Here is a 144179-nt window from a genome sequence, read left to right on the forward strand (position 1 = left end):
GTTTTCAGTCGATATTTAAGAACTTGGAGGAGATCGTCGTCGTTATTGAGCACACATTGCTGTACGGAGCCTGTACTAATTACAGCCTGGTTATATATGAGAAAGTGTCATTATGGCTTCGAGCACTAACTTAGTTGTATCCCCCCTTGTAAACATGTTGCGGGAAATTACCCTAGAACTGTAATCGCTAATATTCCATTATAAGGATTTCTACAAATGATATCAGTTTTACGCCGCTTTCATCAATATTAACAATATGGTATCAAGGAGGGGTACACCAGGAATGGGCTTCGCACATAGTACCCATATGGGGGAATCAGGGTCTTCGTTGTGACGAGTGGACGCTTTAACCACCAGGCTACCCCACCACCACATTCATACCAGGCGTGACTGGCCGACTGTGGATCCCCTGTGAGACAAGAACTGCGTATGAACCACCGGATTATCTATCTAATCATGTACCTCGATATTCTACGTGTTGTCTAACAACGAGAACATAATATTTTCGATGATGGAATGAGTGTGTTGTGACAACGCAACTCTAACCGGATAGTTCTGTGTCGCCTCCATGCTCCAGTTCAACGCACTCCCTGGTGACATCAACACGGCTCAGCGGTCTGGCGACACCGTCAGTGCGTGGTTACACAGTACAGGTGCAGCTGCATGGATGAATAATTGATGACTCCACGACAGGGAGCCCGGAGTCATGAGCCATGTCAGAAAACCAATAGAAGTGTTGACAGATGTATACATAAACCCCTCACTGGAGACTGCTGGAGACTGTTGTTGTGGGGTGTACATAAATCCCACTGCCGGAGCCTGTTGTGATGTATACATAAACCCCACTCCTGGAGACTGCTCTTCTAGTGCATACATAAACCCCTCACTGGAGGCTGTTGTTGTGATGTATAAATAAACCCCACTCCTGGAGACTGTTTTATGGTGTATACATAACCTCAACATCTGGAGATTTTTGTTGTGTATACATGAACCCTACTTCTGCAGATTGTTGTTGTATACATAAACCCCAATCCTGGAGACTTCTGTTGTGGTGTATACATAAAACCCTCTATACTGCCTACTCCCAGCGTGACTGGTAGATACATAAACCCCACACCTCTTGACTGTTGTTGTGGCGTATACATAAATCCTACACCTGGAGGCTGTTGTTATGGTGTATACATCTGAAAATATACATGGATTCTACAATCATGGTGTGTAGATCAAACTGTCCGCCTTTTCAGTGTGTTTATTTTTATTTCTGTTTATTCATTTCATTTCAGCAATATCAAGGTGGGGGCACCTGAAATGGGCTTCACACACTGTACCCACGTGAGGACCTGAACCCAGTCTTTGGCATGATGATCAAACACGTTACCACAACGCTACCCCACCACCCCATGCAGGTTTGAGACTAAATTAAACATTTCTACAAGGTGTAAGAGGATCCCACATTCCTTCATCACTATTAAAACACTACACAAATAATCCATTGTACATCTATATTTAATTCATAATAAGATGATGTAAATTGCTCACAAATTGTAAGAAATTGGAAAATATGACATTTCTGTAGTCAACATACACACAAAAGAGGTATACATATTTGAAAAACATAACAAGAAAAACATTCAAAGCTGTTGCCCACCTGGCTGGTTTCAGAGAGGAACTGTGAAGCATTACGGTGCCATCAGAATTGGAGCCAAATTGTAAGAAAATTCACAAATGGTTAAGAAAAATCTTTCTAAAATGAAGAAATAGCTAAAGTGCATTGATTGCATTTTACACATCACATTACAGGAAATACTGTAGATCATAAAGCTGTGTAATTGGTGTAATTAACTGATTGCCAGCTGCGAATGTTAAGTCTCTGGCCTATTTACTGGATCCACATACAAAGCAAGGGAGACAACTCAAAGTGACCATAATTTGTGAAAAGTGTCTCTTTGGTTGTATTCAGAGTTACTCCCAGCCATTAGCTACTTGTTCTTGCTCAGGGTTCAAATAATGAATACTAAACCAAACATTGCAACGACAGCAAATAATTAAGTCCACATGTAATTAAACAATCGTCTCGAAGGTCTGCCTGTGAATCTGCTGCCAATCATGAATCCTCTTCCAAAATGAGAATTGCAAATTGTCAACCTCCTGAACATGAACATGTAATATATCTATCTCTATTCATTCCATTTTGGGAATGAAAATACTTTTTGAAAGAATATAAAACTGACAGCCACAACTACTATTTAACTGTTGTCCTTCCTGTTTGCTGAAGCAAAGCTTTTTGTGAATCTGTACTTTACATATGACGATGATATCTGTTTTGTGGTTAGTATACAAACATTACCTGCAGTTTGAATTAGATGTTGGTCTGAGGAATCATTTTGGAATAGGATGCTTAATACAGTGAAAACAATATTGCACTTAGACATGGATTTATATTATTCTTAACCAATATTGAAAGTTCAACTCTCTTTCACTCATTCACTTGAGAGACAAATCTGGAAAACAAGAGATAAATTTGGTCTGCTTGTAAAATGGTTTTAAGGAATATGTCTTCCAGATTACCATGCCATCATGCTACACCAGTCTTCTGTAGTCAGTGGCAATCATATAAACAACATTCCATACCTCACACTCCCACTATCTTATATGAAATATACATGTAATCAACCTTCGGACTGTCATAGTCAATACTGCGTAGAAATATATTGTATAACCAATTAAAAATGATTAAAAATTAACCATGAAAATAGAAAACATATATGCACATAACATGAATAAAAAGTCTGATGAAAATGAGTGAAAATGGACTCGCATGTCAATTCTTGTTGATATGATGTATTATGATTTGCCATTAAACAGTGTTAGAGTAGGCAAGTAAATCAGCCAGTTCTTAAAATACTTAGAGCTAATTAAAGGATAATATGACCATTAATAACTTGTCAAAGACGAAAAAATAATCATTGCTGTGTAATCTGCAGTTGTAATCACTCAAAATATCATAAAGTCCAAAACGTTTTGGATGGTTCTCGTGCAAACACTAACCCCATCAGTATTTTTAGTTTAAATTTAATTCAGGAGCAAATGCAATATGATAAGCATGCCATGGCTGGCAAATTGTTTTAATGAAAGTCAAATTCCTTGGAAATAACCTTGTAAAACATATAACAACATGGAATGCATGTTGAGCAGGTGAATGTTGTTTCATGTCTGTAATATTCCAGCTACACAATGGCTGCACAAATATGTTGGACGTTTCACATTTCAATGGACAATGAATAAAAAAAGAGAAAATAAATGAAAGTTTGCCAGCAAAATTACATTATATGTCAGTAGCACTAACAAAATATAACTACTTATTTGTCCCAAATATGAAAATATATACATACATAACAGCTGTTATACACACTAAGTCCTGTAACATAAATAAAAATCCTTTTGAGTACTAACAAAATAAAACATGTTCTATAACAGTTCTACAATATCAACAACACATAAATTTCAATATCTGTAACAACTGATCAAATAAAACCAGAGAACAAAATATAGACACTATTAAACATCCACATTCTATGATATGAAGATATCACTAACAGTAAGTGCCAAGATTATGCAGGATGTGAATCCCAGCCTTTACACAACAGAAAAAAACATCAAATAATTGCTGTTGAAAATTTATTTGTTACCAAAGAACAATTTTGATTTTTCTCACAAACACAATTGTTTGTTTTCACTTTTTAGCTATTAGCATATTGTAACTATAAAAAAATTCATCAGGTGATTTTTCGAGATTCCATTTCATATGGCAAGTACTATACATATAGACCATCCTCAACTACTTCCTAACTGTGCTTGGATTAAAATTAGCAATGAGTTCTAGCAAACTGAAGCTTAGAATAATATACTCATCACTTTCATTTTCAGCAACAAGCCTACCTCACACCAAAACTGCTTTGTGATAGCTCTCAAAGCTCAGAGCTAATTAGGACTAAGGCAAATAAAGCCAGACCAATTTTATTTCTTCTTTTACAGATTTTTGTCTTCAGAAAACCTAAAGGCAGGAGGAAAAGAAATGGAACAAAAAAATTTAAAAGAAATGCTGAGTCAAAGTGATACTCCTTTTAAATACTAAAACTATTTTACTTCTGGAAATTTATGAAGTCTATACAGTGCAAAAGACAATCTAAAGACATTTTCTTTCAAATTTACATTTTGGGCGACTAACAAAATTAAAAGTTTAGGTCTTGAGAGGAGAAAATAAATTTTAATTGTTTTTCCTTAATCTTGAAAGAAGAATGATATTTCACCAATCTGTAAAGCAAGAAATAAAATCGGTTCCTCCTAAAAGACAAATACAACGTTTCTGTGGTGTAATAACATTGTTTCTTTCTAGTATTTTACATAACCACTGAACAATTTGAACTCAAATCTCATATTTCATTGAGCTTAATCACGGTGACAGTATGTCTTCATCTGAATATCAAATTGAGAATGTGCATCTTTCTAAACCTCTACTTCATAGTCAAATGCATGATCTGATATGACAAGTGAGAAGGTAAAACCACACAACATCGGCTGATATGTCATCCCAAATAGGAAACCCTCAAGCTGGAATATTAAAAAAGTGGGACATTATCAAAACAGTTCATGACATCTTCATGGTCTCATTGTGCTTATCTAGCTAAATTGTAAAATATATTTATGAAAAAAAAAATCACAGACATTACACTTTATGCAGTAAAGAATGCAGGTTCAAAATAAACATAGTAGAGTTTTGCTCATGAAAGACAAATAAACATGTGTTTTTCAGAGATGGCAAGAGATCCCATGAATATACAACTTTAAGGGAGATGGATTTTAATCATATTTCACCCACAAGCATCATCAAACACCACAACTTTATGTTCAGTTGCATACTATACTGATGGAAATAAATAAAGGAACTTCTAGCAGCATTCATATCATATTCATAACACCAATGTAATTTCTGACCATTCAAACTGCAAGAAATTTCATCTTCCTTTCATTGGGGGAGAACACAAGAAAGTTGGTTGCCTTGGCAACAAAATAGAAGATGAGTAAGATGTTTATATTAACCACTACACAACATTCCCTAAACTTTGGGGATACACATAGAGCATTATGAGAAAGTAAATTTTCCATCAAATACGTTCCCTTATTTCTAGCCCTCAGTATATATGAATCATGTTGCTGGTCGGGTGTTACTGGCATCAATTTGGAAACATTTACTGAGTCAATATGTTTTTTAAAAGTATTTAAAAAACATTTTGTTTGTTCAGTAAAAGGGAATGTTTGGGTGTAGTCAGGGGCTGTGTTGATGGAGTGTATGCCACCTCTGAAGCACCAATCAGCATGCTTCACAATAAAGGCAAAGAGTCACAGGGATAACGTATGTCCACTGGCTTCAGTTCACATGAAAAATGTTCTAGAACCACCCACTCACAATACACTATTATGGTGCAGTGGCAAATTGAAGGAATATAGGTGTTAGGAGTAAAAATTAACACTGAAGAACACTTGATCATAAATCCATATTATAAATAAATATTATGCTGCACACATGTCTGAAACGGCCATTATAAGATACCATCCTCTTTTCCCTATCTGGATGCTATGTCTTGTCTCGGAGACTTGATACTTCCCCTTCAGTTCAGACTCTAGCATCCACAATATTATGTCAACTTTCATCAAGCAGAGAGTGCTGTAAAACACAGCTCTTCCATGGCAAATAATACTGAGATATGTCCACTTAAATTCAGGCATCATATAAAGTCCAAAGAGACGGGTTGACATACATCAAAGATACGATATTGGAGCATCCATGCCATCGCATCCAATCATAGCAGTTAAACAACACAAGCAATATGTAAAGGAATGCTATATTTGTTCAACAAGTGTAAACACATTTATATATTCAAGCCACTCATGCATAAATACTATTTATGTATAATGGCTAACAAAAAGATGTAACACGTCAAAGATACACTACCAACTCCTACAAATATGCAGATTAACACACTCCCTTGAGTAGTTGTCAGGCAAACTGTATCAAAGAAGGCTGAGCAAATTGGCTTCATTCATGCATTCCTATAAGTACTTTAAAAATGTTACCTGCAAAAACCGATACATTGTGACCTGATAACTTGAGTTCATCAACTTGATAGTGACACAATAATACCATAAACTCGCACACATTTTGTTTTACCACATCAAAATAATTCATCATCAATGAAGTGATGAGAAATTACCCTGATCTGTTGGTGATGAGTAATAATATCATCCTCACTGTGAGATATCATTAGTATAGAGTTCATCACGTATTTACCACTGAACTGTTGGGTACTAAAGCAGATGGTATTATCTATGAACAAGGAATTGGTTCTGATTTTGCTAATTATCCAAACTATTTACATGAAAACTAGTAAACAGTCAAACAACTAACAGGAAACATGTACAGTTCATGCAGGAGCTATCTACATATTTTTCATAAACTAAATCAATATCACCCATGACTTAAACCACACAAATAACATCCCTCATATGTAAAATTTATTTTTCCAAAACATGTCAACACTTTTCAAGAACACAGCCTCTCCAGAGCAAACTGAGTCAACAATCCTGAGTGTAGGGATGTCAACGCTCTGTCAGGACGTCAACAGAAAGACACATTCATGACAAGACAGTCACACCCAACTTGTCTCTATCATGGCCACAGACACTGGTAGCTATCACATGGTACAAGCTAGGGAGGAATCGGGTATCAGTGCTACATCATACAACTCAGATAACAATGGATAAACTGCAACCAATTGATCCAGTGATTCCATACTGACACATTGAGTGAGTGAGCTGGATTAAATGCCACTCTGAACATTAATACAGTTACCAGAATGTTAGCCTGTGTGTGGTAGAAAGGTGATGTAGTTCTTAAACAGCCTTCATACAGCAACCTAAAGTTTGTTATCAAACTCAAGTTTGAGAGTGTGAACATTCCAACAACTAACCACCAACACCAATTTCTCTATTTTCACCAACTTTTCCATCAAACCTTTGGTGTTGTCAAACTTGAGTTTGACATATGAAGAAACAACTAATCACAGTCAAAGAAAGTGTAATGTGACTGCATCAAAAGACACAGAGCCCTCAAATGACACAGAAGTTTGACAACATGCGATATTAAACAAGAGTTTGACAAGTCTTAAAATTTTAACAAGTGTTGTCAAACTTTAGTTTGCCATGTGAAGGCTGCTTTACATAGTTACCACTTTTTTGAAACGCATGAACCAAATGCTGACAAACACAGCAGCAATTAAGGTTAACTAGGATTAGAAAACTCTAGTCACAGGTTTCAGAAGCTCTTAGGCATCTCATTTTTCCCAGGAATTCCAGAATTGTTGAACTATGCTGAATTCTCAAAAGTGATAATCACATTCTTTCACAGGTAATTTTTCAAAGCCTGACAGTTCTGTGAAATGTAATACACCTAGCCTCAAACAGAATGATGTCCCTAAAGAGGAACAAACTTCAAGAAAGTATCCTTCAAGACTGGACTTAAATGTTAACATGATGCAGCAATGGTCTACCCGGACGTGGTGTAAACATAACAAAATACAAACTTCAACATTCAAACTAACATGTGTACCCTAGCAGTATCTGTTAAAGAATACATTCTTGGTGCCATGATTGTCTCTCCCCCACAGTTTATAGAAATTACAGGCAGTCTTAGCACCTAGATCGCTCTGTGGAACAGGCACCAGGATCATGCTCCAAAGCAAGGTGTTAACAGTCATTCCAAAAGAAAAAGAATCACTGTTTAAATGTGTTGCTAGCTATTTTGTCATTCTGTACAAGGTGAGTTTAAAAGCATTCTATAAGATTAGATTATCACTCATAACATACCATGCGTTATATCACATTGTGTGTGGTGACCAATCATTAGTCTAAAAGACAGATGATCACTTCTTGAATAGGGTTCCAGAGAGTTAATCATCATATACACAAGTTTATTATCTATCATAACTATCTGATTATCTCTTCTCAGTTGCATACCAGGCATTTTATCATACTATGCAAGTTCAGTTTATCATCCATCTTGCAGATGATCACTTCTTCAATATGGATCTTGCCATTTTATCATAATATGCATAGTGAGTTTATAATCTTTCCAAAAGATGGATTTGGAAATTTAACAACAAAATGTATATTTATATACTTATCCTATCTCACGAAATAGATGCAAATTGTAAAGGTAAGATAAATTTAAAAATGATCACTTTTTCAAATTAGTGCTTGACATTTTATCAAACATTACCCATGCTGGCAATTCCTCTGGCACAGTATAACACTTAACCATCGGTTCCCATCTCATATTAATCCAATGTTATTGAACCTTTCGATGGTGGAAAGCAATTTTTTTTATCTCATCTTGGATTTAGCGAAGAACATCTTATTACTTTATTGAATGTTTCTTTCATTATATGGTCTTCCAATCTAGCAACCCAACATTTCATAAAGAGCCATTTTTTCTCCCCTGCTTATGCTGCCTACATAAGGGAGGTAACCAAGTTCCTCCTTAACTGGAAGGGAAGTAACTATGAGTCTTGTTGGAGAAAAAACACTCAAAGCATTATATTTCATTATTCCATTCAAGCAATTCTACTTTAAGAGATTTCTATACAATACATGCTGTGTAAACGAAGTTATAAAAACACTCTAATGTTGTCATTTACCCAACTAGGTATAACTAAATGAACACATAACTAGACAACCATACTTGAGGTCATTACGGACACAATGCATTGTTGGGACATACAAGAGTCAGATTGACCTGCCAGAACTGGTCTTGGCTGAGAGATGGTAGTTACTGTCTAGACAGCTTGAACATACAGATGCACTCAGTCTAGTCAAGGTGCTGAAACAGATCAAAGATTGTTGAGGCAGACATCACACTGCTAGAACAGACTGAAGATGGTTTGGCGAGTCTGGTTACATATCAGTAGCAGACTGAAAATGGGTGAGCATCTGCTTACACGTCTAGAACAGACTGAAAATAGTGGAGTGAGTCTAAACATACATCCTGAACAGACTGAAAATGGTTAAGAGAGTCTGCTTACATGTCTGGAACAGATTCAAAATGGTTGAATGAGTTGGAACACATTGAAAATGGTTGGGAGAGTCTGGTCATATATATGGAACAGGCTGAAGGTGGTTGTGAGCCTGTTGGCACATCTGGAACAGATATGGTTGACAGAATCTGGTCCCACTGGGAGAACAGAATGAAGTTGTTTGAGAGTCACGTCACACTGAGTATTGTAGAGAACTGAGATCAGATATACAGCCTAGGACCCTGTCATGCAACAATGTCCACTTCCCCAGGCTCAGCGAACAGGCCTCGAACCTCCAGAATGCTTGCCAAGTCAAGCACTATTTTGTACAATGCTGGGTGCTCGAGGATTTCGTCAGTTGGCAGCGGGGGATGGGACATCGGATAGTAGCTTGGGCCCTGCAACATGGACACACAGTTAAAATTTTTTTTTTAATAAAACGTGTCCGATGCAGTCAAAATAGTAATCAGTCAAGAAAATCACAAGATGAGGTGTAATCTGGATCTGAACCACCTTAATATTGACAAACGTAGCAAGGTTTAGAAAATTCAATATGTTTGCTGAGAGAGTCAGTAAGGTTTCACACTGGTTTCTCCATTGTTCAAGCTATTTAACAGCAAGGGACACCACAAATGACCTTCCCACATTGTACCCATACGAGGAATTAATCTCAGGATGAGACTAACTATGAAATACTATGACTACTACAAAGAACATCATAAATATGCAAAGATTTTGTTAATACTGACCAAATCAGAACGTTAAACCTCACCTGAATAACTTTGACATGGATCAGTTTGCAATTTAGTTATGTTGTAGTCTGGACAACATCAAAGGCAATCTCACAAATGTTGGTCTCCCCTTGAGTGAGTGAGTGACTGAGTGAGTGGGTGGGTGGGTGAGTGGGCGGGTGAGTGGGCGGGCGGGCGGGCGGGTGGGCGGGCGAGCGAGCGAGCGAGCGAGTGAGTGAGTGAGTGAGTGAGTGAGTGGTTTTATGCCACTTTTAGCACCATTCCAGCAATATTATAGAGGGGCACATCAGAAATAGAAATCACAATTTTGCCACAGTTAGACATTTGCCCAAAAATCATCCATTATGCACATAGGAAGGACTATAGTGCTATATAAATACCCATGTAATAATAATTACAATAATTATATTACTGTTTACCTTGAAGCCCGAATGAGGGACTCGCCTAGACACCCACATGAAGATCTCACCATGAAGTCCCTATTGGTGTTTCACCTTGAAGTGTCAATACATAACTAACCTTTAAGCACCCTGTGCCTTTTGAAGCCTATTGTCTATGAATCTCAACTTGAAGCCCCTGAAAATCTAACTTTAAGCCCATTGCATCTGATCCTGATACCATGAGTATCTCACCATGATACTTCTAAGCACCTCAACCTGGTCCCAACGTCAAGTTATATCCAAGATTGTCTCACCTTGAAGCCTCTGTGGAGGATGAGAACAATATAGCAGAAGACAAATCTCAGCAGAATCAACCGAAGGAAGTCATCCCCAAAGAACTGCATGTAGGAGTGATCTGAAAACACACATGACATACATAAATTCAAAATTTCAGAGCATCAACTTGGCTAGTGTGTGTAGCAAGGTTTTCACTAAATCCCATGCATAGCAATACAAAAAGTCAGTTTCAAAGCAACCAAGAGCTTTTCACTATAATGAAAAGGAGACTGACATATCTGACTCATGGAAAATATTCTGATGATGTTTGTTAGTCCTGCTTACTTTGAGGGTTAATAATTAATAGACCAAAACAAAATAACTGTACCAATACTGACAACTCCATTCTCCTGACTAATTTGGATGGAGTGAAGAGACAGGCACAGTTTCACAGTGTTCGCATTAAGGCAGAAACCTGTGTTTTTCACACACAAAAATAACAGAACCACGCAAAAAGTATTTTGCGTGCATTTTTTGGAAGCATTGATTCTGATCTTGTGTAATTTAAAAAGTACCTTAAAACTGCATCATATAGACAAACAATACATTTCAACATGATTCAGGATTTTAATGAAAAATTTCACTCCTGAAAGATTTGGACAACATATTCATAATTTTATTTCTGCATGCTGTCGTACAAAACCTACCACGAACACTGGCTTAATGTAACTAAATTACCCAGTTTTCGGGCCCTGACGAACAGCTTGCTGGACTCGGACATGAACTTGTCTATCTGGGTCTGGCACTTGTCCCACAGTGTGATGGGGATGTCGATGATGTTGCACACATGGCACAGAGCCATTAGTGGCGAGTGCATGAACAGCGTGAACAGGTTCCCTTTCTGGTGCTGGTCTGTGCAGACAAACACCATTAGTCAATGTGTTGTTATTGTTGCATGAAGCTGAGATATTATGTGTTAGTGTTCTTAAATGGGTGACCAAACTGATGGACGTGACTGTTTTGGTCAGGTGGAGTACACAGATATACTAAGTGAGTGAATATTGATTTACACTGCATCAACAATTTTTGAGTTATTTGCAGCAAATATATGCTGTTAAAGTATTGTAAAGTGTGCACAATCTAATGTACATTTTGTGGAACCAGTTAATGGATACTCTTTACACTGTGTGCAACCAACCAACTGACCAATAAAAAAAAAACAAACAAAAAAAACCCCAAATAAATAAATAAATAAATAAATAAATAAGAAAACAGTACTTCATTAATGGACTTGGTCAAAGACAATTGTTTGGTATGCAAATCAAATGGTACAGGATCACTTAAAAATTCTGCAGTAGAAAGTGGGTGTAAATAAGTACCCTGCATGGTAGTGGGCACTTGTTCTGGGGAGAGGAGGCACACCATCGGTTGTCCAAACAAGTTGGGGAAATTCTGAAACAAGATTAACATACGTCCCTATACAAAATACATTGATATAGTCCATGTTAGTCAAGAATACTAGTAAGTCTACCCACTCGTGTCAGTCATAGTCACCTCTTATGACAACCATGGTTTGCTGAAGGCCAATGCTATCCCTGATCTTCAAGCTAAAAACAAATGACATCTCAGAGATTAGCTGTCAGTCTTCCCAAAAGCACATTGTGGTGTTCTACTACTAAGCTTGTTACCATCAATATGTAGTCTGTCTCACAGTCCCTGAGCCATATTACTTTCCCTACAACCTAGCCCTCCATGCATTGCTAAAGCCCTGAATAAAACAAGTGTATATTTGACATTCCGGTCTCCATGGAGCTCCGTTTCAAGTTAGACGGATTTATTTGTTAAAATAGAAATTACATGTTTAGAGAAAGAGTTAAAATGGGTTAAGAACAGTTATGCCAAGCAGTCTTATCACATATACATGCACATCATTTGCATGAACGCTGACATAATAATTTCAGACACTGAAAGGACAGTAAACCTGAGAGGTAGGACAGGTGTTGAAGTCTGACTGAAAATCTCTCGTATAATTCACCCAGTTTAAACAATTCAGCATCTACAAGGGATTCATCATTAAAGGGAAGAGGACTGAGGTATTATTATGTATTCTGAAAAGTCATTATATACCATGTTTTTCCTCTGGTTAGCAGGAGCCAAATCATATTCAGTGGATCTGAATCTGTATCTGAACCCATTTTCATCTCTTGTTTAACTTATTTCACATTATGTTGCTTGGTACTGGGTGGAAGAAATCCCAGAAGCCTCCCACCAGAATATGACCTGTTTGGTCACTACAAAATTTAAGGTCATTGACCTACCTGGAAGGCTGAGCTGTTATCACTGTCGATAATAAGGAAGAGAGGCTTTCTTGTGTAGGGGTAAAGGTCACCGGGGTGAAGGCTGCAACACATGGAATAACAGTTTTATAAGACAGACACAAGATTTAGCTGCTGTTTGTAATGACATGTGTCCATTTACAGAGAGTGAGAGAGTGAGTTTGGTTTTAATCAGTGTTTAGCAATATTCCAGCAATATCACATCGAGGACGCCAGCAATGGGTTTCACATACTCTACCCAAGAGTTTTCGGTGTGACGAGCAAACACTTTAAGCACTAGGCTATCCCACCACCCTATGTCCATTTAGAATACTTAGATTTCACTTGAGACAATAATTATGGATACTCCATTTACTCTTGAACAGTACCTCCTGCAATCTGGAGGAAATGGTAGATGAACTTGGCTTTGCTATTAAGCTAAATGAAATCAAGAAATAGGGATGTAAAATTGTTGGCATACATGTCAAGGTAGCAGTTTTGTGACAACTGACCAAACCTCCAGTGCATCTGTTTCAACTAAACTTGGCTGTGAATCAACTTCAGCTGAAGTCACCTGGTCCTGGGTGCAATGGCTGGAGTACTGTGACACGTGTAAGACTTACCAGTGCATCTCTTTCACCACACAGACTTTCAGCTGAACTCACCTGGTCCTGGGTGCAAAGGCTGGAGTACTGTGACACGTGTAAGACTTACCAGTGCATCTCTTTCACCACACAGACTTTCAGCTGAACTCACCTGGTCCTGGGTGTAGTGGCTGGAGTATTGTTTAAGACTTACCAGTGCATCTCTTTCAGCAAGCCTGGTCTTTTTCCTTTAATGGGGGCATCACCCTCTCGTCTACTGTTGGTGATCACACCTCCAAGGTCATATGCAGCTACAAACAAGATCCCATTTAGCAAGGTAATTATTGTATATTTACCCAATATTCATAATCATCTATTTGCTGCAGTCCTACTTTCAACCATTTCTACACTGTCTTCACGAACACCTCCATCCACCACATCTCCCATCATCTGTACACAGTCTTCACGAACACCTCCATCCACCACATCTCCCATCATCTGTACACTGTCTTCACGAACACCTCCATCCACCACATCTCCCATCATCTGTACACAGTCTTCACGAACACCTCCATCCACCACATCTCCCATCATCTGTACACAGTCTTCACGAACACCTCCATCCACCACATCTCCCATCATCTGTACACTGTCTTCACGAACACCTCCATCCACCACATCTCCCATCATCTGTACACAGTCTTCACGAACACCTCCATCCACCACATCTCCCATCATCTGTACACAGTCTTCACGAACACCTCCATCCACATCTCCCATCATCTCTACACTGTCTTCACGAACACCTCCATCCACCACATCTCCCATCATCTGTACACAGTCTTCATGAACACCTCCATCCACCACATCTCCCATCATCTGTACACAGTCTTCACGAACACCTCCATCCACCACATCTCCCATCATCTGTACACAGTCTTCACGAACACCTCCACCACATCTCCCACCATCTGTACACAGTCTTCACGAACACCTACACCACATCTCCCACCATCTGTACACTGTCTTCATGAACACCTACACCACATCTCCCACCATCTGTACACTGTCTTCATGTACACCTACACCACATCTCCCACCTTCTGTACACTGTCTTCATGAACACCTACACCACATCTCCCATCATCTCTACACAGTGTTCACAAAAACCTCCACCACATCTCAACTCATCTCTACTCAGTGTTCACAAACACCTCCATCACATCACACATCATCTGTAGACAGCGTTCACGAACACCTGTATCCACCACATCTCCCATCATCTCTACACTGTCGTCACAAACACCTCCACATCTCCCATCATCTGTACATAGTGTTCACGAACACCTTCGCCACATCTCCCATCATTTGTACACAGTGTTCATGAACACCTCCATCCACCACATCTCAACTCACTTCTACACAGTGTTCATGAACACCTCCAACACACCTCCCATCATCTCTACTCAGTGTTCATGAACACCTCCACTACATCTCAACTCACCTCTACACAGTCTTCATGAACACTTCCACCCAACACATCTCCCATCATCTCTACACAGTGTTCCTGAACACCTTCACCACATCTCAACTCATCTCTACTCAGTGTTTACGAACACCTCCAACACATCTCAACTCATCTCTACACAGTGTTCATGAACACCTCCACCCACCACATCTCAACTCATCTCTACACAGTATTCACGAACACCTCCACCACATCACAACTCATCTTTACTCAGTGTTCATGAACACCTCCACTACATCGCAACTCATCTCTACACAGTGTTCACGAACACCTGCACCCGCCACATCTCAACTCATCTCTACACAGTATTCACGAACACCTCCAACACATCACAACTCATCTCTACTTGGTGTTCATGAACACCTCCACTACATCGCAACTCATCTCTACACAGTGTTCACGAACACCTCCACCCGCCACATCTCAACTCATCTCTACATAGTATTCACGAACACCTCCACCACATCACAACTCATCTTTACTCAGTGTTCATGAACACCTCCACTACATTTCAACTCATCTCTACACAGTGTTCACGAACACCTCCACCCGCCACATCTCAACTCATCTCTAAACAGTGTTCATGAACACCTCAACCACATCTCAACTCACCTCTACTCAGTGTTCACAAACACCTCCACTACATCTCAACTCAGTGTTCACGAACACCTCCAACACATCTCAACTCATCTCTACAGTCTCCATGAACACCTCCACCCACCACATTTCAACTCATCTCTACAGTGTTCACGGACACCTCCACCACATCTCCCATCATCTCTACACAGTATTCACAAACACCTCCACCCACCACATCTCAAGTCATCTCTACACAGTGTTCACATGTTCACAAACACCTCTGTCCTACTGTAGTGAGTGAGTATGGTTTTATGCTGCTTTTATCAATATTCCAGCAATACCATACCGGGGGACGTAAGAAATGGGCTTCATACATTGTAATTGAACCCAAATGGAGAACCAAACTTGGGTCCTTGGTGTGGCAAGCAAATGCTTTAACCATTAGACTACCCCACCGTCAAAGTCTTGTCCACTTGATATTCATAGGAAAAATAGAAGAAGCAGGATAGCAAGTAAAGATGAAATGTGAAAAAAGTGCTCATTTTAAAAGCTTCTTTAAAAATTTCTCAACATTGGAATCTTATTTTTAATATTTCAAACTATTACCCAAATAAAATTTTACAGCAAAAGGGCCCATATCCTTCCCCATCCTTTGATATAATAAGTTTTAGCCAACAATTACAAACCAACTCTCTTTTGTTCAAAATTAAATAATAAATAAAACAGTCACCATCATCAGTGTGTTTAGCATTTCCATGGCAACCATCAGCAGATATGTACAAGAGACTGGCACCATTAGGAGGCAGTTCTTTAAACGCTGATGCAAGAAAGGTGTTAAGCTGTCCGTATGTTGGTTTGTACAACAGGTACTTGTGAGGGTTCTCACGGCGCCGGTCACCATTTTCCTGAAGAAAAGACACTTCTTGTCATAAGTAAAGTGATATTTTTAATGAATAAAAAACAGAAAGCATGTGATGAGATGATGATACAATTCATAAAACAACAAAATAGGTGAGTGAGTTTAGTTTTATGCAGCATTTAGCAATATTTCAGCTATATGGCAGACGATAAAGTGATCAATGGCATGAGCATCGATCTGCACAGTTAAGAACCGATGACACGTGTTGACCAACTTAGTGAGTCTGTCCATACGTTCCTGTTGGTCGCCTCTTACAGCAAGCATGGGTTGCTGAAAATCAATTCTAGATTTTAACAAGTACAAGTACATTTTAACAAGTATAGACATCACACCTGAATGCATACAAACAAGTATATAACTAATGCTAACGATACATTGATCATGTTGAACACAAATATTACAGAATAATGGAGCCTTTGTGGAAAACATTCCAGATATGTCACATAAAACAAAAGAAGTGAATGGGTGAGCGACCTTAGTTTTACGTTGCTTCTACCAATATTAGAGCATGGATGGGGGTGGGGAAGGAGATACGAGAAATGGGTTTCACACACAGTACCCAAGTGGGGAATTAAAGCCTGGTTTTTAAACTGAAGATGTAAAATATTCACTATAATTATGGATCAGTTTAGATTTGATTGGCACATGAACCAAAGGCTTTAGAGCAAACAAACTGTAAATATTTGTACAACATGTTTTCTTTCAATGTTGTCTCCAAAAGATATAATTGTTGTGAAAAGTGTGATAAACAATTCAATGTTGCTCACATAAAAAGCAGTGTAACAGAATAAAAACATAATAAAAGGCTACTTGGAAACAATGTTACATTGGAACAATACAAAGTTACATCAAGCAATTGCCTTGGATGAAGAATACAATGGATGAAGAATACAATGGATGAAGAATACAAACAAATACAAACACTGACTAGCCAAGCTAAAGCAAATGATTCACTCATTTTCAAGACATGCCACGTCATGGATGATATAACACCAGAAAGACATTTACTGTAAATCTATGCTCTAAATCACAAATAACTGAGTAAGAGGTTATAAAGGCAGTTCAAGGTTTTGCATTTTTCCTGGACCTGTCAATGATAAAACTGAAACTACAAAAGATCCTGCTAAAGCTAAAAACAGCTTGACAAGAAAACAATTCGAGATAGTATTCTACAAACTAAAACAGTAGCTAAAAAAGACAAATCGCCAACTTATGTCAGAGTATAGATGTATAATGAACTGGGCACAACCCAGTATCCTAGTCTCCTACAGATCCAGATGATCAAATAATCCAAAATACCAAAACATCCTGAAAGAGCCCAGGCTGCTTGTTTCATGTCAAACCCAGCTGTTTTCCATATTTATGGCCCAGACAGCACAATGATTGACACAATCAGCATTGATATATTTAAATGTGTAATGATGACATGCATCAGAAACCTCTGCGTGTCTGACCATCACTTCATAATTCCATTATTTGGTTCAGACACTGTGATCAGCAAAATCAAGTGAGTGAGTGAGCGAGTTTAGTTTTACGCCGCTTTTTAGCAATATTCCAGCAATATCACAGCGGGGGACACCAGAAAATGGGCTTCACACATTGTATCCATATGGGGAATCGAACCCGGGTCTTCGGTGTGACGAGCGAACGCTTTAACAATTAGGCTACCCCACCGCCCCCAAAATCAAGATGGATGTAAATATGTACTGTGATAATCATCAAGTGATAGATGAGAATAATTTACTTTGATTGTTCTTTCATAGCCTATTAAGGCCCATGTACTCAGTGAGTGAGTTTAGTTTTACGCCGCTTCTAGCACTCAGCGCTCAGTGTGAAGACCATTTCTGGTGTATCCCCACCATGATATCACTGGAATATTGCTAAAAGCAGCACAAAACAATACTCAGTCACTCAATGTACACAGATCTCAGATACAAGGTGACCTATGAAGTTCTGGATCAGAACTGATCTTCAGTGATCCTTGCTTGTCGTAAGAGACTAAGACGATCAGGTGGTCCAGCTTGCTGACTAGGTTGACACGTGTCATGGTACCCCAGCTATGTAGATCGATACTCATGCTGTTGACCACTGTACTGTCTGGTCCAGACTGGATTATTTACAGACCCTGGAATATTGCTGAGTGCGTTAAGCAACAACCCAACCAACTCAGAAACTCAGGCAAAACACTGAGTCTGACCACCCAACCTATTAAGTCATTCAGTAACAGGATCAGCAATATCACAGCTCTACAGTGGTGTCATGTACAAAATCAAATGCTGACTAGAAATCTAGTGATTGATATTATGTTCAATATCCAACACCATTATGGTATCTTGATAACTAATCATGTTTCCTAGGAAAACAACTCTACAAGGATGATTGTAGCACTTTACATGATATACTTAAAAGAATTTGTATCAGGTAAAAAGACCAGTGTAGATGATAAGTAAGTTTTGAGCCTCTTTCAGCATAAAGTATGTAACATCGCAAAATGGTTTCACTATGATGCAATGCATTTTACATTCAATACATTTTAAGCAAGGTTCAGAAGTTATCAATTCTTGCATGTTTGGCGAGGGACAGATGTGGACACATCATGCAAGAGCCATGCTAAGCTACAGAAAGCTACTACTACAAGCTACATTCACAGTACAATGTAGTGGGACCATACTAAAACATGTTCTATTTTAACTGGATGCTAGGCAGCCTTAAACCTTCTATTTAATATGTAGATACTATTCAAAAATATTTTCATCGCTGGAATGAGTCAAACTGTCACTGTTGGAATGTTTCATCATAATATTATACATTTTTGTATTCTGATATAATTCTTGAGCAAAATAGGCTTCATTACTGCAGAGCTGAACTTGAGATCAACACGTACATGACATAAAATCAAGTTAGTTATTACTGAGAGATTATTGTTTGGCCATTATTTTTTTACTTGCTGGAACACAGATCATCCTACCCACTTTCTACAAAATATGGGAAAAACATATAATTTACAAAAACAAGATGTAAACTAACACTTATTGTTTGTTGACCATTCAGACATGCCAACATAGCTGAAGGCTACTAAGTATGTAAATGAAGACATCTGTAAAACAAATGATTGTTCAGTCATTGAGCCATAGTAACATTCCAAGGTTGCACAATAAGTATGAGTTATGATCCTTGTCTTTCAGAAATTTACTTGAAGAATAAAAGAAGTGCTACCCATGTGGAATGGTGATACTGATAACAAATTCCTTTTTGTGTGTTGCCATCTTTCCATTTCATAGTAAAGACAAAAGTCTGGTTAAAAAGAATCAGAAGTCGTATTGAAAAAATAGTTTTTATTCCCTTCTGGTATCAACCCTTTTGAAAAGAATCTATGATCCAACAAATATATATAATGGCCTAACAGGTGTTATAGAGTTAGTTTGCTTAGACAAGTACATCATAATCATGCGGTTAATATCTGCTGCAATGCCGAGATATAGGATGGCATCTTGCAGAAGACAAGACCTCACCCAAGAGATAAAAGTAATAGAGTTACCTCCCCTACAGCTCGTGGTCTTGGCATAGGCATCTAAAAATAATTTAAAGAACTAATCTGAATGTCATCTATATGATGGACATTTAAAAACGTTAATGCAGTTTTACTATTTTTGGAACCACCTACAAACTAGGTCTGATCTGCCATGCCTTACCTGCAGTATCTCTTATACAGAACAAAGGTTTTTGCAAAGGCATATGTGAGTGTACAAAATTGTTTCAAATCAACATTACCACTGGTAAGAAAAGCTTTAATGATAAACCAACACAAAAAAAACATAAATGTGACAAGTTAATTGCTTAAGAAGCAGGAAATCCATATTTCATCTTGTGTATTTTGGGGAATGGCTGTCAGGCAAGGCAAACAGATAATTTTCTTCTCAATAATAAAAACATTATTGTAAAAGCAGAAAGCAATGTCAATGAACACCTTAACATGTGTAGTATTGGAAAGCACAATAACAAGATTCAATCATCCTCCTTAGAGCCAGGACTTGCATTTTAGTAAACCTACAAAAACCTCTTGATCAATCCCCAGGGTTTTTGCAATCTGAAATTATTGCCCCTTGATTTGCATTTGCCAGTTTCAACAGCTATTCAACTACATCTAATGTAGTAATTTGAAGGTGAATTTCAAATTAGTCTCAGTACTTGGCTGTTACAATCGCGTTGGCAACAAATACAATTTTGAATAGGTTACCAACATGGAACAAGGAGCCCTTAAAAATCCTTTCAAATTAAACAACATTTTCCCTTATCCTAACATTCAATTGGTTGGTAAAATGTTAATGAAAATCAAGGGCATGTAATCTGCAAAGACAAGAACAACTGGACAGGATCCAGGAATTGTGTTGGTTTACGGAAAGGCAAGCCATGGAGGTGCAGAGGATTGATTCAACTGAACACTGATGATAATTCAAGATAGAGTGGTACACTTGCATCACAGAAACAGAGTTTAACACAAACGTGGCTGCCACAGCACTGAAGCAGAGGTAGTAAAAAAGGGGTGGATGGTTGGGAATGGTCTGCATAACACACAAGTTTGATGTTTACTTTCTTTGCCAAACCTTTGTCAAACCAGCATACATCAGCCTCACCAATTTCATCCCCTCCAAACCTTCATAACACATTAGTTTATCTCTACCTTCCTCCAAAACCCAGGGAGCTTCCCCCAATGTCTGGCCAACTCAACACCCTGCTTTTATCTCAATATTCCTGCCTCACCCAGGGAGCTTCATGCAACCCTAGCCCAGCCCAGCCCAGCGAAGCCCTTCATAATGCACCATCTTCACTTTAACTTTCACACCCCAGTCATTGAACTTCAGCTAACCCTAGCCCAGATTAACCCTTCATAACACATCATATCCCAGTTGCATAGATCGATGCTCATGATGTTGATCCCTGGATTGTCTGTTCCAGACTCAATTATTCATCGACTGCTGCCATGTAGCTGGAATATTGCCAAGTGCAGTGTCAAACAAAAAAACCCATACCAATCTTTGTAACACACTATCTTGAGCTCAACTTTCATGACCCACCCTGGGAGCTTAACCGTAGAACTGCACAACCCATTATAACACACCAGTTTCTACTTGTAAATCATGACATTAAGAAATTTGGCGGAAAATATCTCAAATTTTCTTCTACACCTGAAAATATCAAAACCTACAAAGGTTAAACTGGTTTCATTCAAATAACCGCAAAGAAAATAAAGCTCCAAACTGATGTGTTATGAATACCAAAGGCTGAAAAACAATACATCTGGGGTCTCGAGGAGGTCCTGTTACCAATGGTTACCCGCAGAATAGTGACAAAAAAATATTACAGTGTATCGTTTGATTTGATATGAATAACTCATTTTGTGTGAATTTCTGTGAACAATATCTAAATGGTCGTTTGTTGTGATGTAAGCGTAACTCTGTTTCAGAAATCTAAAATGGAAACGGTCCTAAATTTAAATTATTGAATTGAAACAGGCTAAAAACAGTATATTAAGGGCAATCATATGCATAAGATATTTAATATGAGTAAAAGTACTTTTTCATACTCACTCTGGTTGCCCAAAATACACAGGTTGCATTCAAACTGATAATTATTGCTTTATATAAATCACAAATTATAAAGGCATCGCCAGAGTTGCTAATTAAAACCTAAACATGAAAATGAATGATTGAAAAATGTGACATGAAACAGATAGTGGAAGAATGTACTCACAAATGGCTGTCGTCCTGGTGCAGGGGAAGCATCATAGATTTGGTTGGTGAGATCCTCCTGGGGCTCTCGCTCCAGGGTTTGAAGCATGCGGAACATGTCCAGTGTCAGCTCACTGAACTTTACCTGGAGGAAGACGTGATTCATTGGTTGATAAAGTGAGTGAATGGTTACATTACAACCAACTGAAAACCTGTAGCAACACACAGTATTTTAGGTAGGCAGTGTTTGCCCTAGGCATAAGACCAATAGGAGTTATCATGACTCCAAGGTGTCATGAGAGGGAGTCATGGGCATGTTTTTGGGAGTTAACTTTAGTTTTCAAATTTCATCAAGACATCTACTGTGATTGTTTAATAACGACAAAAAGACCAAGGTAAAGCTAGTCAGATATTTAATCAGCACTTAGCAGTTAACTGGCAGACATTTAGTTTGAGTAGTTTAGATTATCTGAACTAAGCGCCCAGTTTCAATGACACAAGCCTCTAAATTCACTGTGTATTTGAGATAATTTGTCATCAAAAATGCAGGTTTTATGCATCATGGCAAACACTGTTAGGACTGGTTTGTTTAAATCTGTGCTGAGTTGTGTTTCAGCTGCAGGCATTCAAGTATGTCATTTAGCCAGACATTCAGAACCACATCTCTACCAGTCAGATACATGAGGAGGTATCAGTGTCATTATAACACAGTTTTCACTATAAGTCCTGAGGTCCCTTCAAACTTAAAATGGTTATAAAATTTATCAGTGACGTGGCTGTTTGAGTGATGCAACTCTGCACAACAAATTGAAGCAACCTAGATCATTTGAGCCCTTGCATAATCAAAGATTACAATCAAAATACCAGGGGAAGAGGGTGGATTTGTGCAAGGGGAGGGTACTGAGAGAAGTGGCTGTTACTGGGGTGGGGCAGTTACAGAATAGGGAGATGATGGTCACAATGTGAGCAGAATATTTTTTTTCTTTCAGTTTTTAGAGTGGATGGTGAGTTCGTGGAATGGGGTATTAAGGAAGTAGCTAGTCATGGGACTAGGTTAAACGTGGCAGAATATTCTGGAGCTAGATGTTTTGCAACATTCTGGAGTGAGTATGGTTCTACCCAACTTTTAGCAATATTCCAGCAATATTACCGAAGAGGACACCAGAAATGAGCTTCACACTTTGTACCTATGTGTGGAATCAAACCTGTGTCTTCAGTGTGATGAGCGAATGCAGTAACAATCAGGCTACCCCACCATGCTTTTCGGTGGACTGCAGAAGAAGAGTTGATGGGTCTGGCTCATGAGGGGTTTGGATGTTGAATAAGGGAATTGTGTAAGACTGCATACCTGTTCGTGACAGTTGCCGACGATGAGGATCTCCTGCAGGGTGAGATATGTGGGGGCGCATTTATCCAGGGGTGGGGTATTGAGTGGGGTGAGTCGATGTGACAGAACGATCGTTGATGAGTCCACATCAACCACATTGATGATGTTGTCAGCCTGTGGAGAAATAAGAGCATCATTATCTATACTGAATTCCAATTATTATTTCACCATGGAAACAGATTTCTCAATACATTTAAAGTTAGCTGGCAGTGGCATCTAGAAATTGGTTATAAGAAAACTTTATGGATATGAACTTCCAGTTTATCGAATAGGCATCGTTTCAAGGTAGATTCTGACACCAGTTTCATGGCTGGGCAAGTATCTACAACAATATCTGTCAGTGTGCAACAACTTGAGGTTGTTAGGCAGAAAGTGGTATGCAATCTGCTATAACTCACTGTCAGCTTAATGTGATTGAGTATAGTTTTACACCCCACTCAGCGACATTCCAGCTATACGGTGGCAGTCTGTAAATAACCGATTCTGCACCAGACAATCCAGTGATCAACAGCATAAGCATCAATCTGAACAAATGGGAACCAAGGACATGTGTCAGAACCTGGTAATCAGCTTAATGAGGAAGAAAAGCCAATGTCAAGCTGGTGTTATGAGTGTTTACCTTGTTGAAATAGTCAAACCTCTGATTACTGTAAAGTGATAAACTGATGATCACTGAATCAGGGCAAAGCTTGGACTAAACCACAAATCATTTGGTTCTCACAAATGTAACAGAAGCAACTCTGCAAATTGTAAACCAAAAGTCACTGTGTTCTGTAATCTGATTGGTTGAAAAACATGATCAAATGGTATTAGATTCCCGGAAACTGCAAGACTATTCACTGCGTATTGACACATAAACAATTGTTTTGTTGTGTCATCAACAGTGGTGACATCATTCAAATCACATTGTGACGTAAAGTTAGAATGACGTCACAAATGAGCAACTCCAGATGCTACCATGGGAACCAGCTGAAACGGCCAGCTCATGACACTTCACTGCTGTACCCATACTCGATGTAAACGAGTGCTGACAGTAAAACCCCTTTGGTTTACTTTTTTGTTTACAATGTCGATAAACATCATGTGTTGGCCAATTTCCGGGTGTTATTGAGTATTTGAAGCATGGGAATACATTTGGAACAGACGGCATAAGCCGGAGGTTTCAAATGAAATATTCCCGAGCTTCAAATACTCAATAACACCTGGAAATTGGCCAACACATGATGTTTATCTCCTAAGAGAATTACAGCACTTGGACAAGTGAGCCACCTCATGCCACTTGAACATAAATATGGCTGTGTAAGATTTTACTGCAGCCGTGAGGAACATGTTTTTTCTGATGCAGTGTTTTAATCTAACAACCTAAATCGTTTATCTGCCAACCTTCTAACAATTTCAAAAACAGTGGGGTACATTTAGTATTTTATACAATTAAAAATACATCAAAACTTATTGACACTCAATCCCGTTGGCAATCCATATTGGCAAAATATATTTGAATTGGTTTGATAACAAGACACAACTTCTTTCTCGATTTAAAAAAAAAACAAGATCGGTACATCCGGGTAGATAAAAGGAAGACATATTCCTGCAAACAGGAAACAAAGAAACACCTATCTGACAGATCACAGAACCAGGTTGTAACAAACAATCATTATGTCAGTCTGCAATGAAACAAAGTATGGGTGTGAAAACATAATACCTCGATGAAAGCCTTAATTTCACCAAGAACTAGCGTCCACTCCAGCTGATCATCAGGTTCGTATGCGCTCGTGTAGTCATCTATCTGTTTGGCCAATTCCTGAAAAAAAAGGCAACAATAATAGATGCCAGAGGAAATCCAGTAATCACTGTAGTGATCACTGTCTCATAAATACAATTCTTAGTGCATCTCTAACATATCTTCAAAGTATTCAGGTAATTTTTATAACTTATTCTGGGGTAGATAATGTGTGTGAGTGACCGAGTATGGTTTTTAGCATGTTTCCAGCAACATCATAGCAAGGGCCACCAGAAATGGGCTTCACACATTGTACCCATGTGGGGAATTGAACTTGGGTCATCAACGTGACGAAAGGATGCTTTAACCACCATGCTACCCCACTGCTCCTCGATAATGTTTGTATCACTCGACTCAATGTTTCAGCCTTACCCGGACCAAGTCTCGCACAAGCTTCATCTTCTTCAGCAACAAGCATACAACAATAAACCTTGCATAGTAGCGGAGTTTCTTCACCATCAGATCTGGCCTGCAACATCACATGACCTTCATGAAGGTTGCTACATTGTGTGCATCACACGTCACACCTATACACTGCACATATATACACTGTATTTTTCCTTACACTGTACATACACAAGCATTCTACTGAAACCATTATATATTAATAACGATATCTATAAGGGATCAAATTAATCTGAAAAAAATTAAATACTGTAAAAATATGCATCAACACACACTAATCAGCTTTTGATAAAGTTAAATGTCACTTTTGACAATATTCCTGCAATATCAAACAAAGGACTTCACACACTGTAGCCATGTGGGGCATCAAACCAGGTCTTTATTGTAACGAACCAATGGTTTAATCACTAGGCTACCCTACCATCCTTTGTATTGGCAAGCTAGTTCTTAGTATCAGTTTCAGCAGATTTCAGTGTTCTTGGGTGTTACTACTGTGAGTCAATGCCAAATATAATTCACTGTGGATTTGGAGAAGTTATTAAAATCACCGACATACGCAATCCTGTATGTTATCAAGTCTGGCAAACCATGGTTGAAAGTAGAAAAAGTAGAAAGAAAGTAGATCCAATTACAATTATCGATCCGGTCACACACTGACTGACTATATAAACAAAACGCCTCTTGTAGCCTGAAAGTGATGGATTGCATGGATGGAGCTATTGACATTTGAATGATATTTGATACATCCACGGAAGTAGCTATATTCTGCTTCATGTCAAACATAATCATAAATACACAATTCTAGTTATCTTTTAACGGAACATAACAACCATATCAAAAGTTGGCTAGTGTATGTGTAATATGAGTAAATTATGTACATCATCATCAGCATCTGGTTCAGTATGAAAGATCATGATAATTCAGTTAAACATGGTAACTCGAGTTTTCACACCTGTATATTTCCCCATATCTAGCCAGTGTTTGCCTGAATACTACAGCATGTTTCCCCACATCACCTGGCCATGTTCCATGACTCATCACTCACGTCCAGGCCATTTGTACAACAACTTATTTTTACTTTCAGGTTTATGAATTTTAAAGTGTAAAATTCTGGTTGGTAGGTGGCACTAATGATGGGAAAAAAATTAAATATAGAATATTTTTTATGAAGGTCATGAACAAAATCCAAATAAAAATATTTGTCCTCCATATTGACTTATCCTATGACAGTCATGGGACAATATGTGGCGTAGCGCCTTAGACAACTGGCCATTGTTTGAAGTGTGCTGCATGGAACGAAGCCTCTATCACTTTCATCACAAAAGCAAAACTGCCATAGTCACATAATGAAGATTCACAAAGGCAACCCTGTTATTCAGTTATCAAAATGATTTAGAGATTTAAAATGCAATCTCAAATTGCGTTTTTGAAAATGTCCAATTTACAAAGGATTATTTTGGACATAAATACCTGGCCTCAACATCCTCACTTGGGTCTAGTAATGCGTAAGAATACACCCTGAATGTGGATAAGGAAGCTAATGATCTAGTAGCTGCAGTATTCAGTCTAACACTGACCAGGTATCACCAACATGTTAACTGAACATGCAAGGAAACTGTTAGTGTGTTCCATCAGTACCCATCACCTGTGCTAACATCCACTCAACCCAGCATCCAAGCAAGTTGACAACTGAGTAGATTCACATCAGAACATTCAACACTTAGAAATATCTCCCCATCATGACAAAAGCTGTCCCAAGTGGAACCGTGACACCCATTACCATAGCAACCGTAACAGAGTTGTTGAGTGTTGACATGTTACAGAGTGTGCGATTGGTACAATATTCAGTCTACAGTAGAGAAGAGGAAGAGACACAGGTCACTGCAGGGCACAGCAAACACTTAAAGCAGCACCACCATATACCACCGTATATCACACAAATGTGTTATATGATGCATATAGCATGGCTATCCATTGTATATATCATCCTTCATGTCAAGCCAGTGACCCAGTCTCAAACGCCGACAAAAGGAAATGAAATTTGATTAATAAGAACATTACAGTCCATCAACAGTTTTAGGGTAATCTTGCTTGTTTCAATGATCATGCTGCAAGAATTATAGCTATTATTATTATTATAGTTATTCTGTAAATTGCACTATATGTTTAAATAATAACATATATTTATAGCAAGGATTCTACTGTATGACTCATTTACAGTGAACAGTATGTACCAGTGCTTCTGACAGAATACAACAATACTATCAGACAGCTGATTTGTGTAATGTGCCATGTGTGTCACTGGAACATGTTTAGCTGGTAATGACACCCTGCATGAATCTAACACAGAAGCTTGTGACAATGATAAGCTGCACACACTAGTCTTCATGTCACTAATGTCAGTGTGTTTGGTGAATAGTCACTCTACTGCTGCAATGTGTGTATATTGCACGTCAATACAATGTAACTGGTATGGTTCCATAAACATGTGACTGGTATGATCACTTGAACATGTTACTGCACGATTCCTTGAACATGTAACTGGACTGAATCCTTGCAAGATTCCCTAAACATGTTACTGGTAAGATTCCTTGAATATGTTATTGGTATGATTCAATGTACTTGTTACTTGTATCGTTCCCTGAACATATTAGTGGTATAACTCCTTGTACATGTTACTGTATGATTCCTTCAATGTGTTACAATATGATTCCTTGAACATGTAACTGGATTGAATCCTTGAACATGTTACTGGTATGGTTCCCTGAACGTTACTTGTGTGATTCCTTGAAGATGTTACTATATCAGTCCTTGCACATGCTACTGTATGATTCCTTGTACATGTTACTGTATGATTCCTTGTACATGTTACTGTATGATTCCTTGCACATGCTACTGTATGATTCCTTGTACATTTCTTGAATGATTCCTTGTACATGTTACTGTATGATTCCTTGTACATGTTACTGTATGATTCCTTGTACATGTTACTGTATGATTCCTTGTACATTTCTTGAATGATTCCTTGTACATGTTACTGTATGATTCCTTGTACATGTTACTGTATGATTCCTTGTAGGTTACTGTGTGATTCCTTGTACATGTTACTGAACAATTCCTTGTACGTTACTGTGTGATAGCAAAGGTGTGCAGGTTACTGGTATGCCTGACTTGATCTCTGGTTACTGACACAGGTAGCTGGTAATGCAGCTGTCCAACAACACAGCGTTACAGTACAGGGACCACAGATTGTACATAATGGCATCATCTAAGCCAAGGAGGACATCATAAGCTGGTGAGGACTAAAGCGGAAGGGTTGAGGACACAACAGTTATGGGGGTTGGCAGCTACTTTGAATATATATTTCCACATTTTTCCTAAATATAATAAGTAGGGGACTTTAATTATGGATTCCTTATCAGTGGGATGTAAAACATTTCTCAATTTTCAAAATTTCTCAAAATTTCTCAAATGGACATCATGCCAATGGAAGTATGGACTCATTTTTATGTACTGTTGGGGTATAACTTTGGAAGAAGGTCCTAGTAGTATTTACTTTGAGTGGGAATATTTGCCATTTCTTCCATTAAGTCTGGCTATAACAGCTGGATAAAATGGACATTATTGCTTTTAGGAATTAGTTTTTGACATATGGAAAATATCAGATTTTCAATAAAAGCTTTTAAATTGTCAGCTACCTACTCTTATCAATCCAGAACAGGGAATAAACGAAGTGTGTCCCAACGCTAATCATAAGTTATAACATTCTGAAAAACTGTACTATCACGTGTACACCTTACTATGATCCTGGCAGTGAAGGTTGTCCTGACTTGTCTACTACAGCCATGACTCTCTAATACCCTAGAACATAATGAGCAGCAAGAACTAGATGACCAGTGGAAGGAATGACGGACGCGGGACTGAGCCATGCATGCACATGTAGAAACGATGACTATAAGAGACACTGTCACCAGGGTCACCTTAAACTGACCTGTCATGGGAGATAACTAGTGACTTTCCTATGTCATGTAGTGTACTGTGGAGTAGAATAGGAAAACATCTAGCACTAAACAATGGCATTGCAGCTGGAAACCACCAAGGCCTTTTTCATCCTTTGGTTTAAAGATTCAGATTATGTGAAACCAAATCAAAAATTATTTTTATCACTGAAATATGTAGAAATACTAGGCTGATAGCCAGTAATCTCATCTTTTAACAAATTTCAATGATAAAAACATTCTCCACATTTAGGTTTTTGAGGGATGGAAAAAAGTTTTTAATCTTTAATTATTGATAAACTTTGTCACAACAGCACTTTTCATTTTTTCCTTCACGAAAACAGGTTCTATGGATGATTTTAATGTACATTTAAATTTGACAACAAACAGTATTATTTTGCAACATCTGTAAACCAATGAATAAAAATGGCCAACTGCATCTAAAATTCTAGGCATGAAAGGCCAGTATTCAACTGGAACTTAAACACAATGGTAGGAATAAATAGCTGGTAAGTTTCAATGGTGAATTATTACTTGGGTCAATCCATAAATTTGCATTTCAATGACTATTCATTTTGAGAACACATATGGGAAACTGGCTTCAATAACAAACAAAGACCATGTGACAAAACCAGTCATGGTGACATGGAAATTCATTATACATATGTATGAAAATGAAATAATTCAAATGTTTAATTATATATCTTACAGTCAGGGCTGTAGATAAATTTGCGAAAAAATAATTCTTTATTGAGCTTTATGTCAATATAGAAACCATGGTAACAGCACTACCAAAATAAGTTTTGGTACTAGCAAAACTTCAGACTTCAGCATATCATTCTGCTGAATGTTGAACGTTGTTGTTTAAAATAAACTACATTAAAATATATTAAGGGTGACAAATACGTCACAAGGTGTTTTGAAATGGTGTACAGACTGTATGACCCTTGCAAAATCCCATATAAGCAACATTCCATGACAGTTCACGGTCTTTCCTTTTGGAGCTTTATGTGGGTTTGTGTTATGTCAGACAGGATTTTAGACCAAAAAGAAATTGACAATGGACAAAATATCATTTCAGACTGATCTAACCTGCTCCAAAAGCCATGTATTCATAATTTACATTGGCTGATCATGGCTAGTTCAGGGTCATTCACATAAATGGAATTTAATGCCACTGGGAACACTATTCCAGTTACATCACTGTGGGAGGAAAGCCAGAAGGGATGCAGGTATCACACATTTACCACTCGGACATTTACCACAGAGTGTGGTTGACATTGGGATTTGAACCCTTGATCCTAGTTTCCTGGCACATCCAAGGGATGCAACTCTGCACAGTGAACAACAATGCAATAGATGACTTTCACACGTGAACCCTGAGCCATGGAAGTTTATAAGGTGTTGACAGAGTGAAGTGTTGAATCTAGACAAAAAGATCTGAACATATGCCACAACGCAAAGTTAATAGTATGACCATCAACAGCCTACGTGAAAGAACCGGAGATATGTTTGTTTGTTGTTTAACGCTGCACTCAGCAATATTCCAGCTATATGGTGGCTGTCTGTAAATAATCAAGACTGGATCCCATGATCAACACCATGAGCATCGATCTCACAACTGATTTCATGTGTCAAACCAGTCAACTAGTCTAACCACTCAATCCCAATATAGGAGATATAATCACTTTATCACTGACACAGCTTTGAGGAACGAAGCTGGATTTTAATGATGCTTTTTTTTTCATCTTAACTCTACCAGCAAATCACAATCACCAGTGCATTTTATACATCATGAACAAGTGATAACTGTGTTTTAAATATGTTTGATTTTTTGGTTGCATGTGATCTTAATTATCATTGCGAAATTTATTAGCTACATTTTGAGCAGATATGAAATGAAATCCAAGTTTATTTGCAGTATGAAACCATAAGAAATTATCTAGGAGCCCATGGACAAGTAAGATACCATTACTTGATTGCCCGAAATGAAAACTGACTTGTCCCGGGTGTCAGACAATGGGATTTTTGAACCACTGTTCAGCAGTGAATTATTCAGAAAGAATGAGATGATGTTGAACATTCAGTGATAATTCCAGCCACTCTGTATTTAATCTTAATCTGAGCCAGGCTACCAAGTGGCTGATATTATGTGCAACACTCCATAAGGTTATGACTGGTCGACTGGTTTTGTGGCTCAGTGCTGCACTCAGCAATATTCCAGCTATCAGGCAGTAGTCTGCATACAATCAAGTCTGAAAATGACAATACAGTGATCTACACAATGAGTATCGATTTATTAAGTATCGTTTTATTTTATTTATTATTTATTAAGATACGATGACATATTTCAACCAAGTCCGTGAGCTTGACCACCCAATCTGTTAGTTGCCTCTTATGACGAGCATGGGTTACTGAAGATCAGTTCTAACCTGCATTAGGTTATGAAGACACACAGTTAGGATTATCTGGAATGGTTTGACCTTATCTAATCAACTCTTTTGCTACAGTGAACAAGAATGCTGGGGGCTGCACTCAAAATCTTATTTGGAATCACAGAATGAAAGGAGAGGAATCTACAGATAAAAATTAACACTGAATAAATGCTAAAGGGAAATATTTATAAAAGTTGTGTTTCAGATATGAGACTCTTGAAATGTAGATGAGAGTTCTGACAGTTAAATACAGACAAGATGAGAATGAACAGAAGAGATGGAGAGAAAGGGGCACCGAGTAAGATATCAGAAACATATTCACTGGCTATCATAATTTGATGAAATTGAAAAGGTGACGAGGGAATTACATGTACCATGATGAACAATTAATTCCGAGTGAGATCAGGACAATTTCATTACCTCTTAGAAAATGTAAAACTATTTATTTTTAAAAAAGTTCTTTCATGGGAAATCTGTAACAGTCATGTCCAAATTTAGAATTACATTGAAATACTGACCATGTTTGTTGTCTTCACAGCTACTAGAGCAACTGCACAACTTCCCTAACCAAATGACTGACTGAGTGTGGTTTTGTTGCTTTTCGCAATATTCAAGCAATATCAAGGCAGGGGAAACCAGAAATGGGGTTCATACATTGTACGCATGTGGGTAATCAAACCCGGGTCTTTGGTGTGACAAGTGAGCACCTTAACCACTAGGCTACCCTCCCGCCTCAATAAGCAATTGAACATTATACACACATATAGATGTTGATGTGCAATGTTTTGTCTTTGATTTGATGATTGCTTCTTTAACTAGAGCATTATCATGTATTATCATTCCCTTGTACCTTCAGTTTTGTTTAGAAAACATTATTCCATGAAACAAGTCCATAATGTCAACATCAGCATGTACTTAATCTGCTTATGCTCTTCAATAAATATATAACATTTCACAGAAAAAAACATTCTTACATATTATCATATTTATCAAAAACATTTAAGAAAATTAATCTGACACTAGTAGACAAGAAATGTGGCTGAGATAAGATTGAGATTCTATCAATCTGAGAATCTACTCGTAAAAACTCAACAAACACAGATATACTGCAGGAGATTAGATGAGAGGGGGACAGAGGAAGGAGAGACCTATATGGAATGTTCTGTATGTATGTCAATGCGGTTTTCAGAGAGTGAGAGTTTCACACTGCTCTATACAGTATTTCAGTTATTCATATCACATTAAATAATGAAAATAGCCCAGGGGTTCAAATTTCTTTAATAAAGCTACTTGGCACAGGGCAAGCGACTTGTCCTGACTAATTTTCCACTTGCCATGATTTCATTATGTAATCAAGAGTGATACATAGCAAAGTGAGGTAACTCTACTTTACCATTATTGCGAAATTTATACGCTACATTTTGAGCAGATATGAAATGAAATCAAATATTCTTTGCAGTTCGAAACCATAAGTGGAAACCATCTAGAAGCCTACAGACAAGTAAGATATCATTACTTGATTGCCCGAAATGAAAACTGACATGTCCCGGGCGTCAGGCGATGGGATTTTTGAACCCCGTAGCCCAAAGCAACTCTGGTCGTAGACGTTAGAAACATTGGCAAAACTCTAACATAGACCATACCCAAAGGTTCATACTCTGGCTTTGTCCAAGCAGATCATGTAACTGCTGAGGGACACAACTCTGCACAGCTCACTGTGACTCTTAGACCACACATGCCCAGGTACAGAGTGGACTAACAAGGAGTGGCTGACCATGGTGCCACCGGGACTAAAAATTCTACCTCTCCTCTTTGGTTGCCTTGGAGTAGTAAGCTCTCATTCGTATCGCAGAGTAGAAAGAGAAAGACTCATTCAAGTAATTCGTCTCACTGGTTCGCAAACTGTAAAGAAAGAGGTACAGGTAAATACTTCAGAAATACATACGCCAGTATCATAGCAAGTCAGAGATAAAACAGGCAACAGCTTTTAAGGAATCATTGCAGAGAACTAAACCCTGGATAAGAAACGCATGAGTCCGGCTGTTCAACCATATCCATCCATCCCTACCCAACGCCCTACCCATCACATACATCCCTGCCTCGACCATCCATCCCTCCCATCCATCCACGCAGTCCATTGATATATCAAATAACTATATTTCAGTTTAGAAATGAGAACTAAGAAGTTGAAACAATAACCCACTAGTAATGGTAGTAAAGCTGTCCTATCTTAGAAGCAATTTCTCCAATCTGCCATCTCTTCAGCCCGTACTTGGAATCGAGTATTTGTCTGAAAAGAGAAAATCACTTAAGAAAGTCCTTGAGTAACATCAACATTCAATATTTAACTACAATATCATGGATGTCTCTGAGTGAGTGAGTGAGTGAGTGAGTGAGTGAGTGAGTGAGTGAGTCTACATGCACCATGTTTGTGTGTGCACGTTATAACTATTCTAGAAAGAAACTATAAATAAATATTTATGTGATAAAAAAAAATTCATGTTCAAGCAGGCAAATGTCTTAATGTTATAAAGCAGTAACTGAGTCATGTTATTTGCTCTTTTGATAAACAGACAATTATATATGTCAGTATGATTTACTTAAGAAATACAGTTCATTTTACCAACATGTATAGTGTAATAAAGCACACTTTCGCCCTAAACTATTATAGTTGGATGCAAGTCCTTGTGCTTGAACTATAATAGTTCAGGGCAAAAGTGTGCTTTATTACACTATACATGGTGGTAGAATGAACTGTACTTCTTTTCTAAGATGTCGTATTTAATAATTTTTAAGCCTAATTTCGATTAACCTATGGCAGAAAACAAACGACAGTGTCTGTGACCTAAATTAAGAATCCTCACACAGGGCTAACTGATGCGCTGTTCTTTTGACGTGTCAGTCCCCTACGTTAAGACAAATGTTACTAGAAAAACAAATGATGAACAGTTTGGTGACGGTCTATGTTTGGGTTAAATATCTTCTGTAGATCATTTAATTACATCTGTAATTCTCATAATCCATACAAGGCAATATGACCATCTCATTTCTCCTACCAACGAAAGTTTAGATCAGTACATTTAGCTGAAGCTGACTAGTCATGCGACATTCCATGATTGCATTGTGGGAATGTAAACATTGGAAACATTACTGTCTCTCTGTAAAATTTTGAGTTGAAGTATGAAACATTTTATCCTTCGGAAAACATAAACATAATGTTTCCACTGGTGATGTTAGCTGTTTGATGCAACTGCAAACCAAGAAACGGGATGCGACAAAGCAGTTTACTGTGGGAGGCTGTACGAGGCGATGGCAACTGGCATCCATTGTGACGTCGGTTACATTGTGACGTAATGCTAAAAAGTTCGATTACGAGGGGGCAGACTGGAATGGTGCAGTGACGTCAACACATTGTGGTGTAATGCAAAAAGTGCACATTATTGTCCGATGAAGTATTGTCGGCGTCTTTGATCTTTCACCGAAGCATCTTAGAATGAAATGTAACAATATTAATACACAAATGTTGAGATATGTAGCTTAATCATCTGGTTTAATCAGTGCTGGTTAATCAGTTCTATCTTCAGCACTGATGATGGTAATACCTGTGCTGCTGCTGAAACTTCCAGAGTTTCGTGTACACATCGAATGTGCGGCCGAAGTAGGACTGCCATTGTTTGTGGCCATATTGGGGTAAGTCTCTGCAAGAAGACAACATTTAATCAGTAACAAGACAAACAATCCTAATACAGCATGCAGTTAGAACACGGCGGGGACAACAGAAACGGACTTTATACATTGTGCCCATGTGTGCCTGAGTCTTCAGCATGACATGCCAAAGATTTAACCATTAGGTCACCCCAGCGACCCATAAAACTTGGGAAATTAGTAGGGCAGGTTCGTGATATTGATCACAAAGATAATCTTCAGTGGTCAAATCACAGATGAAAAAATGGGAAGTAACTCTGAGTAATATGCCAAAAGCATACTTCACATTAATGGTTAGTGATAATACAATGATTCATGGATTATTCTACGGACACTTCTCTTTGATATTTCTTTCAATCTATTATCTTCAATCTTTTTTCATAATTCTACACCAACCCGAGAAAAGTGTATTCAGTGTTCGGATTTTCTAAAATCTTACTTGTTTTCCTGCATAACTTATTCATCTGGGAGCCCAATTCAAGTACTCTTGGCAAGTAAGTTGAAAAAGATTCTTTTTGAGAACATATTTTCTTTCACGTCACATAACAAAGTAAAGAATAATTTAGTATTGCTAATGCTGCTATATCAGCCAATGAGAAGATTAACATAAAACAGCTAGTATTTGTTTAGGACCTATTCTCCTCGTTGAAAGTTTTTCACTCGAGATGTCTCTGTCTTTTTACTCAATTTGATACACTAATGAACTGCCAAAAATTATGTACAGGTTATTGAACCAGTACAAGATTATCAAACCTAGGTCTGTTCCATCCCCCATCACCATGACAACTACTTCAGTTGAAATATCCTGATTCAGTCCCTTGGTATTTACAAACATCAAAACGAATTCATTTGATGTCCCAGGTGACTAACCTGTTAGGTAACTATAGCGACTGTGCTTCATATTACATCATGATACAATCATGTCATTAAGAGAATCAATACATTCTAGGAACCCATTGGCACCCACAGCACTACCAGCACTACTGGAAGACATAATTTCACAAAAGGCTAATTTCAAAATGAAATGTTGATCAGAGTGAGCTGTTTATTGCCTTTAGCAATATTCAAAAATATCAATACAGGGGACACCAAGATTTGTCTTGACATGTGGACCCCCTTTGGGATTTGATGCTGTGTGAATAGCAAACACTGAACCACCTGGTTACGTCACCTCACAAAATGCTGTTATAGTCAGGCTTCTGTATTCCCGTCACCAAATCAGTTTTGTTGTATGAGAATGACATTTGAACTAAGAAATCCTCAAGTGTATAAATTTGGAATGCATTTAACAATAAACATGCTGTTGGTAGCAGCACTATACTCAATATATGTCATTCTATACATTCAACATTCAATTTAACACCCTTTCTATGGACCAGAAAATCCAGTGATAGACATCATGAGCACTGATGAATTGCATCAACAAAGTCATCAAGTCTGACCACCAGATCCCTTTAGTCGCCTCTTAGATGACCATTTGCTGATCAAGACCTGTTCAACCTCAGATGTTCACAATATGAAAACATATACGGACAAGACAATCTAGTGACTGACAACATGAGCACTGATCTACACAGGTGGTATATGATATGAAACAGGTAACATCATATCAGTTGTGTGTCTTGACAAGCAATGGCTGCCAAAGACTAGTTCTACCCCAGATTTTCAGGGTGAAGACATTGAAACTCACAATATAATGTTGATCAAAATCAAAATCTATATTCAGTGATATAGACAACATTCTTGGTGAGCCCTCAGTCATGCTGCCTGGCCACTTTGTTGAAACAGCCAGCTGGGTGACAACCAACCGCACAACAGATTAATAATTCATACACTACAGACAAACATGGCTAATATCAAGCATTGATTATTTAACTCCATTAGCTGGGCCGACTTTCCCTGTGGGATAAACATGAATGATCTTATAACAGTGTAAGTTCTACTTGCTATAAAACAGGTCCAGTATTTCATAGCTGAAAATTCACTCCTACTTGCTATAGCTGTGTGATAAGAGCTAAATAATACAGGATTATACATCTGGGAAACTATTAAAGGTCTCTGAGACCTACCTAAAGTGCAAAGTCTACATTTGTCGTCATCAGAATAAAGATATAATTTCAGTCAAAGATCAGTGTCAACAGAGCACCACTGTATCGGAAATTTCAAACACAAGCTCCCATATAAAAAGATTATCTGTAGCTCACCTTCAAGTTAGGATGTTTGTAACATTATCCCAAACCATAAATTATCACTGATTAAATGTATATGCACACAGACTGCAATATCTGCAAAACACCTAGTCAGATATATGGCTAATTTTAATAATAGTCTATTGCATCATACTGTTGCAACAAACTTTTGCAATACAATTACAAAATGCTGTTTTTCTCTCCTTTAATTGTCTCATTTGAAATTATTTCCCAAATAGTTTATATGAAATAAAACAAGCTAAAGTAGTTTCAGTTTTTTTCAATACCTCACAAGAATTTTGAAATACAGATCAAGTTGTTTTAAGAGGTAACAAGGGCAGATAACTCTAAATCAAAGTGAATGAATCTGGTTCTTCCTGTCTCTTGTGATACGCATTTATCGAAAAAAGTCAATTACTAACCTCTCAATAGTCACATACACTATCGATGCATCAATAGATTTTGTTTCTACCATAAATTAATTGCTACTGGAACTCAACGATGCAATCTGTCGATACTTTGATGCATCTCTACAAACCTTCTAATTAGCTCATCTGCATGTTTTGCGTTTATGTTTGTAATAATAATGACAATAAACATTCAAATTCTTAACAATACTAGACAAGGAAATAACAATGTATCCCAGTGGTAGCCTGTTGTTTTTCCAATCTTAACCACTGGATGTGATGCAAAATGTATGATTATAGCACTGACACAAGATGATACATAAGCAAAACATAAATTACTCACTCCTTGTCTAAGCACCACAGAGGCATTCATTTAGTCAAATAACGAGCATTGTTTTGTAATTAATGTTTCAAGTTTGTGTCTAAAATAGACTTGTGAACCTACCTTGAAATAACTAATTATAGCCAATACTCTTGATTAGTTGTTCAAAAGCTTAAAAACTAAACAAAAGAACATTTGGGAACGTCTACTAGATTGCCTGAGAATACGGCAGTTCTTGACAGGGGCTATGCAAAGTCTTCTCTGGTCATACGTTCAGCCATTTACTAAAAACTATATTGACAGCCTTTGCCTGTCAACTAGAATACCTTCTACATGGAACGTTTTGAAGCAGACAATATGGCTGACATTCTGCCCAAAGTCGGTATATAAAACAATATGAACAAGACAAGCAGCACTTCAACTTCAAACAAGACAATATTGTGTCTTGGGTCATGGATGTCCTCAATGCTGTAGCAAGCGTTCCCCAACAATGCATATGCTCTGACGATTAATTTCTACTAAACAAGTTCAATATACATTTACGCAACTATGAGATCCACAGCTCTCAAGTCTCATTGAAACCCATGAAAAAGCTTAATCAATTCTGTTGAGCAGTTTTTGTGGAGAAGTGAATCAGCATCAGAAAGAAATTCCACAAAGCTGATCTTAGTTCAAATGTCTATAAACACACAAAACACTATAAAATACAAAAGCAAAATATGAGATGCACACCTTTAGAGTCTCCATAAATGACATATGCAAGCTAACTGAGCTTTGTGCAGTGGTTTTGAGAAGTCAATAAAGTACAACCCCTGTTGTATGGGACGAACAGGATAAATAGAACCTAATTCAATTAAGTTCAAACATCAACAGAAGTAACAAAATAAAGAAACTGGATGAACAAGATATGACAGTCTCAATGAAACACATGTAGAAACTCAATCAATTCTGCTAAGCTGCTTTTGTGGAGAAGTGGATAGACTTCATCCTCCATAACACCATGTTCAGAGAGAAATTTCACAAATTTTCTGTAAGTTCAATGGCATTAAAATTGGAAATCTAAATAATATACAAAATCAAAATATGAGATGCACACCTCTGGTCCCTATAAAGCACATGTATAACCTAAATGAATTCCACACTGTAGTCTTTGAGAAGAGAGTAACATACACTCCCACTTCCTCCCTTATTACACTATCATCATTGAACAAATTTGCAAAATGTACCCCAAGCTCAAATGGCTCAAAACTTACATAAAAACAATAAAATACAAAAACAACAAGTGAGATGCATACGAGGGTTGGCTGAAAAGTTCTCAGCCTGAGTGGTTTTTCCCCACCAGGTAGAGACAGGTGTTTGCCACCAATGAGGACAATCATTTAGTGAATCATAGACACAAGAACTACAAACGTACTAATAGTTTTATCTCAACTACAGCTCTTTTGGTAAACCTACCCTCTGAAATCATCAGAAATGGACAAAACTGAATACAGGGCAGTCATCAAGTACTTGCAAAAGAAAGGGATGTCCCCAACACAGATACATGCTGACATGGTCTCCACTCTAGGGGATGATGCTCCTTCATTTTCCACAGTAAAGAAGTGGGCTGCCGAATTTAAGCGTGGCAGACAAAGCCTTGATGATGACCCACGCTCAGGAAGGCCTTCAACAGCAACCACTCCAGAAAACATCACGCGAGTGCTCCTTATGTTGATGGATGATCGACGACTGACTACTCGACATATTGCTAGTGTAGTGGGCATCTCTCATGAGAGGGTTGAGCATATTATCACCAACGAATTAGGAAAGACTAAAGTTTCTGCAAGATGGGTGCCAAAGCTCTTGACAGCAGAACAGAAACGTGTCAGGTTCCAGAAGTCCCTTGACAATTTTCATCGTTTTGAAGCAGATCCCGATGATTTTGTGGCACGATTTGTAACCATGGATGAGACCTGGATACATCACTTTCAACCAGAAACAAAACTACAGTCAAAACAGTGGAAGCATCCTGATTCACCAGCTCTGAAGAAAGCCAAGTCTGTTCCTTCAGCTGGAAAGGTGATGGCATCAGTCTTTTGGGATTCCAGGGGTATTCTGCTCATTGATTATCTTGAAAAAGGTCAAACTATCAACGGCAGATACTATGCTGATCTACTGAACCAGTTGCAAGAAGCAATCAAAGCCAAACGACGAGGGATGATCGCTAAAGGTGTCCTCTTCCACCAAGACAATGCGCCTGTTCACAAATCGGTGGTGGCCATGTCAACAATCCGCGATTGTGGCTTTGAACTCATTGACCATCCTCCTTATTCACCTGATTTGGCTCCTTCTGACTTCCACCTGTTCCCCAAAATGAAAAAGGAACTCGCCGGTCACCATTTTGCAAGTAATGCTGACGTCATTTCCGCTGTGACTGATTTTTTTAGGGTAGCTGAAGAAGATTTCTTCCTGACCAGGATTCGGGCCTTGCAGCATCGCTGGCAAAAGTGTGTGAACTTGGAAGGGGACTATGTAGAAAAATAAATTACAAACGTGGACTTTGTAAAAAATTTTCACAGTGAGGCTTAGAACTTTTCAGCCAACCCTCGTACCATTAGAGTCACCATTCCCTGTTTCATACGGTCTCCAAGATTAGCATCTTACCTTTCATGTCCACAAAATACTGATCTTTGATAAAATTCAGTACCTAGATATACATACCATACTAATCAATAATAACTGTGTTACGTATGATATATCAAGCATGTTGGCAGTGTTAGTGGCTTGACCTCAAGCTGTGCGAAGAAAGTCAGATCAACTACATCATGTCAAGCCTTGTTAATTAACCTAAATATAACCTTATAAACCGACTGAAAATGATTCCAAGAGACAGAGATCTCAATGACAGACAACATCTGGGTTTCAGACTCAAAGGTTTTAAGCACGGCTTGCCCACAGAGACAAAGATTTCTTTTCTCAAGAGTTGCAGAATATTTTGCATAATGCTTAATGGTATGTGTATTGTGCAATCCCATCAGAACCCAGATATGTTGAAAATTACGTCGTAACTGTTTGGAAGGAAACATAAATACAATACATGTCACAAAAACATTTTGAAAATAAATTCATTTTAATAATAGATTATATACTCCATTTATATTAAGTAATAACCAGGTTTTCAACAGTGGAGTAGAGTCATCTTTGTCAAACTTAGAATGTTTTCATGATTTGGCTAAGGACCGTTTTAGTCTTCACAGACGAAAGCAACAGATCACACAAATATCCATGATCAAACATGAATTTTTAAACTTTAAACAACACGCTCCTGTTTCAATGGGAAGGAACAAAATGTGAAGTAGTGGTCATTCATTCTCTGATCGTCCTCTAGGTAAATATTTATTTCATGGGTACGTTAGTTTAAAGCGAAAGAACTGTAAAATATCACCGTATTTTTCCAAGATTCAGAATACAAACTGATTCTGAGATCGCAAGATTACATACGAGGGATTGTCATGTAACAAAAATAGTACACAGACATAAGACCCCTTTGCTTTCGTTCAGGAAACAAATATTATATTTACCAATCTCCAATGGCATTTACCACCGGCATGTTTATGCAGGAATTACGAATTATTAATGTGTGAAGAAATCGTAATATTACAACACAATCGTTCAATCCTTAAAGATAGAGTAGAATAATAAAATATGCACCTAAGGCCATTAAAGAGCTGTTTCGATTTTTCCAACAGGTGGCAGAATTCGTTGACGACTTTTCTCTCGTTTTCATCCATGGTCGGTACTTCGTCCGCCATATTTGTTTTTGTGGTTGCCATACTCTCCACTCTATCTATCTTTTATTTAACGTGAGTGGGATTTTTTTACCCTTACCGTAGGTATACTTTCCGATTATAATTGAGTATTTGGACATTTTCCATAATTGCCAATAGATTTATAGTGTCTATAAATTAGAGACTACAGGTAAATACGCATGTCTGGAGTGACCGGAAGCAATCGACGGAGATCAACAACATTTCACCGGTTAGAGTTGATCGCATATATTCTCAGATTTACTTCATAACAGTTCGGGATCACCGTTCCGGGTAAGTACTATATGTATGCTCGAACAGACCAGACCAGAATGCAGTTTACCTGGCCCTGCCCAAGCCGACGAAGCCCAGTGGCCTCAGAGCGGTTATCGCACTACCCTAAATAGCGCGCCGACTGTCTCGCTATATCGCTGCCACCCTCCAGAAGCACTCTCTAAAAGTGGCATGTCTTTTAAGGCAAACAACCATTTAAGATACATAAGCAGCTGTGATGATGACTTGCTCGATGATAGTGTGTGAACCTACACGCCAAACATCCAATTGTAATAGACATTTTTTTCACTTATGCCTATAGTTTACAGGCAGGCATTATTATGGAAAATGTACATTTCAATGATCAATAATTCAGACATGTTAAGTAGGTCATTGATGAGTGTAAATTGACTCAGCTTGACACTGAGTCTGTCCAACTGTTTTAGTTTTATATAAATGTTCATTTTGAGTCCTGACATGTTATGAAAGGTATGTAGAGTGTCCTCAAGTCACACAAGTTTGATTGCCATGTAACTTTTATCACCCATTTTGAAAGTTCATGATACATAGCGATAACTTATGATATCTGCAGGTTTGATCTTCTGGTGACACCACTTTCATTTGTCTGGACTCTAAAATGTTTTTTTTCAATTTACCAAACGTAACTTATAGCTCATGTTCAGCAAACTACTACTTTTTAACCCTAGATTAAAGGACCACTAAACTCAATTTTTTGGTACACTTTTTATCACTGCATATGAAAGACTATTGGTTAGTTATAAACGAAACACCATTTGTTTTTAAAAAAACTTGTGGTTAATTAATAGCAAGCACTTAAAAGTTGCTAAAAAGCCATCTGCTTCTCTCTCGCCCGCAAACGACACTGCAGACAGGTTACGTAACCCTGTCGCCTGAGCCCTACAGTGACGTCATAGAAGGAACGATTGCCCCTTAAATGTATAGAAAATGTGTAGGAAGCTCATCAGTTTGCTGATTTCTCGACGTCACCAAAGACATGCCGAATTGTTGTGTTGCCGTCAATTGTTCCTTGGGATCAGGTGATGGTGTCACTATGCACAGATTTCCACCAGACTCTGTAGTTTGTGCTTTATTGGTTGTTAGTGTGTGCGAAGTGATCTTTGTGGAACCCTGTGGTATATACTATTTTTCTATATCGGATGGTTCGCTCCAGGATGGAAAATGGAGTTCATGTTTCATCGAGTTTATAAAATCAAGACTGCTTACTACACATTGCTGACCGAAAGGATTTTGCATGGATATATTGTTTTCTTCCTCTGAAACGAGGTTGTGGTCGAAGTGACAATATTATCGTAAGTAATATTATATTGACCCCATATATCGACCGATTCCAAGAGTGAAATTGTTATGTTAAAGCAATGTCATGTAAAATCCTAATGTCCATCAATAGAACACATATTTTACTACCAGTAGAAAGTAATATTGATTTTGTAAGTCGGTGAAAACACACTTAAATAGCATTCATCCTCAGACAGGGCGCCGCCATTTTTGAAAATCGTGAAGTCACGGGCTAAAGTTATTGAGATTATGATTTGTTCTCATCAAGTTAGAAAATCAAAACTACTTTTTACTAGTAGTTAAATATGCATTTGAATCATGGCCAAAAGGATTTTGCATGACACAACTTTTAACATAAGGACTTCTTCCAAGGAAGCAAGGTGGGGGTCGAGGTGACATTTATATTGCAAGCAATGTTATATTGACCTCCACCTCACTTCCAAGAATGAAATTGTTATGTAATAAGCAATGTCATGCAAAATCCTATTGTCCATCGATAAAATACATATTTTATTACCAGTAGAAAGTAATTGTCCCTTTGTAAGTCGGTGAAAACAAACTTAAATAGCATTCATCCCAAGACAGGGCGCCGCCATTTTTGAACATTGTGAAGTCAAATCCATTTGAATTAATGAGATTATGTATGGTTTGTTTTCATCAAGTTAGAAAATCAAAACTACATAAACATGTATTTGAATCATTACCAACAGGAGTTCGCATGACACAGCCTGTAACATAACCTAAGCGAGGTCGGGGTCGAAGTGAAAATGCTGCGCGATAAATTTCTTCACTTGCTAAATTTACTTGGTTTGTAGACACATGTCAATATATATCTTTATATTTGGTCTCATAATCCTAATTACTTTGTAATCATACTTGCATGAATTTTGAAACTTAATTAAAAGAAGCGATTGGCGAATGTATAACAATAATGTAATATGTAGACATTTCATAGTTTTCCTATATGAATCATAATTCGCAGGCACGCCCTAGTGTATGTCGTCTGCATCATTACACTTAACGACGAAAACAATGATTCTGTTGAAAGCTACGACAACTTATTAAAAACAAAAATGCAAATATTAAAATAAAAGTTGTAGGAGCAATGTCAGGCTATTACCTTCTTCAAGGAATGTATCCATCAATATCCACAAAAACAAGTGATATATAATTCATCTGCAGATTTCCCAAGTGATGTGTCTTTTAACAGTCTAATATATGAAAACGTGATGTATCGTTTCAGGTTTTTCACAGTGCTGTATAGTTTCATTGGTTACCCAAGATAGCACACCTGGCAACTAATTCCATATTGTGCGTCATTCTTTTTAAAAAGTTATTTAGTTAGCCAATAATGAGCAATCAATCAATGTATTGGCGGTTAATCCTTTGAAAGAAGGGTGTTGTTTTGCATAGACACAGGCACGACAGAGTGTATTCAGTATAGATTAGTAAATGTACATACATAAACACTACCTTTTGACAAATCCCCCTTTTAAATCCCCATAAAACTAATTAATCAATCAGTGTGTTATCGGTTAATCCTTTGATCGATCCAGACAAAAGAAATGCCAAATGGGAGCCTTTGTCGGGTAATCTAATTGGCGTTACCACTAATTATACCTGTTATAAATTCATTAACTGAGCATCAAGTGAATAATGACAAATAACGTGTAGGTTTATACCACCTAACACGATTTGCAACCTAACGACACCAAGTGATTTTGACAGAATCGTCTATGAAAACAAGGGTTGTAACTCGAAAACTAGGCAAAGCAGGAGACAAAACTAAATGATAGTAGATTGTGAGAACACATAGCTTTCATTTTTCTCAACAGCTTTCGCAATTTCAGGTTTGTACAAACCTGTAAACGAAATAGTTTAACCCCTGAATGTAGATGAATACTGCACAGACCCTCATTTCTATAGCCACTATAACGTCACAGAGACACGCCGCTCTGATTGGTTGAAATTTCATTTGCGGATGAGAATTGTGCACTGTTGACAAAAAGGTCGATTTAAGGTAATTAAAGATCGAAATGAGCAGTTTTAATGACAGGGTTTCATTTATAACGATGTCAGCAAATGATTTGGCATTTGTACCCTATTAGAGTATATGTGACCATTAAGAGTCTACCTTTATCAGCTCAAATGACATGTATATAAACAGTATTCAGTTCACATTTTGCAAATAGCCAGCCCATCTGTATTCTTCTCATTTACGTTGGTGGTCTAAATGTCACATGACCAGACATGTGATATCCATGACAAAATTTAAAACTTTGGAAACAATTAAGGCCATTTCTTATAGAAAACTTAATAATTTTTCAGAATTTCTGTCAATTTGTACCTGATGAGGTTCAAACTAGTGCCTCATTGATAATTAAACCAGGGCACAATGTACCCACCCTTTATGTCAACACAGAATACATTATGTTTATGCAAGCCAGTTCATGGTGTTCATGTTTCATGATAGATAGTAAGATGCTGATGAATTGGATATATTTGTCCATTTAATATAGAAGTCGTTCATCCATATATTCTTCTTCTTCTTTAGTGCTTCCAAGTACCTCTCAAAGAAGTCATTCCGAAATGTTAATATTCTTGTGTTTGTGGAATTATGTTAATTTTGGACTCTGTAAAACATCCATTTGCAGTTATTCAACAGGCAGTTCAAGCACATCAGAATGGATAATCTTCCTCCATCCGTAGCCACCGAGGCTGTTCTAGCGAAGAGCTCTCCCATGCCAGATGGCACTCCTACTGTCAAGGGATATGATTTCAATGAAGGCATCAACTACCACAAGCTGATGGAATCCTACAGGAGAAGTGGTTTTCAAGCAACTAATTTTGGCAGGGCAATAGAAGAAATAAACAGAATGGTAAGATTGACACCAACAATAAACAGTGCTAAGAAGGGAATCACCAATCTATGGTGATGGTTAACCGTGACCTTATCTCATAATAACAGGTTGGCAATGCATCAGTTTGGCACATTGCCCCAGTCATAATGTATGTAAGATTTCTGGGTCCTGGTCCTGAAAACAGACAGATCATGTATCATGTATGGGGGTTTCAATATTTAGATTTCCGAACATCACAATCACAGTTATACCATATACATTTTCTGCTGTCGGAAAATGTCTCATGACAGTTGTATCAATGTCTTAATAAAATATTGTACAATAAACAAATAGTCTTTTTTGTTCATTATATGGTTCCTCACCATGTGGAGTCACCCCTTGCCGTGCGTGCGCAGACAACCAGATAAGCATCCAAGCCTGTATCATTCCTTCTGCTGTCACCGTGCTGTACATATGTGATGGAAAAAGAATTGAAACAAAGATAAAGTTACACTCTTCTCATGTATGCTGTGAAGATGCCTGAGTCTTCCCCTACTATATGTATGGTTTAATAGTTTGTTAAGAGAGAAAATGAAACGTTTATTTGAACCAAGAGTTAACTTGTTTGTCTATGACTTTTTATTAGTGCAGGCTTTCTCGTGGGTTATGCACTTGTTGCTTTCCCATGGCGGGAAGCTGGCACCCCCGCGTGTTGAAATATTGCGTCTAGTACCAACTAGTTCATGTTGTCGGTATCCACGTAATTTTTTCAATGTTTTGTATGTGTTAGTCTTTTATGTGCTGCTGTATTTCGCCGTCAGCTTATTCTTGGCATATTGGCTTTCAGGCTTTTGTGGCGTGTGCTACTTGTGGGACAAACATCCCTCCCCAAGATAAGCATGACAAATGCCTATACTGTCTGGAGAAGGCAGGCCATGAGTCCGAGGTGTGCAAATCTGGGTTTCTTCCCCAGGGCCCGTAAATGGAGGGCCGCAGATTTCTTCTTCTATAAAGAGTTACAGGAGGCGGGAGGGTAGCCGACAGAGTTTCCCCTGTCTAAGACTAAGAGAGCTAAGCATGATAAGACTTAAGACCCTATGTCTAAATTGAGCAAACCGAAGTCTGTCCCTACAGCGCAGTCCTACATTTGGTTTTGATATGTCACTTATCACCCAGTTATTTCAGCAGCACATGGACTTGGTAAAGTCACTCGTTCGTGAGTCAGTTGGAGGTCTCCAGAAGGAGTTCCTCACTCACACTGGGCTGGGGACGGGGAGTTTGTGGGGCGAATCGCAGGGCTCTGTTCGCTTCACTAGCCTGGAGTTGTCTGTTGATACGTTGCCTTTGGCCTTGGGTCCAGACGCCTTGGCTATCTCTCGGTCTTGGCACAGGGTCCATTGAGGATTCATGGGGTTTCGGTCTCTTCGCCACCCCTCCCCATGAGAGCGAAGGCCTCAGTTCCGTCCAAGCTTCCTAGTGCGTCTCAGGACCGGGGATGATACTGGTTCGGTGACTGGAGTGGAAGGTGTCTTGGGCACTTCCTTCCCTGCTGTGGTTCGATCGTTCACGGCTTCCCCGCTGTGGTTCGATCGTTCACGGGGTTCGGGTGTGGATCCTCTTTTCGAGAGGATTTGGCCTCGGTCTTGGGTTCTGAGATCGAGGCTATGGACGGGGAGGTTGAGGAGCCTGAGGGAGCTTTCCGCTTTTCCTCAGCCTTGAGGGAGGTGTGTCATCGTATCGCACAGGCTACTCCCTAGGCCGCAGTTCCAACTAGCCTCCTGGACTCGGCTGAGTTCCGCCTGCCTGGCAAGGACGTTTTTTCCTGGACAACCCTCGCAGACACAGCTCTACATTCTTCGGGATGTGATGGATCCCCTCCTTGCTGGGACACACCTTCGCTTTGATTTACCGCTTTGTTCGGCGCTACCAGCTGGGGGACGATTCTCTGTTCATAGTACCGATTGTGGATGAGTGTGTGTTCACTTCAGTCGGCCTAGAGGGAGCCTCGGCTTCCTTGCGTGCAGCTTTGGCTGCCAAGCAAGGACGTTTAGTTCCACCTTTTGCCCAGTCAGACGCCCCCCTGCGGCAGCCATACCAGACCTATGAGAAGTTCATTTGGAATGCCATGCAGCAGGTTAGGGTAGTGGTCTATGCAGCTTACCTCTCCTCATTACAGAGGTCAGCTTTCCGAAGTGTAGGCCCACCTGACATGCGACTTGTTGAGATCGGCGGCGTGTACGGTGTTGTGAGCAGTCATGAGGATGTGCAAGCTGTGACTGTCGACATTTCGTCACTCGGCAGCGACACAGCAAAGCTTGCTGGCCCTTGCGTTTCGGCTGGGAGTGACGTTTCCGGGGACACAGCAGGTCATTCGGGAGACGGCAGCGGCTGCGACATCTTTTACCTGTGACTTTCTACCCCCGCGCTCCTGAGTCACCTTCGGTGGTACAAGGGACTACTTACACACTCCTGCCTCATGTCCAAGTGGGTGGTCGCCTCTCCCTTTTCCAACCGGAATGGGAGAAGGCAATGCAAAATCCTTGTTGTCCACTATGTGCGTCGGCCATCTACCACAGCTGTCCTGTCGGATCAAGGCAGGCCTTCTGCAGGACGAGGTTCAGGCTTTGCTGGATAAGTCCGCAATAGGGTGTGTAACCCCAGGCGAGGAACAGACGGGATTTTACTCCTCATACTTCCTCGTTCCGAAGAAGGCTGGTGGATTGCGCCCCATTCTCAACCTCAAGGGGTTGAACCGCATGATAGAAGTGCCATCCTTCAGGACAGAGACACTTCGATCTGTGATCTCTGCTGTTCAGCCCGTCGATTGGCTTACGTCGATCGACCTCAAGGATGCATATCTTCATGTGCTGATACACCTGTTGTTCAAACCGTTGCTCCGATTCTCTTAATGCGGAGTGTGTTACAAGTTCACGGTGCTCCTCTTCGCATCTTTGGCCCAAAGGGTGTTCACCAAACTCATGATAGTGCTGGCTACTCTAGCCAGGTCGCAGGGAAGGCGTTGTCAACCTTACCTGGACGACTGGCTGCTCAGTGCGCTATCTCAACCAGCGAGTCTAGATTCTACTCACACAGTGATAGATATTCTAGTTTGGCCATGGTGGATCATCAACCTCAAGAAGTCTGACCTGGTATCCTCACAGGATTTGTTTTTCTTGGGGGAGGTTCACAACACATCAGGGTCTTGTGTCTGTCGCCCGATCGAGTCAGCAGAGTACGGGAGATGGTGTCTTCCTTCCTCTCACAGTCGCATGCCCTGGCGCGAACTTGGCTTAGGCTCTTGGATCACATGGCAGCGACCGTCTCTGTGGTGTGGCGGGCACGGTTGATGATGCGCCCCATGCTCCTGCCACCGCTTTGGCTGTCACAGAACTGGTTTCCGTTAATTCTCAGGTTTCTGGCTCAGCCACCTGTTCTATTACCTTTGCGACCAGACATTCTCACTCAGAACGGCACGCCACACCCCGATCCACGGAGTCAGTGGGTGGCTTGGCCTCTGTCAGGTCTAGCCTCAAGGCACGCGGAATTCCTGTGGCAGTTCCAGACACAATTCTGGCTTTGAGGCGGGATTGCAGATCCCTTTTCTGCGGATTTAGTCCGAGTATTTGAGTTTTTACAAACTCCACCACTATTTCCACCTTTCACACCCCTGTCGATGGTGCTGTTCTGGGGCAGCACCCTCTTACACAGCGCTTCTTCGCTGGTGTGGATCGGGTTCGACCTGCTGTCAGGTGTACCAGCCCACCTTAGGATTTGTCAATCGTGCTTGATTGGCTCTCTGGTCCTACTTTCTCACGTCTATCGGCTATGTCCATTCAGCTGTTAACATGAAAGGCCGTATTTCTGGTGGCGGTAACATCTGGGAGAAGGGTTTACATGCATGTCTGCAGACCCGGCGCTGACTGTGTTCCACCCAGACCGTGTCAGTATTCGCCTCCCGGATTCTTACCGTCCGAAGATCGATCACGCTTTCCATGTGGCAGCTCCTATCGAACTTCCCACTCTCACTCAGCCTTCTACATCAGGGACCTCTGCAACAAGCACTCACCCGTTGGATGTCCGTAAGACCCTCAAGGTCTATATCAAACAAACCCAAGGGATCCGTACAGGTACCCATCTGTTCTCTTGTCTTAGTGGTGGGAAGGATGGGTTGCCGGCTAGTAAACAGACCCCATTCGACTGGCTAGTTTCAGTCATCTGTGTTGCGTACCAGGCTGAGGGCAAGCCTCCCCATGAGGGGTTGAAGGCTCACTCGGTCAGGGCAGTAGCCGCTTCCAAAGCATTCACATCGACAATGCCCATTGAAGAGATTTGCTCTGCTGCTATTTGGAGCAGGCCTAGCATGTTCATCAAGCACTATCAGCTTGATACGTACTCACGTGAGCGTGCGCGGTTAAGCCATGCTGTTCTCTCCTGTCGACAATGTCTTGCCACCCTGGCCGAGTGAGTCTTGATTGATTGACAGTTGACGCTGCTGATATACTGCGTATAAGTGCATATCTCCACTGTTGACATATCCCATGACTGAGATCTAGATCGATTTGTTGCCAGTCTTCGCTTGGATTTTCCGCCTTATGGTGCTCTCTATAGAAATCACGATGTGGGCGGGGTAATGTTTGCACTTTTACAGTGCTATTCATATCATGCTTAGCTCTGAGGTCGGTATTGGTGTGGTTGCTCCCTGTCAGTTCATTCCCATAATGCCTCTCGCGGAAGCTCATCAGGAGTACACAGGTGAGAATATTTGTAAGTAAATTTTCGTAATTACTATCGCTATTATTACGTACTGAACCAGAATTCCCTCCTCCCTAGCCTCCGGTCTTTGGATGTTTGAGTTTAAGCAAATATGTACCCCAAGGACGATCTTTACGAAAAAGAATTAGACAAACCGGTTGAGGTTTCCAATTCTTTGAAGAGAATCGTCCTTGGGGTAGGGCCACCCACCTCCCCGCAATTCTGTTCACTGCATTATGCAGCAGAAGGAATGATGATATGGGCTTGGATGCTTACCTGGTTGCCTGTGCATGCGCAGCAGCTGAGTGACTCCATGTGATGAGGGGCCGTATAATGAACAAGAAAGACTTTTTGTTTATTGCAAAACATTTTATTAAAACATTGATACAACTGTAACGTGACAGCAGAAAATGCAAAGAATTGGAAACCTCTACAGGTTTGTCAAAGTTTATTTAGTGACCATTGAAAACACTGAAAATCTGAAAATGAACTGTGATTCCCCTTTCTCAATAAGCTGTATTCTCCTCTTTATTCACAGACAAAGCGTGAGTCATGAGTCGATTCATCCCACATGTTACATTCTACACTGTGGTGTAGTGTGTACAGATTGACTGTGGGGCGGTAGGATCGAACAGTGGTTAAACCATTGCCTCAGACCTAGGTTAGATTCCCAGTATGAGTACAGTATGTGAAACCCATTTCTGGTGTCCATGATATTGCTGGAATATTGCTATCAACTATACTCTTTCACTCACCTTACTCATTCACAGATTGACTGTAAGCTACAGCCGATGTCACCTGAAGACCTGCATAAGATTAACCTCAACCCCTGTGAAAGAGAGAGATCAAACTGCACCATCTTCCTCAGTTACACGTCCAACCTCGTCTCCTCTGGTGTCAGAGAAGTGATCCGCTATCTCATCCAACACAACATGGTGAGTTCATAGTAAATCGTCACTTCATCAAGGATCCATTAACATCAAAAAGAAGCCCGAACTAACATAAGGAGTGGGTGTTGCTTCTGAAATTTTATACAACACCAGTTATGTGCAGATTCGAAAGAACCTGTTAAATTTGTTTATTAAATTTTAGTGGTTCATTGATTAAACAGGATGTCCAGTATTTATGGACCCTAAGATCAAGTGCATATCTAAACTAATACTTTTAAAACTAACTACTGATACAGTTTTGAATGTATTGATAATTGCATCGTTCGATGTTTTATTGGCATCCCTAATTCTTGATGCTATCAACCTTTTGGGTCAGGTGGTAGCCTATCTATTGTTGTCATCCGAAGGGAAGTCTAGTAAATAATAAATAATACTTAATAGATAATAATTGATAATAAATACTAGGTTAGTCCAGTAAATGCTCTTAATGAAAGTCCATACCTTAACACAAAGATCTGCTGAAAATGTTGTCAAATGACTTACAGCAGTAAGTGATTCAGTTGACCCTGAGTGCTCAGTATTGACTTTGTCCTTCACCTTAGGTAGATGTGGTGGTGACAACAGCAGGAGGGATAGAGGAAGACTTCATCAAATGTATGGCGCCCACATACCTAGGTGACTTCGCACTGAGTGGACGAGACCTGAGAGATAAAGGCATCAACCGTATCGGCAATCTGCTGGTGCCTAACGAGAACTACTGCTTCTTTGAGGACTGGGTCATGCCTATCCTTGACAAGATGGTGGCAGAACAAAAGGAAGAAGTGAGTTTCTGAAAATACAGTATTAATTACTTCAGAATTCCCTGACTGATTAAAGTTTTTTTGTAATATTTTCTGTGTTCTGTGTTCATGCTTTTGAGCATGAAAGACTTTCATTGTTTAGTTTAAGAGTTCAGTGTTTGTGTTTGTTTCTTTTTGGTGTTGTTTAATGCCACACTCAGCAATGTTCCAGCTACATGGTGCCTGTTTGTAAATAATTAAGTCAGGACCAGACAAACCATTGATCAGTGTAATTGATCTACATGTTTGAAGAATGATGACATGTGTCAACCAAGTCATCAAACATCACCACTCAGTCCTGTTTGTCACCTGTTACGACAAGTCTGGGTTGCTGAACACCAATTCTAACCTGGATCTTCACGGTTGACTATGCATGTTGCTCTAAAAACTTAGTGTTTATAGTGATTCCTGTTTGACTGTTGTAGGGAATCATATGGAGTCCTTCAAAGATGATTGCACGTTTGGGGAAGGAGATCAACAACACTGACTCAATCTACTACTGGGCATACAAGGTCAGTGAAATTTTCCAACCATACACTTTGTCCTCACACCACACTTACTGAAATTGGCTATCCTTGATAATCACCTTGATACATGTTCCAAAAGACTTTCCACTAGTAACCTGGATGCATCGATGGTAGTACTTGCCTTTGCTGGCTCTTTATCCAATCAGGTGTCTACACTGGAAAGTTGAACGCACCAATCACAAAGTTTCTATCATAACTCACTTTGTGACTGATTAAACTTGATGTCCAACACATTTGTTATAGAGGTACCTTGAAGAAGGTAGAAGGATTCTTTTTCAAAAGAGATCCTCCTTGGGGTACTCATAAGCATTAAAGTAGCCATTTTAAAATCCTATGACAGTTGTGACCATATTTTTCACTAAAATATTTACAAAACGAAAAACTTGTTTTTGTCTTGTGTGTTTGCGTGAGGTTTTTTACATGATATTTGTGCTTTTTGAGCAGGACAGGTTTTTTGTATACAGCCTATTTCTGTTTTGTAGCAGTTTAAGAACTGTGTCACCTGTAATGCGTTTTTTACCACTGCAGGATTCACACTTGGTGTGTCTAAGATGCCTGACTGGGGAGGTGTATGATGATCCGGGGTGTCCGCTTCTCTGGGCGTTCTCGGATAAGACACGCAAAAGCCGTTATACTGATATGATTTTCTACACTAACTTGCTTCGGGCGGGGGTTGATATTTGGGGTCAGGACTCCCCTTCTAGAAAGCATTCCACCAAGCACAAGAAATCTAAAGATTTGCGTGCTACTCTCTCCTCTTCAGCTGCATCTGAAGTTGTGGCCAAACAGGCAAAGCATACTGATTCAGTTGCCACCCCATCCCCACAACCGTCACATTCCATTGTTACTGTTTCTGCACCGTCACCTTTGTCATTAACTGGTGTCTCAAATTTGTTGCATCAGCAGAGGTCATCTCTCAAATCTCTTATATCCGACCTGGTGTATGGGTTCAGTCAGGATCTCAGCGCCAAATCGGGTGGCAGAGATGGCGTCGGTGCATCTGTGCATACATTTTATGAAGGTTTCAGACCTGTCTGTTTGTCTGCGTGATTTTTGACGTAATGACTTACCTCAGGTAATACAGTTATCGAGTCCAGCCATAGATGTATCCAGGGTACTTGTGAATATTTATCAAATTGTTAAGGATGTGATTTTAGCATAGGATTGTATTTGCTATTGAACACACGAACATTCACCACATGAGTTGTCAAGAGTATAGGTCTCTGCTGCTTGGAACTCTGGCATGTACGAGTCATGTCAGGCAAGTCTTATCACCCAGTCCCTAACCCATGGGTTTCACATCTGTTTTGAAAAATTGTTTCCTGCATTAAGGACATGCAAGAGTATCAGAGTATCTGTAGTGATGTTTGTGGACATATATTTTTTTCTTAAACATCTTCATAAGGCATATTGATGATCTATAGCCTGTTATTTTTTGTATTGCCATCTTTTATTAAAATGTTTCAGCTTTGGTTGCTAGTTATAAGTTTGTGTCTGTGATAATCTAGTTGTTTTTCTGTCCTTCACTGACATGTGTTTGTAATTTTGCTTTTAATTACTATATATCTACAGCTTGTTTTAGTCACAATATGGCTGAAATATTGCTGATATGACTTAAATCTAAATTCACTCATTCACTTTATCTGGCATGTTTTAAAACTGTCTTGAATATTTAAAATACCATTGAAGGTCCGGGGTAGAATAGGCCTTCAGCAACCCATGCTTGCCATAAAAGGCACCTATGCTTGTTGTAAGAGGCGAGTAATGGGTTCGGGTGGTCAGGCTCACTGCCTTTCTTGACACATCATCAGTTCCCAATTGCGCAGATTGATGCTCATGCTGTTGATCACTGGATTGTCTGGTCCAGACTTGATTATTTACAGACCACCACCATATAGCTGGAATATTGCTGAGTGCGGCGTAAAACTAAACTTACTCTCTCACTGAATATTTAAAAGAATCCTGTCAGTTCAACATTTCTGGGCTTCAGGTGCTCTGTGAAAACCTCAAGTTTGAAATTATATTTTATTGTATTTTATGTATGTTCTGAATATGTTTTTCCTGTTTCCATCTGTCTAGAACAACATTCCAGTCTTCTGTCCAGCCTTGACTGATGGCTCTCTTGGGGATATGATCTACTTCCACTCCTTCAAGAACCCTGGGCTTGTCCTGGACCTTGTTGAAGGTAGGGCAACATCTTATATCTCTTTATTAAGCAGCAGTGTCTATTACCCCACCCAGGGGGTTTGCTCACTTGGCAAGGGGGAAGCATGGTGGAGTTACAAAATCACATATCCAGGTCTGTTGGCTCATCTTGCCTTGGTGGAAGGTTAGTGAGTGAGGATACTTTTACTCCACTATTAGCAACATTCCAGCAATATCATGGCAGGGACACCAGAAATGGGCATCACACATTGCACCCATATGGGGAATTGAACTCAGGTCTTGACTATCGAATGGGACTCAAGGAACTCCTCATCAATTAGCTCCAATGTCCTTGGATTTCTGTGAATGGGTATTAATGATGTTGCTTGTTTCAGACATCCGACGGGTCAACAGCCAGGCTGTGTACTCTGTCAATTCAGGCATGATTATCCTTGGTGGAGGCGTTGTCAAGCACCACACCGCCAATGCCAACCTGATGGTGAGAGTAATGCTTACAACAGATTTCATGGCATTCTAACCACATTTTGGCTATGAGCTCTTTTGCCACTCTTGCCTGTCCGTGAAATATTGTAATGAATTCCTATGATTTTACTGAGCTGTATGGTCTCCAGGATGAAGGAGACAGCAGATTTTCAGTTCTAACATTTATCATCAGTTAGTATGTGAGTGAATTGTTTTTTGGGAATGCAGAGAGGAAGACTGAAAATACTATTATATATCAGCTCAAGCAGTGAGTTTTCTGTTTATCAAAACACCAGTGTTCACGATGAGTTCTGCTCCTAAGTCTTATGTTTTGGATACCAGGTAAATTGTCCACAAAATGTCATCATTTTATAATGTGTAAACCTTGCATGTTCTTTTGAAAGTGACATCTATTGCATATTCCTGTTTTGTTTAAATATCCTTTGACCGTATAATCAACACTTCCATGAACTGCATATTCCCCTGCATATTTCCCTGCGTATTTCAGCGTAATGGAGCTGATTTCTCTGTGTACCTCAACACAGCATCGGAGTTCGATGGAAGTGATTCTGGAGCCAGCCCTGATGAGGCTATTTCCTGGGGCAAGATCAGGAAAACAGCCAACCCTGTCAAGGTGAGGTTAACTACTTCTCCACAACCTGTGAAGTTCGGGTGGAATAGGCCTTCACCAATCCATGCTTGCCATAAAAAGGGGACTATGCTTGTCACAGGAGGCGACTAACAGGATTGGGTGGTCAGACTTGCTGATTTGGTTGACATGTGTCATCGTTTCCTAATTGCGCAGATCAATGCTCATGCCATTGATCACTTGATTGTATGGTCCAGACTCGATTGTTTACAGACCCCTGCCTTATAGCTGGAATGTTGCTGAGTGCGGCGTAAAACTAAACTCACTCACTCACTTCTCTACATTGGTTGGTTGTTTGTGGTTTAACACTACTTTCAGCAATATTCTAGCTATATGGTGGTGGTCTGTAAGTTAGAGAATCTGGATGATACAATCCAGTGATCAACAGCATGTGCCTTGATCTGAGCAGTTGGGATGCAATGTCATGTGCCAACCAAGTCCACGAACATGATAACCCGATCTTGTTAGTCACCACTTACTACAAGCATTGGTTGCTTAAACAGTTGCAACCTTTTAGGATTCTCACAGATTTACATGGGTTGACTCAATAGAGAGGGGGAGGTGTTCTGGTGTGATATGGTCTGAGAAGAGACTGAGAAGACAGACTTTGGATGAACATTGGTAGTTATCACTGGAATAGAAATGCAAGCATTATGACCTTACATCTGACAGTGATTCTACCATTGCACCTGGTTTCTTCAACAAATGTTATTCATTGTCCACACCAATATTTTCTTTGTGTAGTGTCCATATTCAGTTAAATTTGTGGTATAATCGGCTTTATCAAATGATATTTTTTGCACCAATATTGTTTATGTATCAGTTCATTATGGGTTGATAAACAAGTTTCCCAGTGTGTGGCGAGGCAGTTCTAATGGTCCCATTAGTGATATTGAGTCATTTTTTTTCTCCAGGTGTGTGATGAGTCAAGTGTTGGTGCCCCAATAATAGTGATGCTGAGTAATGTTGTTTATTCCCCAGGTGTGTGCAGAGGCCAGTCTTGTGTTCCCATTGATGGTGGCCGAAACATTTGCAAGGAGGGAAAAGCAATATGAAGAATTCTACAAGAATCGACCATGAAGTATAGATTTCAGACAACCCACATCCTGCTTGTTCCCATGGTTACATCACCATTTCAAACATAGCATGATGGGTCCAGATGTATGTAACATGGCTAATCCACAGTTGCCATGGTTATGTCACCATATCTGTATGATGGGCAGGATCTATGTGGCACAGTAAAACTGAGGTTTTGTTTCCATGGTTTTATTAACATCTCACAGACCTTGGTCAATGGGACTAGCTATAAAAACCACCACTGATCCATTGTTGCCATGGTTACCACACCATTTCTCAAGCGATGCTTGAAAAGCACGAATCTATGAAGCACTACTGAACTAATACTTGTTCCCATGGTTACATCACCATTTCTCAAGCGATGCTTGAAAAGCATGAATCTATGAAGCACTACGGAACTAATATTTGTTCCGATAGGTTACATCACCATTTCTCAAGCGATGCTTGAAAAGCATGAATCTATGAAGCACTGCGGAACTATGAAGCACTACGGAACTAATATTTGTTCCAATAGGTTACATCACCATTTCTCAAGCGATGCGTGAAAAGCATTAATCTATGAAGCACTACGGAACTATGAAGCACTACGGAACTAATATGTGTTCCGATAGGTTACATCACCATTTCTCAAGCAATGCTTGAAAAGCATGAATCTATGAAGCACTACTGAACTAATACTTGTTCCCATGGTTACATCACCATTTCTCAAGCGATGCTTGAAAAGCATGAATCAATGAAGCACTACTGAACTAATACTTGTTTCCATGGTTACATTACCATCTCTTAGACTTTCTTGCATGTGACATATCAAAGTGATTTCTAGGAAGGGTTGATATCAACACCTGGTACTGACAATATCCTGACTGTGATGTACTGTTGGCAGAACCATAGATGGGATAATATGCCTTTTGACAATTTCAAAAAAATGATCGTACTCTCACAGTTACATTATTTCACCTGGTCAAAGTAATTGTATCTCTTGCTGAACTAACCCTAGCTTATCATGGTGAAGGCCGTTTCACAGCATCTACTTCTTATTGTTATTGTCTAGTCCAACTTATTCTCGGTTGTGTTCAGAAGACATGATGGGACTGGTGCATATCTTGCTTCTTGCTGATCTGATGGAGTCCATTTTGCGCTGCAGAGTTATTTCCCCTGAGCCTTAGAGAAACCATCTGATCTTTGACTAAGACATATGTGCCTTGATAATGTTTACCAGCTGCATACATGTGTGTATGTGTGTTTCACAGTAACTTCCAGTTTCAAGCGATTTGGGTGGGGTGGCAAACTTTTGTATTTTCTTCTAATGTATTGATGAACAAAGAGAGCTACACAGGTACTAGATGCCTAGTAATACACACAACAACCTTCAAACCTATTTCAACAGAAGCACTATACATTTACCAACCCATGGTATGATTCTGTGCAAAATGAACAACAAACATGGTTTTGGCATTATTGACAGTAAAATGGTATTGCCTAAAGAAATCAAAATTTGTGGGGGTATGTTCAACCACATATGAAAAGTTATGGACCCAAGAGTCATATATATGTTTGTTTGTTGTCAACAAATAATCTGTTCATTAAGTAAGAAAAGATGGATTGTTGTCAAAGATGTGAACTACTACAAACTAGTGCTGTACTTCCACCTAGATGTTCACAGAGCAATGTGACTGAAACACTCCAGGGCCCCGTTTCACAAAGCTCTCGTAAGCCTAAGATCTCGTAACTTTTCTCGTAGTATCCATAACTCCTGTGTTACAACATAGGAGGCACAATGGCTACGAGAAAACTTACGAGATCTTAGGCTTGCGAGAGTTTCGTGAAACGGGCCCCTGTAAACAACATTCTTATTTTGAAGCATCAGTATATTTATGAATCGTATTGTTTGTTATATTTTGTTTTGATTATGGAGGACCTTTGATCCTTGGAAAACACTCAGAATAAAGATATTATATTATGTCTTATGTATTATAACTTTAAGCAACTTCTTGTGTGTTCTGTTTTCTATGTTCCTCTGTTCATTCAGAGACATGATAAATGGGTTATGTTGCAGCGGAAGGCATTTTGTAAATTTATTTTCCAAATTTTGTGCAGGGAGGTAGGACAACCTAGTGGTAATAGATTTTGCTTGTCACATTAAAGATCCAGGTTCATTTCTCCACGTGTGTTCCATTCCCCATGTATGAAGCTCATTTCTGGTGTCCCCTGTCATAATATTGCTAAAAGGGACAAAACGAGACTCACTCTCTCCATTTTGAGCTTGTTTGAGCAATATTTCAGCTATATGTTTGTGGGCTGTGAATACTTGGAATCTGGACCAATCTGGACACTCTAGTGATTGACATGATGGGATATGATGGTGTGCTTCCACTGAAAGTCACCAAGCCTGATCGTCTGATAATGTTCTTGACTCCGTAGACAAGCATGGGTTGCAGGTGAGCAGTTCTGACCCAGTCCTCAGGGCAGGTATACCCAGTGTGTTAGTATTATGTTACTTGTAGCAATCTCACTGTCCGCGTGGAGGCAAGTAGGTGAGGTTGACACAATGTCGATATGGGGAATTGTACCGGTTTTCATGTCAGACGAGTCGTTACTAAAACCACCTGCCAGCTCTACTACCTGGTACCCAGCATATGGCATGGGAATGTTGTATGTATGTGAGAGTGGTAAGTGCAGAGGTACAGGCAAATATATATGCAATCTGTTTATTATCCATCAAGGAGAATTCACAAAGAAAGGTGGCTGATACACCAGGGAATGTTTGATTTGTACACTGCTGTGGTGAGTAAATTTGTATTTGAAATGAAGCATGAAAACTTACATATGTTCTATGTACTTGAAGTTGACATTATTTGTTCACTCCCATTACCTTAGTAACTGAAAATGTAAGTGAAGCGTGTTGAATATTCTCGCTTGTTTGATTTTGATTTTAGTTACAGAAGTTGATGAATAAGAAAGGTATAAAACTTTATGGATAACACTTTTACTTAGCAACATTACAAGAATCTACACCCAGCATCACACACATCACAGCATTTGAAGAGGAGCTGTTCAAGCATCTTAGATATTCCCCGGGGGTTACATTGAGGTAGTTATGGATGCAGTGCAGTTACGCTCTGTATAAGAAGCTACCGTATGCTTTAAAAGAAAAGGTCCCAGTTGTGAAAATAAAGAAGTTGATCATTGATAAAGTTTTGGCTTTTTTCAACTGATGTACTTTTCAAAGAGATGTAAAACTAACTGGCTACACACACTACATACAACAGCAAGAAAACAATTCTTGTGAGATTGATAGTGTGAAGTTATATTTGTATCTTAACACTTCTTCTTACATGGTATGGGAATGAAGTTGCCACTTTAGCTTTGGAGGTCTCCCGACTCACCATCTGAACTCTCATGGCCAAGGTCACCAAGGCCATAGTTAAACATAGTTGAAATGGCCCAGTAATACGTACTGCTGAAACTTGAGAGTTGCCTCCCTTAGGCGTGTCAGCGTCCCATTGTGATCCCACAGTGCTGATCGTCTAACTTTCTTCCTCAGTGTAATACGATACCATATAAACGAAATAACATTCAGTGTACAACCAGACGCACACATGCACCCACGCCCTCACTCAGCAGCACAACGTGTGCTGAAAATCCAGAGCTCACCGATTGAGGAGTTGAAGCAGGGTGAGTGTGTGTGGATTGAACCCAGGGTGCAGGGGCTGTAATTTGTTCACAATTGTATGGAGGGCATTTCTGTGTGTGGAATCCAGGAAGGGACGTTGACATGTACAAAATTCATGTTGTTTCATATTTGATGTTTTCGTTGATGGCGTCTGCAACCAGGTTTAGACCACATTCTTTCAAAGCTACTTTCAGTTTAGCTACAGTTGCCTTCTTTGATTCACGTTTTTTCCAAAGCAAAAGTGCCTGCAGGGCTTGCTCGTGAAGGTTGCCATGGTGACGATATTCTAGGTTTTCCAGGTCTGAGTGAGACAGGCCGAGTATCAGTGCTACCCTCTTCCAGGAATGACCCAGTTCAAGAGAGACGCCCTCCAGGATATTGTTTTGTATAGCTGGAAGGGAAGGCGAGATACATCAGTTATTGTTCAAGGTTTTGACATGCACCTCACTCTTGAAAAAATCCGGGTTAGAATTGCTCTTCAGCAATCCATGTATGTCGTAAGAGGCGACTAACCGGATCTGGTGGTCAGGTTCGATGACGTGGTTGACACATGTCATCGTATCCCAACTGTGTAGGTCGATGCTCGTGCTGTTGATTTCATGTTAAATCTCTGTAGTATTTGAACGACATTGCTCTGTAAAACTGACATTAGTCCAGACACATAAGTCTACTAGACGTCGTTGTATAATCTTCCTCAACGCAGCACTAAACTCTGTTTTTACGCTACCTCACGTAAAGACGTTAAACAACCAAAACACCCATCATTTCTCCAATCGTATCAAATTACAATAAAAATCTGTATTCCTTAACTGTCCACACCATTGGTTGGTGTCTTAATGTGTATTTCTTTTTTCGGGAGTGGGTAAGTGATATTTGTGTCTTGAATCTGGTAATCTAGAATCTGGTAATTCCTGAATCTGCATGTGTTTTTCTTGGAGCCGTGGTGAATGAAGGCAGGATTTGGGGAATATGAGACCACAGACTACAATCGAATACTGGTTTAACAGTACTGTGTAATATTGCGTATACAGTCGTCATATTACATAAGTACTGACCCAAAGAAGTTCAATGAAGCAATGGCATTTTCACACAACAGTAACTTATATCAAGGCACAACTGACCAACTCAAGTCATTTGCTAAATTATTCCTTGCCTTCTTTTGAGTAGTATACATATATTAGACTGGGGTTGGGATTGTGACTTACCTTGCGGCGGAAATAGAAGACTCGGCGATCGGAAGACCTTTGGAGAAGCGTCGGACACGTCGGCGTCTGGGGTTGTGGGGCTGACCATTTGCTCCGAAGAAGGGAATCGTTTTTGGGAGCCACCTTGAGACACATCTTCCTCATAAAATGACGACTCCCGAAACATGACCTTATCGCCTTCCCGTGCAAGCTCTTTACACAAAGTGAACCGTTTTATGGCTCTGCTGTCAGGTTCTGACCGATGGCCAGGGATGATCAGTTTCAGGGAAGGACGATTCAGGATCCTTGCGGTCTTTGACGTGTCAGGACTACTGTGGGTTTGTTTGCAACTTGTCTCGGTGAGACTTGATTCAGACTCGACTGAAGCCTCAAAGAGAGCTCTAAAGTTCCACTGAAGGGACTGGATGCTGGAGGAAGACCCTCTTGGCGATATAATTGACAGCTGTATGGATCCTAGCATCAGTCCTTGTGACCAGTTCCTGTTGCATCTCAAGGTAGATAACTCTTCAATATCGCGCAGTGAGATGCTTTCATGTGCTGAAATAACAAGTTTAAAATATGTATTAGAAGAAGTTATTAGTTTTAAAATGTGATACGAACTTCTTGTAGAAAAGCCAATGAAGTGAGGTGTGTGTTTATAAATCTTCGATGTTATTGATTATGTTCCATTTGTGTATATGCACCCACATACAATGTATTTATACACACATACATACTAAAATCATTTTGATCTTATGGACTTCGATATGACTGTGAGTATTTCGGTATAAAGTTGATGAGGCGACTATCAGAATGTTCAGTGTTCACAAAACGTTTTTACGGTAATTCAGTTCATTATTTTCTCTTACCATAAAACGTTATGCCTTCTTTGAGGACTGCCATCGTGACTCGGACTGTTCCATCACTCGTTGAAACGAAGACTCTTTTCACCCCCGCTACCTTACAATCGTCATGGATGGCCCTTGGAATCAACAGCGTGTCCCCCGAACACAACCCAGCGTCCGCAAGTGTGACGTCCTCGGCTAAGCATTTTCCCATGTGAATGATATTCACATCCTCGCTGCTTGTCTGCAGGACCTGTGCAAGAAACATCTTAACTTTTTTGACTGTGCACTGTCTGAACGTCTCAACAGTTAAGCAAGAGGGCGGCGTGCCTGGTTGTCGAATAATGAGATGAATGGAGTCCTTGAAGTGAATACCAAACAGGGTATCGCCATCTCGTATTCGATAGTCCATCAGCTGTCTGTCATTGACGATTTCCTTGTCCTCAAAGAACATCTGGAGATCTGCCGGATCAACGTGTGTTTGCCTTGAGACAAGCTTCTTCAGATCAGAGACTGTGTCAAGTTTGAACAACTTCACCTGTACGTTCTGAAGACGTGACCTGCCCATATTTACGCATATGTGAACAGTAATCTTATTAGCAACTCTAACAGTAACCGTGCAATATGGAACAAACCCATTTTCATCTATCATCGCTGTCTTTCTTAGTTTTTTATTGTTTATGAGCAAACGTAGAGCGTTTGGAGGATGTTCAACCAGAACGGAAGCCTCGGACCTAAACTCTGAGGATGTAATGTCAGGAGGCACAATTAGGACATGGCAGACAGCCTCTTTTGAGTTCGAACACAAGAATTTAATGATAACGGGGAAACAACTCAGTGGCTTTACGTGCACCATCATCCTGCCTCTATCGTGCAGCCCTTGCCGAAGTGAAGTTGTGATGAACAGGAAGTCCTCGTCTTTTAGGACATTCTTACCCTGTGTGAACCAGATGTCCTCAGTCCCATTTTGAAGTCCCGGAAAGTCCTCCCGGAATGTGTCCCTGAATCTGTTCTTCATATCCCCTACATTTGATGTATTCAAACAGTCAAGTCTATATTTATTCTCAAGTTTCCGTCTCGGGCGATGGAAGCAAGAAACCTGTAATTTTACTTCATCAACACAAAGCAAATGATCCCCGAACTTCACACAAGCCCCAATAGCTGCTTTGTCATCTAGGCGTGTTTTCCTATGAAACAAACCAACGTTTTCACCAATTTGAAATTTTTCACTTTGACAGATCAGTTCCTTCAAAAAGGCAACGCTCTTCTTGGGATCAATGCCCACACAGCCCTGTTCTGTGTAGTTGGATGAAGGTGCGCGGTAGTTCTGAGCTCTGACATCAATGAACACAACATGAAGGGCAAGGTCGTTATAAATCACTGCCTCTTTCTCCTTCCGGTCTGTGTAGACGGAGCCCACTGGTACTCCATACCTGTCTGCTATGGCCTGGGTGTGTGGTGAGCTGCAGCAGGAGCTTCTGTCGACAGGAAAGGACTCGAATTTCGCCGGGACGACATTGCTGGTATCCCTGATGTCGTACACCTGGACGGTGAAGATCTGGTCTGGTTCTGCTCCGGGTCTGTAGTGGTGCCCCAGTAACTGCCCTGTGGGGACGAGGTTTTTCATTGTAACATGACGGTGTATATGTACGGTGTACCAATATTGAAATATATATACAGCATTTGTTGTATAGCGCTGCACTCAACAATATTCCTGTCATATCAGGTGTTACGCATCACAAATACAAATCACTCATTCACTCACTCACTCACCCACCTGCCCGCTCCTTAAGAGGATTGAGTAACTACAGCCTAAAACACTATTCGCCCACCCACCTTTTGTAGCTACCTACTGCTTAAAACCGTAAGAGGCGACTAACGGGATCGGACGGTCAGTCTCGCTGACTTGGTTGACATTTGTCATCGGTTCCCAATTGCGCAGATCGATGCTCATGTTGTTAATCATTGGATTGTCTGGTCCAAAGTCGATTATTTACAGACCGCCACCATATAGCTGGAATATTGCTGAGTGTGGCGTAAAACTAAACTCACTCACTCACTACCGCTTAAAACATTCACTAACCTACTGCTCCTGCAGCAATCAGTAAATTACGTACTACTTAAAAGAACATTCATTCCACTGACTTCTTTGAGATACACATAGAAGTTGGAGTATAAAGTAAGAATAAGATATATGTTTTTATGGAGTGGTGTCCTTTGTCGGGACCTGATCTACTTTCGATCTGTGGGGACGGTGTTGTGAACTCGTGGTTAAGGCGTTCGCTCGTTACGCCGAAGATCCGGGTTCGATTCCTCACAGGGCACGATGCGTGAAGCCCATTTCTTCTGTGATATTACTGGAATATTTCTAAAAGCGGGTTAACACCTAAACTCTCTCATTCACTTTAAATCTACAGTATAAACAGACTTCTTTGCTCTACAGTAAAAAAAATTACTTCATATCTGTACATAGGCCTCCCTACACATTTTTGCTTTTATTAAGTCTATGAAAATAAGAGTTCTTTTATATTTCTTAATGACATTTTGGTAACAAGGCTCTTTTCCACAAAACGATTCTAGCGCCAAGATTATTGTAGCTCTTACGTTACGTCTTTACGCATACGGCGGTGTTCGTGCTGACGTAACTCGTGGAACAGATTTCCGTAATATTACTGCATGCTGAGTGCACGTGTCAGTGATACGATGTCCTACTTTTAGTAAGTGTTGATGATGACAAGCAAATTACCTGCATTTGTACCTAAACCTTGCTTTTTAAAGGCAAAGAAGGTGGAAACGTGAAGGAATTATGTGAAATCCACCCTAACGCATTATTCAAACTTACTTTGTTGCACAGAATGCAGTGCGTTCCACGGATCATCATCACTGTCGTCGCTGTCGAGCAAGCAGTTCATGTCGTCCACTGTTCAGATGCGTTCTACAGATTCATGAGGAATGAACAATTGACATACGGTCAGGAGTTGTGTGGAGAAGTAGGGGTATAGCAAAGTATTTCCCTGCAGCTGCCGAGACCAGTGCGAACACGATAATTGTGTGTGGTAATTACACAGTTTATCATGTGCATTATAACATAGTTTTGTAATTATCAGTATAATCATGCCGACACCAGAATAGGCAAAGTATAATGGCAATATGATGTCGTGTATGTAGTGGTATTTACAATTTACATGTGTCGATTATTAACAGAACGGTGACATCTAGTTTGAAAATTGCTGAATGCGGCATTAAACAGCATACGAACAAGAACTGTTTAAATTGCTGACACAAATCTTTTGTTACAACACACTGACGGTCATTATCTTATGTGAGCGCACATAATCATACAATTACTGACTTCAGCTGTCGGTATGTGAGAACAAGTCAAATCCCTGGTATTTTTTAGATGTGTACTGTTGCGTTCTTGATTCGCATTGCCCAGTGTGTCACTGATGCGTAAATGTTATTTTAACCGTTTCAGTGGGTGAGTGAGTGAATTTAGTTTTACGCCACAACAATATTCTCGTTATTTGTCGGTGGTCTGTATAAATGATCGAGTATGGACAAGACAATTCGGTGATCAATAGCATTAGCATCGATGTACGCAATTCGGACTCGATGACGTGCAATATTTTTGTGACAGTTTCTTTGAATTTGGACATTCTAAATTTAAGTTAATATTTCTAGAGTAATTCAAAGTTTATAAAGTAATCTAGTGACACTGACACACCAGGTGGATCCAATGACTTCATACTTCATTTGCTGCCATTGTATTCAGCGTCGTGTGCCACGATATCCAATACTCAGTCGATCCTGGTCTACGTCGCGGCATTATCAAGCTCGACAAAATATGCAAAGACTGATTTGATGGCCTTGAAATGATTTTCAGTGAATTACTTCGTTTGTATATCTACCCCATATGAAGAACTAGAATCTAAAGTGAAAAAAATAATCTTTTGCAATACGGGGATGGTATCTGAGATAAGTCGGAAATGACGGGTCACAAAACCCGACTAATTGGCAGATACGTAGCAAGCCATTTATTCGTATAAGCCCGATAGGGTGCAAAGTTCTACATTTAGATTGTATTGAGGGCTTATTCAACCTGTTTACATGTAGCAGCCATCATGTGGATTCCCATGAATGTTTCTTTCATATTGATGGCTTCGACCAGAATTTGGTCAGAATGTCAAGTACTAGTTATTTCTTCTCGTTGTTAAATTCGCTGACTGTGCAAGTCGACCTGCGCACACGCCATTACGTTACACGTTACATTGTTTGGATAATTCTAATCTTCAAATCACTGACCCTAGAGAAAGGCCATACCAGCAATAATGCCCGAACGTAAATCGCTGTACCTGCGCAACGCTCAGTTTAGCATCTTCATTTAATTAAAGCAGGAATTAGGAAAAGCCAGATGTCAATTTCTTTATTGTGAATAATGCAACGTTTCGGCGTGTATGCTTGCTCTTTCATCGTGTTGTTCACAATATCGAAGTTGTCATTCAAAACTCTTGCTTTTCGTATGCATCCCACTTCAAAATACCCTTCAAAGATTTGAAAGCATGACTTATTTATTATATATTAAAATGTGAACATGCTTGTAGTATGTCGGAATATACATTTGAGTCGTTAAGTTATGTATTCATCAATACAAAGGGTAGGATCCTACTGTGTAAAGTCTAGATTGGCAACTCGCACATAAAAAACAAGTCAAAAACAGTGTTCAGAGACTTGAACCTGACTGTTCCTCAAAGTCATCATTCGTTAGAGAATACAAGCACAAAGAAAAGTTACCTCCCTTTATTACACGTTTCCTTGTTCCGCTTTCGTTTCTTTCAACTTCATTTCTCCAAAACAACCCCTTGTCCTGGTATGTAATTTATTCTCCATACATTCCTTTTGCATTCAGAAACAATTCAAATTCACATACATTTCGTATTACGTTGTGTATGTTAAACCAGACACTAAACAATAGATCTATATATGGTCTCTGGTTAAATAAATTATGCATATGACTTATGTGCACTTGCGCTATAATATGGTCTGTTTCTTAGCTGAACTATAGCCTTTGTATATTTCTCTGTACCAATACCACCGTGATCGTAAACCGCAATTAATATTTATATAGGTCTAAATATGATAATACAGGTTCTGATAACACTAATGATCATACGGAAGGCGGATGTAAATCAAATCAAAGTGAATGTAAACCACCATGTATATCATAGGTCCACGTGAAAAGATTCTACGCATGACTTTTACAGCCTGCTTGTGTAATTCGTTTTGTCTGATTCTTTTCTTCTTTAAGTATACACTGAAGGATACAACTGCTTTATTTAAAGCTTGGAACTTTATGAAATGAGTACCTTATTGATAGGACACATACATGTAGCGCCCTATTCAGACAGTCTCTAGTGTCAACAACCACTTGATATACGATTTAATTTGGTTACATATCATTTTCTTACTATTTATCAGCAGATAAAATGAAAGATAATCTTTGGTATGACAGCCAAATATTATTTTCTTTAAAAAGTTTATTATGATTTTGATACCTGGTACAAATGTTCCTGGCTGCTACTTTTAGTTATTAATGCAAACATCTATTTGTATTTGTAACATTGCACGGGTAAATAAAGAGCTTAAAGTTTTAAATTAGAAAACACCTCAAAGCACAGGACACAAAAAACCTCAAAATATATTATCAAAGTAACAACCTTAACATATCAATTGAGAAAGCATTTCAAGAACAATGCTCACTGATATAAAAACAAAATTAATGTATGTCCATTTTCACTTTTTCGTGTGTCCGTTTTGACTAGGGGATGTGGCCATGTTGACTTTTTGTATGGCCATTGTGACTAGGAGCCAGAGTGGCCATTTTGGCCTGTTGGACAAATATTAACTTATATCAATATCAGAATTTTATATTTTTTTACGGGCTGATTTCATGTAATATACCAAGCCTTTTTAATGTTTCAGTAAATGGTTGTTCTTACAGTTGATCATATATTTTATGAGACACTTGTGGAATAAGAAAGGCGTTTACATTATATACAAACCTAGAACCAAAGAAAAGTAAAATATACTCCCAATGCAGTGAAAGAAAAACTAAGGCCCCTACTTCTAACTACCGTAATAGTACAAATCTTAATTGTACTGTTTTCATATCTTTAGGTGAAGTAGGTGAAATGATGATTTGATGTGACATTTACTCAGAACAAGTTATGGGGAACGTGCTGTAGTATTTATAATTGAGCATTGATTATGTAACAGAAATCAGTATTTTTAATAAGATTAAGAGTGATCTTCATCTTTATCGGAGGCGAGAAAAGAAGACACCACTTCGTCCTTTTTCATTTGACCTTTTATGTCGTCTAGTTGTATGTGATAACAAGGTTGATCAATAGCTTGGGTGTTGTTACAAATACGAGTTTCCATACATTATATTAGAGTAGAATTATTTCAAAGTTATTCCACGGGTGACCTTGACATGTGACTTATTCATTTGATAACTGACACGAAGCATATTCCTGAATTATTCCCAACTTTAGCCATGTTTACCCGCCTAGATCCAGTGACCATGAGGTCATATGAAAAGTAATTTGATCTGAAGTCGCATATATGATGTATGTGTTTTATGCACAGCTGATATTAGTTGTAAAGACTGTGATTCAGTTTCAACAACGACATTACGCATCCACTTTTTATAACTCTGAATGGGAAAAGTGGATGATCTCACCCATTTGTCTTCTGATATCAGTTCGATCAACACGGGCTGATAAAATTACAAATACCAGAGGATTGCCGATGACATTTTCACTTTTTTGATACATTTGATTACAGAAAGACACAAAGGTGAGATTCTATTTATCATAAAAAACACACTCTTCATTAGTTTTCAATGAAAAGTGTACATCTCTAAACTTGGTAATTAGATTTGCAATGCTTCGATGTCATAGCAATGTGACGTCATCAATTTGTTTTGACGTCACAGGTAATTGTTGATGAGCATTATACACAGTCTACTGTCTCCTATGCAAAATAATCACATCTTTCAGTAGATAAAACGAATCATGGATCAAAATGGTGGTCACGCGATGTGAGTAACAATAATCACTATTTTAACTTCGTATGTTCTTACATCTTCAATCATCCCAAGCTGCCATCCATAATCCCCCATACCTCATACCACACCCTTTCATATGTCATATTGATATCGTCTACACATGAAACAATTTTTTTGAATACGATTGTTATCGTATGGAAGTAGTATTGTAGGTTCAGCAGAACCTGCTTTTGATTAAGAGACGTGTTAAGGTAAATAATGAATCTAATTCATTAATAGTGTAATGTCTAATTCATTAATTACATGTATGTAATGTAGGTGTGACGTCATAGATCAGGAACGTTATTGAAAGGTGTATGTTTTAATGCGCTCATGCATTCTTGCAGAAAACCCTACTTGAGACGAAAAAACAGAAGTAAATGAATAGGCCTATGTAATGAATAGAAAGATCGGAGCTGTCTAATGTGTGATGATCTAATATAAACCACACAGGGAGATGTTTCCAGTTTAATCCATTATATTACCCTGCAACCAAATAGTAAATTTTCGTTCACTCAAGACAAGATTACAATTGTCCGATTGTCTCATAAGAACTTTCTGAATTTCACTCACTTAAGATGAAGGAGATGTCCCCCATAATCCCCCATTGTCTAAGGATTAGCACGCCCCATTGCATTGCCTACATTAGATAATAAAATAATTTTTTTACTTGATTTTGTCGGACTGTACAGTAAAGGGGAAAAATGCAGCAGTTACACAAATAACAATGGGGAGATTAGAGATGTCATTACTTAGACAGTCTTACAAAAACAGTTAAAAAAATCTTAGTGATCTCACCGAGCTGATTCATTTAAGTCTCAACATCTGATTAATCTTTTCATAACACACGCATTTGCTTAACCAACGAAGCTATACTTTTACCGTATTACATTATAGGTAAGAGTTAGTATATTGTACATTTTTAATTTTTAAGGTGGCTGAATGAGAGAGGTCACGGGTCTCATCATGTTGAACCTATATTTGGTGTGTATGTGTTATCTGTCATAGATGTAACTGGTACCAAATATATTTCAGTGAATAGTGGTGAAGTATGAATGAATGTTCATGTAGGTTTATATCCCTGGACAGTAATAGTGGGTTTTTCCTGGACAGTAATAGTGGGTGTTTCCTGGACAGTAATAGTGGGTGTTTCCTGGACAGTAATAGTGGGTTTGTGTTATGAGCTTTCAATACTTGGATATTATGCTCAAAGCGCAGTGAGGATTCATCAGAAGAAAGCCAGGTGGAAAAGATGGGTTTTGATGGTTGTTTGGAATGTAGAACAGGTTTGACATTGGCGGACATCAAGGAGAAGATCGTTCCATACAGTGGCTGCAGCGTATGCGAAGGAAATCTTCCCGTATCTGGAGATTTACTCTTTTGAAACAGTAAACAAATGTTTGTTGGGTTCTGTTGGGACAGTACAATGGGAGTACGTCACAGAGGTACTGTAATGCTGTTTGAGAGTAACATTTGAATTCCAGACAAAGGAGCTACATGCCATTGCTCCTGCGACGTCAGTAACTGATCTTCCCGCTTGCAACATGCCACCATGCAACATGAAACACGTTGCACATTTGACAATCGTGGCATTCAAAGTACTGTTAGAACTGTGGTTTAAAAGTGTTGTTATTTTCAATTCTTGAGGCCAATGCAAACACGTGCAAATGAAGAAAACTTCCATGCTAAGATCACGTGATCGACTGCACGTGCAAAACCTGATTTGGCACTAACGTCATTTGCACGACGAATGGATGGGTTTTTCTAGAGTCGAAAGATAGGGATCCGATTTCGGATACATAGATGTATCATCAGAGAAAACGTATTCATTATCATTAAAAATTACATTTTGTGAAGTTTCTTTTTTGAGTATATATAATGCCTAAATAGTGAAACTTACAGTTGCGGGTGCATCTCAAAAGATATTTGTAGAATTTTAGCAGTGAATTTCTTTTCACTCTTTTTAATGATGATGATGATGATGATGATGATGATAAAATCACAACGTTATTCAAACGCAATTCTTGTGACATTCTACATCATAACTGATGAGTTCAATAACGATTCAAATCAACACAAGCAATCGTAACGCACAGAGAACAAAACAATGAAATCATCCATGATCTATATATTGGAAAACCAAAAATGCTATATGAATAATGCCGTAATATAAACGTTCCAAACAGTAAATGTTCAGCGAGGGGCAAGATTCAATCTAGAAAAGTGTGATAAAATGAAAACAGTTCGGTTTCAGTCTGTATAGAGTCAGATATTACGACATGGCATGTTAGATTAAGCCTATTTCCCCTTTCCAAACTGGCTGCTCTCATGTACCCATTCCATCTTCTATATACGTATGGCTATCTCTTATCCACTGACATACTTTTTAACGATTTCCCTCAAGGGATCCCAGTTTCACAACTCCTTTAACCTAGATGGAAACCGTAGTCTAAGTAAACTTAGTCTAAGTGTTGTTCGTTAGATTCATACACTGGGTGTAACAAACCGTAGTAGGAGGTTGCGTCAGGTAAGCTTTCAGATTGACCAGTCACAGCACAACTTACCAAATCGCGAAAGTAGACAATCACTTATACCTTCTGAACTTTTACCCACGCAAAGGTTTGTACCCGAACGATTCTATCATCATCACCATCATCACCATCACATCATCACCATCACCATCACCATCATCGCCATCATCATCACCATCATCACCATCGTCTGGGGCTGTGACAGTTTCAGTGTCACTTTCTGCTTTGGACATGTCAACAGGTGTCAGAACGTATTTCATTTTTGGCCTATATTTGAGGATAGATTGCTCAGTGGAAGGATTCATATTTCCCACACTGCCCAGAATGGCTTGAAACAAATATACCTGTTTAAAGCATGTGGTGTCTTCCACCATGCAGCTTAGACTATCAGCCAGTTTATTTTCAAACGCTTTCATTTTTCTCTCTATCCATTCTTCTGTTCAACCCTGTGGCTTTTCTCTTGAGTTTCATTACCTCACGATTCATGTCAAACACGTGCTTCCAGAAACCTTGCAAGCTCACGCTTTTCCATTCCTCAGCTCTCATGTCGGTAAATGTTGGTTTCCCACAAAGCCCCACCTTTCTGGGAAAGTAAGTCAATAACAACATCATTGGCACTGTCATCTTCGCTTTCATGTTTGACAGGTTGTCGCGTTGATTTCCTGGCATTTTCTGCATACCAAGCTTTGATATGGCGCTGTAAATCGTGCACGCAGTATTCACATGCTATGACCATAGTAAAGCACTCCTCACAACTCATGTCCAAATGTATGTCTCCTCGTTAGTAAGTTGCGGATCGGGAGGCGGCCTCTGTTGTTTTCTCTAAAGTCAACAGAATACCAAGAGAGACTTTCGGGGTGAACTAGTCTATCACGAAATCAGATTCAGACTTTGCTGTTGCTCCCCCTTGGTCTTGTTATGTGAGCCTGATATGCAGTCGATCGTTGTGTTTCATGCTAGGTTTCAGATCAATGATGAGTTGTCCAAAGAGTATTTCAGTAGCTCTTTCATACATGGCCATAAAGTGATCGGAGTTGTTTGGTTTATCTATGGGCGAAGGAAATAAACTGACATAATGAGCATTCAAACCAATTGCTCTCGATTCTTTGCTTCTCAGAAACAGGTTTTGTTGCAGAAGAAAGATCAGTACATTTTTGTGATGGGAGGTCTGAGTAAACCGCCGTGAGATACGCTTGATATGTTTTGTTTTGGTCAAGAAAACATCCAAAACCAAAGTGTTCCTTAGACGGACTTCAAAGCAATGCTTGTCCAATATGTCACATGAGGCTGATGTGTTCATAAAATGACTGTATCTGAGTAAAATACCAACCAGTGCGACTCGGTAGGGGTTAGATCAAGCCATGTCATGTGAGGAAGAGGAGGAGGTAAGTGTTGAGTTGACCCGTGCATCTACTTCTGGTGTCTCTTTCCACAATATGGACATCTGCTCACCCCCATCATGATCCAATACGGTATGCGATTAGGGGTTATGAAGTGTTCTTTATGCCTTTTGCTCTGCTGACGCTTCATGACAGCTAGATGTCGAAGTGAAGACTACCACAACTCTAATTCAGCTGGGCAAGATCACTCTTGTGTTTATCAAACTGTTTATGCTAGACTGTGTAAGTAAGTACGTCTCTCAGCTGACCAAATCTTCCCTTTGTTGTTATATGTGTAACTGCTGTATTCTGTCCGGCTTCAGGATATGCTAACATATTCGTGAAATGTGATATGTCATATCTCACCCTTACACAGCAGCCTTTTAGTCTACACATTGGGTAGGGAGGGCTGTGTATTACATTTCCTTCATTTACCAACAATTCCTTCCTGACACTCTGTTTCAGTCAGTGGAATTTCAAGTTAACGAGGACAAAAGAAAATAATGGAGTTCGAAAGTGACGACAATGACGGAATGCTGGTATCACTTATTGATGAAAGATTCAGATCTGCACATAGCATGCATATATACGACCTTCGCGGGAAGAGCTCGATCATATTCAGCAAGCCTAGCAAATTATATCATTCTGCATCTTTCCTTAGAGACATAAAGAAAAAGCTTGCAAAATCACATGGCGTGAGTGAAGAATTTATCTATATCTGTCCAGAAAGAGAAAAAGTGGTAATTCATAATAATCTTGACAATCTTGTTATTTTCATCAATTTCCCATGTGACTTTGAGGTACGATCATTGCATTATGCCAGGTATAATGTTGGTTGTGTTGGTTTGCCTCCTGACTGTTCGATACTAACCATGAAATCCGTCATCCGGGAAAATGAGCGTTTTCACAATGGCAAACCGACTTCATTGTTTTATAAAGGGAAGCGCATTGACGATGATTCGTTGACGATTGGTTCCCTGTTCAAAAATGGAGATTATGTTTCGTGTTTTGTTTCATCAAATGAAGCCATTGAATGCTTTCATACACCAAAACAGAATGTTCAAAACAAGTATACCATGATGTGTTCCCCAACAAGTAGTATTGGTGAAATGAAACGCGTGTTCAAAAAACAATTTTGGCAAGAATTTCCAGGTCTTCGATCTCGAACTGATGATGTGTGGTTTTCAACTGGCAAGCATCTAGCAAAGGAAGATGAATATTACTGTTTTGATCAACAGAAGAGAATGTCATTGCAGGAGAGAGGAAGACTGGTTGTTCATGTTAAACCTGTGGACTCATTTCCCATTACCGTGAAATTTGAAGATTCTGGAGCAGAACACACACCTAAAATCCTACTTGTTTCCTCCCCCATGACAACAGCAGCACTTCGAGAGGAGATATCTTCACTTGCAGAGTACCAAGCAAGTGCACTTCGCCTGTTCATCAAGAACAAAAGGTTGAGGGAAGTGACATTGTCAGAAAAAATGGGCTTTCGACACAAATGTGTAGTGACTGCAAAAGTCACAAAGAAGATGCACGTATTCATCAAACTTAAAGAAGGTGGGCAAGTAAACAGTTTTGATGAAAATCTGTTCAAACTTGACACTGTTCAACACCTGAAAGAGATAATACAGGAGCATATGTCTATACCAGTACTCCAACAGCAGATGTTCTTTGAAGAAAAAGAAATGCAGAATGCAAATCTGATACAAGATTATCATATCCGGAGTGAGGACACAATCCATGTTAATGTCTTCCAAGAACCAGTGTACCTCAGCGTCCGTCAACCTGGAAGAGAAACACTACACCTGACACTAAACTACAAGCAGTCTACTATTGGGAAAATAAAGCACTTCCTTGCTAATCAGTTTGGAAGTCACCCTTCAAAGATAAGCATCATTCATAATAGTAGATGTCTTGAGGACAAGGAAACGTTGGAAGAAAGTGGTCTCGACTCAGGAAGCACTGTGCTTATCCCCAGAGTTGCCCAGCTAGATGAGACAGAGAGAACAGGAATATTGGCAGTGTACATTGCCAAAGAAGATGGATCTTTTGAAAAGACTCTTGCCGTGGAAGCCGGAAAATTCTTATTTTACGGTAGGTTGCTTCAGATGCTAGTTACGTTTATGACTAAAGATGTCCGAAATACAGCATGAATATTGATGCCCAAACTGCTTTCTGCCAAGTAGAATAATGTAAATATGACACGAATGGGCAAGGCAGTACATGTATAAGTAAACTATGTATGATATTTTGGACCAATGAATCTCATTGGAATCTACTAAATATCAAGAACAGGTCAATTAAACTGCTTGTTGGTTACAGGAGTACTGTTTTATGGAGATGCCAACCTGCATACAATTCATAATGATAAAACGAGCATGTATAGAGAGGCTAGCGGTGGCACACTGTCCAGGGAATTTTAGAGAGAGGAAAGCCGTTCTTGCAACTCATGGTGGTATAACCAGTTTAGCGATATATCCAGGGGAGGTATAACTAGGTGTGACTGAATGTATATTTCAAGCATGTGAGTTGCCATTCAGTGCCTTATGTCAATACCAGCGTACTGATACCGTCTCGGGCCATTTCCTGCAGTGACACTACCTTGGGTTTAGTGTTAAGAAGATTGGTCCCAATACTGAACCTTGCGGTACATCTATTCTCTGGTATCTACCAGACAAGTATAATTTGTACAAAGAAGTGTCCATGATGCCCGGTTTCTGTTTGGGACCCTTGCCAACGCTGTTTTGGTACTGTGTCTGATCCAGTAAGCTGATTGCTATTCCCCATCCACTCTTTCTGGTCAGATGTTTCTGGGAACGTGTTCTCAAGTAGCTTTGATAGGAAAGGTAAAGTTAATACAGACCTATAGTTATTCAGTCTGCTCCTATAATGTCCTTCCTTTCTAACATGGGACTTAAATATGACATTTTAAAAAGATCTTGGCACTTTACCAGACTGCAGAATTTAACGTATGATTAGAAGGGGCATTGTTGGAATGGGACAGGGATCAGAGGATTTTGGTTGCAGCTGTTTCATCAAGTTTTTTCCCGTGATAATAGCATAGAGACAATAGCAATATACTTTCCATGGAAACCACAAGGACAGTATGGTATAGATTCGCCATTTTATCTTTTGGGTAGTACCCGATTCAATTTCTTGATATTTCTGTAAGTACACTTTTTATGGTTTGGCTGGATCCATTTCACATTGAGAGAAAATAATAGGAATAATTCATATCGAAATCAGCCTCTCAAACTTTACAAAGTTTTCATTTTCCTGTTGATGAGTGAGTGAGTAAGTTTAGTTTTACGCCGCACTCGGCAATGTTCAAGCTATATGGCGGCGGTCTGTAAATAATGTCTGGACGAGACAATCCAGAGATCAACAACATGAGCATCGATCTGCGCAATTGGGAACCGATGACATGTTTCGACCAAGTCATCAGGCCTGACCACCCGATCCCGTTAGTCGCCTCTTACGACAAGCAAGGTCGCCTTTTGTGGCAAGCATGGATTGCTGAAGGCCTATTCTACCCCGGGACTTTCACGGGTCTCCTGTCGATGAGCCAGGGCAACATATGCTTGTGAGTGAGCACATTCACAATATGCTCCGGGTGCAATGATATCGACAAAGGTGTAATATGATCTTTGTGTCAAACTGGAAGAAATACTCTGTTGAGTCAACTTTCCTGGCTTGTTTGCACAGATATTAGAAAGTTATCAAATTCACTATGAAATGATAAACCTTATATTTTGTTCAATCTGGACGCATTGAATCTACGTTAAATTGAAAAATTCATGCTCTAGTTTAATGGGTCCCCTGGGTTTATGGTCAAATCAAGGAACCAGTGACGATGAACTAGAATTGTTATATTAGCTAGAACTGTTATTTCCTACATGAGACTTGATTCAAGTTTAATAACATTCTCTGTTATGTTTATTTTGTAAGAATGATTCAAGTCAACGGGATCTGAAACAGATGCTTTCAATATTTCAATCACTGTAATGCAGTTATGTTCTAATTTAGTTTCAATACCACTGTCGGACATACCAGAAAAGGAGTTCAACAATGTTACAGTAAAACGCTTTTTAGTTTCTGTCAGACCCAACTATCAGTTACTGAGTCGAATGTAGTAACTGTCGAAATAGAAACTGCAATTCATATCCATTTTGTCCTTGTTTCAGCACCGGATTCCATTCCATCTGATGTGATAGAGAGAAGGCTAACAGAAAGTGTTGCTCCAGTTCAGGAGATTCATGGTGGTATCATGGTCAGAGTGCCACCCGAAACACCAAGACCATTTCAACATGAGCTTTGTTACAAAAATGAAGTTGACCTGTGTACCACACAATCTGGATCCGGGTCATCAAAGTCCAGCTCTGAGTCACTTATGCAAGGAATAAGTTCTCTATCTGTACATGCCAACGCGTCTCCGCACAGAACAATTCCAAACAAAATGTCCTTTCCATATCCGGATGTATTTGAACACCACTCAGACCCCGAACCAAGCCAGTACAAGATGTACAAATACTCCAAGGTACTTACAGAAACCCCTCAGAGAATTATCATTCACGAACAGTCGAAGTTGGATGTTCCTAAAGGAGATGGTGTTAATGGATTTGCTTGTATCGCTCGATCACCGAGTATCCAGTCTACGGAGAGCATGATGGCTGTATCTCCCCAGCACAGCATTCACAGATCGCCAAGTCTACAGTTTCCTGTTAGCGGTAGGATCATGCTTCAAATACGTATTTTCTTTAAACAAAACTGAATGTATGTCAGACATGGCTCTCATTAACATGTAATTTTGACTTCTGAGTTTACATAATTTACTTATAGGAGATTGTAAATTACCTCGAAAAGAAATGTGTGAAATGCCCGGAAGCCCGGCAAGATACACTCAACTATTTATCTCATATCAGTACTTTATATCGTATTGTTGTTTGGTTTTGGTTGATGTTTACGTGTAGTCATGTGACCAACTGTATGACGTCAGTTTGAAGTTTTTATCGACAGCAGTTAACGGTCTGTTATCCGAACGAGGCCGCCATAAAGTATGTCTGCATGGAATTACAGATCAAGACTCTTGCTTTGATTACATGCTCAAAACATTTCACGGGTCTGCAGTTGGTTGCCATGACGTAGGTTTCCGCGGCCCGCTCTCGGTAATATTCCAGCTATAGGACAACGTTATATACTAGTATATAACCAATAAACAAGCATACAGCATGTTCACCTTGACCTGAGCTACTCTACATATGCATGACCCGGAAGGTCAAATGACACAAACGGCTGGTCGAGTTAACTTCATGAAACAGGGGAGCAGATAATGTTATTAATGTTGCGTTTGTGCGAAGCGTGTTTTAACTGCATTGTATATACAGTCATATGATATATATATATATATATATTCTGGTTTACTAACTTTACAACATACAGACGTCAGTTACTGTCAGAATCCGATTCACTCTCGCTATCATTCTCTACAGCCAGTACAATTATCACCGGAAACACCAGTTGTTGCTGCCTAAAAGCCCGAATCCGAAACATTAAACCATCTGTAGCTTTCTTTTTAAAAGAAAATTAGGATACAAGTGACGATTTCCCGACACTGAGATGTCAAACGGCGACCTGGACTCGGACATAAGTTGACGAAGGTGCATCGCTTCACTATAATAGACCCAACTAGTTGTGACACGGTGATGCAAGGCATTATCATTCACCTGATCAGGTCAAGCTGAACAAGTCTTTTTTTGTATCTGCCTTTATTTCTTAAATACATATATTTCATTACTTTAAAAAATATTTGGTACTACCGTATTTATTCTCTTACACTAATGAGTGTCGGTCTCTTAAATAATATTCGTTTCTTCCCATCAGCAATACCAGACTGTTTGCTGCAAGAGGTTTCAAGACAACTTGGACACGAATGGAGACGCGTAGCTTTGGCTCTTGGGTTAGAAAACAAGGACATTGAACATCTGGAATACAAATATAGTCGCAACCTCCATGAACAAGCTTTGCAGGCTTTGCTGCTTTGGAAAATGCGTAGATCTAAAGATGCTACCATTGCAGAACTGAAAAGGGTTCTCCGGGAATGTGACTTAGCTTTGATTGCCGACTCAATGGACGTGGATATCAAATATGCCAGTGCTTGAAAGTGACACAGCCGCACTGAAAGTAGACACAGCTGAACTGAAAGTAGACACAGCTGCACTGAAAGTAGCCTTAGCTGCACTTTACACCAGCATGCAGGTTCACATGCACAATAAATGCACATGCTTTTAAGCAATCTGATGCATGATCCTCGAGCAAATCCATCTGCATAAATTTGCAGTTGGTACCAATAACTTAGTGAAGAAATCCCATATATACTAAGGTCAAGGTCTGGTGAACCTAGTGGTTCAGGGGTAACTTAGTGGTTAAAGCGTTCTCTTATTATTATATTACCGCGTGTTGTGACTGAATATGTCACCCCCAGGATTAGGTTAGATTAATTATAGTCTTAAGCATGTGGTATCTGATATTTTGTCCTTGTGCGATAATAAGATGCTTTAATATCGTGAAGCCTGTTTATGGTGTCTGCGCCGTAATGTGTTGCTGGAATATTGCTAAAAGCGGCGTAAAAAGTTAACTCACTAGCTCACCTGACACAGAGAGTAAGAGAGAGACACTCTAAATAAACCTAATCTCAGCATTATTCTTTACACTCCTCTTCTGAGTAGGAGGTCACATCAGGTAACCTTTGCGCGACCTGTGACCGTCTAATCAATCGCGAGACGATCGAACGGAATTAACCAATCAAACAACAGCTACTGTTTATGGTTTGGCGGGACATACAGAATTCCCCAGTCTCTGATCATGAGACTGATCCCTCTACAAAAAAAAATAAATTCGCATAAAACGCAGATTTTTACCTGCAGTATATACACTTAGTTCTTTCTGATGACATGGTTACCATTAGGTAATATTTCCGCAAGATGACATCCTTGAATATTTGACAAAAACGGTATTTTCCGTGACTGTTTACTCACCGTTGACAGTATTGTAGAGTGCTCCATTTACATCACCCGGACGCGATCGCACGGAAAATAGCATGCGGAGGCGTTCGGGTACAGACCTTAAGCTTTTCGGGGTAAAGGTTCAAAACGTATATGCGATGGTCCACTTTCGCTATTTGGTAAGCTGTGCTCTGATCATGACTGGTCAATCTCAAAGGTAAGGTTACCTGACGCGTAAACAGTAAACGCACAAAGCGGCAAGCGTAGTCATTTACCTCACTATACGACACTATCGCATCTCAAAGGTTCTCGACAAATGGGGTCTTACGTTTGTCGCCACTGGATTGTAACATGTATGTTCTAGTGGATTTGATATGTAATAAAGTCACATGCATAATGTCTTGTCTGATTTCTGATGTATTGATGAGAGATCAGATATATTACTCATTCGGATACATGTGGATGTATAAGCAGGTGAGGATACAGTTTTTTGAGAAAAAAAGGGGGGGTGGGTGGGGAGGGGCGCAACACAAAATCATTTTCACCTCCTCTCTGAATCCGCCTACGAATATATGTATACTCATGTAATTAGAGACAGTATGCGTTTCACATTTGCCTGCGGTCTGGAACATCGACCAACCACATATTAAATTGTAATTTCCACCCTTACAAACGTTTTCAAAATCAGCATCTACGCTGATGACACAATTCTTCGGCCAATGCCAACGTCTGTCAAAATTGCACAGAACAAATTCCAAAACAAAGAATCACGTTTCGACATTTCTTCAAATCCTTCTTCCATCTTTTTCTTGTCAAAGGTAATCAGTTTCTGGTTGTGTCTCGGTTGAAGAATGTCTTACAGACTGTACTGAAGGCTGTTATGTAGCCTGCTGGCGTCTCTCAACGCCAATATAAAGATCGTTTTCTGGTCTAACGAAACCACCCTTTTCAAGTTTGACAGCTGCCTGAAAAAAGAAAAAACAGAAACACCTTTGAAAACATAAAAGGTTACCGCCAACACTCGCCAAAGAACATTCGTCATTATTTATCATTTGGTTAAGGTGCAGAAGTGAAGCGATTCAACGAAAATAATTCAGCAAATGAATGTTTGAATTCAACGCTGCATTCCAAGTGTTTGTATGTACGTTTTGACCAGATATAGCCTTTGTATTTCACACTGAGTGAGTTTAGTTTTAGCAATATGGCAAAGGCCTGTAAATGATCAAGTATTGAGCAAACAACCCAGTGGTCAACAGCATGAGCATCGATCTACGCAATTGCGAAAAGATGACATGTGTCAGACTAATCAGCGAGTCTGACCACCCGATCCCGTTAGTCGCCCCTTACAAGCATGAGTTACTGAAGATCAATTATAACATGGATCTCAACGGGTCTTGAATTTCATAAGCAATGTCAGTACGTTGTCATCTATAATACGAAAGCTTGTATATGAATAACCTGGGCCAGATATTGCAGCCCTTTATGTCATGGGAAAGGCACTATATATTTTGAAACATAACTTCGAACTAACCGTATTGCAACATAAAGGTATTTACTATCTTCAGTGGGAAACTATTTATAGGTTAGTATAGCAGATGACTGATAATACACATGGCAGGTGTTCTAGTCAGGTGAGCTAAGGAAATAACGTTTAGTACTCGGTAAAACAACTGACCTCTGTTTCCGGGCTCATAACAAACCGGAAGTTCTGCACTAACGCTACTATCGCCATCTTGGCTTCCAGTAAGGCGAGCCTCATCCCCAGACAGTTCCGGGGTCCGACGCCGAACGGCATCCACATGTAGTTGTGTAGCTCATGCTTATTCTCAGGAAGAAACCTTGATGTAGAAAAATATCATTTTTGAAACAAATGTCAGTTTAATAACTGTATGTCATCTTGACTTTGAAGTAAGCTGGAACTGAGACTCGCGAGCACAGGCAAAACTATGAAAACTCGATGTAAACTGGGATTCGAACCCACGGTCTTGATTTCTAGAATGTCTACACAGGAGAATTATCTCGCATCTTGCATTTCTATGTCCCATTTGGGGAAGGTTACTTGTTAAAGAGCTAGCTCGTCACGCCAAATACCCTGTTCGCTTCAAACATTGCACCCATCATTTCTGGTGTCCCCCTGCGTGATATTGCTGGAATATTGCTAAAATCGGTGTAAAACTGTAAAACTAACCTCTGTGACTCCCATTTTGTCACCTTTGAGTGACCCGATTTTGAAAAGACGATTCTACTTCAGACCCAATATTACAACCCCTTCTCCCTCCCAAACCCCGCTTAAAACAACCAACATTGAAATGACTAACAAGGGTGAATGGGAGAAATTCGACACGTGTGCAGGAATATCCGTGTAAAAGACCACTAAGCTGGAAGAGCCTCGTACATATGATTTATGAATCTTACATTACATTACCTGTCAGGGTCGAATTTTTCCGGATCGGACCAGAACTCTGGATCATGCTGTATGGCGTACACGGGTATGATGATAGGCAGGCCGGCGGGGATGTGGTAACCGTTGATGTTGGTACTCTTGGCGGGAACTCGTGTGACCCTAGAAGAAAACAGAACTCAGGGTCTGTAAACGGGCTAACACATATGGGTACTTTCCTTCACACGTCGTCCATAGGAGCGAAGGGGTAGAATAGTCGTTAAAGCGTTCGCCAAATACACCGAGGACCCGGGTTCGATTCCCCGCATTGGCAAACGTGTGAAGCCAGTTTCTGGTACCCCAAGCCATGACAGTGCTCGAATACTGCTAAAACCCGAATCACTCAGTCACCCGTCCATAACTACAAGAGTTACGCTACAAAGATCAATCAGCAGGTTCTTCATCAAAAAGGTATTTCTATCGAGTACTAGTTACGACAAGACCTGCCTTTGTATGTACAGTTGATTCAGCTTGACTTGAGCTAATCTACACGCGCCTGACCCGGGAGGTCAAATGGCACAAACGGCAGTTCGAGTTAACTTCATTAAACAGGGGAGCAGAGAATGGTGTTAATGTTGCGTTTGTGCGAAGCCTGATTTAATTGTATTGTATTGTATTGTATTGTATTGTATCGTATTGTATTGTATCGTACTGTATATACAGTCATATGGTATCTATTCTGGTTTACTAGTGAGTGTGTGAGTTTAGTTTTACGCCGCACTCAGCAATATTCCAGCTATATGGCGGCGGTCTGTAAATAATCGAGTCTGGACCAGACAATCCAGTGATCAACAACATGAGCATCGATCTGCGCAAATTGGGAACCGATGACATGTGTCAACCAAGTCAGCGAGTCTGACCACCCGATCCCGTTAGTCGCCTCTTACGACAAGCTGAGTCGCCTTTTATGGCAAGCATGGGTTGCTGAAGGCCTATTCTACCCCGGGACCTTCACGGGTCTCTGGTTTACTAACTTCACAAGTACAGACGTAAGCTACTGTCACAATCCGATTCACTCTCGCATTCCCTCTCTACAGCCAGTTCAGTTATCACTGGAAACACCAGCTACTGCTGTTGCTAGCAGCCTAAAAGCCCGAATAGGAAACATTAAATCATCTTTAGCTGTCTTCTTTTAAAGAAAGTTAGGACATCGCTGATGATTCTCGACACTGAGCTGTACGGACCCGTTGAGAATCAACTGACAAAGGTGCAACCCTTCACAATAATAGACCCAACAGGGCAAGCTGAACAAGCTGTAGGTGTAGTGAGGCTCCACTGACCTGGTTGCCGGGGGATAGAGTCTCAGAGTTTCCAGGAACACGTTCTCCAGGTACTGTAGCTTCGTCACGTCGGCGTACGTGGGCTTTTTCTACACAAACATAATACACACAATGATGACGAACATTTCTTGGTGTAAGTGAGTGAATGAGTGAGTTTAGTTTTTCGCCGCACTCCACAATATTCCAGCTATATGGCGGCGGTCTGTAAATGATCGAGTCTGGACCAGACAATCCAGTGATCAAAAGCATGAGCATTAATCTGCGCAAGTGGAAACCGATGACATGTGTCAAGCAAGTCAACAAGCTTGACCACCCGATCCCGTTAGTCGCCTCTTACGACAAGCATGGGCGCCTTTCATGGCAAGCATGGGTTGCTGAGGGCCTATTCTACCCCGAAACTTCACGGGTTTTACTAGATGTAAATCAAATAGGAACTGACTGAATATAAACTGAATATATTTTGTCTAAATGTCTGAAATTGAATACAGATGAATCTCATTCTGGGAACTCACGTCGCCAATGTGTGTCCTTATCGACTGGTACAGCTTCTCCTGGATCTCTGGGTGTTTAGCCAATAGATAGGCGGTGAAGGTCAAGGCGTTGGAGGTGGTGTCGTAGCCGGCAAGGAGGAAGATGTGGGAGTTGCAGAAGATCTCGTAGTTTGTCAGACCTGACATATATAGACGATATACCTGCACGCCTTGCTAAATCAACACCCAAACACGGCTAATCCTAGCTAATCCGTTTTGGGTTCATATGAGAACGATGAATGAGTAATTATCTCGAAATAGGGATAAGTGCACAAAACCTAAATAAGACACATGGTCCTGAAGCCTCTGTACCCGAAAGGATCTGAAATCTGACGCTTTATGATCGATCAGGGAAAAAAGTAGTTTAAGAAGTATCATGACACCAAACAGACTGAACGACTAGTACTGGTACTTGAAGGTGGTGGTTGTGTGCGCTTCGTAGACATATTGGGACAGGGGTTTACATATTTTATCTCTGATATCTGACCTTTGTATTTACACAGTACGCTATGATGCCAATGACAACCAGAACCAGAAAAGACTCCTGGATATTCCTATAACTTTTTTTCGTAATGTTTTCAGCACGTATAAACAGCATGGATTCTAATGAGTATGATTTGTGAACGGTGACTACCTCGCTTCTTGAAGTATTTGAAGTCCAGCTTGGTCTCTGTGTCGTCATCAGAATCATCATCCGGGTCTTGTGAAGACTCCTCCTTGTGGGTGTCCAACATCGCCTGCAGGATGTCACTGTGACCCTGTGTGGAGACATGACATAAATGAGTGAGTGAGTAAGGTTCTACGCCGCTTTCAGCATCACGGCGGGGGAACATCAGAAATGGATTTACACATTGTACCTGCGTGGGGAGTCGAACCCGGGCCTTCAGCGTGACGTGCGGACTGTTTAACCATTAGGCTACCCCATCACCGATCTGAGGTATATGGGCATGTTTGCAAGCTTCATGACTGCTAGTGACCCGTTCGGTTACATAGAACATCTTACCCAACTGTCTACTGATATCAACCAGATACTTGATACTTTTATCAACGACTGGCGATATAACTGACATCAGCAGACAGGTGAGGTTCTATTTATCAGCAAAAATCACTCCTGATTAGTTTTCAGTGAAAAATGTACATATCTGAACATTGTACTTGCAGTGCAGCGATGTCACAGCTTTGTGGCGTCCTCATAGCATTGTGACGTCTTCATAACACTGAGAGCCATGTCAGTGATGATGTCAGGGCATTGTACAAAATCTACTGTCAAAAAGTGAGAGTAGATCGTTTGATCTGACACAAGCAATATCTCACAGTTTGTAGAGGATAATGTCCGAATAACTCTCTATTCCTTAAAAATAATGGTGCCGACTTAGCACCGATGTTTTGTCGGCAGTATTTCCGCAATATTGTGTCCAGAAAAAGTGTCTCTTTCATATTTTGGACGGAAAATTACCATGTGGTCTCTATGCCAGTCAAAAAGGAACACTAGAATAACAGGAAACATATCACAGATGTCACATCAAGCTATTTTGATCAAACAAAAATTTCCCTCCAACAGAAAACATAGCACAGATGTCACATAAAGCTATTTTGATCAAACATAAATATCCCTCCAACAGAAAACATAGCACAGATGTCACATAAAGCTATTTTGCTATTTTGATGAAACGTAAGTATCACTCCAACAGGAAACATATCACAGATATCACATAAAGCTATTTTCATCAAATGTAGATATCCCTCCAACAGGAAACATATCACAGATGTCACATAAAGCTCTTTTCGTCAAACGTAGATATCCCTCCAACAGGAAACATATCACAGATGTCACATCAAGCTATTTTGATCAAACAAAAATTTCCCTCCAACAGAAAACATAGCACAGATGTCACATAAAGCTATTTTGATCAAACATAAATATCCCTCCAACAGAAAACATAGCACAGATGTCACATAAAGCTATTTTGCTATTTTGATGAAACGTAAGTATCACTCCAACAGGAAACATATCACAGATATCACATAAAGCTATTTTCATCAAATGTAGATATCCCTCCAACAGGAAACATATCACAGATGTCACATAAAGCTCTTTTCGTCAAACGTAGATATCCCTCCAACAGGAAACATATCACAGATGTCACATAAAAGTATTTTGATCAAACTCCTCCTCATGTTCACAATTTCAATCACCCACGTACAAATGCTGGATACTACCACCAAGGGATTGGACAATGACAAAGCCTCACCCCTAAGGGTGGGTAATTTCGATTTTATGATGCTTTAAGCAATATTCCACTAACACTACTGAGGGGAACACCAGAAACTGACTTCACATATTGTACCAGGGAATCGAAACCGGGCCTTCGAATTGACAAGCAAACGGCAACCTCACGCAAACGAGGACGTGGAAAACTTAATATTTTATATTTCTCTTATATTTGGGAAAAAAACCCGCACAAATCACAGGACAACGCTGTGAGAGACAACACCAGTGAGAGACCACTTACACGAAAAAAAACCTTCGCTTTCTGTAAGTGTCGTTCCAACCAGGGCACCGTTTCTCAAAATGATCGTATCGTTATGACTGTCGTAAGTCTGTGTTAAAGTATGGGAATTACGGTTATCGTAGCGCTACTATTGCTTTGAAGAACGGGACCCAGGACTCGGTTCCCTAAATCGATCGTAGAGTTACGACAGTCGTTAGTCTACGCCAAAGTATGGAAGTTACGATCATGCTAGCGCTACGGTCGCCTTGAGAAACATGGTCCTGGCGTCGTCTTTAGTCTTCAGGGCCCGTATCCCTAAAGCATTCGAAACGTTACGACCTGTCGTAACTGTGTAGTTTACCTTCGACTTAGAGCTACGAACGCTTTGTGGATCGGCCCCCTAGTCTTTGTTTAGCGGTAACAAGAACTTAGACCTGATCTTAATGAAACTACCTCGACCCAATGACGATAGGCTACTTACTGAGTCGGGATTATTTTTCCTGTCCTCGATCACCTGTTTAATCATGGAACGGAACTTCGCTTTGTCTTTGTCGGTGTCCAGAATCTGGAAGTCCACCTTCTCAAACACGGACTTGGTGAATGGAAACAGCACTGAAAGTATCAACGACAACCGTTAGTATAAAACGCCAGTGCAAACGAAGTCTTGACAATTCACACATAACTGATTCCGATTTCTGTGAAGGACAAATTGTGAGCTGGGAACATTGTTTTCATGGAGCGCTGAAAACTAATGACACTGGATTTGCTAATAGGTTAAGCGTGACTGACAAAATTATTGGTGGTTATTTTTATGTAAATGTTCGATACGGTATACACTTTATGAGGAAATGCGGCTCATTTACGAGCGTCCTCTACAAAGAACGGCTCTACATTAAGAATTTGGGAACAGAACCCTTTATTGAAGGTTTGAAAAGCTGCTTTTAATGAATCATTGCCATAATATTTCAACTCCATAACAATGTCAAAACAAAACCCCGCTTCCCTCCGTAGATGGAATTGTTGTTTTTTTTGTGAACAAAGGGCTCTAACTTGTTGAAGCATGGCCGAAGCAGATGGGACGCGATATCTGTCTTACTTATATTCTAAAGAACGCCCACTATTGCATTTCGGTGAAAAATAGTCTCGAAAAAGCGGAAATGATCCCTATCCCATGACACCGGAACCCGCCCCTTCTACGCAAGGTGCTTACGAGATCTCGCGTGATTGCGTGACGTAACGAGCTGTGACTCACGTGTAACAAGGAAGATAAATGGGAAGGTGAGTTTCATGGCCTTCCTGCAGTAGGTGACGAAGACGTTGTCGGAGTTGGACTGACTGTCGAGGTCGATGCTGAAGCCGGTGTTGGCGATAACGTCCATGGTGTAGCAGCCCATCAGACTAGAAAGATTTAACAGAAATTAACCTTTTGCTATGTTTTGGTTTGCTATGTTGTTGTTGTTGTTGTTGTTGTTTAAGGCTACTAAGCAATACTGCAGTAATATGACGACCGCTGTGATTAATAATCGACTCTGGACCAAGTAAACCGGTGTTTGATTATATATGAGCAGCCCCCACGCCCTCAGGGTACGTTGACACTTACTCTCATCACCGACTCTCTCTACGTAATCATTAAGTTGGCATTTATGTGTCTGGTTACTTTAGAGGTTAATTCCTTAGAAATCAATAGAAAAGTCCGCTTTTAATAATTTCACTGTTGTTTCCATCGTAAACATTCTATTACATGTTTCCTAGCCTCCGCCCTGATCGAGTCTTACTGTTTAAGTTCAATGTTTTTCTTCTTTTCTGCGAGTTTATCCACGTTCCTGACCAGCAAATGTGTACATCTCTCGATCAGAACCATCATCTGCATAAACAAAAGCAAAACCTTCAACTGGACACAACCACAGTCAGAGAATAGCAAGCACAATCCTGAAACAATTTGTCTGAAATTATACCAGAGTTATGCCCCCTAGACATCAATAAGGGCTTTTCATGACTCATTCGTAACTAGTCGTCGCTTTCCGTGACCTACAAGAAGACTCGTACCCCACTATTGCCAAGAATCATGGCAAACCAATAAAATCGCGCGTAGTAAAATGCATGTCAAAACATGAAAATGGCGGAACCGTTGAACTTTGAAACTTTGCTAAACTACACAAAGAGCTATTTAAACATAAACTTTGAGCTACAGGATGAACAACTTTCAACACTGAAACCTATCTGCAAAGGGAACTAATGACCGCATTGCTGTTTTGCCCACGGGATATAGGATATTCTAAGAGCCATGTTTGGAAATTCAGAGTTATCTTTCCTTAATAAACGAACAGACTACTTTTGTCTCCATGCGCTTAGACAGAACAAAGTCGTAAACATGGTCACGAGAGGGTTACGAGACGCTATCCGACTTGCCGGAATGACACGAGTAGTTACGAATGTTTATGGCTGTGAAGTCTTTTGTGTTTTGGTACAGTGTGGAATCAAACCCGAGTCCTCGGCGTGACGAGCGAACGCTTTGACCACTAGGTTACCCCACCGCCCCATGTACAAATGAACTGCCGGGTTAATGTATATGTTACCTACAAACCAATCAATTCGTATAGTGGTAAATATTACGGACACAGTACGGCAATAATCCAGTAATAAACTAAAGTTAAATTTGAGATCAGAGACTACTATTTACCTGTTTGAGTTTGCCTGTACTGAAGGTAGGACTGAGGACACATCGCATGAACTTCCAGTGTTCGTCATAGATTTCAACGATGCAATCCATCACTATCTTTGGCACTGGGCCGAATGTCTGGGAACAACATACAAATATGCAACTAAACTGACGCACAAAAGAAAGTACACACCTGGTGCTTTAGAATTAGTTTCTCTAAAACGATATAAACATTGTGTTTTGATTGTGGCTTACAAGTCACGTTGCAGTTTATATGGTAACATAACGTAACGTAATGTAATGCAATGTGATGTGATATAATGTAACGTAATATAATGTACTGAAACATAAATGGAATGTATCATAATGTACCGTAATGTGTTCATATGTAATGTAATATCATGTCGCGTAACGCAATGTAACCTGATATGATGCAATGTAACATATTGAAACGTAATGTAATTCAAAATGTAATGTTGCACAAAGGTCGCCTTCTATGAAGTATCCTACCATTAATACACAATGAGCAGAAAAGTGGCTCAGAAACCACGAGAGCATTGAGTTTCACACTGAAAGAAAATGAATCGGATGGTGGCAGACATGCCTCTGACTAGCTATTCTCGTATCCCTACGAAAATCTTAAACCCAAACTTAACCTATTGGCTATGATCAAACTTCAGAATTCTTAGGACTACGAATGATAGCGTTGAGTTTCAGAGTGAAAGAAATGAGTCGAAATATGGCAGACAGGACTCTGGCTAGCTATTATCGAAACGACCTTAATACGCAGGTAACTCTACGAACTTCTTAAACCCATTCTTGGTTACGATCGCACTTAAGAATTCTTAGGGCTACGAACCTTCGAGAATTGGGACCCAATAATCGATTAAAGATAGAAATGTCCCAATATGAACTGATGTGTTAAAAAAATCGCACATTTAACGGCTGTTACTCATGGAATACAGCATGTGAAACAGACTAGATATCCCGAACGATATGTGACTTCCTTGTTTACGAAAGTGAAGCTATAATTTAATAACCTGTTGCCAAGTCAAGGCTATTGATCCACACTGCGACAATTGCCACCTTAATGTAGAGAGCAGTTGCTATGACAACTCAAAAAAAGCATTAGTTTATAAGAACATGGCACGATTATTTATGTTGGCAGTAAAACAACATTCATTTACAGCTAAGATCGAGAAGACCTTGACTTAGCTAGCTGTAGACACCCATCAACGTCACTCTATGCAATGCAGTGGAAGCTGTAAAACCCGGCACCTGTCTAATCCGGCAACGTGTCTTGTATACAAGAAGTTGTTATCCATGAAGCAGTATGTTTTAGTATTCACCAACAAACCTCTGAATGATAACTCACCGATCTGTTGACGAAGTTGGAGAAGTCCTTCACACAAATCTGTTTGATCATCGCGGGGTCTGACACCAGCAGGGAAGGGATGCGACCATGAAATACTCTGAAACAGAAATCAGTTGGGGTGAACGTTTGCTTTGATGCCTCCGTGAAATATTGCATGTTTATATCGCTCCTGAATAGCTTCATTTGGGGAGGGGTGACGTCCGAAGTGTTGCAGGTCTTGGATGACACCTTCACTGAAACTAGTGGACACGTATATTGTTCTGGCAAATCTCTTTCCATATCAAAAGCGAAACCGGCTTCAACAGTTGTTTACAGGTTCCTGGCATCAAAAGGGACACAGCTCTGTTCTACCTTACATCAAAGGGCCACCGTGTACCCGATCCATGTTTGCGGTGCCACACCAAAATGCAAAATATCAAATACATCTATTTATAACTCACGATCTATCACAATAGTTACCGGGGTGGATTATATTGCTTCACACATTCTGTGCACAAGGCAAACTGCTTAAACAGAAGCATTGTTCAGTCACTGTTTCAAAAGGCGCTTTCCATATGCGAAAGAGAATTTTCATACTCTGAATCTTTGTAAGATGTCGAGCAGTAAAAGCAAAATATTTTGAATGATTCTTTTCAGATGTTGCTTGGATCAAAAGCTTTTTAAACCCTAAATATGCTTAGATTAATGCATACCAATATTTATATCAGGACATTCAGTATGCCTTTGCAAGGGTTACCGATTTAATGCGTGTAATGAACGTACCCTACAACCCGTCCATACTCCTTTATAAGGCGCTGGTCACAGCCAGCTAGGCCCTGAAAAACAACCAAATATTAGCGGTGTAATTTTCAATTTTTATACATAACAGTTAACAGCGGCAGGCCAGTTCCCTCTGGGGATCCCCTGTCATTCTGGGGATCCTTTCATGAAGCAACCATTACTTAGGTTAACCTTAACTCCTATTCTTTACCATCGCACTAAGGTTACCTTAGTGATTTACGATCACCTTAGTACTTTGTGAAAGGAGAACCTTGTTAGTTATTGAATGTAGTTAAAGGAGCGTTACTTGGTAGCATGGAGCAAGGAAATGAGTATGTTTTACGCCGCTTTTGGCAATATTCCAGCAATCTCACGGCGGGGAAAACCAGAGTTTACTCATGCGTTTTACCCAGTTGGATGCATTTTTTACATTAGACGCTTACTATTCTCGACAGGGGTAAAATACCACCAGGTTGATCACGGCGTGAGACCTAGTATATAAACTACCGGGCAAAGGAAACGTATCACTTTCAAATTAACGTTTTCGCAATTACAGATACTGTCATAAAGTAAAATGTTTCAGAAACATACGACAAAACTGTGTGGTCGACTAACAAGGCATATAACTTCGTCATTAAGTAAATTTCGTGCCGGCATGAAAATTCCCAAAACAGGATACATGTACTTTAGTGAAATACCCGTAGACAATTATTGCATAAATACAGATGTGGACACATGTCATCGGTTCCCAATGACGTAGGTCAATGCTCATGTTGTTGATCACTGGATTATCTGGTCCAGACTCTACTATTTACAGACCGCCGCCATGTCGCTGAGCTATTGATGAGTGTAGACAACAAACCAATCAGCCTTTCATATGTTGTAGTGACTGACTTCCTTTGGGCACAGAGACCAAATCTAAATATGTAGATACCATGCCTGCGGCGTTATAGAACATTCACTTTCTCAGATTAGTCCAGGTGTGTTAAAAATGTTAGAGATTGTTTCCAACTCTATGCAATGCATTCCGTACATACGTGTGAGAAGACATAAAATATATAGTTGATTAATCAAGTATTTTATATCTAGCGTACAGTATAGGGTTTAATACACAGCCCTTGTTGCTGTCGTTTAACGGGAGTGTGTAAAGTATATGCAGTAGTTGGCCATAAGTAGGTCATCATTAGTGAATTCCTATAGACTTGCCTGTTATTAACTCTCGCAGGAATAATTTTCATGAATTCAGTTTCGGTCGAATTGCATTCAATACTAATCTACCAGCTGGGAAATCATCTCAGCCACACACATAATTTCCATTCAATTTTCCGGTCATTATAAAGAAAACTGCAACTGTTTAAAAAAAACACATATATCAGACACACCAGCCAAGTTTAACATGGCTGCCTATGCGATAGATTAGAAGTTGTATTTATATATGGTGCTCAATCGGGTGTCATTCGATAACTTATCAAAAGAAAATTATGTACATGAAGCAGGAGATGATTTCCAAGATGTTTGCAATATATGAAAATAAAATGACTTTTACCCATGAATAATGAAAAATATTCTTGCAACAGTGAATAAACATGTAAGTCTATGGAAATTTCACTAATGACAGCGTTCGAAATACCTGCCTGCCCGAACGCCCGTGACGTGTTATTTTCAACAAGAACTGCCAGATTCTCAAATTCACCTGTTTGATGGTCGGGTTAAAAGTTAGACATGTAAATGAAGATATTCATCATATTTCAGGGTAGGAAATCAGTATTACTTCCACCGTAAAAATAAATGGTGAATTCCAATTGGATGATACTAAGTTGCTTGTCAAAATTAAATTAATTGCGGGCAAGTAAGGTTTTTTTGCGGGCCGTCAGGTTTTACAGCCAACCAGCCTTTTGATCTGGCTGGGTTTCATACCCTGTCAGTCAAGACTCTGTCTCCATACCTCTGTCTGGTAGCAGGTCACTATTCCCAGCAAGCCTGGTTCCGGCCCGGGGATCCCCATCAGCTTGAACATGTCGTGTGTCCATGTGGCGTATCTGGGAACAAACAATAAGCTTCCTACAAAGATGACAAGATTCATTGATTCAAGGATGAACAAGGAGTGAGTGAGTTGTGTTTTACTACGTTTTCAACATGATTCCTGCAATATCACAGCGGGGGACACCAGGAATAGCACTGCACACGTGTGCTCGCGGGAAATCGAACCCGTTACTTCGGCGTGACCAGCGAACGCTTTAACCAATTGGCTGTGGTTTCGAGGAATGAAAAACTGGAAAGCATTCAGCGTTTCAATGGTTCATTGTCTCAATGACCCAATGACTCATGCTGGATGATTCAATATTTCAAGGATTCATTGTGTTAAACTTAAGGACTTAAGCGACTATGCTTGTCGTAAGAGGCGACTAACGGGATCGGGTGGTCAGGCTCGCTGACTTGGCTGACACATGTCATAGGTTCCCAATTGCGCAGATCGATGCTCATGCTGTTAATCACTGGAGTGTCTGGTCCAGACTCGATTGTTTACAGACCGCCGCCATATAGCTGGAATATTGCTGAGTGCGGCGTAAATCTGCACTCGTTCACTCACAGAGGACTGAAAGATTCAATGTTCTAATTTCAATTCAGTCATTTTATTACATTTTAGGTGAATTATTGCTTTGCAGTCGCATGTGTTTGTAACGGGTGACAAAAACTGGTGTGGTACTCCAAGGATGAAAACTTTGATCATGATGCCACATTATAGTAAAGAGTCTTATATAGTAGTCAGGCATGAGTGATTCTTATACGATGTCAAACAACTTTATCATGCCTCATGTAAGAATGTCGAGTTTTGATTGGTCCACGTGACTCTGATACATCCATCACGATCCGCGAGCGGAAGTATAAAAATCGCGTAACCCCGCTACGAAAGTCATATCACCCCGCTACGCCTCGGTTGACGACGCGAAGTGAGAAAAGCGTGCATCGACAAGCCTTTAATAATGTGCGGTGCATTGAGGTCAAACGATCAGCTGGTGTCAACATGGCAGCAAGTCGATTCGATGCGTGTTGTTTTGTTTTGATTTAGTGAAAACATTCAGCTAGATAAATGCGTTAACTTATCACACCGTGTCGAGGGAAATACGGGGTTATATCAGTCCCTCAATGAAGGTTGTATTCCTCCGGCTCGGGGAATATAACTTTACTCGGGACTGATAAAACCCCGTATTTCCCTCGACACGATGTGATAACTTATCATGTTTTCTTTTTTGTCACTAGCCTACTTCGGAAATATCAGTCAGACATAGATTACAAAGCCTTCAGGTCACAGTGACACGATCGATAACCTCCCTTTGCTCGAGTGGCGGTAACCTCGGCTCTTTCCGCCGAGCTACGCCATATCACTGACAGAGGACCGAGCATATGCAGTGGATGTGATGTTATATCACTTACATACTGTGTTAATACGCACGGTACTGAGTTAATAAGCAGGGCGTAAGTATGAATATGGTCGTTGTACTCACAAATACCCAAGCAGGATGACACACAGTACAGTCCCAGCTGCGATCAGTAGGAGAGTTGAGACGTCCATTGTTGTTGAACGAGACTTGAACGTTATCTTACCTCGAGATGACAGCCGACTTCAAGCCTTATATACGCTGTGGTAGGTCAGCATTATTGCACCACGGTGGCCAACACTGATTTGTGACCCAGAGTATTTTTTATAGCCGTGAAGGTGTTGAAACTTATCGGTGTTTCGGTGTCATGCATATATTTGTGTGTGTGTGTGGGTGGGTGGGTGTGGGTGTGGGTGTGGGTGTCGGTGTCGGTGTCGGTGTCGGTGTCGGTGTCGGTCGGAGATGTAAACTTGACTTATGACAATAACGAAAAGCCAGCAGTACACTTTCATGAGACACGTTGTTTAGTACCCGTAAATCAATCAGTCTCCTATATATTAGTGTACCTAAAAGAACAATTGGGGCACTTTTATGTCATTGTAACTATTTCCAGTTATTTTTCCATCAGACATAAAATGTGTTCATAACGCTCTTTCCGCCGAGCTACGCCATATCACTGACAGAGGACCGAGCATATGCAGTGGATGTGATGTTATATCACTTACATACTGTGTTAATACGCACGGTACTGAGTTAATAAGCAGGGCGTAAGTATGAATATGGTCGTTATACTCACAAATACCCAAGCAGGATGACACACAGTACAGTCCCAGCTGCGATCAGTAGGAGAGTTGAGACGTCCATTGTTGTTGAACGAGACTTGAACGTTATCTTACCTCGAGATGACAGCCGACTTCAAGCCTTATATACACTGTGGTAGTAGGTCAGCATTATTGCACCACGGTGGCCAACACTGATTTGTGACCCAGAGTATTTTTTATAGCCGTGAAGGTGTTGAAACTTATCGGTGTTTCGGTGTCATGCATATATTTGTGTGTGTGTGTGGGGGTGTGTGTGTGTGTGTGTGTGTGTGTGTGTGTGTGTCGGTGTCGGTGTCGGTGTCGGTGTCGGTGTCGGTCGGAGATGTAAACTTGACTTATGACAATAACGAAAAGCCAGCAGTACACTTTCATGAGACACGTTGTTTAGTACCCGTAAATCAATCAGTCTCCTATATATTAGTGTACCTAAAAGAACAATTGGGGCACTTTTATGTCATTGTAACTATTTTTCCATCAGACATAAAATGTGTTCATAACGCATGCAAAATGGATCCATCCTTATTGTAAATATGTACTGTTACCTCCTAGGGAGGAGTTTGTAAGGAGGATATTGTAACACGTTAAAATATTATACCTAAGAGGATGGCAGTGTAAGCAGGGGTGAATGGATTTAGGTAAAGGAATTAGAAATGGATTAGAAAAATACTTTGATTATATCCTCGAGGTTTGGGGGATGTGATGCAGTGATGCAGTTTTAAGACAAACATTCAAGCCTAAAGTTTCTTTTATTCTTTTACTGAGTGCTTTTTAATCCACCACGAAATCCGACGTAGTGAATAGTGAGTCTACCTGCAGACCAGAAGTACGGTGGTTTGATCCCAAGAATGTCTAATACAAAATGGCGCCAAGAGTTTGAAGTCAGTATGATGTGTCTGCGTGGGCTTTTACATTGCGGCGAGGTTTTGGTTGCGGACTAACACTACAGCACCGGGATTAGTATGGGCGAGTTCAGGCGCCCACAGGCTCAAACGTACATGTACTAGGACCTGATTTGTCTTGTTTCTTTTTGTGTGTATGTTTCAATTATCCATTATATTCTGAACACGGGTCGGTCGGTGGGAAAAAAATAATAAAAACAGAATTATATGAATAATGTACATGATTCTCATTTGTTGTAAGTCTTATAACAAGTTTTCGCGTTCTCTGGGGTTTTGAAAGATAGCATTTGATATGACGAGGCGGCACGTTTCAGGATCGAGTCGGAAGCCCACCCCACTCACCCCCACCCCTAAGACTTCAAAGAATTTATAATTCCTGGGTCCGCCCATGTGTAAATGAAAGTGTTTTTTTTAATTCTTTGTTGAAGGAGGGGACATTTAAATTAGATAGGGTCGGACTGGTGGTGAATTACAAATAAAAAATGCTGCCCTATTTCATGTATAAGCGCCTAATGTAATGGCCCATGGCGTGCCCGTTAAATCCAAGTATGTCAGTGAAACATTTTTTCACAATTTGACTTTCACCACAATCACAAAGATCTTATTTCAGTTTTATTGTATGCTCACATTTGACCATTGCTGCTATACTTAATACGATGTCATGTGGCAAGAAAACCAAGATGGCTCGCGTCCTCACTATACTGCAGGTGGTACTGAAATGACCAATAGCTGTCTTCCCTGTCGCCCACGTGGGAGCAGCGTTCCAGCGTCAGCACCATCATACCGTTCATTCGTCTCGGTACTACACAATATACCAAGTTGTGGCCAATACTAAATTCTATATGCCCCCATGCAGGACCCGGATTCAGCACCCACTGCCCTCTACTTCCGTTACAAGAACACACAGTTTCCCTCAAGATGGATCTCTCAGTCGCTGGCACAATGCACTTTCCGTCATGTATGAATTGGCCGTGCTTGTCAATAGTAAACTGATTCTCAGGTAGGACTCTATGACGAAAACACCTGGATGTGAGAGTCAGTACACCGCTTGGTGTCGCTGTTACACATGTACTGGATAAAGCGTTTTCAATCTCACCATAATTAACAGCATCTTTAGTTGGGATTTTCATATCAGGTGTTATTACTTTCAGAAACCATCTGAAAGGTTTTGATCTTAAACGCTGCCGTAAACGCTTTCTCTCTTCGATAGATTCTATCTCGGACACGGTGAAATTTGGCAATGTCGTTCCATATCGCTGAGTTGCCATGAATATTTCCTTGTACTCATCCATCCAAACCTCGGCCACTCGCATCAAGTTTTTACGTACTATGTCTTGAAAGTCAGAACCAAAGTGAAACGTTCCGGATTTGAAAACATGTCCGATCTTCGAGCAAGGAACTGTGAGTATTCTTCCTCCAGTCATCCATGTCTTGAAGGATAGCTCCAGGTGCTCGCCACCCCAGATTTGCAGTTCAGTGTCAAATCCACCAGTGGACATAAAATGTTCTCTCCAGACTGCAATTGCACATCCAACCAAAACAGGCGTGGGTATTGGATCCGCCATGGTCCTTAACACTTGCTGTAAATAGTCGGGCTTGAAAAACCATGAGTATCTGTGGAGTGGAAACATGAATTCGCAACTGTTTACAATAATAAGAGCGTTAAAACCTACTCAAACTATTGAGCTACTAATTATTATCAAAACTTGGTCCTGAAGAAAAAGTAAACAAAACGTTATTGGGATTTTTGGATAAACAATACATTTCGTGTGGCCATTAAACTCGCAATATAAGGATTCTAGCGAGGAAGCTTGCTTATCATTGCAAGGTATGTCATATCCAGTCACAAAGGTAGTCTTAGATCGTACTGTTCACTGGAAATGTATGGGGAGCTATTGCACAGTGAGTGAGTGAGTGAGTGAGTGAGTGGTTTTATCAGTATTCCAGCAACATCATGGAGGGGGACACCAGAAATGGGCTTCACACAATGTACCCATGTGGGGAAGCGAAACCGGGTCTTCAACGTGACGAACGAATGCTTTAACCACTGGGCCACCCTACCGCCCCGAACTATTGTACATTCTGTAAAGAAGGTCATGATTCAGACGGGCACGCAATTGTAGTAATTATGAACGTGTGAGCATGGCTTTCCGCCGCGTTCAACAATATTCCAGAAATATGGTGGGGGACACCAGACATCTGCTTCACATACTGTGCCTATAAGCGGAATCGAACCCAGATCTTCACGGCTATCCAACCACTCTTTTAGCAATTGTAATTCAGCATATGTTATATTTTATTATGTTGAGTACTTTGTGTTCTGTTCTGACAGTGTGATTAGCACGGCGCTCAGTGCTATGTAATCCTTATGTGCTGGCGATGAGAAGCTTCACTCTGATAGTACTAGAATCAATGCTTTCCTGAGAAAGTGTAATCCCAAATATAATATGTTACACTTTCTAAATGGCATTGTATTCAAAATTATGAGGCAATTCAAAAGACGGTGTTAATTAAGTACTTTGGAGCATGCCGACGAACAGCTTTGTTTGCCAGATTGGTTTGACGCCGATTTAAACAATATTTCAGTTTTACTACGGCGTGTCTGCTTATGGTGGGAGAAAATCCCGAAGTAATAAGAGTCTCAAACCGGACAGATTCTTGCGGTACAAGTGAAGAAAATAATGAACATTTTGTAAAAATAACAAATTCTCTCCATACAAAAGTGTAGACTGTAGTCTTAATGTGCTAAACTGGAATTCGCCTTACCGTAAATCCCATCCAAATCCACCAACAAATGTGGCCTCCTTTGCCTCTGAAAATTCAAATGTTTTGGAATCCACTGAAACGACATCAGGCTGTACTACCGTGGTGGGTCCACCTTTAAGTAGCTCATCTAACAAGGGCTCAAGCCACCCAATGTTAACCTCCATGTGGCTGTCTAGAAATACAATTATTTCCCCAGTCGCGAATGAAGCTCCTTTCATCCTCGACCATGACAGACCCTGCCGCTGAGTATTTCTAATTATGTTAACCCTGGAATCGAGTATCCTGAAATAATCGTCCAGACGCTTGTCGAGATAGGCGTGTTCACTTTTATCATCTACAATAATGATTTCTTTCAGTAGTTCCTTTGGCGTCCGAGCAAGAAGAGAATGGACGTGACGTAAAAGCGTGGAAAGAGCTTCGTTATACATCGGAGACACAACGGTTACTGTGGGTAAGGTAGACAAGTTGTATCCGCTTTTCTTGCAGTCATCTGGTCGCGTGTCCGGTAGTTGTCGCAAAACGGGTACAGTGTCGCTTACATCAACGTTAAAGCCGAAACTATCTGAAGATGATAAGTTGCGAGTCTTTAAGAGGTAGTGTCTTGTTCGCCGCAATAACTCTTCCTTGTGGCTAGGGTTGGAATCCAGCAGTGCCCTGTAATGCATTTGGGCATTGCCGTTATTCTTGTCCTGTGTTGTAGAAGCAACGCCGCTGTGAAAAAGATAAAATGCTTCATTTATCATTAACTCAAAACAAATGACAAACTGCACAAATGACTAGAACAGTAGTTGATTTCAGATGTGTGATGAATGAACTCTAATCCAACATGGCAACAGTTGTGTCACAGAATGGGTATCCAAGTAGTTCAAGTGCAAGGCCCCGGGCTTTACGCGACGCGCAGATGTGCGTCAAGTACGCTCAAATGTGACTCTGTGAGTCGAGGTGACACCATGAAAATGTTGTCAGTTATTCAAATATTGACCCAAATACGATAAGCAGCCTCCAACCAAAATGATGACATGGCATGGATACTATTTCTCATTACCATTGTGAATGATGTTGATGCCTATACCCACATGTGGAGCAGAAGAGAAGAACCTGTTGAAGGTTTTTCAGTGAGGGCGGTCGGTGCGTGACGTTATCATTGGTGGAATGCACAGAATGAAAACAAGGAATCAGATTTGGGAAGGAAACCATTCCGCCCCAGTCACCTAACATCGAAACTCAAACATCAAAATTGGTTTGGTGTGGTTCTGGGGGAAAGGATTCAACAATACCTTCATGCATAAGCATAATTACATGGCTAGTCTGATATCTGATCAGTGACCATGGTACACGTGGCATATAAAGTAATGATGCAGATAAGGCCAGAAAGGAAACAGCGGAAGCAGATTGCTAAATTCCATGCTTCATAATCATCAGTTCAGTTTGAGTATTTTACTCTTACCTTTTTTGGTGTGGTCGTACAGCACGAACATGTTTTGGCTTCCCGGTGATGTCTTCCTTTTCTCTGTTCGGGCCAGTCGTCAGAAACAGAAATAAACAGAAGATATAGAAGGCAAACCAAAATACAACAAAACTCGTCCACAAAAATATTGCCCCTTGCCGAGCCATGGTTAAGCTGTTCAGTTACATATGTGGACACACACTGTACACGAGTTTTACTTTCACAGTTTCGAGGTCGCGGTGTTGTGTAATTCCACCTGTGACTATGAAGGTGTTCAATTAATTTTATCTTCGATATTTTAGACTGTATCCTACGGAATAGCGGCCTGATTAATAGTCCTAGTTGTCTTTGATTGGTAAATAAAGCTGATTTCAGTTTCCGACGTTTCCGTTTCGCGACAACTACCGGAGACGCGACCAGATGACTGCCAAAATACCGGATACATCTTGTCTACCTTTCACACAGTCATCATTGTGTCTCCAATGTATAACAAGCTCTTTCCACATGGTTGACGTGTGTGGTACATATTTCAAACACAATATCCAGTATAGTTACACGTAGCGACAGGAAAGGCAATTGTCAAACATATCGACAAATATCTATAAAATCGCTTACGTCAAAATGTCAGTTGAAATATAGAACAAAATGAGTGAGTGGGAAAATATTCATTGTCTCATCGGCAATATTTCAGTCATATCGTGACGAGAACAGTTAGACAGTTAGGCATTACATAAAAGATTTAAAAAAAAATGAAATTAGAAATTTGCCATCTAGGAATAGTAAAACTGCTAGACCATCACAGATGTTATGGTGAAACTAGCATGTTATTGTAAAACGATATGTTCAAAGAGCACAAGATAATATAAAATCAGGCTCGAGATCGCAATCAACCAAAAGTGGATCACCATACTAGGGACTATGAGGACTTATGGTAATTTTGCTTGCTGGATTTACATCATCCCTTCAGCCAATGGTGCTTGTGTTTAGATTTAGCCAAAATGGCAATAAAACTACGATTACAATGTATGGTCGATCAAAACTGACATGCTATGGAACAAAGACATTGTTTATTATGTGATATTATTATGTGAACAGAATTATTACAGGTATTATTCCCGGCTCTCCGCTCAAAATGTACTTTCAAAAAGGGACAAACGGCAATACTCCGCTGAAAACCATTCGAATGGACAATGTTGGCGAAAAATGATACTATCTGACCGGTATCACCCGATTTACATTAGGTTTTATGTCGAGGTTATGAACATCTCTTGATCTCTGACATTGTTATACCCCATTGTTTGGTGCACGGTGTCTTGTGTTGATCAAAGGCAGCAACATTTGATCTACGACATGTGTACACGTGCTACCGCGTCACTTCTTCTTTCAAGAACATTGTTTAAGGCCGCGGAAATTTTCCAGATAAATTATGGTGATCAGTAGTCAACCAGGTAGCCCAGTATATAATATAATATATAATCTTTCCATGAACAAAATGCTTAAATAGTCATATCAACATACATATCCGACAATAAGACATCAAAGGTAAGAGATCTGATACCTGTGAACATTCAAGTTAGAACTGGCATTCTGGAACCTATGCTTGCCACTGGTTTGGTTGATGCATGTCACAGTATACTGTTTGTGTGATAAAATCTCTTTCAATCATACAGTCACCGTATTATCTGGCTCGACTCGATAATTTACATACAGTCATCATATACCTGAACTATTGCTGGTTCACATGTCTAATCGGATGGAACAACAGATCTCTGACGACACCGCTGAAACAGATAACGTTAATCAAACACCTTCACGACCACAGGTGGAGTCACGTACAGTAAACAGCGTTCCTGCATATTTCATTCTGGACACTGTGTTCAACACACTGACTCGCTACAGGTCGAACAGATGTTTGTTGCATAAGGTGGCATGAGTTATGTGCATATAGATAAGCTAGTGGTAAGACACATACCACAATTCCTGGAATAAATATTTCTTCCTGGAAAAGCCCACAAGGAACCAATAATGTCCTTGGATCATATTATATTATGAATGGTTACAAGAATATATTAGGACACCATTTGAATAAAAATAATCATTGGTGGTTTGGGGTTTTTTCATCTAAAATGCGCTCTGCCCCTTTACAGTGAATATTAAACTATTGTAAGGCTTTGCTATTTATTTCATTTCTCTACGGATTGTGGGTGAACAACCAAAATGAATGCGGTGGGATTCCATCAAGGGGTTGCTGTTGATATCTCTCCTCCAAACGTGCGTGCGAATGTGCGTGCGTGCGTGCGTGCGTGCGACTTTACAATAGCTATCTGTCCGTTTGGTACCAACTATCCCTACTGGTAGCATTCCAACAGTTCCAGAATGTTCTTTTCACAATTTTCGAAGGACAACCATACATGTTCATTACACGATTATTTCAAAGAGGTTGATACGTCTTTAGCTGGAATATTAGACCAAGGTTACAATCTTCGACTGCTGACTTGGTCGACACATGTCATCGTGTCCCAGTTGCATCGATCGGTGCTCATGCTGTCGATCACTGGATTGTCTGGAACAGATGCATTTATTTACAGACCGTCGTGAAAAAGCTTGGATATTGCTGAGTATGGCGTTAAACAGGAATGAGTGAATGAATGAATGAATGAATGAATGAATATTGCTGAGTGAGGCGTTAAACAGGAAAAAAATCTATCTTTAAGAATAGAAACGCAGAAGCTTTAAAAAATGTTACCGTTTTGAATTGCATGTAACTTCATTGGTACAAGACTGCATGGTTATTGTCACATGATCTCTGTATACTGTTAACACTGTTCTACAACACAGGGCAGCGTCCTGGAAGTCTGTTTTCTTTCTGCAATGCTTTGATCAGTTGTGGCCGAGTACGCCGTGTATGTCGACATTGACGTACATGCCTTCAGAGTTCATCCCAGAGATGTTCTGCTGGAGCCATGTTCTTTGTTATAGCCAGGCACTGACGTATACATTATGATGGTAGTGAGTGAGTTATCCAGACTATCATGACTATCCAGTGATCAACAACATGAGCATCGATCTGCGAAACTGGCAACCGATGACATGTGTCAACCAAATCAGCGAGTCTGACCACCCGGACCGTTAGTCGCCTCTTACGACAAGCATAGGTTATTGAAGATCCATATTCTAACCCGAATCTTCGCGTGTTTTGATGGGAATGTCGACAGTGACACCTGTCGCACCAGTTTTCATGATGAATAATGTCCCTCTGATATTTGGAGAGGAAGAGGGTAACGTTTCAGAAGTTTGGTTATGCATGATTTGCAAACATCGTCTCTTTATAGCACATTAAAGGTGTCACAAGTTCATTACTTTTTGTGAAAAGTGTGTGAATAGATTTTGTATGGAACAGCATGTAAACCAAGTTCCTGAAACCAACCCTCCACCTAATTCAACATCAGATCCATACCTTTCTTTGAAAATGTAAATAGCAAATTACTACACCAAAGTGTAGCTCTTCCGACACGTCTACACAGTTTCAAAACAATTTAACATTATTCTCTACTATCAACAGAAACTGGTTTCAGAGTCAGATGGGCTAACTAGGAAATCTAAATATTCCTAAACCCCCAAAACCCCTTTGAACACTATACTGGTGTCGTTTGATCCTGCCCTCCCCTGCCACGCCCTGCCCTTCCCTGTCCTGCCCTGCTCTACCCTGTCACGCCCTGCCGTACCCTTCCCTGCCCTGTCACGCCCTACCCTGTCCTGCCCTGACCCTGTCACGCCCTGCCCTGCCCTTCCCTGCTGTAACTTCACTCTCCGGTGTATCTGTCGCAACATAGCATCTGGGCACTATTTAAAACAATACTTGGAAATCAACCCCAAAACACTTGACCTAAAACGGTGACCAGCATCGATCATCCGACGAAATACATTCCATCGGCCGAAATCGACATATGTCCCTTTGGTCAAAGAATGATGTGTTTTTGGTGGAGGATATTTATAAGCCATATCTGTATGTTATGCATTTGATACTCTATCTAACCATGTATCTTGCGTGCGTGTGAGCATTTGTGCCTACACACACGCGCGTGCGCACACACACGCACACACATTCATCTGTCCCTCTATACTATTTCAGCCATCTCTAATCGTGCTGGGTTTATCACCAAGATACTTCGTACCTAGAATTGCGGAATCAACTGGGGAGGATCTCCACACCTTAATACAAACAGAATAGTTCCAGGGTCAGACGCTTTATTCAATATATGGATTCGATGTCAAAAAAAATCATCCAACCACAGTGATATAAAATGTCTTCGATGCACTTGAGAAGGGTAGAATAAACATATAAACCTTACTTTATATGATAAATCATTATCATTTTACCGTTACGACGGCGTAATACAGACAAATTCAAAGTTATAATTAACAACTGCATGTCTGTACTAAACATATCTGACTTAACATAATCTGTATTCATTTATCATGTACATTACTCATAAATATTGCGCCATTCTTGAGCAGCGATCATGTTTTAGTATAGGGGCGTCCTTTACCTCAAATACGGTACGCCCGTACAGTGTTGTTGAACATGTACTGTTCTTATCCTATGTACGGTAAATTTAGCATAATAGTTACAGCTGAGCCGTGATATATATTTGACAAATAAACATCTTTGGAGTAATTCAAAATATTGACTGACATACTGTTATATAAATGAAGGATTATGTGACTGATCATTAGAACGCACAGAGACTGACTACGGTACGATACGTCACAAATAAGCAATCAATCCGCTTACTAGCTGTGCAGACCAGTGTGGCGGCATGCTAATGAACCGTGACCGTTGCGTTGCTGCACAGATTCTGCAGCGTTAGCATTTATTCGTTAAACCCACTGAAGTGCTTTAAACAGACAATGTAAACGAACTCACTAAAAAGTATTATAACAATTAAGCTGTAAACGGGCTCCAAATAGAAAGTTATGAAGAATATGTCTGTAAGTATGGAAATCTGAAACCCCGGTTCTTTACGAACTGACCTACGATACACATACACTAGCTTCCAAATATTTACCGGATATTTTCCGAATTGATAATTCACAATAGCGAACGATAGTAGCGTATATGAAATGGAAAATATATATTCACTTAGGCGTTGCTAATGCTGTACACATTTAGTCAGAATAACTGAACGTTCTAGTATTTCTTCTGAACATATGCAGTCACAACTTAGTTACCTAAAATTACAATATCTACGAAAGCAACTAGTCACAACATAAAACATATACTTGCACTGACTTAGTTTTGGGTTTCGACAATATGCAATGGTAAACATGTGAATTGAAGTGAACTAATAACTCTGTCTGTCAGGCAGGAATTGTACATGAAACTGAACAGTGAATTGACGCCGGAAAGTATGGGTAGAGCCAGTGCGTCATGTTATTCAACATTTTCCATTATATTTGAAAAGACTAATTCTACACATATGATATTACAGTCAGTGCCAAAGTGACGACTTAAAACACATTCTCACAGAGTGTCACCTGTACATATTCTAAGTTACAGAACGCACGTATATACATTGTTAACGGAACCTTATTGCGATAGTTTAGAAAAAATAGAAGCCTAACTTGTAAACCTGCCTGTCATACAGCCTAATTGTGTGATGAACTTATAACTATATCAGTCTTACACAGTGTCCGCATACAAAACTACCGAAAACAGCAAAGCATTAAGTAACTATGGCTTACATTAATACAAACAGAAATTCCAGGGTCAGTAGTAATGATACCACGTTACATCAATCGTAACAGCGCGGCCAAGATACAAGGTTAGAACATAACTTGCAATGTGTACATTTTTACTTGAAATTTTTCACATTTTGCAACTGTTACACATACCTCCATTCAGCTGTTGTTAACTACTGAGTCTAAAGTTAAACAACAAACAAAAACAACAAAGATTTTAAGAAGGAATATCAACAGCAACAACTGTTGGTTGTTTACACACAGTACCTATCAAACATAGAATAAGTAACACAGAATTATCACAGATTACTATTAACTATAATTGAAATGTGTACAATAAACCACAATGATGTTGTTTATTCAAATGTATCAAAATATAATTCTGCATAGGTTATATCATAATTCATATATTGAAACAAGTAACACACTAAACAATATACAAACAAAACGCCATGCCGTCATCAAACCACCAACCTGATTTCTATATCTTTATACAGTTCGACTCGTCCATTCATACATGGTAACTGAATAAAGAAAGGGATTTCTTTCAGTATTGACTTTTTGTACATCAGACACCAGATGGTGACGTCCAGTGCTTCATCATTATCGGTATTGTTGGTGTGTTGGCCTGTCGTATCAGTCAAGATGCGGGCTCGAACACTGATGACATGGAGTTTGTTGACAACCCTTTGTTTTCTATTTACTACAGTGGTGCTGCTTGGGACTCTGTCAACAATGGGCCCTGTTGGCAGTAATGATGAGCATCATCTCAACGTTAGAGACGCTGCATTTTCAGAGCCGTAAGTGTCTAGACTTTTAACGAATTATATATTATTAAGACTCCTTTTACGGATACATTGTGTTTTACAGATTCCCTCAATTACACTGCTGTTCAGAGGTCCAATGACTGATATAATAGGTTTTGGACGTGTGTGTCTTTTTTCTCGACAGCCTGTAGTTTTATTTGGTTCTTCATATCCATTTGTTGCTTCTCATGAGTTATTATTGGTTAGTCAAAACACATGAGCGTGAGGACATGCAGATCGCCTTTTCATTTATACAATACCCTTGAAGATCCGGGTTAGAATTGCTTCTTAGCTACCAATGCTTGTCTTAGGACTCAACCAACAGGATCGTTTGGTCAGACTCTCTGACTCTCTGTATGGCAAAGTATCCAAACTGCTACTGATGTCAGTCACTGGATTGTCTGGTCCAGATTCCAGGCACAATTATTCATAGACAAACGTCACATAACTAGAATACTGACGCCAAATAAGATGCCCCTTTCCATGAAGAGAGGAGATATCACTTCTATACCTAAAACTAAAGTAATGCAAATAGAACCTAATCAAAGAACTGGAGACCAATTACTTTATTAAATGCTTTGTATACCATAATTAGTTAATGTATCTCTAACATCACTTTAGATTCTTTGATACACAACATCCAAACTGGATATACACCGGGTAGAACACTGATACAAGGTAAATATATGATCTAATCTTTAAAACAAAGAAGAGAGATATCCCTGTTCTGTTGATTTTAATTGACTTCGAAAGAGCTCTTGGCACAGTTTCTATAGATTTCATCAACTCGGTTATACTAAAATTTGGTTTCGGGGCAAAGATTACACGCTGCATTAATCTGTTAACTATGATACAACGTCACGTGTTGTTCAGAATGGACACCTGTCCGATTTCTCCCTTTATGAGCGAGGTTGCAGGTAAGGTGATATCACCATATTTGTATCTTTTTGTTGCTGAAATCCATGGATGCATGATATGACACAATGATGATATAGCGGGTATTGTAACTGATATTCAGGAATATCAACTAGGACAATATGCTCATGATACGGAATTATTTTTGGATGACTTTGATGAAAGTTTGCATGCTGCTATTGATAACATTAATACACTGGCCCAAAAAAGAAACGCATAGGTGAAAATCCAATGTTATGAGAGATGATTTATTAACTTAAATTGCACAAAAAGTAATGGAACTTGAGCAATGATAATTCACACGGGTATTAACAAATGTGTGTCAAGACATATACAATCATTCACAGTGGTATTAAGCGTCTCTATTTTCCATGGCATAGTGAGAAAGTCAGTATCTGGTGTGACAACCACGGGCATCAATCACTGCATCGCCTGGGCATTGACTGTATAAGACGTCGTATCCGCCTTTGTGGGATTCTTCTCCACTCATCTCGCAACGCATTCACCAACTGTAGACGTGTCTGTGGCTGCGGCTGTCGACGTCGTAACCGTTTACCCAATTGGTCCCATAAATGTTCAATTGGGTTCAAATCCGGCGATTTTGAGGGCCATGGAAGAACTGTAATGTTGTTGTTGGCAAGGAAATCCGTGGTAATGCGTGCTGTGTGCGGTCTTGCATTGTCATGCTGGAAAATTTCCCTTCTAGCGTCAATTGTAGGAACAACATGACGGTTCAGAATTTCATCCCGGTAGCGTACAGCATTGAGATTCCCTTGCACATGCACCAACTGTGTCCTGCCGTTCATAGATATGCCTCCCCACATCATTACACCTCCACCACCGTGTCTGTTGACCTCACGAACGCACTGTCGAGCATATCTCTCATTTCGACGTCTGTAAACACGCATCCTTCCATCATGTCTGTACAGCAGAAAACGTGACTCATCGCTGAACCAGATCCTCCTCCAATTCAAGAGGTTCCATGCCCGAACGTTCCTGCACCACTCAAGACGTGCACGACGGTGATGGGGATGCAGAACAGGTCCTGCATGAGGTCGCATAGGTCGAATTCCATGCTCTCTTAGGCGATTCCTGATGGTTTGTGGAGAGACTCTACGCAGCCCAGGAACGTGATCAGCGGTATACGTAGCAGTGACGGCCCGATTACGCAGATGAAGCACCCGGATGTAGCGGTCTTGTGCTGGAGTTGTCACCCTTGGTCTCCCACTCCTTGGACGGTCTCTGGTCGAGTTGTGTTGCGTGTATCGTTGCCAGAGACGGGAAATCGTGCTCTGCCTCACATTCAGACGTCTGGCAACTGATGACTGACTTTCCCCAGCTTCCAGACGTCCAATGGCTCTATTTCTGTTTTCTTCATTTAACCTTGGCATTTTTCGCGTCGCATAGAAAGAAATTCGAAGAATGAATCGCAACAGGACCTGTCCCCTTTTATAGCCATCATAATCAAGATTGAGATCCTGCATTTGCACGTGCATAATGCTTTCAGATTTTCCCACGTGCAGATTATACAAAGCGTTTTCAAGGTGCTGTGGTGTGGCGAATAATCACCAGAGGTTGTGTTTGTTTGTCTGTTTTGGTTGTATTGACTATAAAAACACTTAATATTTACATTAATTGTCATTCCATTCCATATTTTCCGAAAAAATCTACTTTAAAAATGAGATTTCAGCTATGCGTTTCTTTTTGGGGTCAGTGTACTTCTTATGCTATGTCAGGGTTATGAATAAAGATACAACTAAAGCAAACTGGATAGGCTCAAATGCAGGTAGCAGATATATAATTTGTAAAGATTTGAATATAGAATGGCAAAGTAAGGAATTTGGGGTTTGGGATGTTGCCCTCACACCTGATTTGAATGACTTATGGGTAATCAACACAAGAAAAAGATTACTGGCAACATAGAGAAAAAGACATTTGACACTTATTGGTAAAATCACTCATTGGCTCTTTCAAAACTGGTTCATAGTTTCAATTGTTTACTTAACACACCTTAAAGATTTACCACTTCCCTAGACAGACTATTCTTCAGATTTATTTGGAGTTACAATCCTTACAAAAATTAATAGGGGGATTACCCATGATAGATATGAAAAGCTTTATCAATGTCATGAAATTATCTTCACTTAAACTGTTTCTAAGAAAAGTGGGCATTTGTAATCCATGCGGATTTGAATCGAATGATATTTTAAAATACGGGGCAAATTTTCAGTATTTTGTTAAAAATGAAAATCTGTTTTGGGAAGATGCACTTTAAAAAGATATTATCGGTTTTCAAGAAGATGTGTTCTCTTTTCATAAATGATTGCATGGTGTGCTCATGCCGCAGTGCGAGTGAGTTGTATTTTATGCTTCATTCAGCAATATTCCGGCAATATTCCAGCAATATCCCAGCAATATTCCAACAATATGGAGATGCAGCAAATGGGCTGGACACATTGGAATAGATCCTGGCATTTTCGCATTCAGAGCAAATACGTTAACCAGCGGGACACCCAAACCTCTCTTCTTAGTTAATCTGAATTAATAATGGGCACATAATTGTTTAGTAACTAAATGCAGGATGTTTTCTAGTTGATCAGTTTCCACCAAGCCTGGTATGTAAATACAATTATTTGATATTTTCAAGATTAAATCACATTGTTAAACTGAACCATTGCATTTTAATAGTTAAGATGATTGCCATGTAACTTATGTAGGACTACTGAAGGATGCCTTGTGTGCATATTGTAACAAGCATCCAGTCAGGGTACATTAGGAGATCGAAAGGAGAGCTGGATTTTTTCATCCACTGATATGTCAAGTATTTTCATCATAGGTACACTCTGCAGGTCATGACAGCAAGATGCAAGGCTTACCGAAAATCAGTTCTAACGTGGATCTTCATTTAGATGAAGATTGGGTTATTACCCAGTAGGCTGTAGTTATATGTAGGCTGTAGTTATATGCGGGGGCATGGTGGGCGAGCTGGCTAAGGCGCTAGGCTAGTGAACCAGCGAGATTGAGGTTTCGGGATCGAGCCCACCTGTGACCGGGTGTAAAAACCTTGGAGTCAGCTTTGTGTGCAGGCTCTTTCGATGTTGTCAAAACCCCAAGTGTACAGTACACAACCCTGTGCACTTAAAAGAAACCACGAATCCGTTGGTATATGACCAGATGGTGGCCACACGAACACGTGCATACACCTAGTTGCGGGTACAGCAACGTGCAGTAAACTTGGACAAAGTGCTGTGACTATGTGTCCCAGTCCACCCAGCTGTCAAATGGGTACCTCGTTAGGATGTGAAAGCCACAATAAACTCGGTGCGCATAGTGGCAGCAAGAGTTGTATACACCCCAGGGAGTTTAGATTGAAATACGATGTGCTGTTGACATTGACATCCAGTGATCGAGGGAAAAGTACTATCTATCGATCTGTATATCTATTTTTACAGTTCAAAAAATCACCTCTCCACAACAATTATTGTCTAAATTAATCACTGTGGTGTTTGAATCTTTCTAAAGGCAAGAAGAACCAGTGACACGAAACCCCGAGAACATGCAAGTTACACTTGATATTAAAAAATCACAGGCACTTGCATCGCTTCTACAAACAATGTTGAAAACTCATGAAAGACCATCAGATGACTATTTTGGGTATAATGTCACGAGAAGTGACGAGATCTCGGTGACGAGAGAAGTGCCTGACGCAAGGTCCACTGAATGCAAAAGCCGAATTTTCAACTACTCTTCTCTGCCTACATTATCAATCGTCACTCCATTCCACAACGAGGCTCTCACGCCATTCCTACGCCATGTACACGCCATTGTGTCTCGAACGCCGCCACAGCTCCTAATGGATGTAATTCTAGTGGATGACAACAGCACCTTTTCATATCTAGGTGAAGACCTGCAGGAATATTTCAGAATCCTGGACAACAGAATTCGAATAATACGTAACAAAGAGCGAAAAGGTTTGATACTTTCTAGACTACAAGGGGCAGAAGAAGCACGAGGAGACGTGGTAGTTTTCCTGGATGCTCATATGGAGGTTTGTGAGGGTTGGGCAGAACCACTACTGGAGAAGATTAACAGTCAGCCAGCCATTGTGGTCCAGGCAGACGTCTCTCCTATCGATGACCAGACCATTCGGTTAAGCATTGGTGAACCCATCGGCATAAGAGGAGGTTTTTCATGGGAGTTGAGGTAAGCAATGTACATGGTCAATTTGATGAAAAAATATCATTGCAACCGATTTGATATATTAGTGTAGTTATACATGGGATTTGAGGTATGTAATGTAACTCGTCAATTTGATGTAAAAAAGACCTTGTTGCAACCGATCTAATTTAATAGAATAGTTTAACGTGAGCCTTGAGGTAATAAATATACCTTGACAATTTGGGGGACGGGATGGTTGGGTGTTGGTGGTCGTGATAGGGTGAAGTGTTATCAACCTATTCCGTTCTTGGGGATAAATGCACATGAACATTGATCGGGCACCACCCGTAATATGGCCATTGGGTCATGATACTGCAGTGCACACATTGGGGACGCCTACCCAAATGTGCTTGGCGGCTCCGCAGTACGCTAACATGCACATTTTTCTTGTGTATTCTTGTATGCGTGGTATGATCGCCTGTTTGGACTAACAAAATTAAAACATGGATTCAAGTAGCGCTATATTAGTACTGCATCACTGAATTTGATTTGTTACCAAGTTTAGCGTTCATGGATAGAGGTAATTGCCATTTTATTAATCCTTTTCAATTTGCCATACCTTATGTTAACAAGGCTATGCAATGCAGGTACACCTGTCATGTTTATTTTTACAGCTACATCTGGTTTCCTTTACCCAAATATGTGGACCAGTTTCGGCACTCCGTCTGGGAACCATTTCCTACTCCAGTGCTACAAGGATCCTGTATTGCTATCAGGAAGTCCTACTTTGATGCCATCGGTCAATTCGATCCAGGCCTAGAGATCTGGGGAGGTGAACACTTTGATTTATCTTTCAATGTCTGGATGACAGGAGGAAGAATTGAAACAGTGCCTTGCTCAAGAATTGGTCATGTCTACAAACGGAACAAGTACACTTTTGGTTCAAATTCTGCGGCAAGTACGATTCTGAAAAATAATTTACGCGTAGCAGAGGTGTGGATGGACGAATATAAACATTTTGTCCGTGCTGCAATCTCTCGCATTCGTTATCCACCTCCAGTGTTTACGGAGGCCGAATGGAGATCTATACAAGAAAGGAAAAGGCTACGACAAGAGCGCAGCAGTAAATCATTTTCCTGGTTCTTGGATAGTGTGCATACTGAACAGATAGTTCCATCGAAGGATGATGTGTCTTTTGGAGAAATAAAGAACTCTGAAAGTGGGCTGTGTTGGTTTGTATTTGAGGACGGTTATATAGGCTTTGCTGGACATTGCGGCTTTATACTTAAAGAAACATGCTTTTCTTTAGACAAGTATGGAAGACTGAAATATCGGGACAGGTGTGTTGGATATGATGAGTCAACCTTTCTTCTGATGATCGAGGATTGTCCATCCAAGTCTGAGTCGACAATATCGATGACTTGGGTGCATAAGGATACTAACTTGATGACGGCCTTCCATTCAGAATATATTTGTGCTACTCAAGTGAGGTCCAGATTTCCGATCCACACAGGACAGGAAGTGGTGCAACTGCAGACGTGTGACAAACATAACCAGTATCAAAGATGGTCGTTCATGCATGGATTTCTATGGCAAAATGTCTTTGAGTGACTTTTTGATAAATGTTTCAATAAATCTTGATATGTATTCGTCTTCTTCGTGACATTTAGTAGTGGCACATAAGTTCACTTTAACAATTATTCCTAATTTGAATTATTCTTACTGCGACTTTCTTGTGGCAGAGTAATGTTGAAAGCATTACAAATCTTCACCGAGTCTAAATTTTCAAGCCAGTTGTAAGTAATTCTAACCCAAAATTCCTAGAGAATACGCAAGACAATGCGTACATATTGTATGTACTTTATTGTAAACTATATCTGGATTGTATACGTTAGAAATGAAATAAAACAAGGATGTTTGCGAAGTCATATGCTATCTGGACATATCAAAATGTCCTATTATAACTGACGTATTGCAATAAATGGGCATCATAGATGTATGGTATAATTAACAACGAACCAAACTATTTACTTCTTCCGGAATATAAAATTTGAAAACATCCCACCTGTACGTTAATGTCTGTGGACGTATCTGAACAAAATTATGAATAAAAAATGGATTTGATTTTACCTGTGTGACCAGATCATTTGCACCAGGTGTTTTTGATGCATCATCATCGGTGATACCATTTATCTGGTTTGTCACATTCAATAAACCAAGATGAGACGCCGAGTGCTATTAGTGTTGAGTGCGGTGGCTATCATTTGTTTCCAACTCACAGTAGTAATTCTTCTTAGAAGACTGTCAACAGAAGGTCCCAATGGCAATCATATTCTTCATCATTTCAAGACTAGGAACGTTTCGTATTCTGAACCGTGAGTACTTGTAGTTTTAGCTAAAGAATATTGATTATGGATAAAATTAAACTCTTAAGAAACCATGTTATTTTACGTCGCAGTACGTCCCTGTAAACAACGCGTCTGGTCCGCCAATTGATATTATGGCGTTGGATGTTACGTTTTAGATAAAATGCTGTTTTAAATAGTTCTTAAGGGATATATATTTTCTTAATAATTTGACATGGTTGAAAAGGTCTAGTCGCTATTTTTTTACTAAAAACATTAACAGCAGGACACCAACAGTTTTTGGGTAGGATAATTGATGTAAAAACACATTTTTTCAATATGCCTGATCTCAGTGTGAGTGAGTGAGTTGAGTTTCATGTCGAGTTTCGAAACATGCAGCATGAAGGTTAGGGCTTCGCGCATTATTCCCATATTTGGGGACGGACTCGTGCCTCAGGCATGTGGAGCGAAGATTTAACCTGCACGATACCCTGCAACCTTATTCAGTGTAAATATATAATCGGTAAGCAATTAAATATATGACGTTTTAGTTGATCTCTAGTATTGACCTGGAAAACCTAAAACAGTGTTAATTAGAACCAATGTATTGGAACAGACGTGACCGTCATCGTGTCATCAGTTGGTTGGTTATTTCACGACGTCATCAGCCTCTACACATCATTACAAATTATCTACTCACTATACACAAGGACGTCAATTCTCCTGGCTGACTGAAAACAAGCATTTATATCAGTTCTTATGTCTGTATCGTGTATCATCTCAAAAACATTTTTACCATCGTATCTTAGCTTCAAATTTGGTTGCAAATACAGAAATGTTCGCCATCAGTTCGATGGTCAGTATCAGTATCGTAAGCGAGGGTCAATCGATACGAAATTTGTACATGAATATTTGTCGTCCGACCCATACACAGTGTGCAAAAAAATTTCCAAATTTTGCTGGCCAGTAGTGAAAGCTATCCCTGAAAGTTACTAGGCCACATAATAATTCATGAATCGGTAATTTGAATGGAGAAACCAAGCAAAATATTACAAAACTAAAATATAAAATCGTTTTTTGTCAAGCTTGATGTAAAGGCTTTTTATATCTTAACAAGTCGGGCCAGTGACTATGGAGAATTGCTTGATCGACCTGAGTTTTAGCAGCCGCGTCCTAGCGGGCCTGTGACTGTGGAGAATTGCTTGATCGACCTGAGTTTTAGCAGCCGCGTCCTAGCGGGCCAGTGACTGTGGAGAATTGCTTGATTCGACCTGAGTTTTAGCAGCCGCGTCCTAGCGGGCCTGTGACTGTTTCGCACGCTGATTGTTTAGTAATGGTAGTGATGTATCTCTTGTCGCAATGTTTAGTGATACATACCCACTTTTCGTCAAGTTTGCTTTGTGTAATAGTGTTTGAAAAATCATATGTTTTAACAAAACTAGCATTATATTCAGTTATGCATGTAGACAGAATCACGTTTACATAAGCAATATTTTTCCTCGAAATACATGCATTATTATTTTGTTTCTTTCTAAGGAAAACAGAATCACTGAAGCAAAACTCCAGCCATATACACGAAACACTTGATAATAGCAATTCAAGGATATTTGCATCTCTTTAACGAAACCTGTTGACCTACATATGGTGATTTTGGATTTCATGTCACGACGAGAGGGGAATGTAAAAACCGATATTTAAACTACTCTTCTCTGCCTACATTATCAATCGTCACTCCATTCCACAACGAGGCTCTGACGCCATTCCTACGCCATGTTCACGCCATTGTGTCCCGGACGCCACCACAGCTCCTGTTGGATGTGATTCTAGTGGATGACAACAGCACCTTTTCATTTCTAGGTGAAGACCTGCAGGAATATTTCAGAATCCATCCTGGACAACAGAATTCGAATAATACGTAACAAAGAGCGAAAAGGTTTGATACTTTCTAGACTACAAGGGGCAGAAGAAGCACGTGGAGACGTGGTAGTTTTCTTGGATGCTCATATGGAGGTTTGTGAGGGTTGGGCAGAACCACTACTGGAGAAGATTAACAGTCAGCCAGCCATTGTGGTCCAAGCTGACGTCTGTCCGCTCGATGACCAGACCATTCGTTTAAGCATTGGTGAACTCATTGGCACAAGAAGAGGTTTAAGAACGTTTCTTCTGATGATCAAGGGTTGTCCATGCAAGTCTGAGTCGAAAATATAAATGACATGGATACATGTGTATTAAAACTTGATGACGACCTTCCGTTTCAGAATATACCTACCTGAGTTAGATCCAGATTTCCGATCCGCACAGGACACGGCGTTGTGCAATTGTAGACAAACTAAACCAATATCAAAGATGCTCGTTTATGTTTGAATTTAAGACTTTTTGAGCTACCAAGAGCGATAAACTGACTCTATCAGTAATTTTAACACTTGTCTAACTAAGTTTGCTGACATTCGCAATAAAATTTGAGAATTTGGAGATTGGAGCTAGGTTTAATTCCCCGCTCTAAATGTTGAAACGATCAAGAAAATGATGATAGATTTTATCCAGACAACTCATATTCAACATACACACGCACACACGCACACACGCACACACGCACACATAGGTATGTTAATAAACGTTTGTCTTACCTTACTGTGTTTGTTCAAGTATCTATCTTACCCGAACAGTATAAGTGAGCGAGTTGAAATTTACTTCGCTTTTAGCAATAGTCCGGCAATATCACGTGTATCCATGTGACAATCGAACCTGGGTCTTCGGCGTTTCTAGCGAACGCTTTAACCACGAGGCTACCCCACCAGGTGTTCGAGAAAAGGGTCAGCATATTCTGCTGTCCAGGTATAATCCGCCGTAAGGAAATACGTTCATGGGTCACATAACGCCCACCTGCAAGCCCTTGAGTCGACACCAGACAGTCAAGTGATGGACAAAATAAAAGAATTTACTGATTTTTCTTGAGACTAAACACGATATGTAAATTTTGAATATGTCTGCTGTGAACAAAGTCAAAGAATTTTCATAGACGTGGAAACGGTCTTGTCGCTGACAGTGAGTGAGAGAGTGCGTGTGCGAATATGGTTTTACGCCGTTTTAGCAGTATTTTAGGGGGTTCACAGTGAATTGTGTACAGAATGGTATAAATGGAATACACGATGGTAAATAAAACCGATTAAACAGTTTTCATAATCACAGGAAGACTTAGAACAGACTCCATGGCACGAATCACATTGAGTGAGTGATAGAGGATACTAAACGACCTTCCGTGTATTACCATTTTTATTAAACGAGTTAATGATTTTGTATCAAACGAGTGAAATCGAGTTTGATGCAAAATCTTTAACGATTCATAAAGCCATTCATATCAAACGTCAAAAGCCTACCATCAACCGAGATCAAGGATATCACATTCCATCAGCACTACTCCAAGCCCAATCAACTGTATAAACTCTCTGCCTTGTTAAACCATCCCTTTCATTTGTACATCGTTGGCTTCTACTCCCCATTGTCTACCCAGTGGCTTCATCACCTCATTGTCTTAGTTACCTTGTTATCTTTTGGTCTTTGTTAGCCTCAATATATATACTTTGCCACCACTGTATGTTTCATTCCTGCTTGACAACGGTGCAAGAATATGTACCGAAACGTTGCACTATCGTAATAAAGAAGTTATTCTCCATAAAGTTTGAAAATCTTGTCGTTCTGCGTGATTTTGCGTCCATCATCGCGTCACGCTGCACGAAAGGTTTGTCAGTTTCATATGAATTATCAAATGATTGCACAGTATCTATTTTTAATTTGCCATTTCTTGCTACGATACTCTTCCAATATTCTAAGCGTATTGAGCCATTGTAAGCAATGATTACACGACTGGATGTAGGAAAATTTCCGCAAAATGCTACTCAGTGTAAAATCGGATTTTTTCTTTGTTTACTTTTCAAACAAGCACAGTCTTTCGAGCACAGCGTTCGTTTTCATACCCAGTATCTTTCGTTTCGTTTAACCCAGACAGTTGGTATTGGTGATAAAAAGACCATTTGTAATTTGATTCTAAGATGGGTGGGGAATTCAATGATGCATTTCTCGCAGCTGGCTATGAAATATATGGGATGTAATAGGCGTCTCAATACCGGCCTCCGCGAAACGTGATTTTGTAAACACAATCCAATATGACGGAAAGCGGATCTTGGCGTTCGTATAAGTGTATTTTCGAAAACATCCCAACCGATTCTGGGTTCATCTGCGACGTTTCAGAATTATTATTACTGGTTACATGAAAACTTGACTTCAGGAATCATTAATATGCTGTTTTTGACATTCAATACTCGAAGTAATTATCCGATTTTCACATTTCAAAACATACAGCAAATAACGCTCTGAAACGCGATTTTGTATAGTGTGAAAAAATGGCGACATTTACGATGAAGCCTATTTTGAAAGGCAATTTTAGGTTAGTCTAAGATAGTAGTGGAAACGGAGAATGTTCCGCAAAATTCAAAACTGTGAAGTGCGTGGTATATTTGGAATTTTATTGGACTTGAAAGTGAGGGGTGATGAGGAGGGACATATATGTCCCTGTAGCATCCAGGGGGTTAACGCTTCGTGCTCATGTGGGGAATCGAACCCGGATCTGTGAAGTGACGACCGAACGTTTGAACCACTACGCTACCCTACAGCCCTTTGTCGCTTATAATGATATAATGTTATGCTGTCAGACAACGCTGTCTTGAACTTTTATGTGTTGAAATTACAGTAAAACCACGGTCCCTTGGCATTCTTTCATGTCATCTAATTTCCGGTTGTCTCTCATTTTGAATAACTTGAAGTATCTACACAGATGCCTTCGAATGTTTGAAGGTGAAATGAAGCTACGATGAACGAATATTGATACTTCCAAACAGCGTCCGGAACAAATCTAAAGTAGCCTACAATAGCTTGATAGATTTCTTAGAGAATATTTTAATATTAAGTTTAATGGAATGTTTCTGCGATGCAACAGAGAGGCAATGGTGTTGATTATTTTGAGTAAGTGAGTTTCATTTCTACACCACTTTTAGTAACATTCCAACAATATCACGGCGGGGACACCAGATATGGGATTCGCACATTGTGCCGATGTGGGGAATCGAACCGTGTCATCAGCGTGACGAGCGAACGCTTTCACCACTAGGCTACCCCACCGCCCCACGAGGTCTTAAAATGCACATCACATACTTTGCACCCGTCCCTTTCACAATTAAATTTACGCAGACAAATGTTGAAATTATCCATGGATTGATTGGTGGTTTACTTACTTTCTGCTTCTTTGTCCATTGCTTTTGTGACAAAGGGGGATTCATACGTATACATGATGTTTCAGTATCGATTAGTCATCAGTAATTGACAGGTTTTTATGTTATAGATGTATGTTGGTTTAATGCATATACTGTACTCGTCGTTGTATAGCAGAAATCTTGTCGATGTAACGTTAAGGATGAACGCGTTCACTCATGAGTAATGACACCTACACTCTTTGATAATCATAAGTGTGAAATAGTTTTTGTTACACGAAAATGTTATAATTGAGTACACATGGTCCATGACCCGCGAAGGTCCCGGGGTAGAATAGGCCTTCAGCAACCTATGCTTCCCATAAAAGGCGACTATGCTTGTCGTAGAGGCGACTAACGGGATCGGGTGGCCAGGCTTGCTTACTTGGTTTACACATGTCATCGGTTCCCAATTGCTCATGCTGTTGGTCAGTGGATTGTCTGGTCCAGACTCGAATATTTACAGACCGCCGCCATATGGCTGGGATATTGCTGTGTGCGGCGTAAAACTAGACTCACTCACTCACACATGGTCCATCGTTTATAAACTGCTGAGCGAGGAGTGAGTGATTGAGTTTCGTTTTACGCCTCTTACGACAAGCATAGTCGCCTTTCATGGCAAGCATGGGTTGTTGAAGCCCTATTCTACCCCGGGACCTTCATGGGTCGCTAAGCGAGGAAATCGAAAAGTAATCGCTTGTAGTGGGTGATTTATCTATTCCATTTCACTATGTTATGCAAAACACGTCAGCTGTAACACCTGTTTTCCTCTACTTTCCATATACTGATGTCTCCCCTGCTCTTGTCGTAACCTCCCCACTTGTCACTGTCAAGCGCATGCTTGTTACACTGAATCACTGCCTTGCCCTCGTCGACCCAAATATTGTGTTAAAGCGTAAATCGTAAACGCAGAGACAAACTCAGTATCGATTATCGGATGAAAAGGACACCATAAGGCGCAAAAGACAAAGGGCAAGGAAAACTATGGGAGAAGACCACTGGAAATCATCGATGACACCAGGTGTTGCCAAAAAGGGTAAAACGTCCTGCCATACCCGTACCATCCAACAAGCCACAGATTGATTATCCGTCGAAACAGATGCCAATGACGATAAAAGGCAAAACAGATGGGGAAATAATAGGAGAGGATCGCTGAAACCTCATTAATGACACCAGGTGTTTGGTAAAAGGGTCGGCCCTGAAACACCCAAGATACCTGCCATACCCCTGGATCGAACACAGTAGTATACACTAGAATGGGCTTGAATGGAATGCATGGTGAAGTTTACATGTCCATTATCATAAAACACATAGAGCAGTGTAAATAGTGAGTGAGTGAGTGAGTGGGTGAGTCTCCACTTACGTCAATATTCTAGCTGGGGACACCTGAAAAGGGCTTCAAACACGGTACTGAAGTGGGAAATCGGACCCGAATCCTCGGCTTGACGAGCGAATACTTTAACTACGGGGCTACCTCACCGTCCGAATCACATTGTAAGACATAGTAACTAAAGTAAACAGTGAGACATGAAACTTAACTTGTTTCCGTGATGTTTTCTTTGGACTTTTTTCGGTTTTAAACTTTGTTACGAAAGTAGGACAGACATATTAGTTTATACATATTCAGTTTACTTGTACATGAGAAGTTATATTAAAATTACAATATGAAGTTAAATAGTTTGAATGAATTAATACAACGTTACATTAAATCGACTCTAGCCACCGTACCGACCGAACTCTACGCGAAGCCCACAGAGTTATGTTAGTCCTACGCCGGTACCACAATGCGATCGTAGCGCTACAGTGATTGTCACCACGACAGACATAGCTCTAAGGTGATCGTAACTACGACTGTCGTATCACTGGGGTGACCACAACTGCCATACTTTAACTTACACCTACGACGGTCATACCACTAAGGTGATTGCAACACCCATATTTTAACAGACTTACGACTGTGATGACTAGCCTTTAACATAGATTTACGACTGTCATAGCACTAAAGAGATCGTAAATGCCGTACCTTAACATAGACATACGACTGTCGTAGCACTAAGGTGATCGTAACTCCCATACTTTAACCTAGACTTACGACTGTCATAGCACTAAGGTGATCGTAACTCCCATACTTTAACCTAGACTTACGACTGTCATAGCACTAAGGTGATCGTAGCTCCCATACTTTAACACAGACTTACGACTGTCATAGCACTAAGGTGATCGTAACTCCCATACTTTAACACAGACTTACGGCTGTCATAACACTAAGGTGATCGTAGCTCCCATACTTTAACACAGACTTACGACTGTCATAGCACTAAGGTGATCGTAGCTCCCATACTTTAACACAGACTTACGACTGTCATAGCACTAAGGTGATCGTAACTCCCATACTTTAACACGGACTTACGACTGTCATAGCACTAAGGTGATCGTAGCTCCCATACTTTAACACAGACTTACGACGGTCATAGCACTAAATTGATCGTAGCTCCCATACTTTAACACAGACTTACGACTGTCATAGCACTAAGGTGATCGTAACTCCCATACTTTAACACAGACTTACGACGGTCATAGCACTAAGGTGATGGTAACTCCCATACTTTAACACAGACTTACGACTGCTGTAACAACTACGATCGCTTTGTTTCACGGGACCCCCTACCTTAGATGTGAGAAGCAAACGCTGAACTACTAAGCCAACAGACTGTCGGCATAGTGAGAATAGTGACAAGAAGACATTTCTTTATCAAGTTACAAGTAAAAATATCACAATAACCACAGCAAACATACGCTTGCAAATAAACGGACATGGTCCATTCTCACATTTTATCCTAAAATAGTTCAGACAATAGTTTCTGTGACATCACAATAGTGTTCACAGAGAACCAATGATCTAGCGTGTGACAGATGGGGGTAGTTAGCCGTTACCAACAGCCACATCACACATCCATTCACATTTTATTCAGGACTATGAGCAGACCAAACTCTTGCAGAGAAGTGGCTATCACAGTGTTTTTCCATGTTGTTACTACCGTATTCCTTCTGCAAATATTAGCGGCGGTGATATTTCCAGAACAAATGTATGTGCCGCCGTTCAGGAGAAGGAAAATGACACCAGACATGTAAGTATATGTCTCTATATTAGCAAGGTATTCACTCTGATGCAACGGTGTCAAGATAGGCATTGGCACATACACACCCGAGAACACATACCCCGAAGATGAAATCTAGTTTATCGCTCCTTTTATCATTTATTAAGTGAGTATTAGTTTATGATTCTTGTAGCAATATTCCAGCAATATCCGGACGGGGGTCACCAGAAATGAGCTTCACACATTGTGTCCATGTCGGGAATCGAACCCGGGCCTTCGGGGTGATGGAAGGAGGCCTTACCTCTAGCCTACCCCGCAGCCCCCTAGTATCACTTAACCTTTTCAAGCCTTCTGGTAAGTACTCACTTCTAGACAGGATGGCTCAGTAAAACATGAATGCTCACCCGGTAGATTTTGGATGGTTTGTTGTTTATGCTATGTTCACACTATCACGATTCGTGCCACAATTAAAGTCGTGGACTAATCGTGGTGATCCTATCAGATCCTATCAAATCCTCAGGTCATTCGTGGCAATCGTGTTGACCGTATAAACATTTAGGACGGTTAAAACATTTTCTACGATCAACACGATTAATTGTCGGTGGTAATCGTCGCATCAGATCGTACTGAATCGTAACAAAGCGCAACATATCGGATCTAATCGTGCCTCAAGATCGTGGTGATCGGAATCAGTCGTGGAAAAACACCACAGTGGTTGTGTCCACCATGTAGGAGTTCAAGAAACAATGAAGTCCACGTTCAGTTGGGCTGAATAGGTACCCGTCAGGGTCCAGTCATAACTCAAACCGTGATCACCTCGATCTTGATCGGGAAAGACGACGCAACCACAATCGCATACTATCGCAACAAAGCGCATCGAATGAACCTATCGGAAAGTACCTGCAGGTACCACATCGTCCGAAATCGGGGACTCCAATCGCGATGATCGTGTCAGATCGCGACCCAGCCGTGGAGTCGATAGGGACAATCCTATCACAACGTATTTGATCGTACTTGAACGGGAGATCAGACCGTGACAATATGGCATCCAAGTGCAAAAATTGTATAACTCCATTACTTTCAGACCGCCGCCATATGACTGCGATAAAACTAAACACACATGCCCTCTTAATGATAACTATCCTTCCAAAGGACATCATGTCTGAACTATGAATTATCTCACAAGACCAAACAAGTATTCTTTGGCCAAAGGGCATTATACAGTGCGGCGTTAAATAACAAACATACAAAGTTTATTTGTATCATTTCAGGCAATCCAAACCAAGACAAGAAGATGATATTTCAAACCTCTATCGCTACCAGTCTCTCTTGTATGGCCCTGGAACAGTACAAGCTCTTGAATCACAGTTACAAAAGCTTTTGAAGAATCATGAAAGGCCAGGTGATGACTACTACGGTTTCAATGTGACGAGAAGTGACGAGATCTCCGCCACTCGTCACGTGATAGACGAGAGGCCATATGAATGTAAAAACAAGTATTTCGAGTACTCCTTTCTGCCTACATTATCAGTTGTCACTCCGTTCCACAACGTGGCTCTGACGCCATTCCTACGCCATGTTCACGCCATTGTGTCTCGAACGCCGCCACAGCTCCTGTTGGATGTGATTCTAGTGGATGACAACAGCACCTTTTCATATCTAGGTGAAGACCTGCAGGAATATTTCAGAATCCTGAACAATAGAATTCGAATAATACGTAACAAAGAGCGAAAAGGTTTGATACTTTCTAGACTACGAGGGGCCGAAGAAGCACGAGGAGACGTGGTAGTTTTCCTGGATGCTCATATGGAGGTTTGTGAGGGTTGGGTAGAACCACTACTGGAGAAGATTAACAGTCAGCCAGCCATTGTGGTCCAAGCAGACATAACTCAAATCGATGAAAATACTCTGGATCTGAAGACGGATGACAGCGCGAAATACAGGGGAGGCTTTGGATGGGATATGAGGTAATGCAATTACAGCAGCAGCATCTCAGAGACCTTCACATATATTTTACGTATTGTTGTTACCCATTTAACTTCGCCATCATAAAGTGACTGAGTGAGCGAGTTTAGTTTTACGACGCTTTTGGTAATGATCCAGCAATAGCATGGCAGTTGACACCAGAAATAAGCTTCACACATTGTACCCTCTCGAAATCGATCTTCGATGTGACGAGCGAACGCCTTAACCACTCGCATGGTCAGAATCGCTGATTGGTAGACTCATGTTATCGTATCCCAGTCATGTTGATGGATGATCATGCTGTTGATCACTGACTTGTCTGGTCCAGACCGCCGTCACATAGCTGGAGTAATGCTGCGGCGTACTAATGAGCTCACTCACTCATCTATATTTTTGTCAACAGGTACATGCGGTTTCCCCTTCCCCAATATTTGAGGCAGTTTCGAGACGCCGACTGGAAGCCATTCAGCACCCCAGTCCTACAAGGTTCATGTATAGCTGTCAGAAAAGACTATTTTAAAGCTATCGGACAATTCGATCCGGGCCTAGAGATCTGGGGAGGTGAACACTTTGATCTGTCCTTCAATGTCTGGATGACAGGAGGAAGAATTGAGACAGTCCCTTGTTCAAAAGTTGGTCACATATATAAAAACAATAATTACAGTTTGGGTTCAGGAGACAAGATGTATGGTATCACCAAGAATATTCTCCGTGTGGCAGAGATATGGATGGACGAGTATAAACACATCGTCAGAGCAGCAGTCTTTGGGCATTTACAAAACCGTTTCCCATCGCTGAGCGAAGCTGAATTGAAATCATACATTCCAGTGTTTACCGAAGCAGAGGAAAAATCGTTACGGCAGAGGCAATATTTACGAAAGGAGCACAACAGTCAGCCGTTTGCCTGGTTCTTGAAGGCCGTCATGCCTGAACAAAAGATACCATTGAGGGAGTATCTAAATTCGGGCGAAATAATAAACGAAAAGACGAGGGACTCATTTTTCGTTTTTGATGACGGTCACATTGGCACAACAGGAACTGAAGCTGGAGTTATTGTTCCAGACAATACGTTCTCTCTGGATAGGTATGGTAGGCTGAAGTATGAAGACAGATGTGTTGGATATGATGAGAGGAATCTTCTGGTGATCAATCCGTGTCCATTTGATCAAAAAGGAATAACCACCTGGAAATATGATAATAACAAGCTGGTCATCGTCCAGAAGTCGACGCGTCTCTGTGCTACCCAGACAACGTCAAGGGTTCTGTTCCACACCGAGAAGGAATTAGTACAACTACTTGCGTGTGATGAAGAAAACCAGAAACAAAACTGGACGTTTACATTTACATACAAATGACACTGCAAAAACGCTTCACTTCGACATTTGTAATGAATTCACCGGTGTAGTATTTCACAAGTAAACAAAACAATTGAGAAGTTTTGAATCAGTTTGAAATAGTAGGGAACAGCGGGGTTCTCCCTCTCCTATGAAGGATCGTCGTTCCTCACGTGGGTATTTGTGTTATCTGTTAGGAATTTAAAATAAACAAATACATATTATCTTCTTATTTAATGCTCGTTTTAGTGATTTAATGTACACTTTTAACGAAAATTTGAATTCCAAATTCAGAACTCTTTCATGTATTCTACACATTATTCACTGTCTGCCTTACTTTCTCGAACACTAGATGTTTAACACCGCACCAAGCAGTCCGTACTTGAGTGCCATATGTTGTATGGAAGACGTCTGGGGACATTTCCAAAACTGAATTAGCTGGGAATGTCCGAGGTTACTCCCAGTCCCAGAATACAGAATGTCCTATGCAATATAACAATTATGTAACAGGTTGTCTGTATTATGCTGAAGAGCGATATTGTTACATGCGTTTTTTATTTAGATAAGCCATCACAAAACAGCATTTACATAGAGTGCAAATTTGCACTAATGCAAATTTATATTTGCACCTGATCCAGGCCTCAAGTTGCTTCTGGTGTATATGCAAATAGTTGTGAGTGTGTTACTACGTTTTTATTAATATGCCAGAAATATAAGGGTGGGGAACACCCGAAATGTGCTTCACATATTGTACCCATATGGGGAATCGAACCCGGATCATCAGATTGATGAAAGTAAATGCAAAGAGGGTAAGATTCTTTATTGATAACAACTTCTTTATTACATATGATGCGACGTTTCGGTATGGACCCTTATACCGTTGTCAAGGAAGAGTGGAGTAATACATCACACAACAGACTTATATAAATGGACAGGGATAAAGTAATAACAACATGTAGGTATGAATGAGCTCTAATCTGTTATTTTTATGAGTTCATTGTATGCAGTTAGGATGAGATATCCCTGATCTCTGTTGATTGAGGGCTTGTGTATTCTGATTTGAAAATAACAGATTAGAGCTCATCAGCCACCATTACTAATTACCCTATCAGCCATGTATACGTTGTCACAGCTACAGCCACTATTGGCTTCCTCTTATTGTCTCATCATCACTACCACCCATTGTTGTTGTGGTTAATCCCCCGCCTTTGATTCATACCTACATGTTGTTATTACTTTATCCCTGTCCATGTATATAAGTCTGTTGTGAGATGTATTACTCCACTCTTCCTTGACAACGGTATAAGGGTCCATACCGAAACGTCGCATCATATGTAATAAAGAAGTTGTTATCAATAAAGAATCTTACCCTCTTATCACTTACCAGCTTCTAATAATGCCAATCAAATCGAAAGTAAATGCGCTAACATGATATATATACACGCGGGAGTAAATGGGTTAACATGACACATATACGCACGAGAGTAAATGGGTTAACATGAGACATATACACATCAGAGTAAATGGGTTAACATGACATATATACGCACGAGAGTAAATGCCTTCACACGAAATGTGTACACATGAGAGTAAATGCACTCACATGACATATATACACAAGGTTCACACGGCAGATATACACATGGGGAATAGGCGTTCACATGGTGCAGTAATCAACAGGATGGTAAGCAAATAAATACAAAAGAAAATTCAATAACTTTCGCTTTCATTTAATGTTACCAGTTGTTGTCACTCCCGGATGACGAAATTCAAAATAAATTGTTTGTAATTCACTCTCCTAATAAAATATAATGGAACATGTCGGGCATATCGCCAAAGTTAGAAATAATTGTTATTTCACACTGACTATAAAATATACATGATAACAATTCATGCAGCTTAAATCACACTATTCACTGTAGGCGATAACCGATTAAACTCCACAGTCATCTTGTCAAGAAGCTGATTGTCACGTTTACAGATTCCAAACTCCTTATACCAAAGAAATATGTGCATTCAAAGTTCCAAATCTGGTGTCTGTAACACCTGGCTAACATGTCACGCAAACTGAAGGGTATCTAAACTGAAACTATGAATTTCGAATGAAACATGAAAAGTTTACAATTAATAGGCTTCTGGGCGATGAGTTATAGATATTTATACAGTTAGTCATTATTAAGGCAAATGTGGCTAACCCATGACTGGGGAATCTTATTATGAGACATGGAACGATAACAGTTCTCATAAAACCTGTTACTTAGAGAGTTATTTAGTTTAAGATGTGGAACAAACTGTTATAACGAACAAACACAATGCCATAGCAGATAGTCTCCAATATTCCAGTATGTCGTGACAGGAAAATCTTACTCAGTAATACCTTATTATCAATAAAAAGGGCGGTGGGGTAGCCTATCGGTTAAAGCGTTCGCTCGTCGTAAAACCATACTCACTCACTCATTAACTAACTACGTTTAGTTCGTTTCAACCACTGTTCGTTATACGCATGTCGACTAAAATATGCAACTGGTTTGAAACTCTCAAATTCTTCAAAATGGATTCTGTATAAACATAGTGCGTTGTTTTCGATATTTCTGTTAATCAAAGGTCACTGAAGTTCCATGTGAGTTTGTTGTTGTTTTTCAAACGCAAGCTAAGTTTTGTTGACTACTTACTTCAGAGTTTGCAATAGCATTCTATCCAAGTGATGTCCATCTGTCTCCAGTGAGGTATTATAAAGGTCACTGAAGTTCCATGTGAGTTTGCTGTTGTTTTTCAAACGTAAGCTAAGTTTTGTTGACTACTTACTTCAGAGTTTGCAAAAGCATTCTATCCAAGTGATGTCCATCTGTCTCCAGTGAGGTATTATGGAGAAGGTAACTGTGCTTGATGTGAAATGCCACAAAGCAGGAATGGATTTGAACATATTTTCACCGAGTTCAGACTAAGAGCTGTTGTAGACCTTCCTCAGTGAACAGAAGTATGTAAATACTGCAGAACCTGAGTGTGTTTCTGGAGCGTATATGAGAGGTACTCTTGGAATATACCATAATTACATCCTCAGCAATCTTATCTGAGAGTTATAACAGTTGGAGAAAAGTCCAGAAAGCACAAGAAGGGTCTGGATCATAAGGATACCCTGGCGAGGTATCACCAATAGACAAAACATTTTAAGAAGTCAACTTGTCGATGCTGGCCAATAACAGGACAAGACTGAAGGGTCGAAGGGCCCAGTAATGACTCCCAGTGATAGGGCGTGTAGTCTCCACGGCTCTGGGAGGACAACAGCGTAGTAACTTTTGATGGCCACTTCTTGGGCATTCTTGGGCGGAATTGGTCTGCAGGAAACGCTCCCAAAGGCGAGATATGGCGCTCTGATGAACGTTGAAATGTCGAGCAACTGCAGACAGCGATTCCCTAGCTTCAAGGCGGCCAACGGCGATATTGCGACTAGCGGCACTCATTCGTGGCATGATGATTTTCTCTTTTCCAGGCAAGTACGAATGACAAAATTAACCACAACGTTTGCCTTTTATATTAATAGTGATCGATACCTTACGCTTTCCGCTTAATTACACGTGCATTTTCCTTTGCATGTTGGGTACAATGTGTGAAGCCCATTTTCTGGTGTACCCCGCCGTGATATTGCTGGAATATTGCTAAAAGCGGCGTAAAACTAAACTCACTCACTCACTCACACTCCTTTGCATGTTTTCTTGGTGACGTTTTGGCAAATATTACTTCAAACGTTTCTAAAACCAAGGCAAAAGTTAAAATTGCCCCGTATCGGCGCTGAAGCTGTTTACAATCATGCAAAGGTGACATCTGGGATAGAGTCTGTATTGATTTTGCCGGAGCTCCATTAGTCAAATATTCTCAAAACCACCCAAGTATTTAATTTGTTTCTTTCTTTTTCAAAATTTTATTTCATTTTTTTGTTTGAGTGAGTGACTTTAGTTTTACGCTGCTTGTAGCAATTTCACGGTGGAGGACACCAGAACTGGACTTCACACATTGTACATATGTCAGGAATCGAACCCTCGTCTTCGACGTGACGAACGAACGCTTTAACGACTAGGCTGCACCGCCGCTCGTAGGACAAAGTAGCGTTTGACCATGTGCCTTGAGTGTCTTTTCAAAACCGATTTCTTTAGCAAAAAGAGGTTACCCAAGGAGCATCCTTCAAAGAACTGAATGTTCTTCCAGCTTCAGGAAACGCTACTTGGAGGTGGGCAGCAACGACATATAGTCCCAGATTGCATCATGACCTTGCAATCGACAGAGACGTGGGAGAGGTGAACCTTAACACTGACAACAAAATCTACACCTTTGCCACTTCACATACAGAAAATATCAACCACGTAATTCTTACTTCCATCTATAATACCTCATCATTTATGCAGGCAGCTTTGTTTTACTTCACGATGATCATCGCCTAAACCACTAGGATTGTGTTAATCTCTCGTTCTTCGAAAATAAGTGTTTCAGCAGATTGTAACAGAGATTTTACATGAATATTTAATGGACTTTATACATCTTTGTAAGTTCAAAGATTACTTTCAGTTTTATCTTGATTATTTCTCAAAGATGCGTCAAATGAGTAGAAATGATACAAATGATACAGTGAGTGTTATCTGGTCCGCATTCTCATGACTTAAATAACCATAAAGAAAATGTTCAATTAAACGTTAAAATGTCACCAACGATTACAAAAGCTCCTCGCCACATGCTTGATAGAGCTACTTGATGCCATATCCCAACGTCCATATCATACGGCTGGTTCTGAAGATATCCTTGAAAATAGTGAGTGAGTGAGTTTGGTTTTCCGCCGCTTTTTGCAACATTCCAGCAATATCATGGCGGGGGACACCAGAAAATGGGCCTCACACATTGTACCCATGTGGGGAATCGAACCCCACCGCCCCTCCTTGAAAATAAATCATGGGAACACAAATACTTACCACTTTTGTTTTAATTAACAATTCACACAAACTCCACATTTTTGGTTCTTTCGATTAACTTGGACTATGGTCTACATTCAACTCCAAATATATAATTATGCTGAAACGCAAAGAAACGCCACCACAACAGAGATTTCGTAGAGCACACACTTTAATTGGCTCCAATTAACAATCAAAACAGAGGTTAAAATTTCACAATTTGGGGGAATCACATTTGAGTTCACACACATTATCGTGTGGTAGGTACTATTCATGATTGTATTGGATCGTCTCTTCATGGATTGCATTAGGCGGTGATGAAGGCTACAGGCACTTGTTGCTCAAACTCTGCGTGGACTCAGGAGGCTCGATTTACACCGTCCCTTTAGAGATTGGCAGTTTTACACTAATCAAGTCATTAATTAAACTAACAAAAATGCTACGATTAAAAACTAGTAATAATTTGAATACTGGAGAGATATGGATCAACATACTCTTTCGGTGTTGTGAGAAGAGATGACTGAAGTGTAGCGTTGTTGATCCAGTGATCAACAATATTTCACACCAACACTCGTTAGTATGCATCAGCCAGATCGATAATCGCTATAGATAAAAGCACAAACCTCTTTCCACATTCATATGGAATTTTTAAAGATATAAATCCTTACAGAAAGCTGAGTCGATTTTACAAGTGTGACAAAACAACTTTTGGAAACAACTGAAGTGTCTCGTTGCTGGTAAAATGATATAACGCCATGTTGAAAACGCGAAATTTAAACCCCCGCGAATAACAATGATTTTACAGTACTACATCCTATGATTTTCAAACTTAATGTGACCGCGATATTACACATCTTGAAGCTGATGGTAGTTTCATAAAATGTTTTAACATTGATGTGTTATCAGACACCATCAACTACGAGGAAATCGTTAAACAGTAGAAAACAATTGCCAGAAATAATTTGTCTGTACGCCGGTATTATTCAAGGTTACACAATACTGATGCTAAAGAATCCGTATGGGCAAAAATAGATACTCAAATGCCTGCTATAATATGATGAAAGTCTATGACGATAATAGGGGCACAAACAGGGTTTCGCGTGTTCGACTGCTTTTCTTTACCACAGGATTTGCCTATGTCTGGTTAGCCCAAGATTGTGGCCATGTAAATTACACTCAAATATTAGATTTTAAACAACGCTGTATAGATGTAGATATTCAACACTGGAATAGAAGAGTAAGCAGCTCATCATGTGTTGTAAATTACAATACATTTCAGTCACTTGTTGAACCTGAACTGTATATTTCCTGTGGAGCACTAAACAAAGAGCTAATGCGAATGTTACTCAAATTCCGATGTCTGTCACAATACACGAATATACAAAAACACGTCTTTCAAAGAAAATCGTTCCATATAATGAATTAGTTTGTAACAAATGTTATTCAAACTTGCTTGAAGATGAACACCACAAAATATGTCCATTTTACATGCAATGCAGATCCATGTGTATTTTGCTACAGCCCACCTTCAACTGTCAAATTTCGAACCCGTATGAGGACACAAAATATCAGTGTTCTCAAAGTAATATGTATGCTCCTGACACAACACCTGCGTCAACATGATTGTACCATCATTTATTATATCTTAGCTCTAGTGAGTGAGTTTAGTTTTACGCCACACTCAGCACTATTCCAGCTATATGGCGGCGGTCTGTAAAATCATCGAGTCTGGGCCAGACAATCCAGTGATCAACAACATGAACACTGATCTGCGCAATTGGGAACCGATGACATGTGTCAACCAAGTCAGTAAAGCCTGACCACCAGATCCCGTTAGTCGCCTCTTACGACAAGCATAGTCGCCTTTTATGGCAAGCATGGGTTGCTGAAGGCCTATTCTACCCCGGGACCTTCACGGGTCTTAGCTCTACACACGACGGATCATGACGTTTCGGGGTATAGTTATACTCCTTCATCAGGTAAATGACAGACTAGGAAACTGACAGCTATACTTGTGCATGTAAAATAAAAACAGTAATAAGATAACAAGGAAGGCCAGTAGTTAAGTAACTGGTAAGGTGGACGAGCTTGTGGAATTCAGGGATTATTAAGGAAAACCAAGTGGATAGTCCGCTTCTTTATTGCAAAGCGTGCAACGTTTCTGTGTAGGTACTAGCACAAGTATCAAACAGGTGGCTGATTGTTCTTGTTCCGGGATATAGAAAAAAAACTCGAATGTTAAAATTTGGAAAAATATTTCTTCAAATTAGAGTGTTATGGGGTTAATAGGCAGATGCATCAGCTCGTTTCTTTCTGAACCGCCTATCCAAGCGCTGGTCAATATTATAGTATGTATTGTATTGAAAATGTTAACCCCCAAAACTCGATATCATTATCCCCGTTCTTTTCAACATTATTACAAATCATCCTTTTCCAGATTAACCATTAAATACAACGTACAATAACTTGCTTGATATTGAAAACGCAAACGATATTGAAATGAGCACTTCTCTCCAAATTAAAGAATTCTGGTACTAAAAAGCACCCGAAAAAACATTGAATATCCATCGATATAGGGATTAAATGCGAGATCTTAAAATAGACAGCAGCCAAGAGGAGTCATTTTGCAGCACGGTAAAACACAGCCCCACACCATTAGAATTGTTCGGGTCACAACGTTAACGTTACTGTATTGCTTTGGTTAGAGTGATATCGTTTATAGTTTTACACAATGTTTCTCACAACCTACCTTTCACTATGTGTACGCATAACTACTTGCCTCTATTAGACTTTGAATTATTTATATATAGGGCCCTGTATATAAGCTGGATTGCTCTTGTGTATCTGAGTATACACAATAAACCTGTTTCGAGCTCAGTAATGTTGTGACTTTGGTTTGAAAGAAACTGATTATTCCCTCTTACTGGTCATTAACTTAAGTTAGGTGTCTGTGTGAGTTTGTGTGTATGTGTGATTGTTGACACAGATATGAGGGTTACATACCCAGTTGTTTAAAGTACATTCTTACTGTCATCCTGTTCGTGACAATGACCAGCATTTATGTTTTACGCCGTATCTCCACGCGTCCACAAAAACAAACACAAACCCCAAACAAACAAAAATAAATAAATAAAAGCACGAAATCTAGCGTTTGTCAAACTGTCCTTCACTAAAAATACATTTTCTGTCATATGGGTTCTAAGGCAACCTTGTTTGCTGTCTATGTCTTCCGTTTCGTTTCCAGATCGTCGACCCCTTCTTGAGCTGTGTTTCAATGTCCGTATCGTCACTGTACATCTTGCACTGTTTGCCATCCAGCGAGAAGTAATGACACTTCAATATGGCACAGTCTTTGGCGCATGATCGGAGGGAGGTTTGTGGTGCAGCATATGTCGGATGACTGGTAATGCCCGCATCTTGGAGCCATCTTTGATATGGGAAGATCTTTACTTTGTATGTATCTGTTAAGATGAAACTTTATATTATCCCTGTCTTTTATGAACAGCATTAAGATGTATGATAGATATATGTTATATATGTCACTTCATGGGTTCCTACCAATCCCAAGATCATTAGAACAGATATATTTCAGAACAGGTAGGCAACAGGTGTTTTTCAGAACAAATTCGAAACAACAGATTTTCCAAAGAATTCTCTCCAACTGACTGATAATGTGCTTGAGACTAACATATTTGAAAAGTTTAACATTACCATCAGGTTGGATCGGCCCACACAGCGACTCATATTTTGAGTGACATTTGCGAGAATGCCACTTGAACACTCTTCTGTTTAGGCAACCACAATGATCCGTTTCGACGTTATCCGGTTCACCACGGTCAATATTCCAATTTGTATAACGCAACTCTGTCCCATCAGCGTTGCCAAAACGCTTCCCGTTGAAACGCAACCCCAGCCAAGCACATGAGGATCTGTGACAATGTACATTGTATGATCATTGGTTATGCTTTCATTCATTTGCAATTTGACGTGCGTTTTATCACCTAAATTACGGTCATTGTTTCCTTAGTGTAAGCGCATGGCCTCGTGTGTATGTGACGCCATGTGACTCTATCATCAGGTAGGAGGTTACGGCGAATTCATACTGGAGACTACACGTGAAGTGTGTTATCTAATTTGATTTTCCTCCGCTCTTAGCTGATTCAAGTATATATGGGTATGTAAGTACAAATCTGAAGAGGTCAAATGAACACTATGTACATCGCTTGTCACTACAGGATCAGTTAAGATGTTCTGCCTAGCTGTGTTTAATTGAAAGTACAAGTGAACTCTTCCCTTGCCTTGGAACCAGTCGGGAAGGGCACGCTCACCTTCCAGGTGCCTTGAATTAGGAGATAAACATCATGTGTTGGCCAATTTCCGGGTGTTATTGAGTATTTGAAGGTTCCAAATGCATTCCCGTGCTTCAAATACTCAATAACACCCGGAAATTGGCCAACACATGATGTTTATCGACACTGTAAACACAAAAGTAAACCAAAGGGGTTTTAGTGTCTGCACTCGTTTACATCGAATACGGACACAGCAGTGAAGTGTCATCAGCTGGCCGTTTCAGCTGGTTCTCATGGTAGCATCTGGAGTTGCTCATATTCTGACTTTACGTCACAATATGATTTGAATGACGTCACCACTGTTGATGACACAACAAAACAATTGTTTTCGTGTCAATACGCGGTGAGTAATCTTTCAGTTTCCGGGAATCTAATACCATTTAATCATGTTTTTCAACCAATCAGATTACAGAACACAGTAACTTTTGGTTTACAATGGTTTATAATGCTTCATTCATGCATGCCTATATTCTACTTAAATGGAGGAAGTCATATGAGTGCCCGTGTCGTACTATGTTGACAACACGAGTGACTAAATGTTGGTATTTAAGCACGAGTGTCGTAAACATAATATGTTATGGACACGAATATAGTTAACCCTCAAACGTATACCCCGGGCTTTTGAGGCCCACGAAGGTATTTTAATATGTACAAAAACTTTCATATTAGAAGTATGTTCATTTCGGTTCATGTATTCGTTTAAAAAGGTCAAAATCTTTAATTCTTCAAATCTATTGGCAGTAAACATAAACAGTTTTCGAACTATTTAGCAAAAAACATTTTTCATAACAGTGAGGTACGGTATAAATATCTATTTTTTTAACTACGACACTTTGTGAGATGAATTGTGTCAGTAGCACTTCACAATGAGCAAGAGGGGAAGATCAGGTAAAAGTGATTTTGAGGAAAGAGACATCTTCCTTTCTTGTGACAGGTTTTACGATAGTGATGTCTCTTTGGACACTTCAGATGATTTCCTTGACAGATTTTGAAACTACGGAAACATCATACTTCCACCATACACAATACACTTACATCCACCATCCATCATCCACCCACCCCACCCCCACACACACACTTCCACCACACACATTACGCATACATCCACCACACATTTAAATATGAAAATAAATTACACATCAAAATAACAATAAAACATGAGACATCCGGACTGAAGTGTATTAATGACTGTTGGTGTTTCTGAAGTACGCCATCTCTACTCACCGTTCATAGTGTTTATAAATGTCGTCAAGGTCATGTTGAACTTCTTTAGAGGTCACTTTCACTAGGTCAAGGCCATGCGTTTGACAGAGACGACGTGCATCTTCGAAGATGACTTTTCTATCTAAGTAGAGGTACGTGACAGCTGAAAGAACAGTAGTGTTTTCAATACGCACAAACAATCACAAATGGGCACAAATTTGAATATCGATATGTCCAAACATGATATAACGATTGCCATATTAAACCAACGTTCGTAGATAAATATGGGGAAATTTTCAAATAGTTACACGTATGAAGTAGAATAGTGTGAAACTAGTAGAAACGTGAATTATATTTCCACATTTTCATAGACATTTAGAGGCCTCATTGATGGAGAAGGTGCCTAGCCTGCATCAATACGAAAGGTGAAAGGTCCAGGGACATTCCATATCCGGGTAGATATCACGGTACCAGACTGATGCACCTACTTACATATGATCACGACACCCACTGATAAACGAAAAAAGGAATCCAGGGCAATGACATAGACCACTCAGAGCCTATAAACTGAAGGCATATTGTGAGATACCTAATGATAATCAGGTATCTCGATGCTTAATTAGAAAAGGGATCCATTCAACTCACATGCTTCCAAAGTGATAGGATAGGTAATATAAAGAGTAATACACAAAACAATGAATTCACAATAGCCCGTTAATAAGAAGATAACGAAGACCTGTCGGATTCTCAAGAAAATTGACAAGATCAAATTCCCTGGTGACCTGTTAACATCTGACCTCATACTTCATTCTGCATCAAGTGTTGAGACCTCGAGTCATCAGTATAACACTGTTCTTCGAGAGTTACTCGACAAACATGCTCCTATTATGGAAAGATCTGTCATCCAGGGTTCCAGTGGTCCTTGGTACAAGCACTCTGTTCATCATACCACGTGTGAACGAAGACGTGGTGAGCGAAAATGGCGGAAATCTCCTTTAGAAGCAGATCGTCAAAGTTATAAAACTGAAAGGAATAAGGTCTGTAAAGTTATTCGGGAATCCAAACGCCTTTTTTGCAAAGAACAAATTTTAGACTCTGCCTGCAAACCAAAGACCTTGCACAAGTTCCTGGACTCGCTGATGGCCAAAAAGAAGAGTGTTGTACTTCCTCAAGGAAAGAACCCATCTGAGTTGGCTGATCTCTTTAACTTATTTTTTAAGAGTAAGATCGATGACATCAGGAAGTTACTTCTGAACTTTACTGAAGAAGAAATGCTTTTACCACACTCTGATTTCCAAGGAACCCATCTCCTCCAGTTCCAAGCCTTCACTAAACGGGAAGTAAGATCTCTCGTCATGTCATCCAACAAGACCACTTGTCTCAACGATCCTATACCAACTTCTCTTCTGATTGAGCACCTTGATCTGCTTCTACTGACATTAACAGAAGTCATCAACAAGACTATGTCATCTGGGATCTTTCCTCATATACTGAAGGATGCTGTTATCAAGCCACTAGTTAAGAACCCCAAACCTGGCAAAAAAGACTTTAAAAACTACCTCCCCGTTTCGAATCTGACTTTCCTCTCCAAATTATTGAGAGAGCAGTTACCAAGAGGTTGATGGACCATCTATCAAGCAACTGCATTTTAGACGAGTGCCAATCAGCTTATCGGTCGCACTGCTCTACTGAGACTCTGCTTCTAAGAGTGATAAATGACCTAAGATGCCTGATTGATAAAGGTGATGTGGCTATTCTGACACTCTTAGATCTGAGTGACTCATTTAACACTGTAGACCACAAAAAGCTTCTCCATACCCTTGAACATTACTCTGGAACCGGTGGATAAGCACTGGCCTGACTTCATACCTGTCTGCTAGACACCATTATCAGGCAGCATCTCACAAAAGATTACTCTGACATGTGGAGTACCGCAAGGATTCGTTCTGGGCCCAGTGCTCTTCCGGATTTACATCAACAAACTCTCTACGATCACCGACAACTTCTACACTCCACAACCATGCCCAATCAACGTTCAAACAGATTGAGAAATATACTTCAGAAATCAAGACATGGATGACAGGCAGGAAATTCATTGTTGGAAAACATACGAACTTGGAGAAATTAAACATTGGTAGTGTGAACATTAGCTCAGCTAACTTCACGCCGTCAAAGGTGATAAAAAATCGTGGTGTGTATATTGATTCAAGCCTGTCTCTAGATTCGAAAGTGGAAAAGTTGTGCCATACCTGCTATTACCACCTCAGACTTATTGGGACGGTCCGGAGGCACATCATAATGGAAAGTGCCCACACTCTTGTTAGATGCTTTGTAACATCAACATTATTATTAAAGTAATAGCCTTCTTTACTGACTCACCAAGAGATATCTCCATAAATTACAAAAAGTCCAAAATACAACAGCAAGTATTATATCCCTTCGTAGTAAACGAGACCATACGATCCATGTGCTCTCATCATTACTCTGGCTTCCAATCGAGTTACGGTTTGACTCCAAACTTATTTGCATTGTGTATAAATATTTACAGAATCGAGCTCCTTCGTATCTCTCTGTGACTGATTATTCCTCTACCAGAACTCTCAGATCTCAAGACCAATGCCTCCTTTCAGTTCCTAAAGTTCTTCTTGCTTCTTTTTCTTACGTTGGCCCTGATCTGTGGAATTCTCTCCCGCTCCACATAAAGCAGCCCCCAACATTGCTTATCTGTAGTGTGAATCTTTTTGTTACCAATTTCAAAATATACTTACTTTATTATGTTTTTCTTTTGCATGCATTGTATGTATGCTTCTATGTAGCGCCTTGAGCATGTACCGGTGGGTGGATAATGGTGTGTTAAAATATCCTTTATTATTATTATTACAATATACAAACAGACATTGATTGGTGAAAAATAAATAATAACCATTAGTTACACTATGGACATTGCTGTATTTGGTTGATATCAATGTGTATGATGTAAATTTCACGAACAACTTCTGGACTGTCGACTGGATTTAATGATATGTCTAAAATATTTATGAAGTTTACCTAAGAACAATATGTACAGCTGCTACAATTTTGAACAAACTTGTAAGAAACCCTTTTTTGAAAAAAAACAATAGTCAAAAGTAACGGGAAAATATATTTTAACAAAATTAGAGATAATAGAAAAGGAGTCATTTAATCAGGAAATTGCATCTGAGAGCATGCAATTTTAAAAAGTCCCAAATCCTGAAATATTTCTAAAAGCGGTGTAAACCTGAACTCTGACGACTTTCTAAATGGCATTGCGTGTCCATTGCTGGGAGCTGTGCCAGTCGTCAATGATCTAGATACCAGATGTCCACTTTTGTGAAGGCCGGGGTTCCTGAGAGTGTTAGGTTGCTGGATATCAGCGCGCATATACATACTGTAGGATATCATGAAGAAGAATTGTTCAACTTTAATCATAAGAAAGTAAAACAAACCAAGTGATGTCATGTACAATTGTTCAGACTTTCAACTTAAAACGACCTTTTTGGTCTTCACGAGAACGTCTCAACATGCGGGCGAATGCATTACAACCAGAAACAAACAAGACGGACCGACAGAGAATGCAATAATAAAAATGTGTACGAGGAGTCATTCATAAAGGATGGTATAAGACATGCGTAAAGAAACGTTTCTCAGAAATGATAGTACTTAGAGTGTCTTTGTATTGTTTAATGTGTTGACAAACGTGACATACAGCCAGAAAGTTCAAACAGTTCAAGCAAACATATATTGTACAGACCAATCATCTGCACGTAATTTACTGCACGTGATCGGCGTTAATCCTACTCTCAGATCCGTGAAGATCCGGGGGTAGAATAAGCCTCAGCAACCCATGCTGACCATAAAAGGTGACTATGCTTGTCGTTAGAGGCGACTAACAGGATCGGGTGGTGAGGCTCGATGACTTGGTTGACACATGTCATCGGTTCCCAGTTACGCAGATCGATGCTCATGCTATTGATCACTGGACTGTCTGGTCCAGACTCGAGTATTTACTGACCGCCGTCATATAGCTGGAATATTGCTGAGTGCGCCGTGAATTAAACTCACTCACTTCATTTCGTGCTTTCATTTTGATCGCCTTTATTTTTCTTTTCGGTTTTTATAATACCGATTAGCCACGATTCGGGGAAATCTTCCAGCTGAAAGTGTTATTAAGACTAAAGACGTCGGCGTAAAACGGGGCTAGAATATCCACTGGGTCAATCATATAATCATTTTCAACATTGTCCAGTGACTTTACCGCTCATCATTTTTGTAACAATACTTCTTGAGTGATATCTTTATTCAATAATGCTACTTTCAAAATTTAAATGTACTTTTGCGTATGTGGACTCATTTCTCTCGTCGTTATCGATAGTGGAGTGGGACATTTTTAATTTCCAGTGAAGCGTCTACCTTTCAGGGCATTTCAGTATTCCATCAGTGATTTCTTAAAATTATTCCTAAACGTTTCCTTGCAGTGAGGTTTTACTGATTCGGATGTATTAGACATCTTTTGTAAGCTTTCGATTCTGTACGGATTCGTCGATTATTTCCGAGTTATGGAATTTTTTAACTCGCCGTTTTTAGTTTATTGAATCGGCGTTAAAGGTGTCTACACTGGATTTGCTTTTTTGACGATTGATATGGTGCGCGTATGTTCTCGTACGAAATGTTTCACGTGCGGCGTTAACTAGCACGTGCGCGAGACTATCCGAGGACGTGTCTATAGTCGGCAAGTCTGTGTGGTTGGATAACGAGCGATGTGCGAGATCTGTAAGTCTATTTACTTCATTTATGTCTATGTTTAGCCGATACTCAACTTTCTTTTCTACATTGTAATATTTAGATTTAGGTTATAGAGTCACTGCGAATGTTTGGGACTTGAGAGAGTGCGAGTTATCATATGCTACGCCTTTCAGTGTGAATGATGTGGGTCAGTGAACATCTGAGGTCAAAGATGTATAATCCAAAACGCCAAATGTTTAAAGACAAAACTGTGAGGTAATAACATAATCTATCAAACGTTTGTCATGGCTGGTGAC

General features: G+C 39.9%; 9 protein-coding genes across 13 annotated transcripts; 5 read left to right on the forward strand and 4 right to left on the reverse strand.

Annotated features, from left to right (window-relative positions):
- Positions 1 to 8433: 8433 nt before the first annotated feature.
- LOC137273286 (protein SCAI-like) lies at positions 8434 to 42622 on the reverse strand. 4 transcript variants are annotated; one of them, XM_067805833.1, is made up of 17 exons: positions 42509 to 42609; positions 35798 to 35893; positions 34399 to 34485; positions 33999 to 34097; positions 29754 to 29798; positions 25730 to 25826; positions 25280 to 25378; positions 23539 to 23691; positions 22213 to 22335; positions 20000 to 20032; positions 16273 to 16447; positions 13650 to 13746; positions 12855 to 12936; positions 11916 to 11988; positions 11275 to 11448; positions 10575 to 10675; positions 9279 to 9526 (listed from the first exon to the last, which is right to left on the reverse strand). In XM_067805833.1, exons 1-17 carry the CDS (start codon positions 42607 to 42609, stop codon positions 9374 to 9376), a joined length of 1788 nt encoding a protein of 595 aa, XP_067661934.1. In that variant the 3' UTR covers positions 9279 to 9373. The 4 variants fall into 4 exon arrangements, with proteins under 4 accessions (XP_067661935.1, XP_067661934.1, XP_067661936.1 ...); XM_067805834.1 differs by lacking the exon at positions 29754 to 29798 and having other exon boundaries at positions 8434 to 9526; positions 42509 to 42622; XM_067805835.1 differs by lacking the exon at positions 20000 to 20032 and having other exon boundaries at positions 42509 to 42601.
- Positions 42623 to 42785: 163 nt separating this feature from the next.
- Positions 42786 to 60384, forward strand: LOC137273288 (deoxyhypusine synthase-like). Of its 2 annotated transcripts, none has more exons than XM_067805839.1 (9): positions 42786 to 42897; positions 46848 to 47072; positions 52556 to 52720; positions 53278 to 53496; positions 53940 to 54026; positions 56121 to 56226; positions 56582 to 56685; positions 57178 to 57303; positions 58300 to 60384. In XM_067805839.1, exons 2-9 carry the CDS (start codon positions 46878 to 46880, stop codon positions 58396 to 58398), a joined length of 1101 nt encoding a protein of 366 aa, XP_067661940.1. In that variant the 5' UTR covers positions 42786 to 42897; positions 46848 to 46877; the 3' UTR covers positions 58399 to 60384. The 2 variants fall into 2 exon arrangements, with proteins under 2 accessions (XP_067661940.1, XP_067661941.1); XM_067805840.1 differs by lacking the exon at positions 42786 to 42897 and adding an exon at positions 42959 to 44207.
- Positions 60385 to 61144: 760 nt separating this feature from the next.
- Positions 61145 to 73993, reverse strand: LOC137271586 (uncharacterized). The gene is made up of 5 exons (XM_067804030.1): positions 73816 to 73993; positions 66940 to 67023; positions 64122 to 65702; positions 63274 to 63810; positions 61145 to 62459 (listed from the first exon to the last, which is right to left on the reverse strand). Exons 1-5 carry the CDS (start codon positions 73991 to 73993, stop codon positions 62182 to 62184), a joined length of 2658 nt encoding a protein of 885 aa, XP_067660131.1. The 3' UTR covers positions 61145 to 62181.
- Positions 68897 to 82513, forward strand: LOC137273284 (uncharacterized). The gene is made up of 4 exons (XM_067805832.1): positions 68897 to 68964; positions 75578 to 77209; positions 79300 to 79842; positions 80996 to 82513. Exons 2-4 carry the CDS (start codon positions 75616 to 75618, stop codon positions 81271 to 81273), a joined length of 2415 nt encoding a protein of 804 aa, XP_067661933.1. The 5' UTR covers positions 68897 to 68964; positions 75578 to 75615; the 3' UTR covers positions 81274 to 82513.
- On the reverse strand, positions 82125 to 97272 carry LOC137273287 (cytochrome P450 3A21-like). Its single transcript, XM_067805838.1, has 14 exons — positions 97158 to 97272; positions 95597 to 95690; positions 93655 to 93707; positions 92893 to 92989; positions 91539 to 91655; positions 90634 to 90722; positions 90111 to 90256; positions 89340 to 89470; positions 87001 to 87124; positions 86349 to 86506; positions 85837 to 85925; positions 84542 to 84679; positions 83792 to 83954; positions 82125 to 83081 (listed from the first exon to the last, which is right to left on the reverse strand). The coding sequence occupies exons 1-14, from the start codon at positions 97223 to 97225 to the stop codon at positions 82995 to 82997; spliced, it is 1554 nt and encodes a 517-aa protein (XP_067661939.1). The 5' UTR covers positions 97226 to 97272; the 3' UTR covers positions 82125 to 82994.
- A 2127-nt stretch (positions 97273 to 99399) lies between these two features.
- Positions 99400 to 103131, reverse strand: LOC137271587 (polypeptide N-acetylgalactosaminyltransferase 1-like). Its single transcript, XM_067804031.1, has 3 exons — positions 102965 to 103131; positions 101518 to 102228; positions 99400 to 100365 (listed from the first exon to the last, which is right to left on the reverse strand). Exons 1-3 carry the CDS (start codon positions 103129 to 103131, stop codon positions 99411 to 99413), a joined length of 1833 nt encoding a protein of 610 aa, XP_067660132.1. The 3' UTR covers positions 99400 to 99410.
- Positions 103132 to 109342: 6211 nt separating this feature from the next.
- On the forward strand, positions 109343 to 116196 carry LOC137271589 (polypeptide N-acetylgalactosaminyltransferase 13-like). The gene is made up of 3 exons (XM_067804032.1): positions 109343 to 109506; positions 113950 to 114630; positions 115260 to 116196. The coding sequence occupies exons 1-3, from the start codon at positions 109352 to 109354 to the stop codon at positions 116194 to 116196; spliced, it is 1773 nt and encodes a 590-aa protein (XP_067660133.1). The 5' UTR covers positions 109343 to 109351.
- A 9013-nt stretch (positions 116197 to 125209) lies between these two features.
- On the forward strand, positions 125210 to 128651 carry LOC137271590 (polypeptide N-acetylgalactosaminyltransferase 1-like). The gene is made up of 3 exons (XM_067804033.1): positions 125210 to 125361; positions 126603 to 127298; positions 127700 to 128651. Exons 1-3 carry the CDS (start codon positions 125210 to 125212, stop codon positions 128649 to 128651), a joined length of 1800 nt encoding a protein of 599 aa, XP_067660134.1.
- An 11355-nt stretch (positions 128652 to 140006) lies between these two features.
- Positions 140007 to 140741, forward strand: LOC137271591 (uncharacterized). Its single transcript, XM_067804034.1, has one exon. It carries the CDS (start codon positions 140007 to 140009, stop codon positions 140739 to 140741), a length of 735 nt encoding a protein of 244 aa, XP_067660135.1.
- The last annotated feature ends 3438 nt before the right edge of the window (positions 140742 to 144179 follow it).

The sequence above is a fragment of the Haliotis asinina genome, chromosome 2 (assembly GCF_037392515.1).
Source record: "Haliotis asinina isolate JCU_RB_2024 chromosome 2, JCU_Hal_asi_v2, whole genome shotgun sequence".
In the NCBI taxonomy this organism is placed as follows: Eukaryota; Metazoa; Mollusca; class Gastropoda; order Lepetellida; family Haliotidae; genus Haliotis; species Haliotis asinina.

Excerpts from the sequence above, each read along its gene's own strand:
- LOC137271591 (XM_067804034.1), top strand. The coding sequence starts at position 140,007 with ATGGAAAGATCTGTCATCCAGGGTTCCAGTGGTCCTTGGTACAAGCAC.
- LOC137271590 (XM_067804033.1), top strand. The coding sequence starts at position 125,210 with ATGAGCAGACCAAACTCTTGCAGAGAAGTGGCTATCACAGTGTTTTTC. Across the intron at positions 125,362-126,602 it reads AGGAAAATGACACCAGACAT|GCAATCCAAACCAAGACAAG; the intron begins GTAAGTATATGT and ends GTATCATTTCAG. Across the intron at positions 127,299-127,699 it reads GGCTTTGGATGGGATATGAG|GTACATGCGGTTTCCCCTTC; the intron begins GTAATGCAATTA and ends TTTTGTCAACAG.
- LOC137273286 (XM_067805833.1), bottom strand. The coding sequence starts at position 42,609 with ATGGCGGACGAAGTACCGACCATGGATGAAAACGAGAGAAAAGTCGTC. Across the intron at positions 25,379-25,729 it reads TTGTGCGAGACTTGGTCCGG|GAATTGGCCAAACAGATAGA; the intron begins GTAAGGCTGAAA and ends CTTTTTTTTCAG. Across the intron at positions 23,692-25,279 it reads AAATTAAGGCTTTCATCGAG|GCTGACAACATCATCAATGT; the intron begins GTATTATGTTTT and ends ATTTCTCCACAG.
- LOC137271586 (XM_067804030.1), bottom strand. The coding sequence starts at position 73,993 with ATGAAATACGTTCTGACACCTGTTGACATGTCCAAAGCAGAAAGTGAC. Across the intron at positions 67,024-73,815 it reads GTTCGGGTACAAACCTTTGC|GAACAGTGGACGACATGAAC; the intron begins GTGGGTAAAAGT and ends TAGAACGCATCT. Across the intron at positions 62,460-63,273 it reads TCTTCTATTTCCGCCGCAAG|CTATACAAAACAATATCCTG; the intron begins GTAAGTCACAAT and ends CTTCCCTTCCAG.
- LOC137271587 (XM_067804031.1), bottom strand. The coding sequence starts at position 103,131 with ATGGCTCGGCAAGGGGCAATATTTTTGTGGACGAGTTTTGTTGTATTT. Across the intron at positions 102,229-102,964 it reads GTACGACCACACCAAAAAAG|CGGCGTTGCTTCTACAACAC; the intron begins GTAAGAGTAAAA and ends TCTTTTTCACAG. Across the intron at positions 100,366-101,517 it reads GGATTTGGATGGGATTTACG|ATACTCATGGTTTTTCAAGC; the intron begins GTAAGGCGAATT and ends TCCACTCCACAG.
- LOC137273287 (XM_067805838.1), bottom strand. The coding sequence starts at position 97,225 with ATGGACGTCTCAACTCTCCTACTGATCGCAGCTGGGACTGTACTGTGT. Across the intron at positions 92,990-93,654 it reads GAGTATGGACGGGTTGTAGG|AGTATTTCATGGTCGCATCC; the intron begins GTACGTTCATTA and ends TTTCTGTTTCAG. Across the intron at positions 89,471-90,110 it reads ATTTATCTTCCTTGTTACAC|TGCTGTTTCCATTCACCAAG; the intron begins GTGAGTCACAGC and ends TGATACTTTCAG.
- LOC137273284 (XM_067805832.1), top strand. The coding sequence starts at position 75,616 with ATGGAGTTCGAAAGTGACGACAATGACGGAATGCTGGTATCACTTATT. Across the intron at positions 77,210-79,299 it reads CGGAAAATTCTTATTTTACG|CACCGGATTCCATTCCATCT; the intron begins GTAGGTTGCTTC and ends TCCTTGTTTCAG. Across the intron at positions 79,843-80,995 it reads TCTACAGTTTCCTGTTAGCG|CAATACCAGACTGTTTGCTG; the intron begins GTAGGATCATGC and ends TCTTCCCATCAG.
- LOC137271589 (XM_067804032.1), top strand. The coding sequence starts at position 109,352 with ATGCGGGCTCGAACACTGATGACATGGAGTTTGTTGACAACCCTTTGT. Across the intron at positions 109,507-113,949 it reads GACGCTGCATTTTCAGAGCC|GCAAGAAGAACCAGTGACAC; the intron begins GTAAGTGTCTAG and ends ATCTTTCTAAAG. Across the intron at positions 114,631-115,259 it reads GGTTTTTCATGGGAGTTGAG|CTACATCTGGTTTCCTTTAC; the intron begins GTAAGCAATGTA and ends TTATTTTTACAG.
- LOC137273288 (XM_067805839.1), top strand. The coding sequence starts at position 46,878 with ATGGATAATCTTCCTCCATCCGTAGCCACCGAGGCTGTTCTAGCGAAG. Across the intron at positions 47,073-52,555 it reads TAGAAGAAATAAACAGAATG|ATTGACTGTAAGCTACAGCC; the intron begins GTAAGATTGACA and ends ACTCATTCACAG. Across the intron at positions 54,027-56,120 it reads TCTACTACTGGGCATACAAG|AACAACATTCCAGTCTTCTG; the intron begins GTCAGTGAAATT and ends CCATCTGTCTAG.